A 144,179-nucleotide genomic window follows, 5' to 3' on the forward strand; every position below is an offset into this window, starting at 1 on the left:
ATCTCTGAGTCACCAATAGTGCATTGGTATAGCATTAAAGGCACAAATCAACAAAGCACTTCCTCTTGGTGTCATCTGACCAAGACATAGCCAAGAGTTGAATTGGCCAATAATTGTCTCTGTCTGTGTCTTCTGTCCTCTGTCTGTCTATTGTGTAAGTCTAAATAAATCAGTCCTAACATGAATGATATCTTGTGACCCTGCTTGTGTCTACATATGTATGTCCCTACCAAAGAGCTTTGCCCTGTATTTATTCAACAGTACACAAAGTATCACACAAGGAAGGAACAGGATGCTTTATAGATGTCTTTAACCATGTCTCACAATGGATTAAGTCACTGTCTCCCATTGACGTCAGCTGACTCAGATAACAAACAGTATTACAAATGTCATTGTTTCTCAAGGAATACCCATATGTCATAGTCAACATTTACTGTGGATTTTCATTTCATAACTTTGCTTCCAGCCTGCAGTTGCTGTTTTCACATCATAACAAACACGATCATTTATCAACAACTCTCACATCAGGAGCAGAGGAAAGCACATGACTTAAGATGACTTCTATGCATTAACTTAGGTTGTAAATGTTGATTAAATGGGAAACTCAACCAAGTAAAGTTGGTTATTACACTGTTATCCTAAAAGCAGCTTAAATAGACAGGCTGAATACACAGAAAGACAACAGTCCTAAGTGACCTAAACATTTATTATTAACATTAGCTGTGAGCTCCAGCAAAAGCTCCAGTCTCTTAGAAGATTAGAGATAATTTTATCACGATGCATTGCCCGAAGGGTTGGTAAATATCCATTGTTAGATGTAGTTCTTTGGGACTTTCTGAAGGTAATGAGTAGAACAAAGGAAACAGAGACAGACTCTCTAAGTGTTCAGCCCTCTGACCCAGCTCAGTAGAGTCTTGACACAGCCTTTGAAGAAGTCCAAGCCTCTAGTAAGTGTCATTTGGATCACTGACAAAAATAACTGCAACTCAATCCCCTGTAGCATCCTGGGGCAAGTGTGCTTCTTTAGCATTAAATACTGTTAAGTGGGTGTCTGCTACTGGCTTGCTCAATGCCCAGCATCAAAGTCGAAAACCTGAGATATGCAAAGGAGTAAGAGGCAAGTCACAGGAACCAGGGCCAGAGGTGACCCAAAGATTGGTATGCCATTCACAGGTTCTGGGAAGCAAGGTGAGATGTTTTTGGGAGGTCCTTGTTGTTTTTCCTAGGGATAGAGAATTTCCTCAGAGAGAGATGGATTATGAGAGACAAATGGAAATGCTGAAAGTAAAAAAATGTATAATAAAAAGAAGAAACTCTTCAATAGACTTGTTTGCAGGGAAGCAAAGCACATCGCATGAGCCAGAAGTCATGTGATTGATGAATTTGAAAAATATTAAAAAAGATACACAGCATCTCCATTGATGTAAGGGTATTGAATTCTAAATGGAGAACAATAAAATAGAGGATATTATAAGATATTTTAAAACAATGAGAATAATCCACTGGTCAAAGAAGCTGCAAATATAACCAGACCTCAGCTCAGGTTAGAAGGTAATGAAAACAGCATACAAGAATAGTGCAACAAACTGTCCTTTGAGAAAATGTGTGTGTTTTGTGTTTATAATACAAAAAGAAAAAGTATAAAAATCTATGCTTCATGTTACCCAAAGAAGGCTCCAAGGAGTTAGCAGGTTGGGGGTTCAAAATACCTATGATTGATGTAGTAAGAACTATCTACATCTCTCTTGTCTTTTCTAATTGTGACAGAATAGACAAGTCCGTGTCATGCGTTCAAACTTCACAGTTTGACCAAACCTTAAAGGTAATGGTGGTGACACTGAATTGGCCTCTGGTGAGGGTGTTGTAATGAGCACATCACCATGACAGAATCACAGTGGGAGAAAATAGCATGGAAATGGTCCCTCAAGATCAGCATCATCCCCTGATGTGTGCTCCTCAAACCCAACTGTCATGCGGAAGACCCATCTCTCTTCCACAAGCAGAATTCCAGGAGTAGTTCGGAGGAAGCAACATCATTTTCTAAACAGTCTCTCCTCCCCTGAACATGACCACACTGGGGAATATATCATTTATGCCTTTGGGAGACAAACACTAGTGTGCTTAAATATTGTAGCTCATAGTAGGTTTTAAGGAGAAAAGTAGCTAAAAACATGATAATGATGGATAATACAAGAAGAAGGATACAAATCCTAGGAATGCAAACCACAGAAGTGAAGAGTTTGGGGAAGGTGCTTCTCAGTTGGCCAGACACAAAGAAAACATCAGCGAGATGGAAGATGTGTCAGTGGAAGCTTCTCGACGCAAAGAAACGGAGGGAGACCGTTTAGAGGGGAACTGAGTATCCTAGAGTGGTGGAACAGCAATGAAAACATGATCTCTGACAGAAACTATTCAGGACCTGGCAAGCTGTCCAACAGGCCAGTGCATCAAAGAGTCCCAGCAAGCCTTGTCTGCCTCCTCCCCAAGCAATAGTTAACTGTTTCCATGACCTTGGGGTAGGTCCCTCATTAATCTCATAAGTTTCATGCTTTTTCATTTTGTTTTGTTTTGTTTTGTTTTTAACTTCCTAAGTGTCATGTGTTTCCCAGCCCCCTTCTTCCTCGTGAGAGTCTTTGAGTACTGAGAAAATTCCTCTACAATAGATGTGGAGAGAAATCAGCAGCCCTCAGGCTCGTGATTAACTTCATGATTTTAGTGGACATGAGCCTCTGGCTGAAAACTCTGCAGTGGTTCCTAGTTCCCCCACACCTTTCATTTGGATAGGAACTAATGAAGGCCTGGGCCATGGAGTTTACTCCCTCTAGCTTGGTTGGACTCTGGCAAGACCTTCATCTGCATCTTTTCTTTCTTTCTTTCTTTCTTTCTTTCTTTCTTTCTTTCTTTCTTTCTTTCTTTCTTTCTTTATTATGTATACAGTGTTGTCTGCTTGTTTACCTGCAGGCCAGAAGAGAGCACCAGGTTATATTATAGATGGTTGTGAGCCACCATGTGGTTGCTGGGAATTGAACTCAGGACCTTTGGAAGAGCAGCAGGTGGTGCTCTTAATCACTGAGCCATCTCTCCAGCCCGCGTCTTTTCGTAAGAGAAGGAATTCATTGAGGCATACATCATGCCCTGGCCATATTCACGGATACCACTTCACTTCCCTTACCTGGCACGAGAGGAAATTTTCCTGTGTTCTCTACACTGAGAATTTAGTTAAGTTTCTGTAGCTAAAACTCTTGAAAATGTGAGGTCAACCTCACTTCTGTAAGGTTGTACCTCAACTGTTTTTAATCTGGTGATCTCCTCCTTAATTGATACCCAGCAACCTAGCAACTCCTCTTTAGATGTCTTCCGTTTCCCATTTCTGTTCCTGATAAAATGTGATCCCATGTCCTCCTGTCTATCTAATCAAAGGAACTCATCTTTTGTGATGGTTGTTAAGACCTTTAGTTTGGCCAGTCCTTTTCTTGTGACAGCTGAGGTCTAATTAGCATGTTGGTCTAGCTTCATAAAGTCTATCCTAAGCTGTGCTTATAGCATAACTCCATACCTTGTGTAAACACTATCTCCACCCAGTTCAAAGACAAGTTTGCACACTGTCTAATATAGTAAATCATCAACTTGACAGGTTTCTTTTCATCCTTACCTGGAAGATTCAGGCAGCCTAAGTATGAACTACAGTATAACCATTTCAAGAATGGTGTCCACTGAGGCCCCACTACTGTTCCTCACAACACCAGAGGCCATAAAACCAACTCAAATATCCTTATGTTGAGGGTGTTTATTATACTATGAAGAAAAATGGGTTTGGCTTGGAGAGCTGGAACAGTGGCTACTCTTATAGAGGATCCAAATATCCGCTTGCTGCATGTCTGCTCCCAGCAGCTACTTGGTGGTTCATAACAATCTGTCACTCTAGTTCCAAGGTAACCAACACTTTCTCTTGATCTTTGTGGGCACTAAGTACACATGTGGTACACATACATATATGCAGGCAAAACCGCTCACACAGAAAATAAAAAATAAAATAAAATAAAAAAGAATGGGTTTTGCTTCTGACTTAGAAGCCTGAAATCTGCCAGAATCTGAGAAACTATTCCAGCCAAGCTTCTTTGATTGTTAAATAAGGTAACCTCCTAGATTTCTCCACCCTTGACACACACACACACACACACACACACACACACACAGAGAGAGAGAGAGAGAGAGAGAGAGAGAGAGAGAGAGAGACAGACAGACAGACAGACAGACAGACAGACAGAGACAGACAGAGACAGAGACAGAGACAGAGACAGAGGCGGGGGGGGGGGAGGGAAGCTTCTATCAGAATGATTGTTTCCTATTGTAGCTAAATTCCTAATAACAGCTATGAGGAAACATAATACCCGACAACTGGTGAGCGGAAAAACCAACTCTGCACTTACTGAACTGGGACTCTTCTCAGATATGTAAGGAACATGCGCAATGACCCATGGGACAGTGCTCCAAGGTATTCAAACTGAAATAAAGGAGGCAGAGAAAGGCAAATTCCGTATGCTTTTATTCATGTGAAACTCTGCAGGCACCATAATTAGTCAGGGTTACAGAAATCACAACAGTATGGGCAGAAATGTTGGTAGAAAGGCTGCTTTGGTGAGAATATTTTCATACCAGAGTACAAATTAAACTGAATATGTCAAGGTGTCTGTAATTAACTACTACAGAAATTAGACTTTCACACATAAGCAAAAACTAAAATGTAACTACTAAAGGAATATAATTTGATATAAAATTTCCAAACTTGAAAAAAAAAACCTAACTGAAGTCAGCAATATAAAATAAAGGAGTATGTAAAAAGAAAAAAAACAATGAAAATATATGTAAATAGCACAAAGCAGAGGCTTGAATAGTCCAAACACACCAATAACATATTAATTATACAGTTGAAACAGACATTTTCAAATTATGTAAATAGCAACATAAATGCAAATATTAAAATCCTAGCTGTTAATGCTATGCAATAGACACACTATGAAGTCAAAAGGAGGAAAACAATATACTAGGAAAATATCTTACTAAAAGAAATGCTTCCTGGTAATTTCAGAAAACACATATTTCCAGTCAGACAAAATAAATGCAATATGACAGTTTTATATATTGGTATAAAGCATGATAAACCAATGTGCCTGTTATTCATGACTGACACCATGGTTTTAAAGTAAGAAAGAAAAACCATTAGGAATGTAAGAATGCACACTTGTTATTTGATAATTTAGCACAAAGAATAAAAAAACAATGTTTCTGGCTTATTCTGTTAACGTTAAACATTTTTTAAAAAGTTATTCTAATGTTAATTAAAGAGCTGAAAAGTTCACAAATAAAATTTCAATTATGTCCAAAAATTTGTGTAGAGAAACTACCCAGATTCTATAGTTTTGATTAAATAAATAATAATAACCACTTAGTAAGCCAATGTGGTTGAGTCTAGCAAGATGCACTGTTTGTGCATATTTTCCAATGTGTTTTGCTTCTGGGAAAGTATGTAACACATGCATGGATTATGAGAGTATTACATGGAGTGTCAATGTAATAAGCATTTTGAAATAATTTATTAAGACTTGTTATTAATTTATTGGGTCATGCCTGTCATAACAGCACTTGGGAGAGCGATGTCTGAGGCCAGCCTAGGCTTCATAGTGAGTTTGAGGCCATTCTAGACTAGAGAGTGAGATTCTGCGCCCCAAACCAAAGCAAACGGAACAAGCAAAACACACAGGGTACACACATTAGTATGTGCAAAGCCAGGAATCAATGAAAAGGACTTATGTACCTGCAAAGCACAGGCTTCCCAGCACGGGACTGAGGGGCAGGTGCAGTGGTGCACATCTGTCCTTCCAGGACTTGAGAGGCTGAAGCAAGAGCTTTGGCTCCAGAGTAAGGCCCTGTCTGGGGAAGGAAATGAAAAACAAAGCAAAACAGATGAACAAACAGACACAATGAGCCACACACAATTGAGGAGTGAACAGAAACCACTTGCTTGTTCCCCCACCCCCTGCAGAATCACAGAGGCAAAAGGACCTCAGAGGGCAAATGTCCGGCACTTAGACTAGTGCAAAGGGCACCCCACCCAGTAGGCAGGAGTCACTTCTAAGGAGGAACGGCATTTGGATGGTAGAGGATGATGTTTGCTCAAGAGGCACTTGCCTACTTTCTATTTAGTATTAGTTTGAGGCACTTGCCAAGACATATCGTCATGTATCAAATGCTTAAAATTATACAGCAATCTAAATCACCAACTTTATCATTTTTTTTAAGACATCCTGATTTACAGGTTAATAAGGAAAAGCAAAATAAAACTGTAAATTTTTAATTTAACTTAAAATGTATTTTTAAAACAGTCGCTTTGAGTTTGCGGTATAATGCCTTATAGGGATGGAGAGGTGGCTCAGTGGTTAAGAGCACTTGCTGCTTTTGCAGAGGACAGAGGATGTTCAGTTCCCAGCATTCACGTGGCAGCTCACATCATCCATCCGAAACGCTGGCCTCTGCAGCGTACAAGCATGCAAGCCAAACGTTCACAAACATAAAATAAAAATAAATAACTACTTTAAATGTTATTAAAGAACACTTATTATTAGCTTAAAACATTACTTGGGGTCTGGAGCGCTGGCTCAGTGATTAAAAGTACATCTATGCGACCATTATGGACCGAGTTCAGACACAAGACAAGCCAGGCAATGCCACCTCTAATTCCAGCACCGTAGGGAGTGGAGGAATAGTGGCAAGAGGAGGGTCCTTAGGGCTTGCTGGTTGTCAAACTAGTGGAAAAAAAACCATAAGCTTTAAGTCCATGAAGAGACCCTACCTCAAAAGATCAGGGTAGAGGTTCATGGAAGATGCTTGATGCCTTCCTTTGGCCTCTGGGGGCGGGGTGTCTACATGTCTGGGCATTTACCATATACATATATAGCATACCATAACACACACTCAGAGCAAGATAAGGCTGAACTTGTATACAGTCAGTCAAGATATGTGCGAAGTTATTTTGAATTTTGACCCACTTGAGATAGTTACAGACAGGAATTAAGCCAATGAAGAGTATGAGTCCTTTAATAATGACCAGATGAAGAGTAGGCTAAAACCTCCACAATGACTCTTAAAACCTCTACAGTGACTCTTGGTACAGCTCGAGGGTACAGCACTTTTAAAGACACAAAAGAGTTCAAAAGGGTGGTTATATCCTTGTTCAGTTGGACTGGAGTAACCGTGTAACATTTGTCCTTTTGCAGAGCTTACGTCACAGCGTTTTGCAGACACAATGCGGCAATTACTTTTATCATTTGCGCTTCCTCCATTTACTTTAGTTTTATATCTTAGATGCACAAATATTTAGTTATTTTGGTTAATACAGCTGGGTGTGGCCAGATGTCAAGGCCGGTTCCAAAAGCGTGGCCAAGGCAGATGTTGCTATTGAGATGGGTGGAAAGCTGAGAGTCATCTAGAAAGACACAAAATGGAGTCGGGATGCAATGGCAGCACCTTGGGCACTACGATTTAATAAAGCTCTAAGGCTTAGAAATAGTGGAGAATAGTTAATAACAGCAGTGTACACACATGGCACAGTGTGGGAACAACAGGGCTATATGGGTTTGTTCACTGGTAGGCCAACTATGACATTTTGAGTGAGGATTCTTGCACAAGAAGTTATCCCCTGTAGCAAGTAGATTTAAGGAATCATGGCTCTCTTACATTCTGTGTTTGTCAGAGGAGGCAGGCATGCAAAATTCCAGCATGAGTAGTGAGTGGGGCTCATGAACTCCTACTGATAACTGAAAGCTAAAGTCAATTGCTGGTTACTGGGAAGGGGAGTAAATTTTCTTAATGGAGGCAGCTCTGGCAGGTTGCCCATGTGCCTGTGGTTGTTTCTACACCCACACATGTACTGGGGAGAAACAAAGTCAACTCTGTGGATTAAAAATGTTTACCTTCGGTTGGGGGGGAGAAGTGGTATGGGGGGGTACTGACAGAAGTAGAGGGTCAGGAGTAAGGGCTGGATTCAGTCAGAACCACATTGTATAATTGTATGGTACTCCCAAACACTAAAAAATATTTACAAAATATTGAAAATCAACATAGAGAAAAGCAAGTGATTTGAAGTCTGGCACACCTGTATATCTACTACTAAGACTCAGAGATCAGTGAGACATGTAAGTTCCCCGAGCCTCATTTTATCACACCTAAAATTCAGCAAGTGTTACCCACACCTTACTGTAGAGATGAAGGATAAGATTATGAGCAGACGTTATAAATAGATGCCTAGCATAATCCAATAAACATTTTCTATTAAAATTGTGTGGTTTTGCCATGCATCGAGTCTGAAGAAAAAGGTTTTTTATGTTTAAAGTGATATATCTATATATCTGTATCTATATCTATATCTCTCTACATAAATCTATCTGTCTATCTATCTATCTATCTATCTATCTATCTATCTATGTATCTATCAAACAAAGCAAAAAGGTTGTAATATCAAGCATATCACTATGTTAAATTAGGACATTGAGATTTAAATGTTATGGAACCAACTCAAATAGTTCGTTGTCATTTCTGAAGTTTTCATGTTGTTAAATACTATATACCATGCTTTTAAAAGGAAATAGATATTAGCTTTTGCTTATTGTACACAATTGTAACCCCTAAACAGATTCTGTTTTACTCTAAGCGTTTCCAGTAGTAGAGTATGGCCCTAGGAAATTAGGAACTATACTGACAAAATGAGAACTTTCATTAAAAAAAAATCTTTTTTTTTTAACATTGAAATGAGATTTTTCTTTATTTTATTTTATTTTTTATTTTTTTATTTTTTATTTTTTTCTCCTTTATTAATTTATTCTTGTTACATCTCAATGGTTATCCCATCCCTTGTATCCTCCCATTCTTCCCTCCCTCCCATTTTCCCCTTATTCCCCTCCCCTATGACTGTTCCTGAGGGGGATTACCTCCCCCTGTATATGTTCATAGGGTATCAAGTCTCTTCTTGGTAACCTGCTGTCCTTCCTCTGAGTGCAGCCTTATTCATAATAGCCAGAACATGGAAACAGCCTAAGTGTCCCTCAATAGAAGAATGGATAAAGAAACTGTGGTACATATACACTATGGAATACTATTCAGCTATTAAAAACAAGGAATTCCCAAAATTTGTGGATAAATGGATTGAGCTAGAAATGATCATAATGAGTGAGTTAACCCAGAAGCAGAAAGACTCAGATGGTATATACTCACTTATATCTGCATATTAGCCCAAGGGGCATGTCCCACAAAAGCCTTCACTTACCAGGAAACTGAGACAGAGGAGAGGACATTCTAGTGGGACTCTAGATGAGAGAATAATGGGAGAAAGGCAAAGTAGAAGGACCCAGAGGGTCCTAGAAGCCTAAAAGTAGAACATTATGATAGGCAGATTTGGGCACAGGGGTCCCACTCAAACTAAGGCACCAGCCAAGGACAATACAGGCGGTAAACCTTAAACCCCTACCCAGATCTAGCCAATGGACAGAACACTCTCCACAGTAAAGTGGAGAGTGGGATATTACTTTCTCACATACTCTGGTGCCTCACCTTTGACCATGTCCCCTGGAGGGGGAGACCTGGTGGCACTCAGAGGAAGGACAGCAGGTTACCAAGAAAAATCTCTTTTAAAATTCATTTTTATCATTTGCAGCAGAGTCTCCTTACGCAGCACAGGATGGCCCAAAACTTGCTGACAGTCTCTTGTATCTGCTACCCAAGTTCTGGTATTACAGATGTGAATCACCACGCCTGGATTAAACACTATACAAAACCCATTGCATCAAAGCAGCTAAGTTATTCACATACCAGATTGCATTTGATAAAATTATATTTAATACAACATTTTTCTAACTTAGGTAAAGAATAAAACCTTTTCTTGAATCTTCCATATTTTCCCACTTCTTGCAGGTTCTGGTGCTTTCCTCCTGAGGTATGCCAATTTTTCTTTCATCTCTCTGAGTGAAATAGCTCTCTAAAACTGCAGTGTCCCTTTCTTCCTTGACAAGCACATCATCCCCTGGGAGACAGAAGGACTAGTAGGGGCCGGGGAGCCAAAGACTGAAATGTTCCCACTACATATCCAGGAGTGAAAGAAAATGCTGGGAGCTTGCATCACTCTTATCAGTGGGTGGAGCTCATGTAATTGTGCCCTGTTTCAGTAACTGATTTAAATGTTAACCCCAAAACCTTAGACCATCACAAGCGTGCGTGCTTCACCTCTGACTGAAGGAATAAGGCTGCTGTCCAGTTTGCCTGCCTCTCGGCTGAGCAATGGGAATTTACCACACACGGTAGCTTGACCGAAGTTCTTCCCAGGGTCTTTGGCTTCCATGAATGGAGGACAGGGCAACCGTGGGACTGAGCAGCGCACTCCAGCCATCTGCAGTGGCCGGAGAACACTCTCTGAAACCGACTCCTTCGAAAACGAGATGGAGGCGAATACAGTGGATGCTTGAGACTCCATGAGGAATGCCAAAAAGGACTTTGAATGTGTAAGACAGAGTTATAAATTATGAAATCTGAGGAAGTTGATAGAAATTCTCTAAGTCATAGAAGGAGCCCAAGTGGACATATGGGTGGTGCAGCTGCCCACTGTCTCACTGTCTCAGGATACTTTTAGTAACTTACAGCTTTGTGACGGACTCTGCCTGTCTGTCTGTCCCTCTCTCTGTCTCTCTCATATTCAGCCTCAGGTATCATTCCTCAAGTCCTATAAACATCCCTCCTCCCTCTTTTTTTTTTTTTTTGGTTTTGCAAGACAGGGCTTCTCTGTGTAGCCTTGACTGTCCTAGACTCGCTTTGTAGACCAGGTTGGCCTCGAACTCACAGGGATCTGCCTGCCTCTGCCTCCCCAAGGGCTGGGATTACAGGTGTGTGCCACCATGGCCAACTCCCATTTCCCTTTTATTGTAATGCTTTGTATTAGCTGTATAGGAGTGTCGCACGGTGACTATACTCTGAGCATATCCGCGCCTCTCACTCCTGCCATCATCTCTACTCTCCCACTTGTCACAAAACTTTGAAATTACTATTTTTCACGCTCTTCATTCTCCACCAAGCCCAGTTTGTATCACCCAGTGAGGCTTGGGATCAGGTCTGCTCTGGTATGCCTGCCTACCCAGCCTACCTGAGGTCACATCATCAAAAACCAAAAACCAAAGCCTACTTGTCCTCTTCCGGAAGCCAGTAAATCCTAATAGCTCCTCAGCCGTGGTGGGTTTTGGTGGTGATACACTTTCCTGAAAATATCTCTTGGCCCTAAAGAGACAAGATGTTTGCTGGACCCTGCAGCCAAATTAGTAATATGCCTTGAGATGATTTGAAACTATCTACCCAGCCCCCCATCTTACTTTTGGTTGGCTTGTTTAGGTTTAACCTGTCTGTAAACCTTACTGTGCTTTGGATTTCTCATGTAGATAATCTAAATGCAGAGCTTTGATCTTAAGTTCACACTCCAAATTCAGAATAGTGCGTAGTGTGTGTGTGCATGTGTGGGTGTGTTCGTGCCTGGGGTGTGTGTGTGTATGTGTGTGTGTGTGTGTGTGTGTGTGTGTGTGTGTGTGTGTTGTGGCAGTCATTTGCTAAAAGCAAGCAGTAGATTGGAAGCAACCTTAAACAAAATAAATATTCCATACATGTTGTAAGCAACGTGTGGATACAGTTTGATAACATCTAGAGATGCAGAGCAAAGCCCTTTGTTAGGGGCAGGCTGCAGGGACAGACAGATCAGACACACTCGACAGACAAGCTGGCAACCACACACTGCAGGGCAGATGGAACGCACGGGAGAAATGGAGCTTCTGACGACTCTCTCTGAAAAGACACCAAAAGATGCTTCTCGGGAAGAGTGCGCTGTAGGAGCACATGCTTCGTGAAGAGCCTAGAAGGAAGGTCCGCGACACGGAAAGAAATGAGGCACAAAGGAGACTAAGTGAGGCGGGCGCTACCGAACTTCCGGTCTGGGAGTGTAGAATTGTATTACATAGTTACTTAACCCATTTTATATATTATATACATTCACGTGCGTGTCAAATGATTCACAAGCTTGAAAGTCGATCAAACTCACCTAATGATCTCAGCAGGAAAATAAAATGTTAGCATAAAAATATTGTATTATAGTTACACAGGCTAAAAAAATGTTGTAGTTTTTAGATAATCTCAGTTGGATCATAACTAATCTCTCTAAAGTTAAGTATCTTCTTGAAAAGTGATTATATCTTTCATATAAAGAAATTGTTTTTCTAATTCACAGCTGGAGTACTTAAGGATAAAACACCAGAATCATGTGTGTGTGTGTATATATACATATATATACCTATACATATATATATATAGGTATATATATCTTATGGGAAAATTTAAAATAAATGAAAAGACTGTGGGGCATTGTCTTTGCAAAGAAAGGGTCTTTGTAAAGAAAGACTGCTTCCAATCTACTGTTTGCTTTTAGCAAATGACTTCCACAATACACACACACACACACACACACACACACACACACACACTCCAGGCATGAACACACCCACACATGCACACACACACTATGCACTATTACCCTCCTCTATAGTCTTGGCTAGACCCTGCAGATACAGAGGCCGCTATAAGGAAAGGGAGGAGGAATGCTATGATACCTTCGGTTAAGGTTTGTCCAAAGCCTATTTTGATTCTAAAGTTTTTCTCAAATACGTTGCATTGTGAATGCAAATGCGGGTAGATTTGAAAGGGGAGGCCTGTGCGGAGAGACGTGCAAACAATGCACCAACACTGCTTTACTTCCTGTTTACACGCGTTGGAATGTTTGTGTATGGATGGAGGTGTCTTCAAATACAAGGCATGGGTTTTTCTGGTACTTTTTATGATTTTTTTGCTATGTTTGAACACAAAGGCCAACTTTGTGAACATAAGATTTCTTTTTTATGCTCAGTACTCTCATTTCTTATTCATGCTGCGAGCGCAATAAAAATGTCAGGTCTCCACTGTGAAAGCCACTGTTCAGGGAAACGGCCATTTAGTGTGTGTGTGAATGTCTCCTTCTACACAACAACAGTAAAGGTTTTAATGTTTTATTTTGTTTTCTTCGAAAGTAGCAGATTTTCTATTTTGGGGCGGGTAAGAACTTGAATGCTGTATCACCTACTTCCTCCAATTTAACCTGCTTCTGAATGAATCTTTAATTTTTTTTTAAATCTACGAACATATGTTACAACAAAGCAATGCTATTTTATGTCTTTATTTCCACACTACTTAATATCTATCTTATTAATTAAGGATTGTGTTTTTATTATCATTGGTGGTGGCTTCTCATGACAGTGCTATCCTGTACAAAAGCTAGGGCTCAGGTGATTCTAATACACTCAAGCTATTAATGTATTAGATACTTAGTGTATTAAGTAGGAGGAGCCATCTTCCGGTATGAGGGAAAAGCCTTGTTTTCCATCTGACTGCTCCTGTGCTGCTTTCCAGTTGCTCTGGCAAACTCATCTGCCTTGTCGCCGCTGCTGCTGCCTCTGCTGCCTCTGCCGCCTCTGCCACCACCGCCACCACCACTGTGGCCGCCACCGCCACTGCTGCTGCTGCTGCTGTTCATTACTGACTTAAGCACCCAGCTTCTTTGGCCTTTCAACATGTACTAAAGACAAGTGGCCCTGCAGGGATCTTCCAGGGCTTCTGTGTCAGGCGGGGCTTGCATTCAGATCAGGAGAATGGGCAGCTACTAGCACCTCTGCCTCTTTGCTGTGAAGACAGCCACTGTTGGCATCTTCACTTGTATAAGACAATCTAATAAATCCTCTTTAAATGTATATCCAATTCTTTCTAGCCCACTAGAGCAGCGGTTCTCAACCTGTGGGTTGTGACCCCTTTTGACAAACCTCTATTTCTAATATTATCTATGTCATGATTCATAACAGCAGCAAAATTACAGTTATGATATGGCAACGAAAATAAATTTATGGTTAGGAATCACCAAACAGGAGGAACTTTATTAAAGGGTCCTGGCATTAGGAAGGTTGAGGGTCAAAAGAGTCCTGACTAATATGCATTGCTTGGTTTCATCATTTTAAAATCTGTACTTATGCCTTTGGTGTATTTCAAGTGGAGATTTCGATAAGAGAGAAGGGGAGGGAATGTAAGTCCCACGTCATTCCTGTGAGCTTCCTGCTGAGCTCACTGTTGACGGGCGGGCACACTGTGGCACTGAGCTGTGCTCTTCTTCTGAGTCCCACGTGTGTACCTGGTATGTACTCACCACCCGCATTCAACTAACAAATACATGCAGCAAAATGAGTCATACGAGAATTGTATGTGTGTTTATCACTGTCGGCAGGTATACTCGATACAGAGTATTGAAATAAATACCAGCAATATCAATTCATAGTATGTACCTCTTTATACTGTCAAGTGGTAAGGCTCTGAGGGGCAATGTATGTGCTGAGAAGGTCAGCTTTAGAAGCCTGTTCAGAATAGGTGCGATACCAAATGAAGTCTCTTCTTCTTCTTCTTCTTCTTCTTCTTCTTCTTCTTCTTCTCCTCCTCCTCCTCCTCCTCCTCCTCCTCCTCCTTCTCCTCCTCCTTCTCCTTCTTCTTTTCCTTCTTCTTCCTCCTCTTCCTTCTTCTTCTTTTTTAATTTAAATCTCCTCTCCCTCCTGGGTAACAATTTGTTTAAGTTTCCATGTACTTTGAGATACATAAAATAAGGCTTTTTGTTTATCCTCTCTACCTTACATCACATGCCATCTCTCCCTTCGCCATGGATTCACCCAGATAATACACTTTAACACCATTGCCCGTCCTTATTAAGAACTAGCAGCGACCTGTCTGCCATTGACTTTGTGGTTTTAACTTTCCAACAGCTCTCTGGCAGCCTGCTGTCAATCACTTCACTCAAATGGCCTATGTTTGTAGCAGGGCTGCCTGCAATATTGGAGACACTTTCATTCCAGAAACACAAAGAGCTCAGCAGGCAGAGAGATTCAAGGCAAAGGGAAACAGGCATCAGCCCTCCTACTGGCTAACCTCCTTGAGAGATCCTACCCTAGAGGCCCTGGATAATCCTCTCCAGGCTATTTCAGTAGCAGTGGGCTGAAGCTATCAGGCTAGAAGAAGCAGAGAGTACAGGTCAGGGATTTGAAGCCAGACTGCCTAAGTTCAAGACCTTCTGTATCAGCCAACTGCGTGCAACCTAAGGTGAATGAAAAAACAAAAAACAACAAAACAAAACAAACAAACAAACAAACAAAAAGAAACCAACCCTACCCCACAAACAACAATGACACACAGGAAGAGAGAAACAATAGAATAATCCCCCACAGGCCTGGTTTATCATTTATAAAATGAAGGGGCTGATGATATCTTACATACCACAGAGGGCAGCTGCCTGCTGTGAGCCCAGGTGTATTCACACCTGTGCTTATGTGTGTGAATGCATGGAATTTCATGGGTGTATGTACCCCATGAGGGATTGAAATCAAGCGGAAAAATAATTGAAAATAACATGGGACCAGAAATGCCCCTTAAGATCTACAGAAGCAGTAGCTAGCACAGCTCAGTTCTCACAGCCCCCAAGATGCTTAAAAACTTAACCAGTCTTGACAAGCAAGGAAGGAGGGGATGGAGGGAGGGAGAGACGGATGGATTGGTGGAGAGGATAAAAGGGGAGGGAAGATCATTGCATCTTTTAGGTCTGCACATTTTCAGCATACTTTTTTTCATTCATTCATTCATTCATTCATTCATTCATTTTACATCCCAATGCCAGCTTCCCTTCCCTCCCAATCCTTCCCTCTTACCTCCTCCCCGCCCCCCTCCCCTCTCTTTTCCCTCAGAGAAGGGAGGCCTCTCATGGGTATCAAATCATCTTGGCATCTCAAGTTGCAACAAGGACTGGGTGCAATCTCTCTTATTGAGGCTAGACAAGGTAGCCTAAAAGGGGAAAGGAATCCAAAGGCCGGCAGCAGAGTTAGAGACAGCCCTTGCTCTTTCTATTAGGGGTCTCACATGAAGACCAAGCTGCACATCTGTGTTACATGTGTGCAGAGGGCATAGGTCCAGTCCATGCATGCTCTCTGGTTGGTGGTGGTCCAGTCTCAGTGAGCTACTATGGGCCCTGGTTAGTTGATTCCGTAGGTTTTCTTGTGGTGTCCTTGACCTCTCTGCCTCCTTCAAATTTTCCTCCCCCGCTTCTTCCACAAGATTCCCTGAGGTCTGCCTAACGTTTGGCTGAGGGTCTCTGCATCTGTTTCCATTAGATGCTGGATGAAGCCTCTCAGGTGACAATTATGCTGGACGCCTGCCTGCAAGCACAGCTGAGTGTCATTAATAGTGTCAGGGGTTGGCTCTCTTCAGCATATCTTCAGGGAAACTTGAGATGGGGCAAGCCACTTTCCAAAGACCAGAGACCAATAGATCCCTGCTCTGCAATGTACCCTTAAGGGGACTATAAATGAGGCCACTGCTATGGATTGCATTCATTAAATCATAGACAATCCTATCATAATTCCTAGCTCAAGATTTAAAATTTCCTTTTGTTTGTCTTTTTTCTTAAAATGTCTCTCATTGCGCTAGAATCATATGTCTCCAATCTTCTGGACAGACATCTTTCATGATGTGTACTGATGCTGAAAATCAAGATCAGGTAAGCCTTCTCCCTTCTGCTCTACAGGAGATTTCAGTCCTCTGCATATAACTGTTCCACAGACGTCAAAAACTTCCATAAGGCTTCTGCCTTTCCTAAGCTTACCTCAAAGAGTATTCACGCTTTTAACATAATGTTCTTTCCCTAAACCCTTGTTAAGCTATATGCCTACTTTCTTTTCCTACAATGTGTATGACTAACACTGTATTTTACTGCTGATTTCAAACAACGATAAGCTAACATGTCTAAAATTTATCTCCCTTTATGAACTTAAAAGGGTTCTTGTAAACTACAGGAAATCTACCACTTAGGTCAAATGGAATCCAGACAAGAACTGCCAGTCCAGAGTCTAAGTTTCCTACCTTTCACCTATTTCAGTGGGTGGGATTTCTCCCCTTTCAGTGGTTCTGAGAAACCTTCCCTAACTACCTTACTGCCACCTTTCTGCACCCAACACTAGCTCAAGTCCCCCTTTCTAGTTGGTGTAAATGCTTCCCTTTGTCCGAGAGACGGTCAACACCTCTTTGGTTCACTGGGGACAGAGGTACCCAACCCCAGCCTGCATCACCGTGGCTGTTCCTTTTCGCTGACCTACAACTAGGACTTTTCCCACTGGATGAGAGCACCAACACAGCTCTCGGCTGAGCTACGCCCTTTTGGTTGCTCACCAGAACTGACAAGTCACTGAAGACAGTCTGTACCTGTCTTTTGAGTCACAATCCATTTCTGAGGATGACCTAATGGATTACTGACTTCACCTCCCCATGAGAAACAGTCTCATCACCTTTCCAGGCTCCTCTGGGGTATCTTCTGGAGAATTTCAAATACCCAAGCCCGTTTTACGTGATGCTAAGCATACACACCTCTGCAACCAAACACAGACAGATTCAAAACTAAACCTTATTAATTACTGCCAGCAATAGAGTAAAATGGGAGGAAGTTCCCATGATCAAACCTTTTCTTTGCACTCCGAAATTTTTCAAGCATTGTCTCTTTCCTTATTTTCAAGCTTTTTCTCTTTGCAATCCCAAGAGTTTCAAATGTACACCTACTGGGGATTTTCTCCCTAACCTACTAACTTTGTCTTCTGCCCACATATATGCTCCAGTATCCTGCCAGACTTCCTGCATCAAAGCAGCTACCCACAAGTACTCCAATCCAGCCTCAAGGATCATGTCAGCTGGACCTGCATTGCCCCTCCTGGCCACAGATGCTCTCAGACCCTGGGCAGTGAATTCAACCGGCCTACTCTTCTGGGACCACTGTCAGCAGGAAACAGTCAAAGACTGATTACTTCACCTGTTATCCATTTACAAAAGGCTGAAATGGTGTGCTCCAGACCCGGGACAAATAGCTCCAGGTTCCCCCAGCACTCCTCGGTCCCTACCTGCTGCAGAGCATGGCTGACATACCCTGCTTCTACCCTGAACTTTCAGGGCAGAGCTTTTCCCTCTCCTTCACCATATAATCTGGACATTTCATTTCTCTCTCTCTCTCTCTCTCTCTCTCTCTCCTCCCTTACCTACATTTATATACTTTAACTTAGCTTATATGAAAACAATCTAACGTCCTTATTTTTTTTAATTATAGGAAAAAGTAGGAATGTTAGGATCCTGCTCCAGCCTGCCTATCTGTGAGGTCATAGCCTACCTGCCACTGGGTGTGGTTCTGCTCAGTATGTAAAAGATTAGGCCCACCTCACCCCTCCCTTTCCCTCCCTCTCCCACCTCACCCCTCCCTTTCCCTCCCTCTCCCACCTCACCCCTCCCTTTCCCTCCCTCTCCCACCTCACCCCTCCCTTTCCCTCCCTCTCCCACCTCACCCCTCCTTTCCCTCCCTCTCCCACCTCACCCCTCCCTTTCCCTCCCTCTCCCACCTCACCCCTCCCTTTCCCTCCCTCTCCCACCTCACCCCTCCTTTCCCTCCCTGTCCCACCTCACCCCTCCCTTTCTCTCCCTCTCCCACCTCACCCCTCCCTTTCCCTCCCTCTCCCACCTCACCCCTCCCTTTCCCTCCCTCTCCCACCTCACCCCTCCCTTTCCCTCCCTCTCCCACCTCACCCCTCCCTTCCTCTCCCTTTCCCTCTTACCTTTTACCTCTTCTTTCCCACCTCTTCTCTCTTCTTCTCTTTCTTTTTTCTCTGTCCCTCTGTTTCTCTCTGGGGTACCCCTCCCCCCTTTTCCTTCTCTCCTTATGCTTATTTGATAAATTTCTCCATATAATATCTGTTGCCTGGCATCTTATTTTTTTTAAATCATTAAAATATGAGTTAATGTTTAACTTCTTTGGCTCAAACATCTATTGAAACAATATTAAGTCCTTTCATTTTTCTTTTTCTTCTCTTTCTTTCTTTTTCTTTTCTTCTTCTTTTTTTTTATTTTTCATTTTTTGAGGCAGAGTCTCAAAAAACTCAAGCAAGCCAGTTTTGTCTTGAACTCCTGGCTTCAGAATCCTAATTACCAGTAGGTGGCTATGAGCCACCACACCCATCTAGTAATTTATTTTAAAGACAGCAAAGCTAATCTTTGGAAAACAATCAGATATTTTATTTAACTTATTAAACTCTGATTTCTTTGTTCATTCTTTGGAAATTGCTGTCATGGCCGCTCCAGGGAGCTGTAGTTAGCTGGTTTTCAGTCTTTCTCGTATTGTAATTGCCAAAGCTCTCTTAAGGCAATTTCAAGATTGTTTCATCAATCTTGGTCTTTTCTTTTAATTTATGTGGTGGAATTTACTTGTTCATTGGTGTGAATAATTTTCAATATCTTGCCAAATAGCCTGTGGCAAGTGAAAGTACAAGTTGCATATATTAAAATTTTCTGTTTGAGTGGAATGCAACACAAACAAATTATGCTGCAAAGTGAATGTCACTCGATTGCAGGCACTCGTAAGTAATTCAGAAATTCCCTTTATATCTGTAATTAAGAAAACAAATTCGCCCTAGATGTTTGAGCGGCAACAGTGGAATGCAATGGGTCCTGCGGCTACAATGCTTCATTTGATTTTAATGTTATTGGTGTTATTTTTATGGAAAATCTGCACAAATGCTTCATACATCATTCAGCATCTTACTGTGAAACCTACTGTATATATCTGAAGCGGAATCAGTAATTATTGGGCAATTTTGTTGTTTTTAATGTGCTCAGATTACTCTTTGAAGTTCAGCTCATGAGAAAAGCACTCACCGGTTTCATAAGGTATTATGAAGATTCTCTAGGAGCTCAGAACATTTGTCACAGGGTGCTGGCTGCCATGGTTTAAAAGTGTCTTCTCAGGTAGGGATGTCTGACAAGTCCTGGGGATAGCCAGCATGGTAATTTAGACCCGACGGCTGGTGAACTTCTGCTATAAGCAACTGCCTCAGTAGATCACATGGACAGAAGGGCACAACTTGGAATGCATTGTCTCTTCTGGCAGCGGCAACAGCTGGCCCTGGTACTGGGTGTAGTCCATGAGGTATCTTATTGTTGGTCACGTGAGTCCTCCTCTACCTGCTGCCCGGCACACAGAAGACATAAGGAGATCAGGGGCGGTGTGAGAGAAATCACCTTGCAAGAATACACAGAGCTTTGCAGAAGTCTAAGTTGAGGCTTGAGGCACAGACCTACTTGTTCACCTCTGGGACTCATGTGCTGGGGTGTTCACTGCTTTTACATCACTGTGATGGACGTCAGCCTAGCTTTAGCTTCTTACAGCGCATGCTCATTGGGCAAAGCAGAGCCTCCACTGAAGATGGAAACGTGATTGGATTTGAAACTCACTGGCCTTATTCAAGAAAACTCATCATATTCTTATGTACAAAAAGAATGATTCTACCATTCCGATTTTAAAAGAAAAACGTATTTGTGTGTATGTGTGTATGTGTGTGTGTGTGTGTGTGTGTGTGTGTGTGTGTGTGTGTGTAATGCAGGTCCCTCAGGAGGCCAGTGCTATTGGATCCTCTGGAGCAGGGGCTGCAGTCTGGCTCTGAAAATGGTACTCTTGTCCTCTGCAAGAGCACAGGGACCACTCTTTAACGCCAAACTCTGAGCTGCACTCTGAACCACTGAGTCATGTCTTCATTTAGAGTCTTACATTTCTTTAAATATATTTTATAATGGAAGTAAAATTTTTAAATGGTTATAAAAATACACATGCTTTCGCTTCTGTTGACTATACATTTGGAGAGATTGTTACCCAAATGTCTATTAGCTACTGTTTCAAATTCTAAAACTTGAGGTGGCACAAGATAAGTTCGTGAAAGCACACTTCTCACAAAAATAATTTTATGTGGAATGTCATGCACAGTTTATATTTAACAATTCGAATGTTCCAGTTTTACTACTTTTCATGTGTTACAAAAAGAACACAGTTGCGTCTTAAACTAGACTCAAGGGGTCTCATCGTTTCTCCTGGCTTCCTTAAAAGCTTTGGGAAACACAAGCCACAGGGCTTTTCAGTGATTCACTTGGGTGCGCTGTTCCAAGAGGTGCTTTCAAGGCTGGGATCTAGGGCTCTCTAGCATGGACTTGTAGTTGAATCCTCGTTGGTACAGTCGATCCTAACGTCCAACTTAAAGATATTCCCTTAACCATGCCTTGTTTCCCATCAAAAGACATGTGCAATGTTTTACATTCGATTACAAATTAGGCATTTAGTGGAAGTTCACCATCCCCTGAAGGTCCCTAGGCATCTTCTAGTAAGAGTCCAGAAACTTCCCTTTTCCAGACTTGTAAACAGGTCAAGGGTTGCTCTGGAGGACCGCCCATTTCAGACCCATCGTCCTTTTCAGTTTCTTCCTGGTGCAAGCTACTTCCAGGTCTCCTGGCTTTTCTGAGGAAGCCTCCCTGCCTCCCTGCCTCCCTGCCAGACCAGTTGCTGTAGATGCAAGGCACCTGTGAACTCATGCCAGCTCCTTGAAACTTCACAGAAGGCAAAGACATTCCAGGACACACAGAGACTGCGGCCAACTGCCCACGGGGGCGGAGACTGCTTGCTCTCAGTTGTCCTTCAGGTTCTGTGCCCCGGGGGGCCTGGCAGTGGTGGAATCCTTTGGGCACCTGGTGTGGTGGCCCTTCCGGGAGCCCGTGTCCCTCCCGCAGCCTCCCCCCCCTCCCGGGGAGGGGGGGAGTGTTGTTGATCTCCGCCTCAGCTTGGGCTCTTTCTCTTTCACTTTTCTTTTAGCTGGGGTTGGGGCTCCCAGGCTGGAAAGCGCACCGGGGAGACCAGGGAAAACCCCCAGCTGATTTCGCCCCTAGTGCCCCGATTGCTCACGTTGGCTGCCGCTCTGCATCCTGCAGCCAGAACTTTATGGAGGTACAGCATGGGAGGTGGTAGTGCTGGTGGTGGTGGATCAACAATGGAATTTTTCCCGAAAGCCTACGCCCCGGGCCCCTCCCAGCTCTGGCTCTGCTCAGGCACCCTTTTCCCCGACCAGCTGCAGGCCTGGCCGCCCCGCCCTCTTGACCGAGACTTCAATTCTCAGTGGCGCTATGTGCAGAGTGTTTTCTTCCCTTCTGTCCAGACATTCTTCTCCGGGGTTCTCCTCTACATCCTCCCCTTGCAGAGTAGGGCAGCTTGCGGGTCCTCCCGCGAGTCTCTCCAGCCCGCTGCGCCCAGCGGCTTGCGGTGCACATCGCTCTGCGCTTGCAGGGACCTTGCCAGGGCAGGACTGGGGGGAGCAACGCGTGTCTGGCTGCCCCCGCCCAGTTGCAGAGTTGGACGACGACAAGATCCTGCTGCTTGGAAGGCTGAATTCCACATCTAACCAAGCTCAGAGAGGTCAGGAAAGGTACCAGAGCTGCTTCTCTCCTTACCCCATGCCTCTTCCAAACTTTTGCTGGCCCTAGCAAAAGGATGCATGCGCTCAGAACTCTCTCTCTCTCTCTCTCTCTCTCTCTCTCTCTCTCTCTCTCTCTCTCTCTCTCTCTCTCTTGTCCCTCTCTCTCCCCCTCCCTCTCTCTCTCTCCCTCTCTCTAGTGCAGGAATGGCCATAGTCTGTATTAGCGACAATTTAGCTCAAGTCATATAAGGCTTATCAGAGCAGTTGTATCTGAATGCCAGGTTGAAGGGACGCACCTCAGGGAAAGGGACCTGAAATAAAATCAAGTGGGCTTTGGGTGAAAACCAAGCTAACTTTTTCAAATGGGTTTGAGACTGCAGCGCTGCCAAGAATAGAAACCATAGAAGGGTTTTTATAACCCCCTGCATTTAGGGTTGTAATAGCTCCCAGGGATATGTAAACCAAACACTGTAAGCAATACAGGTTCCAGACTCTTGGAAGAGTCATCCAGGCAGAAGCCGAAATGGAAATGAAGTGGTTGGCATCAAGTATTTTCCACTGGTGAATTTTAAATTGATTCCAGATACTCGTGTTGGTGGCAGGTCTCTGCCTTTTTTCTGGAGCCAGGGAGGCTCCACTGACCTGGCCGGGTTCTCCAGTTTGAGTTGATAAATAAACAGATCACTGAGATTACCGCATCCTTCTGTGTAGAGCCTGCAAGTTAGATTCTTATCAACATTGGATTGTCACCAAAAATTTAAAGGATTCCTTGAAGAAAGCTTAGTGGGGATGATAAGAGGGAAGTGACCACAGAAGGAACGTCACTAGAACGAAAGGATCACAGACAAAGCGGTAGTTACTTCAGACTTTAAGAGTGAAAAAAATCAAATCAAATCGGGAGTTTTGCTTAAAACGCGGAAGCACCAGAAGTGCTTCTGGCTGGTTGTAAGTGTGTCCCCGAGTGGTGTAAGTGTGTCTGCCTGTCCGGATCTTTAGCTTTTTCTCTTTCCTGGAGTCTGAGAGTGTGCAGTCCGACTGATGGCTCCTCCTGCCTTTGCAACACAGTAGGGAGTCAGGTTTTCCCTAGCTTCCATGCTTGCCTGGCTGCTGATTGGCAGGCAGGAAAAGCTCCACAGTGTGAATGGGAAGCAAGTTCTGGTTGGAATTTTCCTGCTGATGGGTTAAAGGAAAAATACTATAATGCTTTCTTGTTTAAGTCTTGTTTCAATGGCTGGGGCGGTGGTGGCGCATGCCTTTAATTCCAGCATTCGGAGGCAGAGGCAGGCCGATCACTGTGAGTTCGAGGCCAGTCTGGTCTTCAAAGCAAGTCTAGCACAGCCAAGGCTACACAGGGAAGCCCTGTCTCACAAAAACAAAACAAAACAACAACAACAGAAACAACCAACCAATCAACCAAACAAACAAATCTTGTTTCAAGGATAGGAAATGGCAGTAGCTATATTCCATGATATGACACCTGCCGATGACACAGTTGTTTTATGAACTGTTTTTGAAGATGAAAAAAAATAGCTTAAGGTTATTGAAACAGACTTTGGAAGCTGAAGGCTTTTGACCTTGGGAAGCACTGTAGCTAAGGTGTGCTGCCTCCCTGCAGTTTCAGGAAAGCTGAAAAAGGAACTCAGGGTTTTCCCAAGGGAGATTGCTGTTACACCAAGCAGCCCTGCCAAGTGACTATTTGACCCAAGGCATTTGAAACTTTTTACAATGTGGTTTCTCCCAGATTTTTCTGCTTTTGTTTTGGGCCTAACTGTTCATCTGTCTACTGGTTGGTGATAGCATAGGAAATACTGTCTTCATTCCACAGCCGGAATTTTGGGTAGTTACAGGAATAACAGACATCAACTTAAATCCTAAGCCGCCGATATTGTTCTGAGTATACACGGTTTTAGAACGTGTCATATATTATTATAAATATATACTTTATATATTTATGTATTGTTTATTATAAAGAATATTATATTATTTACTGATAGAAACATGGTACATCTGTGGGTAAAGTAACTCACTGCCTTCTGAAAGGAAACAGGACGTGGGAGGGTTGACCTCTTCCAACCCAGACAGACCTAAGATTGCAATGCTGATAAAATGAATTATTTCCCATTGAACTATTTCTCCACAGTTTAGCAGTGACAATTATTATTTTGGGACCAATCTCACTTTGGGACAACATTGCTAGAGTTTTGTTTTCAAGTTATTTCTGAAACTGATATTATCAACTATATATTTAAAATTATAATGATATATTATCTGTATATGTTTGACCTTTTAGAGAAATTATGCTCCCTGAATGAAAATATCTGCCGTGTGTGTGTGTGTGTGTGTGTGTGTGTGTGTGTGTGTGTGTATCAATTCAAAAAAATAATGACTCATAATGGACAAATCTGGGTTGACTTCTGTACCTGAAGCTTGCTACTTGCCATTCCACCCATCCAAGTAGGAAGCTAGGAGTCAAAGTGAGATGGTTGAAGAATCTCTTGTTACGTCATGGACTGAGGATGTGACAGTCATGCTTTGAGATGGCTTCTTCAGAAAGTCTAATGTGATAGGGCTGGCAAGGAGCCATATTCCATCTCTCTGCCTCAGCATTAGCTCTTAGATGTCCCATTCCCGGTTCTGGCAACTGCAAGAGGTAGCTGCAACTCAACATTGAATGAGGCTTGTGCATTCCTCTGTGCCGGTGGGAAGAAAAATTCTATCTATCAGGGTGTTGAGTCGAAATGAGTGGTTTTAGGGATACATGGCATGCACTTAGTTAATAATAATTACTAATAATTGTTTTGTTATGTTTCAGTCAACTAATTAAAAATTACACATGCATATGTACATTTATTTATATATATATATATCCTGTAGATTTGCAGATATATATGTGTGGGTGTTAGTAGCTGTCTGCAGACAGAAGGGCTCTTTTAAATTGTCTTCAGATTACGGCGAATGGAGAAGCAAGGTTATCCTAGAAATCCCGACTGAGATCTGAAGTACAAATGAACAATTTGTTCAGAAGTAACCTAACATGAACCTGAAAGTTGCTGACGAGAAGGCTCTGCTGCCTCAGGCTCCATGCTGGCACGTCACAGGCACAGCCCTGTGGAATTCTGAGCCCATTCCACGTTTATTCCTACCGAACCAAAGAGAAAAGAGTAAAAGGTGGCGCCGTCATGGCCTCCTATGTGGAGCAGCATCCAGCTAGCGAGACATTGTCCATGTGGAGTAGGGCACACGGCTGAGGTTGAGCCCGACTCTCATCAATGCTCTCTTTGTGGGAGTCATGCTTTAAATTCAGTAAAGTGAGAAACAAAACACACACACACACACACACACACACACACACACACACACACACACACACACACACGAGATCTGTGCCAGGAAGCAGACATTGGCCATCGTTTGAGTAATTATTTTGCTTTATATGAAACAATGTTATCTCTTTCCAAAGTGTTATTCTGGGCCAGGGAATTGGCATGCCAAGTAAAGGAGCTGGCTATGTCAGACTGGTGACCAGAGATCAAACCCTGGAGCCCAGGTGAGGGTGGAGAGAGAGACCACTCCATGGAGCTGTCCTCTGCCCTCCCTCACACAGGTGCCATGGCACATGAACTCCCTACCCCCATCACGCAGACACACACCATGATAATAAAAGTTAAGTTAAAAAGCAAGGTAGCCAGCAGTGGGTCAGAATGAGGAAAGTGAGGCTTTTTCAGCCATTTCAGGTCTCAGTGTTTGTACACATTCTCTCTTGGGAGGCGGAGTGTTTGGATGCATGTGTCTTCAAGTGTGTGTGTGTGTGTGTGTGTGTGTGTGTGTGTGTGTGTGTGTGTGGTTTTTTTTTTTTTTTTTATCACACTACAGGATAGAGGGCTATAGAGAGATAGTGTGATGGTGATTTCTGTACCTGAGTGTAAACATGTGTGTTTTCTCCCAGTGCTATCGCTATCTCTTTTGTGTCCTAAGAGGTCACAGACCACATTAGGAGGAGGATAGAAATTATTTTGCCTAATGAAAAAATAGAAACTGAAAATGATCAAGGGTGGAGCTGGGGGAAGAGATGACCTCAGGATTGGTGGGGGAAGGGAGCTTAACTCGTTGTTTTGACACGGAGAGGGGCCCCGGGAAGGTTATCAGTGCCTAATAACATTGAGTCATGTTTCTCGATGCACAGTTGGCTCTTGTGCTTTCCACTGAAAATGTACAAGACAAAGCAGCCTTTGAGAAGTCGTGACCAAGCTCGGAGGTGATCAAGGGACTGTCCCTTCGCTGAAAACCTTCATAGTTAAACGTATGTCTTTCCAGTTTTGTTCTGTGCTTATGTTGGGAAAGGGTAGTGGGGTGTGTGTGTGTGTGTGTGTGTGTGTGTGTGTGTGTGTGTGTCTGTGTGTGTGTGTGTGTGTGTGTGTGTGTGTTGGTGTCATCCCTCAGGCATCTGTCATTCATTTTTCTCTTAGGACAGTGTTGCTCATTAGCCTGCAACTCATCAGTAGGGCTGGGCTGGCCGGCCAGTAAGCTGTAGAGATCTGCCTGCGTCTGCCTCCCTAGCATTGGCCTGTAATCTCAGGTCCACACGCCTCACTCTTTTGGGATATGTGTTCTGGTGATTTAGGCTCGGGTCCTCAAGACTCTAAATCAAATACTCAACAACTGAGCTTTTCTTCCGCCAGTCCCACGGTCTACAAATCTCCTTCTTACCTCGCCACAACAAAAGGCATTTTATTAGACGATTCTTATTTGTGCTATTTTGAATACACAACTCAAATAGCCTGTCAATTTTTAATAAGTAAGAACTATCCGTAAAGCTGAGGCTGTATTGAAAGGATGTATCAGAGAAGTGGAGAAGACATTGATGCCAACGCTTTGAGTAAAGGCTTCCTTTATATGAACATTTTCCCTGCAGGTAGCATCCTGGAGGAGCACAGTACGTGGTGAGACGCTGGGTGGGAGGAGTTTGTGTCTTTCTTTCCAAATTTGGAGAAGGGTAATCATGAAAAAGGAAGAGGGAAAGGAGAGCCCAGGTCACCTGTCAAAGCTCTTCTACACACAGTGAGTGTGGACTTGTAGGTCCTTTAGGACCCGCGCTACCTTTGTCTGGTGACAGGGTATTCAGGGAGGTCCCTGATCTGGATCTGCCTTATCTTCACGCTTCCCCTGGGCTTCTGGGTAACCATTGTTAACTGGGCAGAGTAGAGGCTTTAAAGAACCTAGTGTGGCCACTGCGAAGGGCCCCCTGGTCATCAGTGGAACTGAGTGTCCGAATAGTTTAAATGAGCAATGCCTTCCTCATGTCTTCTAGACCCAGTTTCTGCCACAGTGCCTCTGCTCCAATTTCTCCTATTACGAAAACTACAGACCAATTTTTTTTGTTATATTTCTTCCCACAATATTTGGCATTTATCCACCATATAGAAAACTTTCAAACTTACCTGAGATTTTCTATTCTTAGACTCTTTTGAACAAACCAGAATTTCATGCTATTGTGTGAGAAGGCTTTTGTTGGGGAGATGCAACACCGAGCGCGCGCGCGCGCGCGCGCGCGCGCGCACACACACGCGCACGCACACACATACACATACCTACTAAGCCCATATATGAAGCCCACAGCCTCCAAACTAGGGATACCACCAAAGTCCAACTTTTAAAAATTGGATTACTTACAGAAATATGAGTGAGGACTACTTATAGGAGCAGAAATGACTCAAAGGCAGCTGCATCACCAGAGCGCTCTTCAGCATGGGTGACACCTCACAAAACCGGAAAACATAGAGCACACTGTACAGCCTGCACTACTGGAGAGGTTAAAGAGTGCCTTGGTGGTTCAGGTAGCCTGAGCCTCTTGCAGACAGCGCGTCTGGTTTCTGTTCTTCCAGGCAGCTGGTCTGATCTCGGAATCCTCTGTTTTTACAGCTTGGCTTTTCTGAGAGTGACTCTCAGCAGCCTTGATTGTTTACTTTGGGGGTGGCGGGGAAGGAAGGGCCACATGAATCTGGTGAGCTTCAGGAACTTCCTAGAGCTCTTTTGAGTTGTTGTCTTCTTCTTCTTCTTCTTCTTCTTCTTCTTCTTCTTCTTCTTCTTCTTCTTCTTCTTCTTCTTCTTCTTCTTTTTTGTTTTTTGTTTTTCGAGACAGGGTTTCTCTGTGTAGCCTTGGCCTTCCTGGACTTGCTTTGTAGACCAGGCTGACCTCGAACTCACAGCAATCCACCTGCCTCTGTCTCCCAAGTGCTGGGATTAAAGGTGTATGTGCCAGCACGCCCGGCTCTGAGTTGTCTACTTTCTATTTTAAGGAGCTTCTCTGGAAGTTAGCAGGATTGGATCTGGAGGAAACTGCCGCACAGCACATGCCCACTTCCCCTCTGAAAGTGTACTTCTCTTGTGATAGATTCAAAACATCTAGTCGTGGTTAACCCCACAGGCTGGGTCTGGCTTCTTCTCCCATCTGTCCTTCCTTACTCGGTCCCCATCTTTACCTTCCTATTACCTCACCGGCAACTATCTCATTCTTTTACTAGTTGTTTACTTCTCTAAACCTGGGATTCCTCTCCTGGTGATCTCATCCTGACTCATAGATTTTAATGCTTTCATAGGCTGATGTTTCATAAATGTATATCTCTAGTCATGGCCTCCTGCATGAACTCTAGACTGATAGTCAAAGTCCGTCTATAATCCCTGATTGTATGTTTAGAACACTGAGGTCTCAACGTTACCCCATAATCCACCTGCCCCAGAGTCCTTCCTATGCTATTTGGTGACAATTCTATTTTTAAAGTTGTGTAAATAACCAGTGAGTAAGTCGACGTGAGTTATTGTTAATTTGTTTTTCTCACTGACTTAGCCATGCCTTGGAAATGGTCTTCAGTATCTAAACTATAGCCGTGATGGACTTTGCCCACTCTTTGCCACCTCTCGCCCCATAGCTTATCGTATCACTGTCTGTGGTTCAGACGTGACATTCTTAAGTTAGATCTTTAAGTTTTTCTGGTGCCTTTTGTTTCCTGGGTGCTGAGATCTCTGGCCTGAAAAAGACAGCCAGCTTCTCCTGCCCCCCAGTGTACACTTATATGACATCTGTAGAACAATTACAATAGACAGTGCCATTTAAAAGTGAGAAAAAGAAAGGCTGTGATAGCCACTAGTCCTTAGCAGTTCTACACCCAGGCTGGCCTGTGTCATTAGTTCTCTCTGCCCTCAAAGCAGAAAATGTGCTGGGAAAAAAAAAAGCTCAAATTTGTTCCACGAGTGTCAGAACACAGTCCAAAAATGAGGTCCTGTAAGGGGAGTTCTGAGCGCTTGTGAGAAAACTCAACTCCTAGAAAACAAGACATGGAGCTTAGGACCTCAGTTTCTTCCAAACACAGAGTTATTCTCAGAATGTGTTTTGTTCTCCTCCCAAGTGTAACAGAAGCGGTTTTACTGCAGCTGTTGTTATTCATGTGCCTCTATGGAAGAACATGGTTTGTTTTGTTGTTGTTTCCCCCCCCCCACATGTGACTTGTCCCTGTGATTGTACACTTTACTCATGTGACTCTTCTTAACCCTCAGACTGTAAATTGTCTGATGCTCTGAGTCAAGTCGTCTACTGCCTGTGTCTTTAGTTCACCTCATTGTTAGGCCCTGCTGCCCCAGGCTCACACAGCCAACTAGAGTTGTGAACACTGGAAAATAGTTTTGTTTTGTTTTGTTTTTTTGGCTTTTTATCTTGACCTTTTGGATATTTGGCTCCTGCTTGGACCTTTCCTGTTTTTGGCATGAGAAATAACACATTTTCAATTAAGTTGTCTACTTCCTCCTTTTAGAGTTAGGGGTTGTTTGAGCACTCTTTTATGTAGTTGTTATTTTGGATTTTGTTTTTTTTTTTAAGTTTAAATACCTTTAAAACTTTCAGATTTCCTTGAGTTTTATTGAGATTCATTCCATGAAGAAGAAGAAAAAACCTATTTTCACAGCCCCCAAGACTGGCTTCTCTTTACTTTGTGAATGCGAATAATTTAGAAGAACTTGTAAGGTGTTTGGAGCCTTCAGACTAGGTGGCCAGATCTGCAAGGCTTGACCTTAAAACTTCCTTAGGTTTTAATGATAGATTCTGATACACAGGTCATTTGATCTTTAACCTGAGAGTACGTTGTTCTAATGAACCCTCAATTTATCTTTGCTACAAGACCATGTGTTCCTTTGAAAATGTGTTGATGCCTAGACAAGCAAGGTGGAAAATCAATTTTATTTCTAACTGGGCAGTATTTTGTTTTCTGAGATAAAGTGTCCTGTAACCCATAGTGCCTTGGAACTGGCTGTGTAGCTAGTCTGGTCTTGATTTGTGCTTCATGAGTTCTGCTTTTCCAGTGCTGTATGGCCCGTCACAGCCAGCTTGAAATTCCTTTATTTCTCTGGTACTATAGTTAATCTTAGCAGCTAAATGCAGCCAATTGTCACCTTCAGAAGTCCATTTTGTTCCTATAACAATATCGCAGGCCACCGTGCTACCAACAACTAACTTTTTTCAGTGCAGTGTAGCATGAGCTGACCTCTCTTTAGATGCCAGTAACATGGCACCACCTGGCTTTACTGATATCATCTTTGCCTTTTCTTAGCTGTCCACTGCCTGATCATTTCAATCTAGTTAGTTTTTCTGTAATGAACTACCCTAAACTTAGTGTCAGAAAAATTAAAAAAAATTTTTTTTCTTTAGGTTAAAGATTTGAACCAGGGAAAGGAGTGATGCTTTTTCTCTTCTCCCTCAATGCCAGCATCCTCTCAGGAGGAGTGTTAAGTCCATTAAGGCTCAAGGCACTGATGGACCCAGGAGCATCTATAAGGCACTTCATATCTGTTTCCTGTCCTGTTACTTGGGTAACTGAGTTGTCATTCACAGGCTTTCCCCTTGGCTGGGGTACCTTCCTTATAGCATGAGGATTTAAGGATTTCAGGGTTATCAGACTCTTTTGTTTGGTTTTAATTGAAAAATCAATCGTACAGCATATCCTTATCCTGGTTCCTCCTCCCCTGACTCCTCTCAAAGTCATCCCTCCTCCCTTCACAACCAACTCCACACCCTTTCTTTCCTTACAAAGCAGACAAACAGGCAAGCAAACAAGCAGAACCGCCACAAATCCATTAAAAAAATAAAAACACAAGACACAAGACCCATAAAGGCACAATGTCAGAAACCATAGTTTACAAACAAAAGACCACTAAGACAAAAATAGCGCAATAGGAAACAAAAAGGTCTACAAAAATGCCACTGAGTTCATTTTGTGTTGGCCGTCTACTGGTCGGCATGTGGCCCAACTGTTTAGTGTGGTAAATATACCTGTTGAGGACACGACTTTTTCTTCAGTGAGAATCAATTGCAGATGGCGTCGGTGTTAGGGGCCACACTTTATGTAACATTCAACTCCTGTATGACAGGAAGTAGAAGCTGCCAGCCTGAACGAGGGAAAACTTAATTCTGACTGCCACACTTGTATCATTCCTCTGGGAAAAAAGAACTCATCAGGCCATCCTCTGCTCAAGATTAGAGGACACAGGCGTCACTTCTTGATGAGCAGACTGGATATCCACAGGCTGGAAACTGTTGCTTTATGGCAGCTATTTCTGGAAATTAGATTCCACAAAGGGTGGCATTGTAAAGAAACGATGTGGGTCACACTACTGTTCTCTTCAGAGCCTTCCTCTGTGTTCTCCTCTAACTCTATGTTTAAAAAAAAAAGTTCAATTGCAGTGGCTGGTGACTGGCGTCCTTCGTGTGTCTCATCTATTCCCCCCTTTTTGTTTCTTGGCTCACTGATTCATTAACATGGTCAGTTTTTCTACTTATCAAACACAATTTTACGTTGTTTCCCAAAGAACCTTTAAACTTGCTGTCGCTTTTTGCCTAAGTTCTGTCCACTCTCCTTTCCCTCCCTTAGGCGTCACTCAGGCGCCTCATTCACACTGGAGCGTGCCCACCAGTAGTCCCCACTTCACACCTTCTCTAATGCACCCCAGCTTGGAGTACTTCATCTGAAAGTCAGAGGGTCAAATGTGACTGCAAACACCGCACTAGTTTCCAGGATTTTAAAAGTTAAATGGTATCTGATGATGCAGGTAGCAACAATAAAGTTTCTCCAGATACCAGTTCGAAAGTGAACTAAATGCAATTATAAATAGAGATTTTTTAAAAAATCTATTCAATTCATGTTTTAATAACGGATAAAATAAGGGAAAATTTCAGTTTTCGTAGCTTTTTTTTTTATGATCATAAAAAGGGACCCTGGACTTTTAATGACTTGTGAACACTTCTCTTCTTGTGTTACAACATAAACTACAGTGGAACATGCATGTTTATTATTTTCTTCATTGACACAGCCCTGTCATTTGTTTATCCTGGCATTATGGAAGTTTCTATTATAAACTCAATGAATGAATAAATGAATGATAGATATATTGCTACTAAGAAATACAACACTCTTTTAAAAAAAAAATAGGAAAGGCTGGGCATGGTTGCCCATACCTGGTAATTCTAGTCTTCAATACACAGAGGCAGGAAGATGCTTTCAAGGCCAGTCTGGGCTACATTGTAAATTCTTGTTTTAAAAGAACCAACCAACAACCAAACCAACCAACATCCAGATAACCAACAAAACAACTACTGGAAAAAAAGAAAGAAGCTATTTTAAAGAGAATCTAATTATTAACATATTTTATTTATCCATTGGGCTGCTTACTTCAGTCACCAGTCCAGAAATGTTGAGTGACTAGAGTATATAGGCTGTATTCTAAACACTTGACAACTTTTGAGTCAGTGGGAGGCATGGGAGAAGAGTTGGGGGGGGTGGAGGAAAATTAAGAAAGGGATAGAAAAATTAAAGGGGCTAGGGACAGATACTGGCTATAAATAAAACAAGAAAAGGATAAACTAATTCTGGAATCTAAAGACTGTAATAAAAGTGGGTCATATAATTGAGAGTATTAGTCATTTGGAGCACTGACCTGGAGATCTGGTGACCTAGAGCATAGAAATTAGCAAGTAAAAAATTGTCAGTTGCAGACAATTGTGAGACTGTTCTCCAGGAGGCAGAGAGATGTATAGATGCAGGTCACATACATAATAGATTGTCCCAGAGCCAATGACCCTGGGAGAAGCCATGCTCAGTGAAGTGTCAGGAAAGCCTTGGTCTGTTCTGAGGTCTTCAAGAGAGAGGGCTAAGGTTCATATATTCTTGCTTGCCTGTCAAATTTCCTCTGCCTGCTGTCTTCTAAAACACTTTTCTGTCTACCCTATACCCATTTTTACATGTCTGTCTTTAAAGAGTCACTTCCTATATGAGTTTTTTCATCAAAAGTCAAGCTTTAAGCCAATTTCCTGTCTTGATCCTGGATATTTGTCTACATTCTATGTTTGTGAACTTACCAAGCAATTCCAGCACTTGATAATGCTGAGTTCAAGGTCAGCCTGAGCCACCTTGGTAAGGCCATGTCTCTAAAGACAGCCAGCCAACTAACTAAACAGACAGACAGACAGACAGACAGACACAACCAAAGAACCAACCAACCAGACTGACACAGGCACCACAAACAAAAATAACTGGGAAAAGAAAGAAGAGCTATTTTTAGGAGAACTGATTTATTAATACATATTATTTATTTGTTGAATTGTTTGCTTCAGAACTATGCGTATTGGAAAAAGCTTCAGCAGTGCTCAGTTTAGTGGAAACAAATTCATGAAGCTTCTCGGACATGTAGGATGGTCAGAGCTGCGACCATGGAGTTGGAAGAGCTGGCACTGGGGAAGCAGTGGCCCTTTTTCCTGCCACCGTGCCAGCAAGAGACTGGAGCTTTGCAAATGCCATTTGTGTTGCCTCTGAGCCAGCCCTTGTGGCGGGGTGTTAAGGAACCTGTCTGAGAGAACATGTTTGGCTAGGTCTGATGCCTTGCGAATTAGCCCTGGTCAGGTCACATGGCTTTTGACAATTCCTCCCAGTTACTCCTCATTTTTAGGGTCAAGGCAGGAACTGAAGTTCCCTAGGACCCTGATTTGACCCAGGATGCGGACAGAATACTTGGATTCGTTATTTAAAATACAATTATTTTAGAATTCAGGAAACATAATAGAACCAACCCAGGGCTATTGAATATTTAGTGCCATTTCTTTTTTAAATTATAGAGTGGGTAATTTTGCAATTCAAAGAAAATGCTTTCCTAAATGAAAGAAAATCAAAATATGGCACACACTTATCTCTAAATTCATTCAATCAGGAGTCCTTTTGTTTTCTTAATTCTCATTGCCAAGTATTTTAGAAACAATTTAGCACAAGAGGATAAGCGAAGTTTACAAAAATAGATGCACTGTTGGCGTGGAACTTATCTAGTGGCTCTTCTCCCAAGAATACAAAAGATCAAATATACCATCTTACTATCACAATCTCACTTCACAATGTGAGTCCAACGATCAGGTTTACAAATCTGTATTTGTAATTTTAGAGGCTACTCTTGTAAAGCCACGTCCTAGCGCTTGCTTGTGAAGAAATTTGAGACGTGATTTTTGCTGAAGGCTTGTTTGACTTAGCCTGAATGCACTTATGTTACTAACCTTGGCCTTCCTTAACCCCAGCCTGTTATTGACCAAATAGTCCTCCCAAGCCAAGGGCTTTTGTTCCGAAAGACTAGCACCAGGGCGCCGTAGTGCCTGCTTACTGCCACTCTCTGCTCTGCCCGGGCATGGGAGAGATGGACAGACGTGACCATGAAACTCTCCAGAGATGTGGTACCCAATGGAGCAGTTAATAGCTGTGTATCTAAAGTTGAGTGCCCTGTGTGTGAATGACTGACAGGCATCCAGTCATGCTCCCCTTGTTGGACATGTACTGTTTGTTCCAACAGCTCCTTCTCCTGATGTGTGTCTGGTTTTTGTTCCCGACACTTACCTGATCCAGTGGTCTTTAGGCTTCCTGGGGGAATATTTCCATTAACCTCCAAGACTGGGTGATATAACTGTCATCCTTAACTCCATTTGGTAAATGTTTCTATACATCTCTTCCTCCTCCATAAGGCTAAAGACTGTAACTTAATCAACTGTCCCAACTCGTGAGGCTAATTTCGTATTCGCACACTGAAGTGCCGTGACTAAATGACCTGCTCTGCGCTTTCAGTTAGAAAGTGGTAAAAGTGAGGTTTGAATGGGGGCCTCCATATAGATTCTGCATTCTTCATATGAAGAGTATTATTTGCTAGTCTGCATTCTTCATATGAAGATTATTATTATCATCACTGGGAACAATCCCTAACAAATATGTAAGTATGTAAATAAGAAAATATAAAATTCTATAATTTATATTAAAGCTGTGTAAAACAACAAATTACTAAAACATATTAGAGAGTTCAGCAAGTTTGCCAGCGGGATGTAAAAATATGACATTTTTCAATAGTAAGTTCCTATTAGCTAGCATAATACATTAGTAAACAAACCATACAACCTCCCACATCAGGGACACGACAGTTCTCTGCAACAAGTCATGGGTTACTTGATGGTTGAATAGATGACTCAGAACAAGACAACCTATAAGGACATTCTTAGTAGTGAAAAAAGAGCTAATATCAAGATCCAAAGGGAGCAAGAATGAATACAATACTTCAAACCTGGGGAACTGTATGCATAGAGAAACGTTAGTAAGTGTTGAATTTAATACAGAAATGTGAAACAATATTCCTGGCACACGATGAGGAACAGAACATTGGTTCTACCTTAAAGAGAGTGCTGAGGACAATAACAGCACACTTACACTTAACTTACACTTACACGGTGGGCCAAGTCGCACAAAACTGAGAGCACAGTGGCTTTAGCAAACGTGTGAAGGGGGAAGGGGGATCACAGAGCTATAGTGAGTTAGAATAAGGAGAGTTACTCTGGAGGAGTGTCTGCTACAAATAATACATCGGATTCACAGCAGTGTAGTAGCATTTTGGTTGAGAGAAGTGATGATGTAGGAAAGTTAATTCTAAGTTGTAAAACAAAAAACTCAAAGTCTACTACTAACTACCCTTTCATATATAACCGATGCACATGGAGTTGCAAAGTTAGCCCATCTTAATCTTATTTAGTTAGGACAAGTTGCATCCGTCTTGGAATTAGTTATGGAAGTTAATATGGGCAACTGGCATCGCGCTCACATGCTCTTGTTAGCCAAGTAAACTCCTAGTGGATAGCTAGTGTGTGTGTGTGTGTGTGTGTGTGTGTGTGTGTGTGTGTGTGTGTGTGACTCATTGTTGAGACCAAACTTTATCTCACTGTGTAAATCTACAGAGTGAACTTAATTTCTGTGTATTTTTCTCTTCTGAAAAATTAAGACGATTATACCAAATTCTGGGGCCGTTGAATCTGATATTCTGAAGAAAGAAAAAGAAATACTATGTGATAGTCAACTGTGCCCTTACATGTGGCATTTTGACACTGAGGTAGAATCACCTCCAGTAGAACTTCCTTATTTCAGAGATAAGTTGTCCAAGGTCATGAAGCTATCTGAAGACAGAACCTAGGTATGCGTTCCTGTTTCTTGCCTTCCCATCTACCTCATGGTTCTGCTAAAGTTGGTGCAGATCCAGATTTTATCAATAATTCTTCAGCTTCAGTGTGATACGAACTACTGTTGTTTTAGTAATCTCATGGGGACATGGTTAGCATGCATGTAGAACATAATAAAAGATCATGAATCCTCCACCGTTGCTCAGACAACAGTCCAAAGACAGAGAGGTTCCACGTCTGTGGAAACAAAGTCTTGTCCGCAAGTGTTAGGGCTACCCTGAATGGTGCTCACTTACAAAGCTATGGCCTGTACCTGCATGGGGATGACATACGTTTTGTTTCTACGTGGCATATTTATCTATAAGACTGCAGTATACTTTTTATTGTTGGTGTTAATATGACAAAACAGTGGAGGGGGAACGGAGGAAGAGTTTCCTTTGAGTAACATTTCGGGTTAAAGGCCATGGTTGGATGGCCGCAGCGTTTCTCAGCTTGTAGTGAGGCGGTACACAACAGAGGCGAGTGGGAGAGCAGAGCTGAACACCATGGCTGCTGGGGGTGGGGTGGGGTGGGGCAAGAGGCACCAAGTGATCTTTGAAAGGCATCCCTCAATCGCTCACCTCCCCCAACGAGGACCCAGTTTCCAGAACTCCATCCCCTCCGCACAACATATTCAAATATTGATACCAATAGAATAATCCATTTCTGAAGCCAGGGCCTCCAAGATCCAAGTACTTCCTCAACCCCTGCCTCCAAACAACACTTACACGAGGGACGCGCCTGCCCCCCCAGGATCATATGAGCCTTTTAAGACACTTTTAAGTCCTAAGTTAGAGCAGAACCTTTTCTGTTGTCTTTGGACCCAACCTGTGTGTGTTAAAGAATCTGCTTTTTCAGTAGTTTAGCCGTGCAGCTCTGCACCCTTCCACACGTAGCGACTGTCCTGATGCAAGAAGCAAGTTATCCACGTCTGTCTGCTAGATCCTCCAGTTGCTCTCTCAACAAAACAAGTCAAACCTTAGAGCGTAGCAGGCTTGATTCCACAAGGAATGAGGCTGTGTTGGCTGATGTCCAGGAAACCCGTTTTCTTTACACAGAATCTGAAACGTGGAAGTGAGAGAGGTGATAGAGAACTGACAGAAAGCAGAGATTTTTTTTTAATTAACAGGATATAAATGGGCACCATTATTACTATTTGGCCTGCTGATAACTACTTGAACAAGAGTGGCTAATGAGGCCAATGGAGAGAAGATATAATTATAAATTAAGTCCCCTTTTATGGAGGCCAGTGCACTGCTGGCTTTCCCCCCACCTAGTTACATACAACCCCTATAGACAACAAAATAATGACACATGACAGACAGTATGGACACCATCTGCTCCCCAGGCCAGGGAGAGGAAAAACAGTAGGAAAATTTATCACACAGGAGCTCAGCAGTTTGTTACGCCAACTGGCAAATACATTTGGTTAATAGAAGCAGCCTGGCTCTTATCAGTTTAGTGAGCTGCTTGCCTGCTGCTAGAAGCTTTGTTCCTTCGTCAGGAAGGGACCCAGCAAGCAGTGCTATAGACGTATGGTGCCTGGGACCTCTCCCGGAAACGGTGGCTACTCTGTCGATTTAGATATACAGTGCAAACCAACCTCTGCATTGCACGAAAGGCCAAGTATTCAAAGTGAGTGGTGTCTGAGGCCTCATCAGGAGAAAATAATTAGAGCGCAGTATGGTGGCTGGTGCTGGTGAGGGCTGTAGACAGAACAGGCTCCAAGGGATTCAGTGGTCAAAAGTACATCAGTGTTTAAGAAAGGAACAACGTTGTCCTAGATTGCTTTGTTTGGCCATGTGATTTCTGAGAACTGCGGTAATCATGCTGATACGCTTCGGCAAGGAGGCAATTAGAAGCATTTGGCTCTGGTTATTTGCCAGAAGGTGCTGCTCTGCTGTGTCATTAAGCTGTCGCTTCTCTCGACGAGATGCTATCAGCAGGTGATAGCACGTCGGCGTCATTACTGTTGTCATGCAATGTTTTCCTGAGACAAACAGACGAGGCGTGTCTTCTGTGGCACTGCTCCGTGATCACGCTGAGATGGGTTATCAGTGGGACGGCTATAAATCACAGCATACACTTTAATAGTTAAACAATTATCTCTAGAGGCAGTACTGGAAAATTGTTTAGTGACGATTTGCTGATTTTTTTTTTTTATAATGAAGAGTACATTTCGTATGGATCTTCTAATATGAGTTGCCACCAGGAATCAAAAGCAGAGACTAAAATTTAAATGCACACCTGGGAGCCCTTTGTGTTTATTATATTTGTTTGAGCATAATAAACACGAAGGGCAGATCCCTAAAGTCCAAGAATCAGCTTCCCGCATCTGTCGCTACACTTTGAAGCAGCATGCATGTGCAATCATTTTATCATAGGAAGGCAGTATGTAGAAGGAATGGAGGGGCTCAGAAGTGACCGCTATTAAGGTCAACCCTACCTAGATTATTTTAGTGCTGTGATCTACAGATAAACAAGGCATGGCTTGGCCTGTGGGACGGAAGGACGATACGTATTCTTGAGGAGCACACACTACTGAGTTTCTCTCCACTCAACTCTTACCTTGACGTGCGTGGCCCCTCTCATAGTCTTCTATAGTTTCCTCCTTCCACTATTGCAGCCCTTACGTTATTTGAAAACCTATCTCAAACTCTCCCCTTTTGAAGACCTCACCCTTGAGTTCCTCTGGGCCTTTCTTTGCCCATCCCCTCAGGATCTACGGTAGCCCTTTTGAGAAATTGAAAGTCCTAGCTAGAGGGGTGTGACCTCAATTAGACCATCATCATCGCCGGGACAAACCTCCTGGTTACCTATTCTTAGATCTGATAAAAAACAGTTTACATAGGAGTCAACCAGTCACCATTAACATTAAAAAAAATCAAATATAAAAAACTGTAATAGTTTTGAGCCTTCTCTGTGTGCCAAGGCCTGGTTTTTTTTTTTTTTTCCAGCTTGCACACATGAGCTGCTGAATTGCACAATTTTCCTGTGAGGTGGTTATTACCAGTTTCCCAGTTCCACTGGTGAAAAATACCTTGGACTGTCTCACCCTGTGCTATTGAACGGCATCTGTCTCAGTTTTTCAGCATTGGGGATGCAGTCGGCTCCAGTGAGGAAGTGGATTTCTGGTTTCATTTTATTTTACTTCGTTCTCTTTCAGATGGTCACGTAGGGCTGGCTGCTGTGCCAAGCTTGACAGCACAGCGCTGGGTACTTCCAAGACGTGGATCTGTAGGTTAGGGGCAGGAAAACCAATAGCTCTGGGTACTTCCAAGACGTGGATCAGTAGATTAGGGGCAGGAAAACCAGGCACAGAAAATACATTCAGAGAAAGCAATAGTTATCCACTATTTCTAGAGTTTTTCTAACTAAAAACAAAGGGTCTTAACTTTGCTATTGTAAGGAGCAATGGGACTGACTCAGAGGCAGGTTTTTAGAGTGCTAAGTGACTGGGATGTGTTCTCTCCGTTCACATAGCATAAGTATCTTTATACAAGATAACACAGATATATTGGTAGAGGAGGAAGGAGAAAGAAAGAGAAAGGAGGGGGAGGGAGAAGGAGAGGGATAGGCAGCTCCTTGTGAGAGCACCAGTCCTCTCATAGGGACGCCCTTGAATGGGGACTCCAGGCTTGGCCAGCCTCTCCCCTCCCTGCTGTTTAGTATTTCCTATGTGGCCTAGAGGTGAGGTCTTAGGCTGCTGGTGTTAAATGCTAAACAGAAGAGCTTTCCTATCTATGAGTTAGTCTTACAGGCAGCATCTAAACCCTTACAAAACTCACTTGAGAACTTTGGGCAACACAGCGCTTTTTTTTTTCAAATTAAAAACGTTTACTACCTCAGTAATAACCAGAACAGCTTATGTCAGCTAATATTAAAGCCATAAGTATAATATCCTTCATAGTGTTAGTCCTTATATAATGTATCTAAAATGTTTCTTAACTATTTTAAAAGTTAGAAATTATTATTTTACTCTTTTAAAAAGCATAAAATGTGTGAGGCTACTTTAATCTTCCCCAGACCCCTTAAAAGCAGATATATTTACTTTATAAATCATGTATATTTATATATGCATATATATTATATTTCCAATTACTTGAGTGGAAAATCTTAGGACAGGTGCATACAACTAACTTTCATCCTCTTGCTTAGATTTAGCAATCGTATATGAAGCCCACAATTCCTGTTGACATCCTGTTTGCTTTGAGTTATTATTAGAGTCACAGTCAGTTATCTTATGGGAATCTTTGGACACTTTAGGGAAGATTTGTAAAAAGCTGTTCAGACCTAGATTTCCAAGTTTTCTCTACACGAGTCTTTAACTGAATGGCCAGGTCTATAGTTAACCATAACTTTGAGGAAAAAAAAAGGAGGGTCAGTCAGTATATAAATTTGTCTCTTTAAGTCCTGCCTCTTGCTCCTGCAGAACCCACTCCAGTGCATGGCCCTCTGGCTCTTCAAAGCAGTGTCTCTTCACACTCCATGTTGGTGAGGTCCTTTAGTGCACAGAAGCCCATATCAGCAGATAACTAGACTGCAAAATGTAAGAATTTACCATGCAGTGTTGAAAAACAATAGGTAGGACACGGTGAGCAAGATGCTGTCACTTACACTTGAGGTTTAACAAAATGAGCATGCTGGTGGAAAAGGATATGGCAGGGCTTAGAAACATTTGAGAGGACAGAGAAGGTGCCACAGAGCAGAATCACATAGTTTTCTGTCACCCAGAGTCAGTTCAGAATGGTATTTGGCTAACTGATTCACAGTTCTTCGTCCAGGCTGGTTGTCTCCTGTCACACAGGTGGACAGGACCCTTGGTCATTGGTGAATGGGACTGGCTCCTGCAGGGCTTCGTTTACAAAATCAGGTGATGAATGAGATTTGGCCCGTGAGAAGTGTTGTCTCTGTTCTGGCATCCGTGTTGAGTCAGTTCTACACCTCACATTCTGCTCTGTTAGTAGCTAATCTGAAGGCATGGGATGCTTCTGGCTTCACACAACGGTAGTCAATCCACTCATCCTTGCTTCAGCGAGTACCCTGGTGCAAGCAGATTAGAGCATGGCATAGGTCTGGTTGATGAATAATTGCAACTTTTGTGAACTCTTTGAGAACAATGTCTGGCCAAGTAAGGTGTGACAGAGCTAAATAAAACAAGCAAAAACATAGAAACCCACACTCTGGAGCCTTGTTGGTAAATACATGTCTCTCGTTTTTATTCTCAGTTGTAATTTCGGTGTTGCCTTCAAGACAGAATTCTGTAGAGTATGGTCAGATCAAGATTGATGGTGCAAAAAGCAAGGGAGATTGTGGGCGTGAACGCCTTTACAACAATCCAGAGAGGAAGGGCAACTGCTGTCTTGCTTTGTCATTTTTGTTGTTGGAAAATCACAAGGATCATAACTGGAAAAGTGTGAAGAACACATCCTGGACACTAATTAACTGTAAACAGAGGTGTACTCAGTAACTTCCCATGGTTCCTTAAAGGGAAGCTCTGTTTCTCAGAAACCTTGTTGCAAATTCCCTGCACTTCAGAACCAGCTTACGCTTAGTGTTTTAGACGCACACACATTTAAGGGATTGCTGCCATGGGGCCTCAAGGAACAGGTAGGACAATATCCTGGATGTTGATGTTATAGAATTTGGGGGCATTTTTAGCAAAAAAACACTGTAGCTCTGAAGTACCTAATAAAAATAAGTAACCATCATATTTTTAAAAAAATATTCCATAGTGGTAAACTGTAGAGCTAATAAGCTATGATGGAGAAGTTTTCTTTGAATCCAAGTGCCCTTGAAGGATGTAAAAGACTTAAACCGGACACACCCTGTCCTGTAGTGGCAAAGTAACACCAAAGAAGCTTTTGCCACCAAAGAAGCTTTTCTTTTGGAAACTTCACAGAGAAGCCTTCATAGACCATAGAGGACAGAACCCTGGGATGTAGTGATAGTCTTGTTGGCCCAGTCTCACCTGCAGCATTTTTCATGCCCTTTACTTCTTCCACTCTGAAAATAAATGTCTGCATAATGAAGAGTTTGCTTCTGTGGTATGTTACTGCGGTCTCTTGTGCATGTATGCCCAGTCTAAGCCTTCTTTTGTATTTCAGCTGGGACCACAGTCTACAGGCTCTGGTGGCCCCAGTACCCATGTTAAACTCTATTTGGTTGAAGCTTTCAATTATATTTCTTATTATCTTTCTGATAATCAAAATAATGTGTTCGCTATAGTAAGAGTGAAACCTAGGAAGAAGTGTGAAGTCTATAAAGAAGTGGGAAGTAGGAGACATATTACCTGCTATGTAATGATTAAGAGGTAATTTATCACAGGATTCTTTCTAGAGTTCATTGTCTACATGGTCTATAGTAAAAGAAAAGAATGAAAAAATTTGCCTTGTGGGTTTGTGTGCCGAACACCAAATTATGGCATTTTTCCTGTGGTGTTACAGAAGTAAATATTATTGTGATGCACATAACACTGCACTTTAAAACTTATTAACTTTCTTAATTTGGGGAGATATTGAAAATACTCAATTGCATTTCTTTGGTGTGCGTCTATGTGCAGATTTCGAACAGTTTTGTCAGAAATATTTCTTTGGAGGTTGGGCGTATTACTCAGGCTTTTCTAGAGAAACAGACCCCAAAGCATATGACTTATTGGGCTGACTCAGAGGATCCTAGAGGCTTGCACACTAGAGAGCTAAATCTGTCCAAACTGAAAAGGCTGGGGGGGGGAGCTTCAGAATGGTAGAAGGGGCAAAGGGCAGCCCCAGGCTAAGACCAGAGGAGGCCTGGCTGTCCCTACAGAGCCACAGGTGCAAGTCCATGGTCAATAATTAAGAAACTTGGAGTCTTATGTCCACAGGCAACAGCAACAAATAAGTGATCTTGGCCAGGAAAGGATAGCCTGACCAAAGGCTAGCTTCCCACTTCTGCTTTTGTGTTCCATTTTGCCATGGCCACTCCCACTCCAGGGGGTTTTTATCTGCCCTGCTCATTCACCCAGGAAGCAGTCTTACCCAAATTCCCCTCCTCGGACACCCCCTCAAAGGATGGATTACTAGTTTTCTGGGTATCTTCTTAATTCAACCAAGCTCACAGCCAGAGTAGCCATCACAGACTTCCGAAGTTATGAGTCTGTTGTGCTCAAGAAATTGTCCAGAAAATATGTGAAAACGGACTTTGATCATCTCTGTGAGTCTTCCTAACTTTGCCACCTCACCAGAGCTGACATTCCTGAGAATTCTTTGAGTGCCACAAGGAGGATGGCAAAAGTTGATGCCAAATGTAATTATCTCCGTGAAAAACAGAGAGAGAGAGAACAGAAAGGTTGGACCTCGTGGCAGGAGTTGGGGTGGGGTGGTGGTAACCCACAAATAATTCTTTAGCAAAGCTCAAGGAATGTAAAAGACACTATGAAATCCAAACTGTGGTGTTTGTAGGCCAAGTGACTGAGCCTAGCAATCCTTGTGTGGAACCTTACTTGGGATAGCAGGTGAGGATGCGGACATGGAGGAAACCCAGCAATATCAGTGAACCGCTGCCAGTTGAGTATTCATTCCAAGAAGCTGCATGCCTTGCTGAGTGAGAGGTAAACCCGTGTACATACACATGCGAGAGGAAACAGAGAGGGGTGTGCACGCTCTGAGCAGCAGATCTCCTGAGCTCATCTACAAAGAGATAAAGGAAGGAAATGACACGTCTCTTGGTGGCTGGAGTTGACAGAACTGGTACCCAAGTGCCAGTAAACGTCACCGCATATATACAAGCAGGCAGATTCAGGCACCTGTCTGCATTGCTTCCCTTTCCTCATCGAAACGTAAGATGCTGCCCCTGAGTTCTGACCCACGAGGAAGAAGTTATCAGAACTTTCTTCCTCTTTCTTTGTCTGTGAGTGACTCCTTGCAGTGCAACGTGCCTGGCTGCCTGCACTGGAAATGGTCAGCTCTGCAGATCTTCCCTGAACCGACTTCCTCATTTCCTCCTATTTTCCCAGTTCACAATCTCTCTCTTTCCTGGAAACTCTTCTTATGCAAATACTCCCATGTTTAAAGATGACACCATACTGTTCTCAATTGCTCTTCTGGTGTCTCTTAGGACTTCTGCCTTGGTCCACAGATTATTTAAACCCACGGTTCTTCATTTTCAAGCAATTGAAAAGTTCTCAGATCATTTTTTTTCTTAGTTTTTTTTTCTTCACAGCCAGGATTTCTGCCAATTAATTTTGTAATGACTTTCCTGATGACCCAACTTGTGCTGGATTTTGATACTGATCCATGAGAACTTGGAAATGGCACGAGCTGTCCCATTATTGATGAGCTGTCCCATTATTGACGAGCTGTCCCATTATCTATGAGCTGTGCCGTTGTTGATGAACTGTCCTGTTATTGAGTGCAGTGCACCAAACAAATCAGCTGGACCAACTGTAGAAATTGTGCTTACACATACACCACGTGTGCTGAAATTTTCCTCTACTGTTTATTACATTGAATTTTAAGAGAAATGTTTAGGAAGTATTCATGGTTATCGTATATTTGTCTGTCTCTCCTTTCTACCTTAAAGCTGTGATTCTCAGAACACATACTTTGTATTGTATTGTCTTCCCTGATAGACTGACCTTTTCAAGCCAATGAAATGCTATTCTGTCTTCCTAATAAGGCTATTTGAGTTAATGTTGGTCCATATTAATATTGTGGTAGATACTCCAGCTTATTCATTTATGAACATAAGTTGAAAACACCTTAGTATATTAAAAAGAACCTAGTTGTTCATGGAAAGAATTATATGTTATGGTCAAATAAGAGTTGCTCTAGATATCAAAGCATATTGTCTAAAAATAATGGGTCACAGCCTTAGAGCCAAAGGAAAGTCATATGCAAGTGTCAATAGATGGGAAAATTTCAGTTGAAAAATAATCAATAGTCTTTGCAGATGTTTAAAAAATAATGATAACTTGGAGCTGGCAAGAAGGTTCAGTAGGTAAGGTTCCTGATGCACAAATATGAGTCTATCTTCACGTACCTAGCACCCACTTAAAGCTGGGTTCAGTGGAAACTCCGGCACTGGAGTGAGGGCAAAGGCAGGAGAATCCTCAGTGCTCATTAACCACTCAACCTTGATGAATCAATAAGCCCCAGGGTCAGAGAGATCCTGTCTTTAAAAAAAATAAGGTGGAGGACCATCAAAGGAAATACTAGATGTTGACATTTGTGTGTGCAGCCACATGCCCACATGTGTGCACACCCACGTGTACAGACACTAGATCCATACATGCTCATGAATGCATACACAGTAATGATGACTCAACAAAGTAGGAGATAGACATAAACATGACATTTGCGTGCATATATGCACACCTTTAGCCCAAAGATAGTGTGATAGTTACACCCGGCAGTTCTGGTAAAGGTACAAGTGAGTTGGTGCTGCTCAAACCTGGAGCTCCTGGCGATGCTGGGCCAGACTGGCTAACAGGGCAGACAAGAGGAAGAGCGAGGACTCAGAAACAAACAGGCTTAAGTAAAGTTGTTACATTTTGATGACTTGTTACATAGAAATCCCAAAAGTTTCTCTCTGGAAATGTCCAACTCTTAACTAATTCCAACATCTAAAACGGGCATTTAAAAACCCCATAAATCTGACTCATTGGGGAAAAAAAAAATCCCCTTGGTTGGGAAAAAGAACAATCTAGAGAAATTGAAAATGAAAATGATGAACTGGTGTTGGAGGAGGCAGGTAGGAATTTTTTTCCTCTAATAGAAATTGTGGGGAATGTGACTAGGGAAAGATGGGTACAAGGCCACCGAGTGTGAGAAAAGAACAGGAGTAGACATTTTGTATAACAAGAAATATAAATAGCCTTGCAGCCCAGTATCCAAGCCTCTTAAATGCCATAAAATGCTACTTGTTATTTAATATTGATAAAAGAAACGAGGTGTTGAAAGTCTATGTTCTAAACTTGCTTGTACTCTATAGGGAGATTTTTGGGGATGGACAGGAAACCAGGGAAGAGTTGCCCAGAGACCCAGGGAGGGGGCCAGAATTGATGGGTAGGACTTGGAGGACAGGTTTTGTGGGTATCTATTGTTTCACAGGGTGCCTCTTGTTTCTTCTTCTCCACCTTTGACCTGGTGCAGTGCAGAGGAAAAATGCTCTGGATGGCTCAGATAGGCTTCCTATTTAAAGAGGCTGGCCATGGACCCTAGTCTTCCTGCCTGTACCTCCTCCTCCTCCTATGTAAACGGTTTAGAGGTGGGAGTCTTTGCATCTCGCCTGCTTCTTCCTCAGGCACTGCTATATGTTGCCTTTATAGAAAACTCAAGTGGAAGGCAAATTTGTAATGTTAAAAAATTGTATTTATTTATTTGAGGTGGGGGTGGGGACACACAGAGAACAGTTTTCAGGAATTGTTTCTCCCTTTTACCTCGTGGATTCCCAGCATGGAACTCAAGCCATCGGTCCTGGCTGGTTGGCAAGTCCCTTTACCTATTGCCTCTCAGAGCTTTAGTTTTGAACAACTCTGGACATTGTAAAAGTTGCATCACTCTTGAAATCTGTAGAGAATTGAGTTCCATAGGGTATTCAGTTACTGTTTCTTTCTTTCTTTCTTTCTTTCTTTTTTTTTTTTTTTGTGGCTTGGAACTATTGGCTCAATTTTTTAAATAATTAGAAATATTTATGTTCTTAATTTTTTATTATCAATTCATATATTGAGGTATATTTTAATATATTTATTTTACCTTATCAAGGTCATTAATCTTATAATTTTACTATGTATTAACTTGTAGAATTTAATGCAAGTATGTTGTCAAATCTGCCATCCTTCCTCCTTTGAATAAAAAATATCAACTTTATATCACTAGCCAGAAATCAGATACATTTTCTCTGGATAGCTTTGTTTTAAAAGTGTGCAGTTGAGACTGTGCTTTCCCTGAAAGAGCATATGAACTGTGTCATGGACTCTGCTAAGCGTTTCCTGTAACCTGCTGCCTTAGATGCAGACTCAGAAGGTTTCACAGACAGAAGCATTTCTGTGCTGATGAACCACGTTTTTCTCACCAACCAGCTGATTTTAATCTCTCTTCCGTCTGCTTCCTCTTTATTCCTTTACCATTTAAATAGCATCCGTGCCAGTGGATTATTTTCTAGATGAACTTAGGAACACAGTGTCAAATTGTACTTCCTTAATCAGCTCTTGTATGCCAACATCGCTTTCAATTTCATTTCTTAGGAAATATTTTTGGGACAAGTGAATATTTTTGTAATGTGTGGTACTTGCATTCAAGGATTACGTCTGCACTTGAACTTACTTAACTGTGTGTCTGTTTTCCAATCCACTCTTGCTTTCTTATGCGATGCCAATCTGTTCATTATGGCGATCATTCCTGAGAGTGTATAATTGAGTGGCTCCTGGGAGTCAGATATTCCTCCTGCATAGAGCTGGGCTGTGGAATACCATGTAAGAGAGCAGGAGTTCCTATTGGTTGCTTAGTTTTTATTTATCATCGACATTTCCCCTAGCCATTTGTAGACTTTGACATTTTAATCTTTGTGGCATCTCAGGTGTTTGCTGAGCTTTGTTGATTGCCTAACTGTAGAAGTCATGGCTATTGCACTTTCTCCTTTTAAGCCTCTATCTATCTAGTCCTCACAAAATTGAGCTGCGTGGAATCTAGATCGCAGATCTGCCTCTTTAGTAGTTGAAAATTAGTATGAAAACCTCACCCAAGCCTCCTGTGCTCTTATTGTCATTGGTAAAGTAAAGGCCACCATCACGTGTGCCCCACAGATATCCTAGGCACGTGATGGATCCATAGTCCTCAACACAGCTTGCATGGCACTTGACTTGTAGCAGATGCTTAAAACTACCCTATTGCATGCATTATTGTCTGCTGAGGTGATGCTGTGCTTACCTGTGGCTATGGGGCGACGTGAAACGATTGAAGAGGATGAATGAGCCTGCCTGGGACTTCTGCAGTGGTGCACTGTGAGGAAACCATCTGCCTGTCCACCTGGGGGTCCAATCACTCCTGCTTTTTTCACTGTCACACGCCACTTACCTTTAAAAAAAAAGATGCCTTTTGTCCAGTCAGAGAAATGAAGAAACAAGATGGGCATCATCTGCTTTCAAAGGCTCTGTTGCTTTCTTTTGAAGGAAGGAAGGAAGGGTGGAGTTGAATCAAATGCTGATTTGATCTGCCGTTTTGTTAAATTCTCGGAGAGCACTTGATAATGTGTATTTATTTTTCTCTTATTTTTCAAGTGCACGGAATACATTGTTAGAACACTCTGGGTGTTACTCAGGTCTGGGTAGATATGTGAGAATGATCTCCATTATCGCCATCGGCTGTTAATGAGCTTATTTATTTAATCTCACTTTAATTTTCTGGTACAATAGGTTATTTTAATATTCTGTACTCTGGCATTGTTAACATTTTTATTATGGCACATTAAGCTTCGTCTGCTGTCACAGTTAGTAAAGCTCACTTTACCAGAAATGTAATTTGAGCACTGAAAGGTTGTGGAGTGAACAATTTCTCTTTATTAATACACATTGTATAATTGTATTTACACCATTTTGTAATTTTATTAAGGTGTTAAATAATTGCTTCTGCGTTAGTGCCACATGTACCTCGAACATATGCACACCGTGGTTTTCAGGAGCGAGGTCATTTTGAGAGAGCTCACTGGTGCTCTCCTGAGCCGTCGCCGCCTGTCTCCCAGGCTGTGAGGCTACATTCTCTCTGACATGCCAGGTTTGGCTTCCTTTAGGCCGTCTTGCCCCTGATGTTCCAGTGCTCTCCTTAGCTACCTTTCAAGTTCCCTGTGGGTTTTGACAGAAACTTCTGTATTTTTTTCCCAGAGAAGAGGCTTGCGTGTGTTAACTCAGTCCTTCTTTCTGTCTGACTACACTGTCACACTGTGTGGCTTTGGCGCTGGGATGTTTTTCCTGTTGGTATTTCTGGATGTATAGTACTAAGCTAAGCTCACCACCACTGACTCTCATCCACTGACACCCATGGGCGTCAGATCTAGGATGGAAAATTAGTTCATGCATGGAGGCATTTACTTTGCTTTTCTTCACTGTCCCACTTTCCTGGAAGGATACCAGAATATAGGACATCACAGTCCATCACTGAGGGAAGTCAGGACAGGAAGTCAAACACGGCAGAACCCAGAAGGCAGGAGCTGAGGCGGACGCCATGGAGGAGTTCTGCTTACTGGCTTGCTCATCATGGCTTGCTCAGTCTGGTTTCTTATAGAATGCTGGACCACCATCACAGGGCTCCTCACCTACAATGGGTCAGGCCCTCTTACATCAGTCATTAATTAAGAAGATGCCCTACAAGATTGCCCACCGTCATATCTTATGGAGGCATTTTCTCAATTGAAGATCCCTCCTCTCAGATGTCCCCAGTTCGCGTCAAATTGACACAAACCTGGCCAGCATGTATGTTAATGCAAGATTACCCAGATCACAGCAGCACCAGAATACTAAGTCCTGTCATTAAGTCTCTTTTTAGAATTAAGCCAGTGTCATCTCCAATGCCAACCCACTATGTGGGTTTCCCAAGGATGCAGCCCTGAAGTTGAAGTTTGGTCTTAATCTGGTTTCTCCATATAAATAGGAGAAATCCTGTCGGTGAAGACTCAACCTATTCAAAGTGAAGGGGCACAAACGTCTTCCTGTTGGAAATCAAATGGAAAGTGAAGTTGGGAATACAGACAAACTACTAAACAGGACTTTGAAAGTGCATTAGAATGCAGGAATCAGTAAGAGGACTTGACATATCACAGCCGTGACTTGGCTAAGTGATGCCGGCTAAACCCCACCATCAGGAGTGCACAGCGCAATCAAAGTATGAGCCGGAGACAGTTGCAGGGATCCAATCACGAGAGGCACCCAGCTCAGGCTGTGTGGCTTCCAGGGTCATGACGACAAGGCAGAGTGGAGAGGGTAATCTGAGACCTGTTGGCTGTAGGAGAAATGGAGAGCTGCAAGAACAGGGTTTCATATCTGAGAAGATAGTTTCATCTTAGATTTATTACACTTGGGATAATAGTGGTTTATCCAATTAGAAATATCCCAAAGTCATGAATTGACAAACCCTTTGGAAGTAAGGGGCCAGAGAGTGCTATTTTGGTATTTGTAGATATGTGCTTTGTGTTTTGATTTTCATTTTTATATAAATATTAACATCAATAATGCATTTTAAGTTATTAGCATAATTATATTTAAATGTAAAATATAGTATATTTAATATATATATGTGGGATATATTAAATATTATAAATATATTACATATTTAAAATATAAACATATATAATGTTAAAAACAAAAGTATGTAGTATATAATTTCAAATGTAATATAAACTATATAAAGTTAAAATGTAATTTATATTTATGTGTAATTTGGAAAAAAATGTAGAACAAAACAAGGTAAAAAAAATCTCTGGCCTGATTTAGCCCAGGAAGCCATAATTTGTCATCTTCTGCCATGGCTACCTTAGGAGAACAGGTGTTTGATTGAGACAGGATGTGTCAGGACCTAGATTAATCTCTGCACAGAGGTGAATTAAAAAGTTTGCATATCTGGGCATTTCATTTACTGCCATGGAAAGACAATGTGAGGGCTGGTTTGACTGCTTTGCTGGAGGCGGGTGCTTCTGATGTCAGGAGCAAGACTCAGTCAGTGAAGGCCCCGTTCCCATGTCCTGCCCTTTCTCCACCCATTCCCTTCTCTCCCCAACGCAGTTTTCTTCCTAAATAGATCATAGAAGCTAAAGATATTCCCACCTCTTTTTTATTCCTCAGTCCAAGTCATAGCAACTAGAAAAACCTCCCAGCTTCCCCATTTCCACTCTCTTCTTGGAGTTGGCCTTAGAGAGGTCCTCTTCCCTGCTTTACTGGATAAGAAATCATAGAGCCTCATTTCAGCAAGAGTCTCAACAGGAAGATTGCTGCTCAGAGGGGCCAAGAAGCCATGGGGCACACAGATCTGATTAGGTTTCATTTAGTATGTTGGCAACTTATACGGAGTTCTTGTTTTTCAGTCTTGCTTATGCAAAGAAATCTCCTTTAAAAATACCCATAGAGACAGGGGTTCAGAGACCTTTCTAGAACATGTTGAGACTGCAGAGTTGTTCTCATTCCAGGAGTTTGCACAGCTCAGTTACACAGGGACAGAAGCTCTAGGTTCTGGCTCATCCCAGACCTTACCATATGTATCTAGTGTCTAAAGGGTTGTTTGGTCTTAAAAATATCCTTCTCAACGAACTAGCAAATGTGTTTCCTGGCATTCTGAGGGCTGCTGTAGCCAATCAGCTCGGCTGATTAGGGATGCTGGAACTCTAACGTGCAGGCAGGTCTCCAGGAACTCCAGAGGGCCAGACTTGTCTACGGTAGGGTGTGACCGTGGAACTGAACCACCAACACGTCAGCTCTGACACTCTCTCAGGTAGGCAGCCTCAAAAGTATACTGGGTTACCAGTCACTCCACTGGTGTCTCCTGTGGAGTTGCGTGGTTGCATGATGGCGGAAAGAAACACCTGTATGTTTGGGATCTGTTTTGTAAGCACACGTTAACAGACTCTGAATTTGAGTATTGAAATGTTAAAATTGAACATTGTCACTAAAGTATATAAATATTTAAGTTGAAAGAAAATGTAATTTATTTGACAATTACAACCATGCATATGATTTGTTGTGATCGCATTCATCCCCTATTACACCTTTTCTTGCTCCCACTGATCTCCTTCTCAACCAGCCACACTCCTGCTTTCATGTCTCTCCTGTGCAGATTGCCACGGACATCATGTGTGCATGATTGCGGCAGCCAGGACATGTCCAAAAGACAATGTTCTCAGTACTCCTCCCCTTCCTCTGGCCCTTACAACCTTGCCTTCCTCTCTTGGGTACCATTCCCTGGGCTTCGGTGGAGGTTAATGTAGGTGTCCCATTTAGCGCTGAGCAGTCAACAGCCACTGGTGGCTTCTTCTGCTAGGGCTGTCTGGAAGTAGACTGTAGGTCATTCTTTCCTCTTTCTCTATCAACTATAGAAGTGGGTTCAACAAAATTGATCTGGACGTTTTAATTTTGTTAGTTCTCTTAATTTTAACAGAACAATATCAGAAAATTCCTGATTTTATAGGCCCATGGAACTAATGTTTGATTTCCTGGGGGTTGTGGGAACAAAGCATGATACCTTTGATTTACAAGAGTTCTTTGGTATGAGACAGAATTACACAGGCTGCAGGAAACAGAGTTTGGCACCACGAGTTTGAGGGGAACTATGAGAAAGGATGGTGTTAGAGTCTTTTAAAAACTGACCAAAGCAAATGCATCTTAGATAGTATTTGAATCAAAACAATCTGAGTTCTGGAATACTGTCCAGTCTAATGAAGTTGTTTCTTGAACTATCCGTGAATAACGAGTCTATTTATTTCCTTAAGTTATACACATATTAGAGATTGAGTATATTTATTTATATATAATTATGTCAAACTTTACTGATTGTAAGATTAGCCAAGCTATATTGCCTTTGCAAGAGATTTCTATATTGGTGAAAATGTCCCCAGATACAACCTAAATAATTTAAAATAGAAATTATTTTTTAGGATAACATCTTATTTCAGATACATTTCTAAAATGTATAGTACATCACTTTTGTACATATAGGTGCTCACTTTAGGTCATAGAGAGTAGTCTTAGATGTATGTTGTTATTCATTGTAGTTTTGTAGTTTGATTCCATGATTTATTCTTCTTACTTGGGTGTAACCCAGAAATTTTCATTTCCATCTGGGCTCGTGGGGGTGGCAGGTATGACTTTTGTACTGTTTCAAGCTTCATTGTCCCAGTTGAGTTCTCTTGTGTGCCACCAGAAGCATTTTAACGGGAACACAGAGGAGAGGACTTTTAAGTCCTAGCCTTGGAACACACACATCTTTTCGGTCATAGCTCGTAGTGACTGGGCATGTTTAAGCTGATTTGAGGAGAGAAATAGAAAGCCCACCTTGGTAAAGGGACTTGGGGAAGGGCATATGAAATAGATGGGACTGTTGTGACTGTCTTAGCCCACATAGGGGGTGAGTTTTAATTTCCCACGTAGTAAAGGATAAATTTATTTTCTATTTATGATGGCCAGCAATCTTATTTCTTTATATGTCATAACCGTATGTAGCAAGTAAAAATAAGAAAAGCAGGCCACCGAGTTTCAGGTCAGCCTGGATGCAGTTCCTGTTGACTTGTGTTTTTGACTGAGTACTGCCTGATGTGTCACACAGGAAGGATTTATGCCTGTGAGTGAGTCTAGCAGTCTGGGAGTCTCAAAGTTCTGATCCTTACACCATTTTCCATGTTAGTGGGTGCTAGTGAATGTTGTTTCTCAATTGCCATCACTTTCATACCTCTATGCCAAGATCAACGGATAGCTCAGGTGTGCTCATTTCCGTGAATAACCAAGAGTCAGTCAGGGAGCAGAGAGGAGGGATGGGAGCACTGTGCTCTGCTCCTTCCTCTTGTTTTTATTTTTAGTCGTGGCCACGGGAACCCAAGACCTTGAACATGCTAGGTTGGTTCTCTGACCACTAGAGATACTTGTGGCTCCACTTTTCCTTTTAAACAAGTATTTTGGACATAATTTTTAATTAGATAATATCACTATTTGAGCTCTTCATGACAGAAGGTTGCTTGGCTATACTAATGTATCTTTCCTGTTTGTAGTTTTAGGGGCTTTATAACTTGCAGCTCTTGAGGCACGTGTGACAAAAGAAGAAGCACAAAGTTGTCCATTTGAAAAAAAAATGGAATCCAAAACATTTGTCTACAAAGGTGACAATGAACAAAACCTTGTAGTGTCTGTCTTATTCTGTATGCCGACCTTAGTCCGTAGCTACACGAAATACCGTTTTTGTATCCTTTGACCTGGATGTGTGTCCAGCTCAGCTTGAAAGCGTCTCGGTGAGTGTCTTCTTGCCCTGAAGGTCTCAGCTCCACTCACATTGCTTTTTTCAGAAAGCTTTCCCCAGCCCAAGAACTTCCCCAGCATGTTTGCTCACCCTCTTCCTCTAATGCACACCATTGTTGTGTAGGGCTGGGCTCGCCTGTCTTCCCCAGAGTGTGAGCTCGGGCAAGACAAATATGACATTGCCTTTGCTTATAGTTGTATCAGTTCCTCTCTTGATGGTGAGAATATTGCAGTGGGTAAGTGCTGTTTTATTTTTTCAATTTTTTAACTATTTAATTAATTTATTCAGATTATATCTTACTTGTTTTCCTCTCACTTGTACCCACCCGTTCCTCCCTCCCTCCCACTTTCAGCCTATTCCCCTTCCCTAGGTCTATAACGAAGGGGGACCTCCTCCCCAACTATATGGCCATAGGCTATCTATCAAGTCTCATCTTGGTAGCCTGCTTGTCCTTTTTCTGGGTGCCACCAGGCTTCCCCACTACGGGAAAGTGGTTAAATATGGGGCACCAGAGTTTATGTCCAAGTCAGTCCCTACTCTTCACCCAACCGTGGAGAATGTCTTGTCCATTGGCTAGAACTGGGTAGGGGTTCAATGTTTACTGCATGTATTGTCGTTGGTTAGTGCGGATGTTTGAGCAGACCACCCTGGGTCCAGATCCACCCATCATGATGTTCTACTTATAAGTTTCTGGGACCCTCTGGGTTCTTCTATTTTCCCATTCTCCCATATTTCTGTCACCTAGGGTCCCAATAGGCTGTCCTCACATCTATCCCAATCTCCTGGTAAATGAAGATTTTCACAGAACATCCCTTTTGAGCTTGTGTCCAATTATAAGTGAGTATATACCATGTGTGTCTTTCTGCTTCTGGGTTAGCTCACTCAGTATGATCATTTCTAGTTCCATCCATTTGTCTGCAAATTTCAGGATTTCCTTGTTTTTTTTAATAGCTGAGTAGTATTCCATAGTGTAAATATATCACAGTTTCTTTATCCATTCTTTGACTGAGGGACATTTAGGTTGTTTCCAGGTTCTGGCTATTATGAATAAGGCTGCTATGAACACGGCTGATCATATGTCCTTGTTGTGTGGTGGAGCATCTTCTGGGTATATTCCAAGGAGTGGAATAGCTGTGTCTTGAGGTAGCACTAGTGCCAGTTTTTTTTTAGAAAGTGCCAGATAGATTTCCAAAATGGTTGTACAAGCTTGCATTCCCACCAGCAATGAAGATGTGTTCCCCTTTCTCCACATCCTTGCCAGCATATGCTGTCACTTGAGTTTTTGGTCTTAACCATTCTGATGGATGTAAAATGGAATCTCAGAGTCGTTTTGATTTGCATTTCTCTGATGACTAAGGACATTGAGCATTTCTTTAAGTGTTTCTTAGCCATTAGATATTCCTCTGTTGAGAATTCTGTTTAATTCTGAGCCCCATTTCTTAATTGGGTTGTTTGGTTTGGTGGTGTTTACTTTCTTGAGTCCTTTATATATTTTGGATATTAGACCTTTGTCAGATGTAGGGCTGGTAAAGATCTTTTCCCAGTCTGTAGGCTGTCACTTTGTTCTGTTGACAGTGTCTCCTGCCTTACAGAAGCTTCTCAGCCTCATGAGGTCCTATATATTAATTGTTGACCTTAAGGCCTGGGCTGTTGGAGTTCTGTTCAGGAAGTTGTCTCCTGTGCCAATTAATCCCAGGCTCTTCCCCACCTTTTCTTCTAACTAATTTAGTGTTTCTAGTTTTGAGTTGAGGTTTTTTAATCCATTTGGACTTGAGTTTGTGCATGGTGATAAACGTGGGTCTAATTGCATTTTTCTACATGTAGACATCCAGTTAGACCAGCACCATTTGTTGAAGATGCTATCCTTTTTCCATTGAATATATTTAGCTTCTTTGTCAAAAATCAAGTGACCATATGTGTGTGGATTCATTTCTGGGTCTTCAATTTGATTCCATTGTTGAACCAGCCTATTGCTATGCCAGTACCAAGGTGTCTTAATTACTGTTGCTCTATAGTACAGTTTGAGATCAAGTATGGAGATTCCTGCAGAGGCAGAGGATCTTTTATTGTACAGGATTGTTTTAGCTATTCTGGTTTTTTTTTAAATATAAAGTTGAGAATTGATTTTTCAATGTCTTTACAAAATGTGTAAGTATTTTGCCGAGGATTGCATTGAATCTGTAAATTGCTTTTGGTAAGACGGACATTTTTACTATGTTAATTCTCCCAATTCATGAACAAGGGAGATCATTCCATCTTCTGGTATGATGTTTTATTTTATCTGGCATAAATTGTAGTAAAATTACCCTCTTTCTTTTACAAATTTACATCCAGGTAAAAATTCAGTAGAATCCCTCTTTTTGGGTCAGTACTAATGCCTTTGGACATTGAAAACAAGAAGCATGCAATGAGATTGTGTGTGTGTGTGTGTGTGTGTGTGTGTGTGTGTGTGTGTGTGTGTGTGTTATTGCAATTTATAACATGTTATATCTCATAATATTTAACATATATAACATTGCCTTAGGGGGAGCAATACTCACAAGATCACTTCTCTGGTTGTAACTGCATAACCAATGGAACAATTTGTCATGAATATGTATATATGTATACATACATACATTACATTTCCCTAGACTATCAAGCAAGCACAGTTATCCAAGTTAGATACTTCGGTTATGTCTTTGGTATCTTACCTCATCACCATACTCCCTGCTTTGATCATAGCTGTCTGCTTCCTACAGCCTTTCTCTGGCTTCCTTTTACCCTTCAGTATAATTACAACCCAGTGTCCTACAGCAGCCAACACTTTCCTGTATTGGATAGCTATTCTTTGGCTAAATGTCTCTTACAACACACAGAGGAGGTTCTGAGTTTGTTTACCTTTCACATCCGTTCATTCTGTAGTTCACCACCATTTCCTCCGGTCTCCCCATGCATTGAGCACCCAAGATTTCACACTCTGAGCTTCGTCTGTAGTTTATCCCTACCAAAGACAGAGAGTCAGTGGCCTGATTGCACTCCTTGTAGTCTAGGGGAGTTAATGATCAACTTCTCCCCCCGACCTACATTTCATGTTTTTTGTAGCTGTGAATTATGGTCCAGCCAGACAAGTAAGCAAAATGGATCACCACAAAGCATTTGATCCCTCAGCTGCATTCTGAAATGTAGACATTGTAGATGAGTCATTTCAGATTTGTAGATCTGGGTTTACTCTTCAGCTGAGATATTTGTGGCTGCCATTTCATTATATAGTTATCCCGATATTTTTAAAGGGTTTTTTACTTGGGTTTGCTTGTTGTAATCTGCTTCTTATACTTAACTCAAGTGTATTGTGGGTAGGATGCAAATTCATGTGACAGACTCAAGTCTATAAAACTTTAATGAGTTTTTTTGTGGAGTTATTTGATTATATTATTGTGGGTCTCACTTGGATCCTTATTTTTAGTTACAGGAATGATAGCATACTTTGAATATGGAGTCCCCACACATATGAAATACATCAATGTTTTTCTTCAGAAATGCTTATTTGTAACGTAAGTCAGAAATTCTAAATTCTAAATTTGTATAAAACATTTATAATCACGTTTTAAATTCTTACAGTGTGCTTGGATATATTTATAAAACATTCCCGTATCTAAGACTCAAGGAACATTGTGGAAGAATGGGCAGAAAGACTATAAAAACCTGGAGGATCAAGGAGTTTCCTGTGAGACTGTGCCTCCTAGTGACGGCAAAACTATACCCATGAAATATCACTGACACAACTGTCCTAACATGAGCTGAACAAAGACAGCAGTAGACATGCCAGTGTGGAAGGTGAAACCATGGGACCTCAGCCCTACACAAAGAACTGCAGACAACCAAGCAACACTGAGAGTAGCAGCCATTCTCAAAGAGCAGCCCAGCGGTTACCCAATGCTAGATGCTCATGCCTGAAAGCACACAAACAAATGAACAAGTGACATTATACAGACTGAGTAGGGTGTGTGTGTGTGTGTGTGTGTGTGTGTGTGTGTGTGTGTGTGTACTGATACAGGTTATATATACATAATATCCATATATATATATATATATATATATATATATATATATATATATCAGCTTGAAATCTCTGGTGTTGTTTCGTAATGCATATATGTATTCCCGTATATGCAGGCAATGACAATTAGTGAAAAGGGGGTCATTGATTTGAAAGAGAGCAAGGAAGAATATGTGGAAAGGTTGAGGTGGAACAGGGAAGGGATAAATGATGTAACTGTAATAAAATCTCAAGAATAAAAGAAAAAACTTATATAGATAACTATTGCCCAAAAGCCTGCTCTAGATTCATTACATATGTATCTCATTACTTCTTATTGAAACCATTTAAGATATCTATATATTAAGTATTTACAACGATAAATACATATGTATATGTAAAAGTAGATAAATATAGTAAATAGTCATTCTGTATCTCTATTCAGCAACACTGGCAGTGAAACAAATTGCCCTATAAGTTACCTTTCTATTGCTGAACATTTCAATAGCACCACAGTTACATGGGTGTCAAGTTTGACTGGATATTCTCCCTAGAGTCTTCAGCGGTAGAAAGCAAGGTGTTTGCCTGACGAGCTGTTATCTGGAGATGCTACAAGGCGTCCATTGTCTGGCTCGTTACAGTTTGTTGACAGAATTCAGTCTTTGTAGGTTAGGAGTGAGGTTGATATTTGCTCACTGTTTATTAGCAAAAGGCACTCACTGTGATGGATGCGTTGAGGTAGTATTTCACGCCACTCGTCCATCTCATATCATCAGTGTTTTATATAATATGCATAATTTTATTTCTATTTTTTCCTCAATTTTTTGTCTCTTTGTTCTTCCCCTTTCACAATGATAGAAAAAAATCTTCCTTCCTTCTTTCCTTTCTTCTTTCTTTCTTTCCTTCCTCTTTTTCTTCCTTCCTTCCTCCCTTTCTTCCTCCCTCCCTTCCTTCCTCCCTCCCTTCCTTCCTCCCTTCCTTCCTTCCTCCCTTCCTTCCTTCCTCCCTCCCTTCCTTCCTTCCTGTTCTTCATGAATAATGTGATTATATTTAATGTCCATACTTGGCAATATCTCTGTTAAACCATTCAGTATGACACTATGTAGTCAAAAGCGACCTGCCACATGCTCAGGGATGGATGGCTTCTCATCAGAAGTCCACCCCCTGTCATTCCCCCACTTGCTGGGAGAAGTATAAATCTGTGAATCACAAGGAACTGGCAGAATTAATGACGGCAAGCCTGCAGCAGACTACACTCCAGGGTGTTGTCCTTACAACACATCTATTGCAGGGCTGGATTTACACGGATGCGTCTGATGGAAAGCAGCCACATTATTGTACAGCCAGTCTGTGTGGGTCCCAAACACTGCTGTTAAAAGGACCACGTCAGAGGACTCCAGGGCAAGCTCTCATCCGCTCGTCCCATAAAACAGCAGGCCCAGATGGTCAAGCATCACATAAATGATATTTCGTTATGCTCTACATATTTTTTGATTTGTGTTTGTTTGTGTTTGCTAGTGTAATCTGCCCTATTTTATCACCCGCCTGGACACTGCCTCTCCTCCCTCTGTCTCTTGAACACACTGAAGAAATGTGGTTAACTAGTGTCATGTCCAAATACCCATGGAAATTACAGTTTTTCTATGTACTTGTGCATTTCTCCGTTAATTGTGTTAGATGACTGTGCCTCTCATAATAAGGCACCAAGGGAGTGCAAAAGATGCAACACCAGTTGAGAAACAGTCAGCCAGGTGTGGCTCCTCATGCCTGTAACCCAAGCACTTGGGTGCCTGAGACAGGAGGATTGCTCTAAGTTTAAATTTAGTGAGTTACAGGTCAGTAACTGGCTATAGAATGAGACCCTGTTCAAACACACACACACACATACACACACACACACACACATACACACACACACACACACATACACACACACACACACACACACACACACACACACACACACGCACACGCGCACGCAGGAGAAAAGAAAGATAAACTAGAAAAGGAAAATCATACTCATGATAATAAAATACACACAAATAATTAAGTAGAGGTCACAAAAGTTTACATGAACAAAAATAATCTAATGTCACCACAATGGGAGAAATTGGTATAAGGGTTGTCCCACTGATATTAAATAGCCTGGGCTGTAAGGTATAAGACTTTTTGATAGAACCATTGTTTTGTTGATGCTGTTGTTGACAGCTTATTTCTCCATACTGAATACCAAGGCAGTTGTCTTTTTCCCAGGCATTCAGGAGGCCAGAGCTCAACTCAGAATCAATTGGCAGACTGTCATCACTTCCAGTGTGTTTTGAGCAGAGTGGATTATGGGTAAACAGGTCAAACCTAATCTGCCTGCTGACTGGTTAGGGACAGGTCACTAGACACCACTGGGCTGCAGCATTCACACTGAGAAATACGCATGGTTCCAAAATTACTACAAATGAAACAAGTATTTGTGCTTGAGTCAGGGCTTGGCTAATGAGAAATCTTTTCCCTGGATTTTGTAAAGAAGGGGGAAAATGATTCCAGGTGTGTGTGTGCTTGCGTTGAGGTTCAAGCTAAGCCTGGTGGGAAGTGTGTGGAACTAACTGGCTGTGTTGGAAGCTCCAGGGAGGGATTTCTACCTTTGGACATAAGAGGCTTTTCTTACTGTATTCTCAAGTACATGTTTCTTTATTCTTTGGGGCCAGGAATATGTTTATCTCGAATGCTGCCTTTATTTTTCAATTTCTACTTGATTGCATTCCAAGATAAATTATTAAACTACTACACGAATGCCAACCAGTATATTACAGAGTACAATTAGTGTGGACACACATTGTCTTTATAACAGTTGGGCTTGCCTTTTCCTCTGTAGTGGTATTATGAGACACATTGGTGCTGTCATTTTGATGAGTTCTGCCTGAAATGGATGGCTCAGTTTTGACAAGTCAGAGTAGTCACATAACATTTTAAAGTGTTAAAGGAAATTAAATGAACAGTAAAATTATAAACTGGGGCTAACCTATAACTTCTCTCCCTGGAAAAAGAGGATATTATGGGTAACATGCATATAGGGAAAGATTTTTTTTCCTGGTAATAAAATTAGGACAATAACAACCAACACAGAATGAATCTATTTGCATTGCCATTTGGCATAAACAGAACAGAAGGTGCCTTCTCCATGCAGGCGCCTACGCTGCGATCTATCTGCGGTGCTGCCATAGTGCAAGGGAAACAGCTGCTTAGGTTTTCATTTTGGTTTTATTTTCCGTTTCCATCGCCGGCCTGTCAGTGCATGGCTTCCTAAAGCTGTAGGGTCCTGTGAGGGAGACCACTGAGGCCGTGTGCCTTGGAAGCCAGTGTGTCGATTTGTCTTGATAGTGATGCCTTTTCGTAGCTGGAGGGAGAAGTATTGCCATATGTGTGGAGGACCAAGAGCAAGCCCATCAGTGTGCTCTCCCCAGGCTCAGGGCTGCCGTCTGTGGGATAAATATTATGTCACCGGTTGCATATCTTTGGTTCAAATATCTGAGACGTGTGAGGTGGCTGCTCCTCTCAGACACTTGATGGGAGTCATTGTTGTAAAGCAGCTTCCAGGAGATGGCTTTATGTGTTGGTTATAAAGTAAGCATCCATAAAGTGTGATCGGAAAGTGTCTTTGTGTGTTGCCACCCTGTTTGTTACTAACAAACTAACAAAGCACCTGGGGTTACTTTACTTAGTTTACTCAGTTCAACGTGGGTATTTGGACATTTCCTTCATCTTTGTACTGACTCTTCTCTCTCGGAGAGCAGCTTTCCCAGGAGCCTCCTGTAGGGAGGGCTACACGGTCGACCCAGCTTGCCTCCTAGTGCGCGGAAACCAAGCCTTTGGGTATTCGTCCTTGGACATTTGAAGTGACAAGGACAAAATACCGTTTAACAACTCCCCTGTGTCATACTCCAGAGCGCGTTGCTGAGACATGCTTCGCGTGAGAGAGACAGTCCTCCGCATCCACTGGGCAGTTTGAAGATGATTTTACTCCAGCAAATATTCTTTCCTCTCACTCCTGCCTTGTTGTGAATTCTTATTCCTTCTTGTTCCAACTTCCTTCTTGCTTTAAAAAAAATCTTTGCCTTTTCTTTCACCACATGGGTCCAGATGACTAAACTCAGGCCCCCAGGCTTGGTTGCAAGTACCTTTACACACTGATTTACCCCCACAGGCTCCCCTTTACCAGGCCATGGATTTGTACATTTACATGTTGACATTTGTGATATTGGGTGGAACCAGTTCACACCTGACATGTCCTATGTTGAATTATGTATGGCAGAGTACCTATATCCCATTGCAGCGTTACTCCTTCCCCCCCCCTTCCTTCTCCCTCCCTCCCCCATCTCTCCTTCCTCCCCCCTCCATTCTTTCCTTCCTCTCTTCCTTCAAACTCCTTTGGATTGTTGCTTTGAAAATTCTGTGAGATGTCCTGAAATTTTTTTTATACCTTTCAGTTTCTCGTAGGAGTTGGCATGCTTGATTAATTTCCACAAAAAAGGAGCAGAGGTTCTTTAAAGGAAAATAAGTTTAGTAGCCTTTCACTTGGTGTCCTTTTGTTTAGTTATGGGTACCCTTTTTGGAATATAACATCATGACCAAAAGCAACCCGGGGGGAGAAAGGGTTTATTTAGCTCACATATCCTGAACCACAGTCCAGTGGAGGAAGCCAAGGTAGGAGCTTAAAAACAGGTAGGAACCTGGCAGCAAGCACTGATGCAGAGGCCATGGGGGAGTGCTGTTATGGCTTGCTCAGCCTGCTTTCTCATAAGACCCAGGCTCTCCAGCCCACAAAGGGCTGGGTCCTCCCCCATCAATTACTAATTGAGAAAATGCCCTATAGCCTTGGCTACATTCCAATCTTATGGAGGCATTTTCTCAGGTGACGTTCCCTCCTCTCTAATGACTCTAGCTTATGACACGTTGACATAAAACTGTCCAGGACAGTTGGTGTTTAAAAGAAAACGAAACAACAAAGGCTTTTCTTCATATTGCTCTTTAAAAACTGGAAAATAAATCAGAGTGATTAGTGATCCCCACAAGCTGTTTACTTGTGTATTTATGCCATCAGTAGTCCAAATGCCAAAATGTGTTTCCCCTATGAGTGGGAAACACATTTTCTTTTCTGCCCCTGTCACTTTGCTTGCTAAGATTTCAATCGAGCAGTCTTGAGTGGCTGAAGGAGCTATCGCTCACCCCTTTATCCGTTGTGTGCTCTGTTTCTACTGAAAACCGAGAAAACACTTCCCTCAAGAAAAGCACTTGACTGGTTCCTAGCTGTGCAAGAAAACTCCTTTTCAGCTAGCCTTGTGCAGTATTTCTGTGCGTGCTCCAGCTGCGTCATTTGCGGCTTGACTAAGGGCTTTTCCTGCAGGGAGTTTCCTCCTTAGGCTCCATACAGTTCCCAGATAATGATCCATTGTGTGGATGCTGAGGCCAAGTGCATTGTTCTGTGCTGGCAGTATACTGTGCACAGACTACAATTAAATGTACACATTTATTGAAATAATGCCAGATGACATGTGAGTCTTGTAGACAATTTTTTTCCCCAAATTCTAAATAGTCACCACTGGGACAACAAAACTACTCTTCTGTATGGAAGAGGTTATTAATGTGAGACTTTGCTCTCGTATGTACTTTCCCCTTTCAAAATCATTTTGCTGAGCTGCATTTTTTTTTCTGAATTCCTGTTCAGATACCAACAAAAAACAAGATTAATTATTATCATCACATACAAGTTATTAATAAACCAACACCCAAGTTTGCTGCCTGCTTATGCACTTCTGAAATTATTATATTTTCCATAATGGTTTGGGGGGGCGGCTAGAGAGGTGGTTCAGCTGTTAACAGTGCTTTCTGCTCTTACAGAATACTCAAATTTGGTTCCCAACAACCAGGTTAGTTGCTTTACAGCCACCTGCAACTTACTTTGGGGGGATTTGATGCCATCTTCTGGCCTTTCCATAGGCATTGCCCTCATGTGCACACATACATAATTAAAGCTAAAATAAGGAATTTAAATTATAATATGATTTTTAAAAGAAAATGTAATATTTTGGATATTAGACCTTTGTCAGATGTGGGGTTAGTGAAGATCTTTTCCCAGTCTGTAGACTGTCGCTTTGTACTCTTTACGGTGTCATCTGCCTTACAGAAGCTTTTCAGCCTCATGAGGTCCCATTTATTAATTGTTGACATTAATGCCTGGGCTGTTGGTGTTCTGTTCAGGAAGTTGTCTCCTGTGCCAATATGTTCCAGGCTCTTCCCCACTTTTTCTTCTAAGTGATTTAGTGTCTCTGGTTTTATGTTGAGGTCTTTAATCCACTTAGATTTGAGTTTTGTACAAGGTGACAGATAGGGGTCCAGGTGCATTTTTTTACACATAGACATCCAGTTAGACCAGCACCATTTGTTGAAGATGCTATCCCTTTTCCATCGAATGGATTTGGCTTCTTTGTCAAAAATCAAATGACCATATGTGTGTGGATTCATATCTGGGTCTTCGATTCGATTCCACTGATCAACCAGCCTGTTGCTGTGCCAGTACCATGCAGTTTTAATTACTATTGCTTTATAGTACAATTTGAGATCAGGTATGGAGATTCCTCCAGAGAACCTTTTATTGTACAGGATTGTTTTAGCTATTCTGGGTTTTTTGTTTTTCCATATGAAGTTCAGAATTGAACTTTCAATGTCTTTAAAAAATTGTGTAGGTATTTTGATAGGGATTGCATTGAATCTGTAGATTGCTTTTGGTAGGATGGCCATTTTTATTATGTTAATTCTCCCTATCCATGAGCAAGGTAGATCCTTCCATCTTCTCATGTCATCTTCAATCTCTTTCTTTAGGGATTTGAAATTTTTTTCAAACAGGTCCTTCACTTGTTTAGTAAGAGTAACTCCTAAGTACTTTATATTACTTGTGGCTAATGAGAAGGGTGTAGTTTTCCTAATTTCTTCCTCTGCAAGCTTGTCATTTGTGTATAGGAAGGCTACAGACTTCCAAACCAAATAACCCAATCGAGAAATGGGGCATGGAACTAAACAGAGAATTCTCAACAGAGGAATATCAAATGGCTGAGAAACACTTAAAGAAATGCTCAACCTCCTTAATCATCAGGGAAATGCAAATCAAAACAACGCTGAGATTCCATCTTACACCCATCAGAATGGCTAAGATCAAAAATTCAAGCGACACCACATGCTGGCGAGGATGTGGGGAGAGAGGAACACTCCTTCATTGCTGGTGGGAATGCAAACTAGTACAACCACTTTGGAAATCTATCTGGTGCTATCTCAGAAAAATGGGAATAGGGCTTCCTCAGGACCCAGCTATTCCACTCCTTGGAATATACCCAGAAGATGCTCCAGCACACAGCAAGAAAATTTGCTCAACCATGTTCATAGCAGCCCTATTCATAATAGCCAGAACATGGAAACAGCCTAAGTGTCCCTCAGTAGAAGAATGGATAAAGAAACTGTGGTACATATACACTATGGAATACTATTCAGCTATTAAAAACAAGGAATTCCCAAAATTTGTGGATAAATGGATTGAGCTAGAAATGATCATAATGAGTGAGTTAACTCAGAAGCAGAAAGACTCAAATGGTATATACTCACTTATATCTGCATATTAGCCCAACGGGCATGTCCCACGAAAGCCTTCACTTACCAGGAAACAGAGACAGAGGAGAGGACATTCTAGTGGGACTCTAGATGTGAGATTCATGAGAGAAAGGCAAAGTAGAAGGACCCAGAGGGTCCTAGGAGCCTACAAGTAGAACATTATGATAGGCAGATTTGGGCACAGGGGTCCCACTCAAACTAGGCACCAGACAAGGACAATACAGGCGGTAAACCTTAAACCCCTACCCAGATCTAGACAATGGACAGAACACTCTCCACAGTAAAGTGGAGAGTGGGATATTACGTTCTCACACACTCTGGTGCCACACCTCTGACCATGTCCCCTGGATGGGGAGACCTGATGGCACTCAGAGGAAGGACAGCAGGTTACCAAGAAGAGACTTGATACCCTATGATCATATAGAGGGGGAGGTAATCCCCCTCAGGAACTGTCATAGGGGAGGGGAATAAGGGGAAAATGGGAGGGAGGGAAGAATGGGAGGATACAAGGGACGGGATAACCATTGAGATGTAACAAGAATAAATTAATAATAAAAAAAAAAAAAAAAAAAAGAAAATGTAAAATCTAGGAAGTATTTAATTTAATTTTCTAGTCTTCTCAGGAAATATAACGGTGGGAAGTATCCATAATTGGCTTCTTCACAGAAAATTTTTATCCAGAATCATACATTTTCCCCACAGAACATTGGAGCAAAGCCATTCTATTCATACATTTCTGGCTAGAATATATTTATGGGAAGTCCCTCTTCTGAATCGGTGGGTCAGAAACAACAAGATGTGTAGTTTCCTATGTAGGCTCTGTGAGATAACCGCTTTGGCTCCTTTCTTCTGCACGGTGTCCCTTTCTGAGTGGGGAGCCAATCTCAGAAAGTCCTGAGAAGTTAGGGGGTGGTAGATAATGCGGTGTAATAAAGTATTGTAGGAGTGGAATGCAGACTATCTCTCCTCTTGGCTGTTCATCACTGAAGGAAGCTGGAACAACTTAGTCAAGTACTTAAAAACCTCTGGCTCACTTCCCGCTTGCTGTAGAAAGTCGGCCCTTACAACACTGTGATTCAATAACCACAGAACAAATAGATTTGGGGAAAACATCTGACCATGTGCAGATTTTTCTCCTTCTTCTCATTATTTCTTGGACATTTTGATGTATTCATTTCTATATCATGCAGACTGCATTCAGTATTATGGGTAATCTAGAGATATTTTAAAATATCATTTTATACAGGAAACTTGAGTATCTGTAGGGTTTGGTAATAAGAGTGAGGCGTGGAGGAGAGGTTTATGATACATTTCAAGACCAATCTTTTCTAGTTTTATCTTTACTGTGATTTCTAAAGGCAACATGAGCCGGAAATACTGAGGATGGATCTGTGGAAAGGTTAATAGCTAGCTTCAGTGTGGACCGCAAACAAACAAAAACAAACAAACAAACAAAACGCAGAAAAATAGAATGCAGCGAATATTTGAAAATTCAGATATGGAGGCAGCGACCAGAAGTCATCCTGATAGAAGCTTCTGTGGATTCTATGTGTTGGGAGTTAACCGTTAGCATGTAACCTCACATGCAGTCAGCTAAACTCTCATGTTTTCATTACCAACAGCACCAGCCCCCCCTCCCTCCCATAAAGAATGATCATGGATAATCAGGGGTTGTAAAACAACTCATTCAAGTAGAAGGGCTGTTTATTACCCAAGAGCCATAGTTTATCTGATAAGTAAACTTCTGGTCTGGGGTTTTATGGTCGCTGAATTTTTAAAATACCGCACTGAATTCCCATCACATGTAACTGTTACGCAACATCATTGTCTGAGGGACCCCAGACTAGTTTCCATTGGCTAACACATTCAATCAGATTCTTCAGTTTGGTTATAAAGGCCACAGGCAACCTGGTGCCATTTTTCCTGTCCACACTTGCATCTCTTGACTTCCTGCAGTGCTTCTTCAGACAGTGGCATCATTAAAGAAAATGGTACAGTGGTTTCCTACACTGGCCTTTTCCTCTCTATCCAGACTTTATCCACTCTGTACATCCAGCCTCCGTTGCTACTTTTGTCCAAAGTATCCTCTATTTTGAAAAATGTGTATTCAATATTACTTATTACCCATGTGTCCACGATACAGGTGCTTCTCCCTCTGCCCACAAAATTACATTGCATGCATATTCATAGCTAATTTATATATTGTATGAAGTTTACTATTCTCTTTATGAAAAAATTGAACCAATTGTGATAGCAATTGTGTCTCTCCCCGCCCCCCCCCCATACACATACACACAAAAGAAACAGGGAAAACCAGATCAGACAGAGAGTTGGGAGACAGGTCTTCACTCAGAGTTGCTTGGTAACACGCCTAAGGATTAGCATGTGAGGATCAGGCTCACAGACCTAAACTTCTGCAGTGTTTGGGCTCTGTCCTCATCTGGTTTCTCTACAGAACAGAACCGACAGGATGACTCACTATTACGAAGCGGAGTTGTCAGCTTGGCTTATACAATTAAGACCAGGGAGTTTAATGGACCCTGAACGCTGGAGAGATAACTGCTCAGACCACATGTCTTTGATAATGAAGTGCCAATCTGATAATGACGGGCTGGACGGTTCCTTTTCAGTCCATGTTGGAAGACGGGAGAAGCTGGGTCCAATGTTGCCGAAGGCTGACAGCAGCAGGGTAGATGTATTCCCCAGCAGAGAGAAGGCACATAGCTAAAAAGCAGCTCTCCCTCAGACCAACCACCAGGGAGGTATCACCTACTCTGGGGTCGGGGAAGTCTACCCTCCTTAGTATTCCTTAACAGAACTAACCTTCCAGACCTTTCCATAGGTCTTTCTCTTCATTGCTTACAGGCTAATCAAGTTGACAGCTAAGAGTGAACTGCACAGGCTCCTCAGGAAAGAGAATCCCAAGTTAAGACCGAAATTGGAAAGTTAGAGCACTTTAATTCATTTTTTAGAGCGAGAGAGAGAAATGATCACAAAGCCAAGAAGTAAAAGCCTGGGAAATGCCCATCCACACCGAACTGTATTACCTTTCATTTCTTTTCTTTTCTTTCTTTCTTTCTTTCTTTCTTTCTTTTTTTGTTTGTTTGTTTTTGTTTTTTCCAGACAGGGTTTCTCTGTGTAGCCTTGGCTGTCCTGGACTCACTTTGTAGAGTAGGCTGGCCTCGAACTCACAGCGATCCGCCTGCCTCTGCCTCCCAAGTGCTGGGATTAAGGGCGTGTGCCACCACGCCCGGTTATCTTTCATTTCTTGATCGATCTTTATAATATTCCCTGTCCAGCTACTGTAAATATTTATTATTATTTTTAGACTACACATATACTATATGTTATATGGAATGTGGTGTGTGTGTGTGTGTGTGTGTGTGTGATATGTGCACATGAGTGCAGGTGCTAGTGGACAGAAGAGAGCAATGGGTCCCTTGGAGCTGGAGTTACAAATGTCTGTGAATTGCACACCATAGGTGCTGGGAGCCAAATATGGGTCTTCTACAAAAGGAAGTACTTTTAATCATTGAGCCGTCTCTCTAGCCGCCCCTAATCCCATCATTTTAAAATTCATATACTTAGTTCTCATCAATATGTTTCTTCTAATGGCTGATGGCTTTAGGAAGTAAACCGTGTTACTAGGAACGCCACATTTCTGACTTCTTCCGCATGTCTGGCTCAGGCAGTCTGCTAAGGCAAGAGGAAACCTGCCCAGCCTTCAGGTCACAGCAGTTCTTTCCCATAGACTCCTCAGTTTCTACCACTGAGCAGAGTCTTGCTGTGAGATATGGCGGAAGGGCGTGAGGGTAGCGAGGACTTGGGCAGTAATGTCCTTAGGGTTACAAGACAGAGGTGAACTGGGGTCAGGCTGTCACTGGACAGTGGAGGGAGGGACAAAAATGTTGACAGTAAGCTTGCTACTAACTCAGGATGACTTTGAGGTAAAATAGGGGCACCAGGCTGGGCAACCTGCACACATGTGCAGCAGACCTGAGTGGGAAGCTGCTGCAGCCTCCATGCCCAGATGTGGTGGGGAATCTGCCCTGTCTGGGGTGCACAGTAAACAGACACTCCTCGCTTTACTCTTTAATTGCCAGAGTGTTTTTAAGTCAATCCCAAGAACCGATTGGAAAGGTCTTCTTTTAGCATCCAGACTTTTGCCCAGGAGTAATTCCATGTCTACTTTACTTCAGTCCTCTGCCTCAACATTTGCTTAAAGAGGAGCTTTAAGTCTTACCCAAGCAAGTGTATGTTTCATCCGTCAGCATCACATTAGGATCAAATTGCCTTGATGAAGGGTGCCTATTTCTTCCTTTCCTGATTGTAGCCATGTGGCTGTTTCCAGTGAGAGTAATGAACATTTTATACCAGTCGTTGGGACTATGGCTTGCTAATCTCAAGACAATAGCTAAAGATGCCACACTCCTGTTTCCCAAGAAGGCACACCCTTCTCAGTGCACTGCTTCCTCCATCTCACCTAGAGGGGGAGTGAGGGAAAAGAGAGGCTACTTATAAAAGTCTTGACCTGCTATCCTTCCTCTGAGTGCCACCTGGTCTCCCCCTCCAGGGGACATGGTCAAATATGAGGCACCAGAGTACGTGTGAAAGTCAGACCCACTCTCCACTCAACTGTGGAGAATGTCCTGTCCATTGGCTAGATCTGAGTAGGGGTTTGAAGTTTATGGCCTGTTTGTCCTTTGCTGGTGCCATAGTCTGAGCAGGACCCCTGGGCTCAAATCTGCCCATCATAATTTTCTTCTTGTAGGTTTCTAGGACCATCTGGATCCTTCTACTTTGTTATTCTCCCATGCGCCTCTCATCTAGAAACTTGATGCCCTATGAGCATATAAAGGGGGGAAGTCCCCCTCAGGCACAGTCATAGGGGAGGGGAGTAAGGGGAAAATGGGAGGGAGGGAAGAATGGGAGGATACAAGGGATGGGATAACCACTGAGATGTAACAAGAATAAATTAATTTAAAAAATGCATGTAGCCATAAAAAAAAGTTTTGACCTCCATTTTCTGAAGTGGAAGAATATTCAAGGGCCTTCTCAGCTTTGGACTGCTACAAAAACCCCGCAAGAGTGGCTGTATTCCTTTGGCCGATTTAGTTATCTTCCCTCCCCGCTCCCCACTCCCCACGCCCAAGAACTGTCCTGAATGCATGTCGCATTGGACTGCATGTGAAAAAAAAAATGTGTGCGCCAGAGACCTGAAATGACATCCATTTTTGTAAAAAGCCCAAACAAATCTCTTTAATAATAGCTTTTCTGGGAATGAGGGTGTAGGTCATTTAGAATATGCGACCCTGTTTCAGGCAACATCCAAACCAGAGTACATTCAAGAAAGCAGGTTTTCAGTGTGGACACAAGTGCTGTAATTGCCTGCTGTACAGTCGTGTCAGCTGTGACCGACAAGCCAAGGCAGTTCAGAACCTTCACCGAAACACTTATGTAAGCCCGCCATTTCCCCCGTTACACGTCCCCCCCCCCCCCCCCCCGGTTTTGTCTTTTGAACCTGTGGTTCTAGGCCACTGTGTTATGTTTTTAATCCTTCCACCCCTAAGCTTGTGCTACATAGTTATGTCTGCCAGTCATGTTCTTCTGTGTCTTACTGCTCTTCTTCAGAGCAATTTTGACTGTCCTTTTCAGGAGTTTATGCTAACTTACCGAGTGCTTTCTTTACCCACAAAGGCAAATTACACGGCTTTTCTTCTTTCTTTTATGAATGTGTCTGATCAAACGAGATGTTCTTGGGTACAAATCTTCCTCATTTTGAGCATAAAGTCTATTTAGTCCTTTAATGTTATTCTCTTGATGTTCTCCTGGGTGAAATTTGTTATATTTTACTTTGGGAATTCCCATCTATTTCCATAGAATATAATAGTTTTCTTCAGAGGAGATACTATATCATGATTTTTGACATCAGGTTTTGATGCTCCTGAATTAGGGTAATCTTACATGACCACAGTAATACACAAATTTCTTGAAGTTTTGGGGAAAAAAACATGTATTAAGGATTCAGAGACTTTCTGTTTCATGGAGGTTATCTAGATTTTAGTGCATTCTGAGGATGTTATCTTAATTAGATTTACTTCACTACCATGGGAGACTACTTTGTATTTACTTAGACTGTCAGTTCTCAGACTAATTTTCATGAATGTATAACTTACTCAAATTATATTCATGATATCCACTTTTATTTTTAATAGGTGTATACTTGAATTTTCATTTTCGTTTTCATCACACTTGCTTTCGAAGAACCATCTGTCTTATTAATCACTTTTCCTGCATCATTGACGTGCTAGTATCTTATTAATACTTTATTTCACTTTTCCATGCATTCATTGGATATTTAGCCTCTTGTAACTAATGAGTAATAAAATAGATTTAATGTATATCCTATGAAAGCATGCAATACTTTTCATAATTATGCTTTAGTCATATTTTACAGGTATTTTAATTAATCCATATTAACTTATTTTTTCATGCCAAGACAACTAAATAATCATTTTGTAGTTATAACACTATTTATGTCATTTTTATTTGCTATTGATTTATAATTCAATAGAAAACAGTAGAATTAAATATTATTCAGTTTATTAGCTCAACTTTATTGACTAATGCTCATAGTTTATCAGGTATAATTAGAATTTTTTTTCCTAATTGTTGAGACTGTATTTTGAGACTGTAATAAAGACATCTAGGTCTAGCCAGACGTGGTGGTGCAAACCTTTAATCCTAGCACTCGGAAGGCAGAGGCAGGTGGATCGCTGTGAGTTCAAGGCCAGCCTGGTCTACAAAGTGAGTCTAGGACAGCCAAGGATACACAGAGAAACCCTGCCTCAAAAAATAATTAAAAACAAAAACAAAAACAAACAAACAAAGACATTTAGGTCCGAGTCCTACACCAGCTTTATGAATGTTGTTTGTGTTTACTATGTGTTGTAGTTACTTTTATAAAAGCGCTTGTTTCTCTTAGTTTCTCTCTTAATCTGGCCATCACAAAAAATAATTGAGACTCCTTAACATTTGCTTATAAGGCTTTAAAACACAACCTGAGCAGTTTAAGTCTGTTCTTAACTTTCTGTGTTATCCTGCCTCCATCTTTGCCAAAATCTCCAAGTTTCTTGCTTTCTAGTTCTTTCTTTGCTTCAGCCGCGTCTCCTTCATCTCTGCTGCACCCCTGCCTCTGCCTGAAGCCCCTGCCTGTACCCCTTACTTTCTCTTCTAGTTTCTCCTCCCCTGGCTGGCAGGAAATCCAGCCCTATTCTCCTCCCTGCTCAGCAATTGGCTATAAGCTGCTTTATGGACCCTTCAGGAACACAATTGGAGAGCAGTGTTTACACAACATGAAAACAGGAGATTATCATAATAAGGGTTGCATATTCTAAATGACCTACGCCCTCATTCCCAGAAAAGCATAAGGTTTCTCATCATAGAAGTGTCACATTTTCAGCAAAAGATACAAAGATAAACTTACCATTCTTTACTGTATTTCGCTTTCTTTTTAAAAGCTTGGGTGACACATTTTTTTTTCTTATTGTCATGGAATACATTTTTTATATTGTTTTGTGGGCACTATGGGTCCTTGCATTTTCAGTTTTTTAGATTTATTTATTTTTCGTGTGTGTGTGTGTGTCTGTGTGTGTGTGTGTACGCGTGCACATGCACAACATCTATAAAGATATGCATGGAGACCAGAAGAGGGTGTTAGATCGCCTGGAACTGGAGTTGTATGTGGCTGAGAACTGCCCAGTATGAGTGCTGAGCACTGAACTCGCATCCTCTGCAAAGAACAGCTCAGTGCTCTTAACCTCTTTAGCCACCTCCACAGCCCCAGTTCTTGTGTGTTCTAAGGTCTGATACGAGAGAGCTTTGTTTGCCCCTTCTCCATCTGATATGGACAGCTTAAAGTATCCTCCGTAGCATCGTGAGGGTGAGTTTCCTAGTTCCTCCTCCCCCCCCCCCCCCAGACAATCAGGTCTTTCTAATTCTTGCCTTTGCTTTAGACAACTTGCTTACTTTTTACTTATCCTCAGTTTTTTTTTTTTAAATCTCCAGTCAGTGTGAAAACTTGTGTTTCTTTTTATTTCCTCCTTGGTATTTTCTTTTAAGTTTTTTATTATTGTTATTTAATCAGTTGCATTCTCTTTTCTGTTTCTTTCTGGAACTCCCTTTAGGTGATATGTTGCAATTTTTAGCCCTCTGCCGTAATTTTCAACTTCCTTCCTATGCAGAACGCCTTGGCAAAATCTCCTTTCCCTTCCTAAGTGTTTGAAGAAAGTGCTTTAAGAATGGCTCTGGAGGGACAGGCCTGACCGATTGTCCCTGGACAGAAGGTTATGTTTTTAGAATGGCTCTGGAGGGACAGGCCTGACCGATTGTCCCTGGACAGAAGGTTACATTTCATTGCTGTGTTTTCCAAAGATTCTCTCCAGGAAGTCCGCCCACAGAATTGGCCTACTTGAGATTTTTCAAGAACATTTATGAAAACAGTTCTCAAAAATAGTTCTACTAAATGTCAAAAAAGGAAAAAAAATCCTAGAAAAGTCCATCTAACATGGGCACCCTGCGTATACGTGTGCCCCTTATCGACTCTAAAGTGTTTTAAAGTCTATACAAAATGTTCTGTATGTATTTTTATGTAATTTTAAGTTAATTTTTGTTTAGTTAATTTATCTTGGATAGTGTTCATTACTTAGTGGGTCCAAACCTTACGCTTGCTATTAGTCGGGGTAGACATGTTTACATGGGTGATGCTTTCTTTGGGAATAACTGTGTTAACTGAGCAACTGTCATTTTAATCATCCCCAAACATTACTTTATTTCATTAATGTGTGTGTGTATGTGTGCATGCATGAGTGTGTATGTGTGTGTGTGTATGTTTGCTCATATATCTTTATAAAGGTGATATTTAAAAACCATGAAACATCTTAACTGATCAATTATTTTCGTTGTTTTGTCATGAGCTGTAAGATTTAGAGACATGTGCCAATCTATTTCCTGTCTTCATTACAACATCCTAAGAAAAGAGGTGTATTCAACTCACTATTTTGGAGCTGAAAGAGCAACACTGAGTGGCCTTATCAATTTGGCCCTTGGTGACAAGTGCCACTTGGGGTGTATGTGGCTTCCCCATGGAAATAGCACGTGGTGAAGCAGTAAGGCGGGCTGGCGTTTTCATAACAACGTGTTCTAGTGGCAAGTGGGTGGCCTTCTTGTAAAGTGCCACTAACCCCTTCCAAGGGCAGCTTGAGAATAAATAGTGAAAAACTGTCAGTATAAGGTGCAAGGCATCTAAAGATAGGACACTCTCAGCTGTGTTTAAATGAGGCCGCAGCAAGGAATTCATAGGAGCCAGAGGTCACCAGGAAAACAAATATTTGTTTTTCAAGAGAGATGGTTGGTGACTCCTTTGACAACCTATTTTGATGATAAAGCTGAGTCAGGATGCAGCCAACCCCGTGCCTTATCTGCAGCCACTTTCAAGCGGTGGTGGATATTGATGTGATTACGAGAAAAACTATACAAGTTTCGAAGTATGAACTCCTTATTACCTGGCCCTTGGTAGAAAGTGATTCTGTCTTCCTAAGTCCCCCTGGGCCTGGGTTAGTTGACTCTCCTTGTGGAAGTCTTCTTCCCTCTGTGTCTTTTTATCTCCCCGAACTTTTCCACAAGGCTTCACGTGCTCTGTCTAATTTTTGGCTGTGAGTCTCAGTATCTGCTTTGATCAGCTGCTGGGTGAAGCTAGGCTAGGCTCCTGTCTGCCAACATAACAGAGTATCCTTAATAGCATCGGGTGTTGGCTCTCTCCCACGGGGTGGTTCTGAGGTTGGGCCAGGCATTGGTTGGACATCCCTTCAATCTCTGCTCCATCTTCATCCCTGCACATCTTGCAGACATGATGAATTTTGATGTGCTGGGGTGGGACTGCTTTTCGGAGGAGTAGGGGAGGGGAGATGAGAGGAAGAGGGAGGGAGGGAGGGTGGCACCGGAAGGGAGGGGGGCTACAGTTGGGATATAAAGTGAGTGAAAAGAAAGAAAGAAGATGATCCTATTTTGTAGACTAGTGCCAATATTCTCACTGATCTCCTACTTTCATTCCGTTAAGAACATGACTCAACCCCATAAGCACATAACTTGGGTGGACATGTCCTTGCTTCGGTGCTTCCCCCGACTTCACATTATTTCATTCCTCATTGCTAATGTCTACCCCCGCCCCCCTTGTTAAGGTAGGATTAAAATAACACTTTGCTATGAAGGCCTGAAAGAAAGCACCCCATGCCTACTGTTCCACTGGCCATAACACTTTCAAGTGCCCTGCTCCTCTCTGGGCTGTACTTACCTTTCCCGCACAGCTTTAAATCCATTTGTCTGCCTGTTGCAGCTTGTCTGTCACTTGCAGGTTACCATGCCTAGAGCCTACACACAGACATATATGATTCGATTGTTACTGTTGAACTGGAAAGTCGCGATCCTTTGTAAAAAAAAAAAAAAAAAAGACTCCAGTCAGGACCCTTTGCCAGACAAAGAACAAAAGGAGGCCCGAGGAAATGGTAATCAAGGAAGTGAAAGTAACTAAGAGCAAACTTTACAGAGATCAGTGTAGGTTGACTGGAAAAACCCGATTGACTCTTCAGTCTCTGTTGCTTATGCCTTCCATTGCAGGTTCAGGTAGGACTTAGGTGCAAGTCTCAGCCCTAGGCAATACACAAGGACCAGCCTTTCTGCTGGTGGGAGGGCAAGTCTAACGCCAGCTCCACATGGAACATGGGTCAAGACTTCATGGAAGCACTACATTGTCCATACATGCTTAGTGCCTTGTTTTATACTCTGATAAATATTAGGATTTTTTTTCTTTTAAGAATGATAAACTATACACTGTGTAGGGTCCACAGCAGGACAAGATTACTCAGTAGGTAATGGCACTCGCTGACAAACCTGATGCTCTAAGTTTGATCCCAGAAACCCGCATGGTGGAAGGAGAGAAAAGATTCGTAGAATTTGTTCTCTGACTTCCATACATGTACCATGGCATGTGCATGAACACACACTCACACATATACATGCACACTACACACACACACACACACACACACACACACACACACACACTAAATGTGAAAATAAGAATAATGTTTTGCACATAGTTTACAGCAAACATTTGCACATCAGGAACCATCTGAAATGTATATGATATCAAGATAATCGATTGAGATAAATTGTATTAGTAAAGCAACAGATCTTGATATTTTCATTGGTAAGGTCAACTAATATGTATCATTTTTAAGGATAGCAAGATTGTCCATATTTGACATATTTTGAGTTTGAACACTTTAATGAAATGGTGTTGAATGAGACTGTTTAACCATCACACGTTCCCCTACTTTGATTTAGCAATAAATAAATAAATAAATAAATAAATAAATAAAAAATACAATTTGTTACTTAGGAAATTCACAGATTGTGTTCCAATTACAAATTATTTTAAAGAGAAAGCCTAAGACATCTACATGAAGCCTGCAGATGTAGCTGTTGCTAACAGATTATCACTTGGTGGCTATGTGAGTCTATGTATTTGGATGCCTCTAAGTCTAATTGATGTGGCCCTGAAATCTGTTAGATCTGGGATGGCTTTGATCTTTGCACTCAGACAAACCTGTCCTTTAGTCCTGGCAGTATGTGATTTCTGTGTGGCCAGATCAGATTTTCCAAATGATGCTCCCGGGAGGGCTAAATGTGATGCATGTGTTAAGGCACATACGGAGGAACCTTTGGGAAGCAGGCGGTCCATAAACACCATGCCCCTCCCTGTCTGCTCCCGACTTGCCTGCTTGTGGTTCTGATCGGTACCCTCTGCCCTGGTTGTGTTCCAGGAGGTGTTCTGGATGGATGGCAGCTGGAAGCCCATCGCTGTAGCCAGCTCTTCTTCAACACTTGAGCATTTACCTGGGAATTAAGTAATGAAAATTTCGGTAAGGAAAGAAGCAGACCAAGAGAGCATGTTGCTTTTCTTAGAAGGTCACCTTAATCTCAGCTCTATTTTCTAATAAGTGGCATGATTTCCTCTAAATGTTTCTGGCTGTGACAGACTTATGTTTTTCCAAGATTTATCTTTATTTTAAAAGTGAGTAACATGGGCTTTTGAAAACAAGACTAATAGGCTGCCTGCACTCTTTGCCACTGATAACGCATTATTTCACTTAGCCCCTTCTCTAAATGTTTATCTACTTCATAAATTGTGTCTCTGGGGGCAAGGTCTGGTGTTATGCGTCTTTTTAGAGTGTACCTGAGCAAGCACGGACTCCTGCTGGATGAGGTGTTGGCTGACACTGCTCTCTGTAACTAACTATAAAAGCTTTGACAACACTGAAGAGTCAGGTCAAAAAAAAAAATCAAAACCAGGTCTGTCTCACATAAATAATGTTCTATATAACCAAGAAAAATTGTTACGTAGGGGTTGTTAGAATGGGAAAGGATACACTTTTTTTTTTTTTTTTTTGAGACAGAGTCTCATCTCTTTGTAGCCCTGGGTGGCCTGGAACTCACGGTAGAGGACAGGCTGGTCCTGAGCTCACAGAATTTCAAGTGAAACTTGTTTCTTTAGTATTAGGGTTGGGAACACACACTACCTGGCCTAAATACCTTAGGTTTAAATTGTATGCAGTTTCTCTCTCCCCATGTGATAATATGTAATTTAATTTCCATATACTTGCACGAAATTAATGTACAATTCATGTGCTTGCTATTATTTTACATTACTAATCTGTGCTGAATTTAATATGTAGTCTATTAAAAAGGGGAGAAGGGTGGGAGGAAATGAATGATGACAAGAAAAGATCAGTTGTCCCAAGGGTGGGCGTGCCCATCACTAAGAACGTCAGTTTATCAACGGCCTTCAACTGGAGAAGTGTCTACAGGACATTTTGTGCATAGAGACAGTTGGAGACTAGAGTAAAAACAAAACAGAAGAGTCACTGGCGTGTCACCATTTCTGATAAAGAATATTGATTGTGGAATGACACCTTTACAACTTTGAACCTAAAATACAATAAAATGTGGTCTTACATGTGTTTTTTTAAACTAAAGGTATGTCACCATATTGTCTATCCGATTGTGTTTTCCAGAAACTGTATATGAGGAATGTGTCCATCTCGTGCTACCTGTGTTTCCTTCTGAACAGTCATTTTTTAACTGAGGCTGGCATTCATGTCTTCATTTTGGGGTAATTTCATCTGCAGTCCTAACTGTTATCATAATTGTTTGTCCTTGAATGTCTTGCTGTTGAAACTGCATCGTGTTTGGCTTGGCAGTGTGTAGGTTGTTAGAAGGGGTCGTCAGGTTTGGCATCAGGTGACCTTTGGTGAATACCTTGCTGGGGATTTCTGCACCTTGGCAGTAGCCCATAGCGAATGAGCTTTCTTCTCTAAGTGTTCGAATTACTGATTTCATGCATGTAAATTGTCCTCCATGGACTGATTAGTATTGGCTGACATGCTTTCTCCGCTGTCCTCCTGAAAATCACTGTTTCTCCTGAGGCTCAAAGAAACATTCCACAGTCACCTGATCAATGTGTCTTTTATTCTGGATATTAAATTTGAGTTCTAGCCGGAGTCAATGAATTCATGATCATCCATCTTGTATTTAGCCAGATCTTCAGCGGCTATGAAACTGTCCTGGCCTCAGGATAGTGTGAGCACATGAAAAGGGGACATTTACTCCCACAGTCGTTACACAGAAAAGATTGGACTTTATGATTTTACACTTAGCAGCCCTAAAAGTTTCATGGACCTGTACTTGAAGAAAACTAATAATCAGTTTGAGAACCTTTATTGGGGAATCCCACACATTAGGTGCTATTCCAGTTGCGTTGTGATAAACTGAATATGGTTACTTACAGACTGTCCAGTTAGCATTTCTCTCATCTTCAAGGTTGGACAGCCCTCCTTAAATTACAACACAGTTGTAGCATATATGTGTTATTTCTGTTGACCCACTGTGCTGCTGGATGTACAGAGGCAGGATGTTTTCTCTGGCGAGAGCCTAGATGATCTTGCTTGATCTTTGGCTTAGGGACCCTGCCAGACAATAGCACCTTCCCCCACAGTGCTCAGCTTTTGTTCTCTTTCAGCTGTGTCAGTGTGGGCCTTCCTAAAACAGAGGCCAACTGGAACAATGTAAGACTCGACTTGAAGGAAATCGAAAAACACATTCAAGTGAGTACTTATCTTTCACTGTTCTTCTTTTTGTTGAAAGTTCATATTTGATATGTTTTAGTTTTTAATTATAATTTTTATTCTCGAGGATTTCATACATGCACATAGTAAAATGTTATCATATCTACTTGTCATTTCCATCCTCTTTAGGTCTCTCTTCTATCTCCCCACTGTGTCTGCTCCTAGTTTCATATTTGCTTTTTATTTCTTTTTCTTGTTTGTTTGTTTGTTTGTTTGTTTTTGGACAAGCTACTATTGCCAGAATATATACATGGCCATGTTGTCATCCACTGGAACACACACACACACACACACACACACACACACACACACACACACACTAGAGTGGCGACACCATCAAAAGAGAATAATTTCTCCTCCCCTGTAGCTGTCAAGTGCCAACGTTTCTTATGGGGAACAGAGCCAGGAGAGCACCTCCCCCTTTGTGTTGTCATTTTTGGCAGACTAGATCTGTGCAGGTGAAAACGTGCCATGGATTCATGCATGTGATAGCCACGTCACATCAAGAAGACAGTATTTCACTGCACTTCTCCCCACCCTCTGCCTTTTTAATTTTTGTTCTGCTTCTTTTTCATCAGCCCTGGCAGGACAGGGAACAGGGTTGATAAAGATGACTCATTTAGTGCCCAGCAATCAATCCCTTCTTCGTAGCACATTGATCAGCTATGCCTCAGCATGGATTGCTTCCCTTGAAAAAAAAATAAGTTTCTCTGACCAAGGTTGATAGGCTCCCAGGGCAGTGGACACAACCATTAAGAAAATATCAGTAGCAGGCTCTATCTTAGGGCATAGGACCCTCCCAGCCATGGCCTTTTGATATGGATTATAATTCTAGGCATGAAATTTCTTTTTATTGAGCAGTCTAAAAGCAGTTAGTAAGCCACATCTTGCATGGTAAATTGGTATTGTGGCATATGGGGGGCCAGTGCTGGGTCAGATCATTGATGTTGATTCCCTCCCCACCAAAAACCATATAATAGCTATGAAGCATGCATCTCTTATGTTTTTCTGTAAGCTCCCATGAAATACCATTGGAGATAATAATGTTTATGAAGAAGTATATGAACTTTACAAAGCCCCATAAGACATTGTTTTTAAATTCTAATTATTAAGGTCTACACCTTGATCAGAGCTAAGAACCTGTGGCTAGACAGGTCCTAGCCTCTAATGGAAAACTTACTATTATTTTTTCTGCTAAATATATAGCATGAAAATTACTCCTAAGGGCTTGTCATTGTGCCCATAGATCAATGCCCCTCCAAGCCTCATCAGAGAAGCTCCTTTTTGCATTAGATGATGTTTAACACAGACCCACAATCAGTCAAGGTGCAGAGAATGAGGGACTTCCGAGTGCTCGGACCTAAAGGGGACCTCTGTATCACATGCCCTCTTTTCAAGACTTGAGGATCATTGAAGAAGTGGTCCTGGAAAACTTGTAAGGGTCTGAAGCACTTGTAGATGTCTGCAAGAAAACAGTGTCTTCTCAACACAGTAGGGCAGCTCACAGCAGTTGTGACAGCAGACTCGAGACACACACACACACACACACACACACACACACACACACACACACACAATCTCAAGTCAAATAAAACCCCAACACAAAGTGAAGAGGTTGGCATACAGTTCACGTTGGCATACAGTTCACATCCAGCTGAGGAAGTGTTGACAATTAATAGTTGCTGAGGGAAGAGGGCCGCCTAGCTCTAGTCAATGGACACCCAGCTAACAAGAGAATATGAGCAGCAGTGATCACACTTCATGGGTTTAAGAAGAAAGAGAAGAAGACACAAAGTTGGGTGGGTGAGGGAGGGATGTGGAAATGGGAGAAGTTACTATAAGAAGAGTAAATATCGAACCAGTTTACAAAATTTTCAAGGAACTACCAAAAGGATGAAAAACAAAAATCGAATTTCTAGGTAAGGTAGCCTAAGGAACTCGATTCCACACAAGTCAGAAACTCATTTTCCTTATCTGGAAAAATAGGTTACATGAAGGGGATCCAGTGTAACATTAGCCCTTAAACTGAGATCTTTTCTGGGGATTGCAGATCATCTTCTGCTGCCTAGAGATACCAGATGACCTAGTGACAAGGTCTGCTGAAGGTCATCAAGAGTGATTAGGCATCCCATACTAAATGACGATCCTGAAAGCTATATTTTGTCCCCATGGACCAAATAACCTGGTCTGAAGAAGTGATTCTTATTACAGTAATTGAAAACTGCAAAGAAAGGTCCACAGAGGTCCTGAAAACTAAACACAAGAGGTTCTAAAATACAGATCACGGTGGTAAGTCTGCCAGCATGCAGAACATCTGAACAGGTGATTGACTATCTACTAAAGCAGAGCGCTTAAGCAAGGCGAGATTCTCCTGCCATAATAGCTATCATCCCTAGATGTAAGACAGAATCACTAATCATATCAGGATGGGAGTCACAACCAAGACCATGCTTGCTTAGTCTTATATTAGCATCGGGCAAAACTGATAGGATGGATAATGCAAGTACTGATGCCAAGAGCGACATTAGTGGCAAAAGAAAATTCGTGAAGAAGAGACATTGATTCTTAATATATATGCGCCAAGCAACAGAGTCTCAAAATTCATGGCGTAAAAGTTGAACAGCTCAGAGGAGCAGCAGACAAGTTCATCATGGCAGTTGGGGATTTCAGCATCTCCCGCCCAATCACTAACCAAACTGTTATGTAAAAAATTCCAGTGGATAGGGACCATGACAAAAGCAGCCAATGGGATTTGGCTTTATGCATGAAGCTTTATCCCCAACGGCATCAGAGCAAACTTTTTAAAATTCCCAGAGAATGGTCACCAAGACTAAATACAGCCTGAGCCATAAAGTAAGGGTCAAAAAAGTTTACCAGAATTTTGACCATGCAGAAAGTATATTTAGAATACAATGGACCTAAGCTGGAAAATATACAACAGGAAAGCCCCTCAAATTTACAAAAGTAACCAGTATATTTCTAAATAATTCATAGGTCAAAGACTAATTCTCAAAGATATGAAAAAATTCATAAAACTGAATAAAATGAAATCCAATCTGTTATGATGTGAACTGCTAAGGATGAGGAAACTTTATAATTAAATCAGTGTACTAGAAAAGAGGAAAAAGTGCCAAGCATCAAACCAACAACTGAAGTTCCATTTCCCCAAATTAGAAGAATAACAGAATAAATTCAATACCAGTAGAAAGAAGGAGAGAAATTAATGAAGCTGAAATCAGGAAAGCAGTGGGCAAATCAATGAAACATAAAGGGCCAATCAGAAAAGGTCAATGATATAATAAGCATTTAATAATAATAAGAGATGATACAAGGCCACAGCACCATGGATGGTATTGGTGCCTATTGGCACAGTGTCTGTGGGGATACAATTTGTCACAGTTTCTCTTAGTTTCTGGTTGTAACTGCAGATTCCACACCAGTGACATACAGTAAATGGGCAAATTCTTCCAAGACCACAAACTCCCAAAACACAACAATGATAAAAATCAATGGTTCAAGTACCTACTATACTTACTGACACAGTTCAGTTCTCCACGCAGAAAATCCTAGAAGAAGCCACAGAAGCATCTGGCTTCACTCCAGCACCCTGAAACTTACTGAAAGCATTGCTGCTGCTGAGCACGGGAGGAAGAAAATTCTTTTGACCCAGTTTAGGAGATTAATCTTACCCTGATGTGAAAACTTGATAAAGATGCTTTAAAATATGAAACAAAAGTTAAGCAACTTTTACATACTTATTATGAAATTTCTCAATGCAATATTACCAGTCAGATTTATCAGTGTATTATATAAAAGAAATTATACATCATCATCATCATATGGAATTTATTCTAGGTATGAAAATATTTTCATTATTTGAAGATCAGTTAATCAATTAGGTCTGACATGACAAGGGCCTAAAAAAGAAAATCATATCAATTGATTTAGAGAGACATGATAAATTTAGCTTCTCTTATACAGGATGGATTTTCTTTTCTAATGACTGCCCATACCCCATTATGTGATTGTGTTTGATAAAGGATTGTTAAAGAGCCATTTAAGTTAAAATTGGCTCATTAGGATGTTTCTAATTCAATATGGCCAATGTCCTTAGAAAGACAAGAAATCATGCTCCATGGAGGGTACCGACAGGACGAAGATATCCCAAGGAGACAGAGAAGATAGGACGGGCATTGAGAAGGCATGGGGGACCATTGCTGACACATCTCTCTGATACTGATTGCCTTTAGAATTTAAGAAAAGTACATGTCTCTATGTAAACAACCCAGTGAATATGAAATTGTTACAGCAGCTTCAGCAAACTGCTGTAGAACTAGCTCAAGACAAAAATTTCTCAGCCAAGTCGGAACAGTGGGCATATTCCTCAACTTAATATAAAATACGTACTGGATCTTAAACTACAACTGTTGCCAGTGAGTGAGGGACAGCTTTCCCCCTGGGACTGAAAACAAATTTCTCACCACTTTTATTCACCGTGGTCTTCATTTTGGTGCACCCATACAGTAGATCAGTAGAAACAGGTGGCCAGGCTGGGTGTGGTAATGCAGGCCTGCAATCCCAGCACTGAGGAGGCAGAGGCAGGGGGAATCGCTGTGAGTTCAGGGCCAGCCTGGTCTACAGAGTGAGTCTAGGAAAGCAAAGGCTACAGAGAGAAACCCTGTCTCAAACAAACAAACAAACAAACAAACAAACAACCATAAACAAATGTGGCCACATCATGGAAAGAAACAAATACCTTGAAAGCATACCATACAGTGTAAGAACCCAGTCTAAAATGGCTTCAAGTTGTGTGAGTCCAGCGATTTGTCCTTGTGGAGAAGATAAAATTACAGAACAAGAACAAATTTAGGTGGCTGGCAGGATTAGAAAAGAGGAAAGATGCAGAGGGAGAGTATGGTGCTCTTTAACACAGTGCAACTGCAGTGTGTGGCATTAGAATGGTGGATACTTGCATTATATATATATATATATATATATTTTTAAACCCATATAACATCTATTATATATCATTATTGTAGATAATATATAATTATATTTATATCATCTATAATTATATAAATATATTTAATTTAACTAACACAATATATTGTTATTGATAATATATATTATATAAGTAATACAATATGATTATATATAATACATGTAAATTATATATAATATTATAATATAAATTATGTTTTATATGTTACAAATATATAAAATTATGTATTACTTGTTATATATAACATAATAGTACATAATAGAAAAATAGAAAAACTGAATGCTAATATTTTGTAACTTTTGTTTGTCACAATGTGTATTCATTAGCTTCCCACTACTATGACAAAATATCTGAGGTAACTAACTTTAAAAGCTAAAGTGTTTATTTTGACTGAGGGCTTTAGAGGTCCCAGCCTATGACTGGGAAAATCACTGATTTGGAGTCTCTTGTGGGAGTTCCGGCTTCTAAAGGCAAAGCACACTTGCTCATATTTTGTCAGGAAAGAAAAATGAAGAGATGAAAATCTTACAGTGTCCTTCAAAGTCAAATCCTAGTGACCTGTTGCCCTCTCTTAGATCCTTTTGCCAGAGGTTGCACCATTTCCATCCTGGAACCAAGAGTTTGGGGGCATTAAATACCCAAACCATAGCTGTGTGCAAATGCCCACTCACTGGGTATAACACATGCACATAATATATGAATTATATTAACAGTGGAGGGGACTGGCATCAGATAAAGGGCAGAAGAGGACGCAACACACCTGGTGTTCTTTTTTGTATAACATAACTGCCCAAAATGTTTAAAAACCAAATCTTTTTAAAGTAATTAATTATTCACTTTACATCTGGATTGTAGTCCCCTCCTTCCTTTCCTCCCGGTCTCAGCCTCCCTCCCTCTTCTCCCTAACCCCCCTACTCCTCAGGAAAAGGGAGCCTCCAAGGGAGCCCCCCACAACCCACCCCAGCTCACCAAGTTGCATCTCTTCCCCAGTGGCCTGGTGAGGCAACCTGGCCTGAGAGAAATGACCAAAAAGCAGGCAACAGAGGCCATGGCAGAGACAGCTCCTGCTCCCCTTACTAGAGGACCCACATGAAGCCTGAGCTGCCCATCAGCTACAACTGTGCAGAGGACCTAGGTCCATCCATGTGTGGTCCTTGATTGGTGCTTCAGTCTCCACAAGCCTCCCCTGGGCCCTGGTTAGTTGGCTCTGTTGGTCTTCTTGTAGAGCTCTTGTCACCTCTAGGTCCTTAAAAAGCTAATCTTAAAAAGTTGCATTCTATATAATTCTACTTCTTTTATATTCTTGGAATATTAAAGGTATATAAGATTGGATAAGGGGGTAAAAATTGGTAAAAAAAAAATGGCAAAAGGAGAAACATTACATCAATATGAGTTTCCTTGTTAGAAAATTGTGTGTGACTAAGCAAGTACCAGTGGAGCAACTCAGAGAGGGGATCAGAGCATCTTTTGCTATGTTCTCTTACAATTGCAGGAGCCTAGAATTATTGCAAAATTCAAAATTAATATAAAGGAATAAATTTATTGTTCATAGGAAGTTGTTACTATCATACTTAAACTTTTCATATTACCTTATTTTCTCCTTTTCAGTCTATTCATATTGACACTACTTTATACACTGAAAGTGACTTTCATGTAAGTATAGATTTTTTTAAATCGCTATTTTCTAGCTTTTTACCCATATTCTCATAATGTGACTGAAATAATTACAGTTTTAAAATCTCAGTTTTGGTGGGTTCTCCCAGTGTTTGACCCATAATATTTCTAAGGAATCATTGAGGACAAAGAGCAACATAAATGCTGCTTTTGTAATTGCTCCAAATCAAAATGGAAAAAAGAAAAAAAAAAAAAAAGAAAAAGAAAAGAAAAGAATCTTACTCCAATGCTCCAATGTCAAGCAAAATTTTTCTCTTTTAAAAAAAGTTATTGATTGATTTACTTATCTATCTATCTATCTATCTATCTATCTATCTATCTATCTATCTATCTACTTTACATCCTGGTCATTGTCCCCTCCTTCTTATCCTCCCAGTCCCTCCTCCCTCTCCCATCCTTACTCCCCTATTCCTTGGAAAAGGGTCGGTAGTCACCCTACCCACCAACCCCAGCTCAGTACTGAGCACATCCTCTTCTTCTGTGGCTGGGAAAGGCAGTACCACCAAGGGGAAGTGATCAAAAAGCAGGCAACAGAGTCCATGTCTAAGACAGCCCTGCTCCCCTTACTAGAGGAACCACATGAAGGCTGAGCTAACCATAAGCTCCATCTGTGTAGGTGGCCTAGGTCCAGTCTATGCATGGCCCTTGGTTGGTGCTTTGGTCCCTACAAGCCACCATGGGCCCTGGCTAGTTGGTTCTGTTGGTCTTCTTGTGGAGCTACTATCACATCCATAACCCTTTCTCCATTCCTCCCACCCCTACTTTTCCACAAGATCCCTAAGCTTTGCCCAATGTTTGGCTGTGAGTCTCAGAATATTTTGATGTGCTCCTGGCTGGAGCCTCTCAGAGGAGCTATGCTAGGTTCCCATCTGCACGCACAGCACAATATCATTACCAGTGTCAAGGTTGGCTCCCCTTCATGGGGTTGGGCCAGGCATTGGTCGGACATTCCCTCAATCTCTACTCTATCTGTTTTATCTTTATCCCTGTACATCTTGTAGGCAAGGTAAATATTGGGTTGAAGCTTTTGTGGGTGGGTTGATGTTCCCCTGCCTCTACTAGGAGTCTTCTCTAATTAAATGGTGTTCTTTTCTTTTTTTTCTCCTTTATTAATTTATTCTTGTTACATCTCAATGGTTATCCCATCCCTTGTATCCTCCCATTCTTCCCTCCCTCCCATTTTCCCCTTATTCCCCTCCCCTATGACTGTTCCTGAGGGGGATTTCCTCCCCCTGTATATGTTCATAGGGTATCAAGTCTCTTCTTGGTAACTTGCTGTCCTTCCTCTGAGTGACACCAGGTCTCCCCCTCCAGGGGACATGGTCAAAAAAATGGTGTTCTTTTCAGTCTCCATGGCCACTGATACTAGGAGTCTAAACTAAAGTCCCCCTTATATCCTCCCAGAAGCCTACCCTGTCTTAGGTTTCTAGCTTGTCACAGAGATGCCCCTGCCCACAGTTTCTCTTTTCTCTGCAGGCCCTCCTTCCTCCTGCCCCCACTCTCCCCAGGTCTGATATCCATCCTCATAAGGCTGCTATGAACATAGTTGAGCAAATGCCCTTGTTGCACAGTGGAGTTTTTTCGGGGGGTGGGGGGGTGGGGTATATGCTTAGGAGTGATATAGCTGAGTCGTGAGGTAGAGCTACTCCTAATTTTCTGAAAAAGCACCAGATTGATTTTTCCAAGTGGTTGTATAAGTTTTCACTCCCACCAGCAATGGAGGAGTATTCCACTTTCTCCACATCCTTGCCAGAGTGTGCTGTCACTTGAGTTTTTTTTTTATCTTAGCCATTCTGATAGGTGTAAAATGGAACCTCAGGGTCATTTTGATTTGCATTTCCCTGATGACTAAGGATGTTGAACATCTCTTTAACTGTTTCTCAGCCATTCGATATTCCTCTGTTGAGAATTCTCTGCTTAGCTCTGTACCCTACTCTCTGCTCTTTACCGTGGATCTGACCAGCTGTCTTAAGTTCTGCCATCTTAACTTCCCTGCAAGGATGAACTGTACCTTAGACCTATGAGCAGAACAGACATCCTTTCTTGTTGGAGTTGCTCTTTGTCAGAGCGTTTTATCACTGCGACAGAGACAGAAATGAAACTAGAACCAAAACCAAACTGCACATTGTGTGCCCGTTGGAACTTTTCCGAGTTGGAAGGTTTGTGTACTCTGCTCATGGTTGGTTGAGTGGAAGATGGAGCCTGAAACTCAGACACACAGATGCCCACTAAACACGTGGGTGAGGTTTAGACACACCTTCTCTGGTTTTAGCATATTTCCGTTTTTCTCTGCATTTTTTCCCAGTCAGAAAGCCCTCCCGTGCAGGTAGATAGGCTTGGAACTTCAGAGCAGAGCAGTGGGAAGAAGCTGAAATTGAAATACAGATGTGAATGGATACTGTAAACTCAGGGATGGGTTGTTTCCCATTTCATGTTTTCTTTTGTTCTTTGCTTTTTTTTTTTTTTAAGTTTAGGTTTTGTGACGTACCTCTTACAAGAAATACATTTTCTTGTTCACAGTCCCTGTCTGATTTGGTCAGGCCATAAGGGCCACTGCTTTTGCTCTGATTCCTCTCTCAAATTTCTTAGAATTCTTTCTGCTGGGAACAGTAGGGACGGGATGACTCGGCGCCGTTATCATCCCGTAAGATAGGAACAAACAGTCTGACCTTAAAATTTTTCACAAATGTCACCTCTAGACTGCTCTATCATCCACACAATGGAGGAGGCATGCTCAGTGAGAAATGGTGGCTTTTTATACCCAAGTTTCCTTCAGAGCATCAATGCTGCCCTTCTTCGTTGTTGTTGGTTTTAGTTTTGATTTCAGAATCAAGTGGAAAAGAAATTCCACTTCCTACATAAATAAAATCCTCTAACAGTATGCAGATAAAATGTAATTTAAGGGAAATGGTGTTTATTTGACTTAGAGTTCCAAATTATAGTCCATAATTAAGTAGAGTCAGGACAGAAACTTAAAGTATCTTAATTAACAGTCAGGAACACAGAGAGAATAACTAAAAGTATCTTTGCTTGCTTGCTTGCTTTCAGGTAGTTCTCTTCTGTCTTTACTGTTCAGGACCCTCTGCCTAGGGAATGGTGCCGCCCACAGTGTTTTGGCTCTTTCTCCATGAATTAGTAATGAAGAGAAGCTTCTAGGGACATGCCTACAGGTTAACCTGATAGACAATTCCTCAGTAAGACTATCTTCTAGGTTATGTCCAGATGACAATTAAAACTAAGCAATATGAATGTTACCTTTCTTTGTAAGAAAATAAATGGTATTGAATGATGTTTTAAAAAAATCAAAGTCTTCAAAGTCTTATCATGAAAATGAATAATGGGAAAAGTGTTTTGTTTTGTTTTTTAAACTGGCTCTTTGTAACTCTTATTTTTAGCCCAGTTGCAAAGTTACTGCAATGAACTGCTTTCTCCTGGAATTGCAGGTTATTTTTCATGAGTACGAGTACAGTAACACAGAATTAAGCCAAACAGTAAAAAACGCGATAATCATTGGAAACAGCACCCTGTTTTCTAACCAGGTAAGTGAGCTGTATCTGCTGTTTTTGGCTTGCATGGGATAAGGCATTCATACATCAACAGTCTGCTATGGGGCACACAGGAGAGAGTTTGATTTCAGTGGAGTTGTGTTCAAAAGTGATGTCAGTGCTGGCATGCACAGAATCCTAAACTCATTGATATCCTTGCAAATAGACATTTTTGAATAATACCAACCACTGTGTGTTAGTGTTAGAGTCATATCAGAAAACTAGGCAAGTGGCTGCAGTGGACAGACTAGTGTAATCAAGTGTTTAATCTCAGAGATGGTAGCTCACATTGGGTTAGTCCTTAGTGTCACACACTGCTCTTTAAACTCTAGATTAATAGGGTACTAAGACCTCAAAATCAGTCTTAGCGACTGATCTCCTTTCTCTTTTCACAGCCAAGCCAACTGTCTTTCTTTCGGTTTCTATGTTGCTGCACTGGGGACACCCAGGGCTAACCACATGCCCCACTGGGACACCCAGGGCTAACCACATGCCCCACTGGGATACCCAGGGCCAACCACATGCCCCACTCGGACACCCAGGGCCAACCACATGCCCCACTGGGACACCCAGGACTAACCACATGCCCCACTGGGACACCCAGGGCCAACCACATGCCCCACTGGGACACCCAGGGCCAACCACATGTCCTACTGGGACACCCAGGGCCAACCACATGCCCCACTGGGACACCCAGGGCTAAGCACATGCCCCACTGGGACACGCAGGGCTAAGCACATGCCCCACTGGGGCACCCAGGGCTAAGCACATGCCCCACTGGGGCACCCAGGGCTAAGCACATGCCCCACTGGGGCACCCAGGGCTAAGCACATGCCCCACTGGGGCAACCAGGGCTAAGCACATGCCCCACTGGGGCAACCAGGGCTAACCACATGCCCCACTGGGACACCTAGGGCTAACCACACGCCCCACTGGGACAACCAGGGCTAACCCCATGCCCCACTGGGACAACCAAGGCTAAGCACATGCCCCACTGGGACACCCAGGGCCAACCACATGCCCCACTGGGACACCCAAGGCTAAGCACATACACCATTGGGGCACCCAGGGCTAACCACATGCCCCACTGGGACACCCAGGGCTAACCACATGCCCCACTGGGACACCCAAGGCTAACCACATGCCCCACTGGGACACCCAGGGCTAACTACATGCCCCATTGGGATACCCAAGGCTAACTACATGCCCCATTGGGATACCCAAGGCTAACCACGTTCCCCACTGGGATACCCAAGGCTAACCACAGGCCCCATTGGGATACCCAAGGCTAACCACATTCCCCAATGGGATACCCAAGGCTAACCACATGCCCCACTGGGACACCCAGGGCACTGCTCCACTTCGTGCAGCCAGTGGCACAAAAGCTCTGCTTCTGCTTGCTTTCTGTCCTCTCACCTTCTAAAAATTTAAGTAATGAAGCGCGTATAATAATCAAACGTGTTAATGATGGGACACCACGGACAACAGGAGTAGGACAAGGTTACAAGAAGACAGATACTAGTAAGCCTTGCGGTTGGTGGAGGGATGACGGGCACAAATGCCCGGGAAGTGCAAGGAATTGTAGATCGAACCACACAACCATAAGTGAGTGAAACAAGGTGGGGCCAAAGGAACTTTTTCAGCAGAGGAGGCCCAGTGCAATTACCGCATTTAATAGATACTTCAGTGTACGGTGTTAAGAAGCACCCGTGGAGCCTGCTCTAACAGTGGCAATGTGAGTTAGCCGAGCAACAAAAGAGTGAGCCAGAAAGTTAGTCATTAGACATGGCGGCAACGGAGGAACTTTGGAAAAGGGTTGGACAGTAAGCTGGCATACTGAGTGCCAGGGACACTCAGGGAGTGCCTGTAGGCAGACAACAGGAAGTGCAATGACTTTGGGACGCTTTGGCTTCCTCATCCCAAATACCAGGCTGCCTTGGGTGTCTGATTAGCTGTCCCCTTCTCAGCGAAGACACTGGTTTATATTTACCATGCTTTTCCCACGTCCTCACTATCTGTCCCCTTCTCTACATGCCCCACACTCTGATAATCATGTACCAGATTTTGTAGCAGCAATGGCCTTTTTGTCCCCATTAGAAAGTCAGCCTCAGACCACGTACATCTTAGAGTTCTATTCAATGTTTTATTATGATTCCCGGAACATACACTTCTTGCATGTATTCATCACTCGGCATACTTACCAAGCAAATCTGCTCATGGTTAAATTACTTCTGTAATATGTTATTATCATTACTGTCATTTATTAGTGGTGAGAAATGCAACGGATAACTCACAACAGTATCAATATTGAGCTTTAGGACGCACGTGGTGCTACCCGCAAGGTGACAGTCTGGCATAAAATACTGGAAAAGTGAACAGGACTGCGTGGTTGGGAGACCTGTGGAGAATTTCAGTTTCCTGTCACAGGCTATGAGCCGCTTTTACCTTGCCCTCCTCTCTGACCAAGCACAGGACAGTGTGAGCACTCTGACGATGTCCGGCGTGCAGTGTGTGCCTAATGCATATTGGGGAATCTGAATTCCAAGTGCCTAATGGAGGTGAAGCCTAATTTTGATTTTTTTTTCCTGGCACAGCCTTCAGGGCTCAGATGCTCTCTAAAAATGTTTATTCATGATTGCTGCACTGGAAATATTCTAGTTGTCCCCGAAGCAATGTTTATGGTGTTTGCCTAAGTGGTTCAGAGCAACCAATGACATGCAGGTAGCTACTGTGTGCCAGGCCTTGTGCTTAATGCTGGGAAACAAAAGATATATGGTTATGCTTCCCTGGAATGAATATGCAGACAATAATAGTGTAAATAAGTTAAAAGTATATATGTGTGTGATACATATATATGATATGTGTATGTATGTATGTATGTATGTATGTATATATGTACATATATGTAGAACAGAGCGGTGAATGCTATGGGAAAGATGAAACAGGTAAAGACACCTCACAGAGGACATGGAATGTTTGGGAAGTATGTAATTCAAGACACAGAACCCACCAATGGGCTTTGAGCAGGAAGAACACAGTCTAACAAGCATGGCCTGTGCGTTTGCAATGATTTTAATCTGATGCAGTAAAAACCAACCCTTATACATCTTTTGATTCTTCCTGGTTATTTTTATTAACATGATATTAATCTGCCAGTGTTTTCATGTCTGAAGACCCCACCATGTGTTTTAAGTAGTGTTATATAACCCCAGCGAAGAAACACATTCAGCTCGCAGATCTAATATTTTTCCTTTTTTTTTTCCTTGGCAGAACATAACAGAATCTGGCTGCAAGAAGTGTGAGGAGCTGGAGGAGAAAAGCTTCACGGAGTTCTTGCAGAGTTTCCTACGTATCGTGCAAATGTTCATCAACACGTCTTGATTGTCGTCGATCCTCTTCGGTGTTTCTATTATTAAGACACAGCCTCCTGCCGCTCGGAGGCAGCTCAGCTCTGTGCACTGGAGATCTGCTGGGGAACCAAGACTTTCTCACAGGAAGCTGTCGTGCACCCCTTGCAGCAGATGGTCTCTTGGAAATGAAGGGCCAAACGGAGCTCTTATCAGACTTATTCTTCTCTTGCTTATTTTTAATTTATTACTGCACTTGTACATATTTGTAATATAACAGAAGATGTCGAATAAAGTCATGTGTGTGTTTTATCACTTGAAATTTAACTCTTACTTTACCTTTTTTTTTTGTCCTTTCATTCTTTTTTATATTTGATTAACTTATTCATATTACATCTCAATGGTTATCCCATTCCTCCCTCCCTCCCATTTTCCCCTTACTCTCCTCCCCTATGACTGTGACTGAGGGAGACCTTCTCCCCCTGTATATGCTCATAGGGTATCAAGTCTCTTCTTGGTAGCCTGCTATCCTTCCTCTGAGTGCCACCAGGCCTCCCCATCCATGTGACATGGTCAAATATGGGGCACCAGAGTTCTTGTGAAAGTCAGACCCCACTCCCCACTCAACTGTGGAGAATGTCCTGTCCATTGGCTGGATCTGGGTAGGGGTTCGAAGCTTACTGCACGTATCGTCCTTGGCTGGAGCCATAGTTTGAGCAGGACCCCTGTGACTCTAGGTGAGAGAAGCATGGAAGAACGGGGGAAACTTTACCTTTTTAAAATTGATTTGTGTTTGGCTTTGTGCGATGTTTGTTTGTCTCCGTGTGCGGTGCAGTACACAGATGTGCAAGTGTGCTGAGGCCAGAGGCTGAGCTTGGGTGCCTTGCTCAATAGTTTTCCATTTTGTTTGTGTTGTGTTGTGTTGTTTTTAAGGCCATGTCTCTTCCTTAACCCAGTGAGACTAACTGGCGAGTGAACCCTAGGGGTCCTCCTGTCTCTGCCTACCCAGATGGTGAGACTCCAAGCACTTGCTACATTCCTGGCATTTTCTATGGGTGCTGAGGACCTGAACCCAAGTCCTCAAGCTTCCGTGGGAAGCATTTTCCTGACTGAGCCATCTTCCTACTCTCTAATTCATCTCTTGTAAAAAATGAAGGGCATTTTTTTGTTCGAGGGTGATGGTCCTTCAAGCATAAGCGTACACAGAAAACTGATGTTTGCCTTAGTCTTTCCTATTTCTCCAAACAGTGCTATTTCATTCTCACAGTTTTTAATGTCATACTTGTTGACTTTAATGGGGCTGATTTGTTTGATTCTGTTTGCTTTAGTAAAAAATACAATTGTTCATTGGTGCTGAGTAAATGGCTGAGGCGTGAGACTATTTCCTACACAAGCATGGGCATCCACGTTTGTTTCCCCAGCATCCTTGGAGAGCCGTGCCTTCCCTGTGCTTCGTGGAGGGACAGGAGGGTTACTGGAGCTTCTTCAGTGAGGGGCACTGTCTTGAGAGAAAGCAGAGGTGACGGGTAGAGCAGGGTATTCCACACACATGTATACCCACATGCATTCAACACTCAAACGCAACTTAAAATAACTATTAATGCATGTTTATAGTTCTTACTAAAATTTTTTATACTGTGTAAGCTTTCTAGCATTCCTATTGCTAAAGTGAGGGAAATGTACTTTAACTCTAAATTTAACTTTGATTTTCCAATGTTAGTCATATCACTGATGGTATTTGATAGTGACTAGTAACCCACTTGCATAAACAAACACAGGATGGCTTTAAAATTTGGAATCTGTCGATCTGTTAAGCCTAAAGTGTATATTCTTGTGATTAAAAATAGACTATTAATGCACATGACTACTATTTGACCAGGTAACAATGAACTTGTATTACATAATTATCCCAAGCAGCCTGCAATTGCACCTTCAAAGTATATTTTAAGTAAACCTTGTATTATAATTGTGTTGTATGGGTGCACTACCTCATATTAGAGTAGAAATACACATAATGTATATGAAGAATAATCTTAAATTTGAATTCTATAACATCGTATCAAAATTGAACTTATTTTGCATCTATATGCAAAATTATATACCAGTGAATTAAAAATAACCTTATGAGTAACAATTAAGGCATTAAGTTGAGTAGAACTAATAATCTACTTTTTGTCCTATCATCCCTATATATTTCTATATTGCTCCTTCTTTCTTTTCAAAGCTACGAAGGAAACATAAAGGAAAAGAGAGACATTCCTGAGTCCAACCTTGTTTTCTCTCTGAATAAGACCAACGATAATTTATAACCAACTCCCGATGAAAATTAATATCTATAGCCCAAAACATGTTTCTGCTCTTAAAGTCAAAGCTTTAAATCTATTTTCAAAACCCACACTTTCTGCACTCTTTCATTGGCCAGCCCAGTGTTATTTTTTCTGGAGAAACTGTGTTTATATCTCACCTACTGCCCTATTTGTTAAAAATATTTGCCATATACTTCCTGTAATGAAAGAAGCACAAAATCATATATCTAGTGATAAGTGGGCAAGGCAATCCAAAGAATAATTAGATTGATAGCCCAACATGCTGTTGATGGATAGATTCTTGAATTTTCATTTCAAGTACAGAAAAGCTGTCTGAGAGGATATTATCTGCATGCTCTCTCCGGTAATAAAGTAAAAGGACTATGAGGTGGCGACATGGAAACATAAGCAGAACTAACACATAATTTGTGAGCCAAGAGAATTTTATAACCCAATTACAAGTCTTGTTCTCTGTAATCTCATTCTTTATCTGAGACGAGTGAACCAATAGAATTATCTTCTTCTGCTGTTGTGGCTGCAGCTGTAAAGAGGGAATTACATGTTTTGATGTTGTAGTTTATGGCCGACAAATTCAATAGCTTATAAAATCAAACCAACATACACAAAATGAAAATCAAGTAATGTGATTGTCCCCTCCTTTCTGTCCCAGAGCAACAAGAAATTCTGGAGAGTGTATATTCCTGTTGCTTGTCTTGTGCGACCGCATAACACCTCGTAAGCCATCTACATTCACAGGCAAATCATGCTTAGCGTATGAAAGCAGTGGATAAATATTTTGCCAAGAGGAAATCCCATTTCTGAGAAGATTTGGTTCAGTCTTCCTGACTCTGTCTAGGGACTGAATTGTTTTCTCAATAAGAATGTGTTAAGGAAGGTGCTTAGCCTTCTGAAGAGTCCCTTGGTTCTAACTGTCCACTCTACCTAACACAAGACAGAAGGAAATTAATGAAGCAGAGACATGCTTTTATCCTATGATTTACTTCTTCAGCCCTGAATTTTGAAATACGAATTAAAGAAGCCAAGGAGATAGTTGTGGCAATGGAAGCAGATTTGAAAGCTGCTACATTGAGCCTTTGGAAGTAGTATCAGACTTTGTGGACTGTTGTCATGGAATGAAGAATTCATACCCAAGTCATTTATCTTTGTTGTCACGATCACTTTTTCTTTTCATTAAGAATTCATTATGACAGTCATCCTGGAACCATAGATACTGGCAATTTTCTCTGTGTGAACATTTTAACAGATGCTGGGGGAAGACCATAGTGTCTGTCTTCACGGGCTTTGTGGTCCCTCAGAAGCATCTTGTCAAGCTCATCATCGGAGGTCTTGTTTGATGTCCATCAGTTCTCTGAAGGGCATAGGGAGGGCCAGGTTCATTCCAGGTGTGTGTGTTCAATGAGCACCTCTTGGCAGAAGTGACAGGTGGCCTGAGCTACCAATGAATAGGAATTAGGTTAGAGGCAGAATGAAGAGTGACAGACGACACTTCAGTCCATGAGGACAAGACCTTTCCTAGGGCAAAAGAAAGTCCAGAATGGCCAGGTGGTGGAAAGATGGAAAGGAAAGTGTGGTAACGCAAGAGTTAGCTGCCTCAGCGTGCTGCACCAAAGGCTTTCCTGTCTGTCCTAGAGAAGAGAAGACCCATAGTGTAACATAAAAATATTTTGAAGGGAAGACTTTAAGTCAAAGTCTCCTTACAGATACATATCAGATTAGTAAAATTCATCACCATCTGGGAGTGCCGTCCCCACCGTTTGCTGATGCCTTAGAATAGTGAACGGACAACAATATCAGCATGTGACCATCCAGCCCTGCCTCCAGCATGTGGGGTTTGCAAGGCCTGAAGGCAGGGGCATCTGTGCAAGCGAAGCACTGCACTCTGCAGAGTCAGAGAAGGTCCGTGGCCGACTCTCAGCACAAAGGAGGGCTTTCTAACCCCGTGTCACCGAGAGCTGTTAGAGGTAAGGGAAGTGAATTATGCTCATTGAGATAAAGAAAGTTGAGGAAGGCCCACGGAGTGGCAGCTAGGAAGAGTTAAAATGAGAAGTGGGAAGAGGTGAGATGTGGCTGGATAGAGAGAGAATAACAAGAATCCTATAACACTGGGGGCAGATACAGCAAGGCTTAGTAGAAATGGAAGCTGATGGGCTGAAGGGCGGCAGAGGAAGAAAAAAAAAAACCTTTTCAATACGTGACAGTAAAGAGCCTACAGGAGAAACGAGGATGCCGGTGCAGAGACGGTTCTGTATGCGGGGTGCCATCCTTTTCCAAGGATTTAAAGATCATAGGTCTTCAGCCAAGTTCACTTTCCTGAGATGAATGAATAAAATGGAATTCCCCAGTGTGTCTGTAAGCCCTCCTCCCAGGATGCACCAGGCTGACAGTAATAATAATAGCTCTTTTTACATGTATGAGTCAAGTGCACAAAGCACGTTCATCTGTGTTATTTTCTTTGGTAAGAATGTTTGCCTCTCTTCGGCACTGATTCAAAGAGAAACAGCCTTAGAAGTATTTGACTGCTGTCAGTGATGTGTAAAAAAAAAATCTAGCAAGAAACTACCTGAGATTTTTGTCAGAACTCAGCTGTGCGTGTATTTGCCACTTGTATGTCTTTTAAAATAAACATGAGTTTAACATATGGGGTGGAAAATTGTGTCTTATTCAAGAGATCAAAATAACATTTAAGTGCGTATTTTTGGTTCATATTTTCATATTATTTTATACAATTCTATTCTTTTTTTCTTTGCTCTTCCCACATAGCAAATACACCAGTAAGTTTATCCAGCCTGAATTAATTACCTTTACATAGTAAAAGAGAATTCTCTCCTCTTGACAAGGAAGATGTTTGAACTATATTTATGAATAAATAAAGGCAGCTGCTAGACACAGTATTTTTAATAGCATGGCTTCAAACATTTCATCTGAAGAGATTTTCACTCTTTTTTTTCCCCACAAGAACATCAGCCGTTGGTGTACCTGAGGTTGTTAAGGTGTGAAAACCTCAGCATGGCAATACTTCTGTGAAGCAGTCAGTTCAGAACAGCAAGCACAAGGCATTAGACTTAATGGCCGCTCTTTTTGTGGGTCACTTAGCCTGGCTCTCCACTGTTCTCCCTGTGGAGAGTAGGCCAGCAAAACAACTTTCCCCTCTAACATGTTGGCAGCCAAAAGCATTGGTCTAAATGGCTACAATGTGTCGCGTCCTCCTGCCGGCAGGAACGACCCAGACACCAGGATTCTTTTCAATCATGCTGTATTGGGAGCATCCTTTGAAGCTGAAGCGAAAGACCCCAACTGTCTGTGAGCACGCCGTTTAAATACTGTCTGGATGTGGCGTGTCAATGTCTCATTGGTTACATTCGGATGTCTTATTAGCATGCCCGCATTAGCATGCCCGCATTAGCATGCCCGCAGATGAGAGGCTGTGTTGGAGTACTTCATTTGCATACCCCTGTCGGGAGGGGTACATTGAGAGGGCTTATGTCTGCGCATGTGCGGGAGCTGTAGCAACTGTAACAGTTGCCACCAAGTGGTAACGGTCTGCCATTATCGGGTGTGGCCGCGCCTTACAACAATGATCATCTACTTGCCCGTTCTTCAGCCGAATGGCTTTCTGCTAGAAGAGACTCTTCGCTTGGGTCAGACGGCATATTTGCCAGTCAGAGCACTCCTTGTTAGCCAAGACTGCTAACTGCAGATCCAAGAAAAGGCTCGCCTTCTGGTGATGATGATGTTATAGTCCCTGGAAGCCTGGACTGGCATTCAGACTCCCCGTTTTGAAGGGGGTTATCATCTCTGGTCCCTGGGTGTTCACTTCATGTCCTAGTCATGTTTACTTCACTTGTAAAAACAAACATAGAACGTGCTCCACTGAACTAATATTTGCAAGTACTAGTAACAAGGCCCAGTGACTGAGGCCCAGGTATAGGATGCAGGGAGGCACACTGTGCAGAATTTAGAAACAATGATAAAATTGACCAAAAGTTCATCTGTCTTTCTGATGGCTGTATACCAACCCTCGTTATGTGGAAACAATCCTAGTACTAAGATACCTACACACACACACACACACACACAGACACACAGACACACACACACAGACACACACACACACACACACACACACACACACAACTTTCCTAAAATTTAACCAACTACACAGACTGGCATTTTAAAAAAAGGTTTCATGTAATATACTTTCCATGCTGGTTTCAGTCCTCTGTTACCTTCATCATTTCTCAGGAAACATGTTAGCATGGAGGCGACATGGCTAGATTGACCATGCGTAGGATTCAGGGGTCTCCTCCTCTCAGATAGCAATGCAGCTGTGCATAGCAATGTGTAGAAGTCCATAAAGTCCTTTTCAGAAATATGTCCATACCCTCAACAGACACTTTTGAGCAAGAAAGGTGTCATAACATTTGACATCAAAGAGCATTTACATCTGAGCTGCTCCAGGAAGCCATTGCCATGGCGTGACAGATACCACTCAGAGAGGCAGGGAAGGAAATACATGTGCTCTTAGTCACGTTATATTGGCTCAATCACGTAAGTACCTAGATGCATCTGTTTTAAAGACGTCGCAGAGTGCTATGATATTATTGACTACTGAGAACGGTGTGAGTTAAATTAGACGCCCGTTTGTCCCTTCTAGCTCTTAGTGGGTGGCTTCCTTCCCAACCATGTCCTTGACTCCTCTTCCTACTTCCTCTCGCTGTAGCATAGTATTTCTGTAGGGCTCTTCTAGAGCTAGACTCAGGTTAAGCACAAGCACACTGCTGTTGTGTCTAGAGTTTCCTTGGAGAAATCATCTTTGTTTTGGTACTTCCTAGTTCCAGTGTTCACTGGTCGCCTTCTGAAATAGATAACTGAGTGCAAATGTTTTTTGTATATTTGCTGGTTACCTCATAGAATACTGACTTTAAGCTAACCTGGCTCCTGGTCCTTCTCTCAGCTTTTCCTTCTTCAGTATTTACTTGCACTAGATAATATCGATCGTCATTGTCTACAGAGAATACAACAGTCTCCCATTCCTGCTCTCTCGACCCGTTTTTAAAAGCTATTCTGCACACAAGAGTTTGTCCATCTCCTTTTAGTGAGAACTGCAATAGTTTTGTCCTGCTACCAATTATTGTCCATAACAATTATTGATCAGATGTATGACCCTGGGTATTTTTTTTATTTCATTGTGACCTCACATTGGTCAAAAGTCAAATGTACGAAGATTGCGTTGTATTCAAGTCTAACCCAAGTAGCACTCTTTGCATTAGGGCTTGTTATGTGTCAGGAAAGCGGGAAGACTGGATGCTTTGGAATATGTCATGGCTGAGGTCGTTTCTTCTTTCACTTTATTTTACTGTGCTGGCTAATGAAAGAGTCAATGTTCTTATCACTGAGTCACAAAGGCTGGGCCATTTGTTACCTGTTGTTTTTAATTAAGAAAATACTAAGGTCACAGCTAGTATGGAACATTAATTTGACTCTACTACCACATTTTCATCATTGACAAAGTCTAAGCAGATGATAGTAGACAAATGAGATAGAAAATAGCGGTGCCGATTTATAAATTTCAATCATTGAAGTTGCCACTTGAATACATGAATAGATCACGATGTTAAAAAGAATTGGAAAGAAAGAGATGGCTATGTTTTTTTTCCCAACACTGTTAGGCTCAAGGTTACCAGCTAAGCATAACTCTTGTTTAATTTTCCCATTACCATCTAATCCTGCTTATGTCAGGAACACCTTTAATAGGATGTCACTCCAAATCACAGAGCTACAGAGACAGGGGCTCCAATTTCCATTAACTACAAAATGACTACTCTTCCCTGAGCACTCTTGCACTTACAGGTACATCAAGAGGTGATGCGTGTAGCCCCCAAGCTTTTCTAGGAAGTCATAGCTAAGTCTTGGTGGGGACCAGGCAAAGCACGCAGCTTCCTTCACATGCTTGTGGGTGACCACGGGAGATAAAGTAGAAGCTGGGTGTGGTGGTACACACCTTTAATGCCAGCACTTGGGGAGGCAGAGGCAGCTGGATCGCTGTGAGTTTGAGGCCAGCCTGGTCTACAGAGCGAGTTCAAGACATCCAGGGATTCACAGAAAAACCCTGTCTCAAAAAACAGAGAGGGAGAGAGGGAGAGAGGGAGAGAGACAGAGAGAGAGAGAGAGAGACAGAGAGAGAGAGAGAGAGAGAGAGAGAGAGAGAGAGAGAGAGAGAGAGAGAGAGACAGAGAGACAGAGAGAGAGAGAGAGAGAGAGAGAGAGAGAGAGAGAGAGAGAGAGAGAGAGAGAGAGAGAGAGAAAACAACAGCTTAAAAACCATCTGGAGAACACATTTCCAGAAGCACACTTTCTATAGTAAACAATCATTATTTGTGTTATGATAAGTATTGGCATTGATAAAGCAGGGACACAAGAGTGTACTGAGCCATTAGACAGCAATGATGAAGCCAAGGACTGCTCATAGGTCATACACTGGGACATCAGAGAAAGCTTTGATTCCGGACATAACTGAAGTCTATAGAAACTATGGTTAGGATAACTAACAATTTACTGCATTTGCAACAAATTCAGACAATAAATTTACCACGTTAGGGGTAAGGCATCATGAGCAGTGCTTTGCAAGTGGAAAAGAACAAACTTTCCCCCTCTTTAAATATGATGTGCACTTTAAATATGATGTGCACTTTAAATAATGTGCTAGAGATCAAGAACAAGGTGGAAGTGAGGCAGGAGAGGCATATGTGAAGGGTGCACCTAATAAGAGGACTGAAGGGTGCTACAGAGATAGCACAGGAGTAGGCCACTCCCCTTACTCCACACACTCACCTTTCTCTGTGGTGGTGGCTCAAGACTCCTAGCATAGACTGCATTCATCAGGCCAACTCACTTTGCAGTTGGATTGCTGAGTTCCAGGCTCAGGAGAGGCTTTAAAGGCTCTAAAGAGGATTTCTGTCTACAGTTATCGGATGCCCTAGTCGATCTTAAACTTGTTTGGAATGGTTTCCTCCTGGGCACTCATCACTCGGTTATCAGTGTCTGCCCCGTTTTATAACTGTCCTCCCTGAAGCAGAAAATCACTTCATGACAACATCAACTATTTCCTCCAGGGTCACGTGCAATTGATTATAATATCTAGCCTTACAGAGTGGCATATAACATCACACTGGTAGATCTACGTTCATGGACATGTTAGAGAGACCATAATGACAGAGTGTCGCTCCTGAAGGAGACCACACAAAGTGGGTGCAGAATTTTATTCAGTGGATTTTACTTTGAGCTCTGGAATTTTCTTTTTAACGATTACTCTATGTCCTCATTTTCCCTTCCTGGGCACAGTTTACATCTTCCTCACCCCCTCACACAAGAGGAGTAGGAAAATACAAGCACCCTGCTCAGTGCTTAGCGTTCTCATGTTAGGTCCACTCTAGAGAGGAAAAAAAATGCAATCTTTGACCTGAAGTACCTCACAAACTGCTTTCTCCAAGAGAAAACAAAACTATGTATTATTTTCCTCATCACCACTTTCCTTAAAACTTAGTAATTTGATCTTTTCTGTGTAGTGTTTCTGCAAATAGCTTAATAACAAAATTGTTCCTTCAGGTGACTTTCCCTTAGGGCCCCAGGAATCACACACTGAAGAGGTAATCACGGATGATGGCTGCTGTCTAAAAAGGGAAGGCAGTGTCCACGTAAATTGGTCTTCAACAATCTTCCAGGGAATTCTTTTGTCTTACCCAAGGTGAAAGCTGTTATGTTCTGAGAGGAATTACCACGGGGGCACGACCATGGGCATTTCAGGTGGTTTGTGAGTGGCTTAGATTCTTTATGACACTGCACACACATTTCTGAAAAATTCAACTGACATTTTGAGGTCATAGTGGTGTTTTATAAACTACTCAACTTCACCCAGTGTTTTTTTTTTAAGTCCAAAGGAAAAGACCTCTGTGACCACAGACCTTTCCGGCCCACATAGTTGTGTGTCGCTCAAGTTCTTGAAGCCATTTTCTGGTACAACTGCAGATTCTGTTACCTACATTTCCCTTAAAGGGTCATGTCAGAAACCATGGATTTGCCACACAAATGCTAGCTAGTGCCCTCTTTCCCCAAAAGGTTTCTGAGAAGGATGTCAGTACAAGGAAGAGAGGGACAGAGACACCGTATAAACAGATCTTCTAGCATGTACCTGGCTCCTCAAGTCCCTGGATGGAACTTTGGGAGCTGTCCTGAGCCCTGGTGTGCTATGCTCTATGGCTTTTCTTGACTTGTGTGTTCTAAGTCATTCTCTGAATCTTAGGCAGTGTCAAAGCCAAGTAGAGGAACGAAAGCCCTCACTAAAGACAAAAGACATGGCAAAGTGTTTCATTAAGCCACGGAGTACAAAGAGAATTGACTTGAAAGGTCCATGAACCCTAGGAGAGTCTACATAGTATATATAATATCAGCCCAAAGAAAAGAGAAGGGTCTGGAAGGAAAAGAGAGTACACACACACACACACACACACACACACACACACACACACACACACACACGAACATCTTTGAATGGAGGCACACTTTACCTTGTGGCTTCTGGAATACTGTTGTATATCTACAAAAGGATGTTTGAGCATAATTTACACAATTATTATTAGCACTTCTGGAAGGTGATTTATGTTAACTTTATTATCCATGGCAGAAATGCCCTCCGAGCCACCTTGTTACCTAAGCTGTAAGGATGACCCAGTCACTTAAAGCAGGCATAATTTGTTTCCAAACACACTGAGGTTTTAGGAAGTTGGTCTCAGGGAAGTCTCCCTTTGGCATCCTCAGGGTACTAGCAAACCACCCATTTGTTCCTCTTGTGACTAAAAAACAGATAACAAATCCAGAAAACACCCATCTTAGCTTATTTGAAGGATGTGATAAATAATACATAACTAAAATGGGAAAAGTTAAAGCAGGAAGCATTCACTTGAGATGAAATGCACTTTAGACTCACAACAGCCCCATTGACTGGGGTGTTAGAGAAACAGGGACGAGGCCAGCAGCGCAGTCCTGCAGAGGCCACACTTCCATATTCTCTGATTTGGGACATAGCTTTGTTCGTCATCATACCTGACATCTTCATCTTAAACTGTCCTTAACGCATAGAAACCCTACATGTCTATGATGGGAAATTAGACAATTTCATGCTTAATGAATAAAAATCTTAAGACCACAGAATTACCATCTAGAGATAATCACTAATTAGCATTTGGAAGATCTTTTCATTCTTTTCTACACTAATTTTCCAAAATAAAATGTATAAGATATTTTAACTTTTATTAAGAGCTAATTTTAGTAGCCATAGAACTACTATAGTTTAGCATATCAACACAATATACTTTATTCCTCAAATGATTTTTAATATCACTGTACCCCTATTTTACACTTGTAGCTATGAAGTACCTGCCTGAGTGAGGACCCCGAGGTAAGCTCTTCCTTTAAGGTACATGCCTCTCAGAAAAAACAAATCAAAACAAAACAAAAGAAGAACATAAAAGCAAGACGGATTTAAGGACTCACCAGTGTTGAGAGCAAGCTTTCTTCTCTTCCTGTGTCTCCTCAGAAGCCTATATCTCCCTCTTGGCTTTAGGCTTAAATGTGAGAAGATTGCCATGTGACCTTTCTCCTCCAATTCCCCACTAGACTGAATGGTCAGACCCACTGATAGGCTGTCTTCTGGCTGTTAAGATCTTTCTACAAAGTATCTAGTAGAGAGCATCATATGTTCTTACTCTCCCAGGCTTGCGACACCCTTTATCCCTGCCTGAGCCTTACTCCCAAGCTTCCCATCCTTCTAGCATTTTCTCAACCAACAACCATTTCTCAACCAGGAGTCTTCGGCACACTTCATTTTGAGTATAATTGAGTTAGATGTTAATTGAAATCTTTTTTTAATTAATTTATTCTTGTTACATCTCAATGGTTATCCCCTCCCTTGTATCCTCCCATTCTTCCCTCCCTCCCGTTTTCCCCTTATTCCCCTCCCCTATGACTGTTCCCTGAGGGGGATTTCCTCCCCCTGTATATGCTCATAGGGTATCAAGTCTCTTCTTGGTATCCTGCTGTCCTTCCTCTGAGTGCCACCAGGTCTCCCCCTCTAGGGGACATGGTCAAATATGGGGCACCAGAGTTCGTGTGAAAGTCAGACCCCAATCTTAGCCTATTTGAAGGAGATGATGGAAGGCAGTCTTGCTCATGTCAGGCAAGACTCAACAAGATTCCCAGCCTTCGGCTGGAGGCTTTAATGCCTGTGTAGTGGCTGTCAGGCTAACCAAGTGCTTTCTTATTATTCTAGCTCTCACAGAATTTCTTGAAAGCTTTTCCACAACTCAGATTTAAGTTCATATATTTCTCCACCAGGCAGTCTTTTGGTTTATTTTTGGTTTTGAAATAATGTGTCTTATTACCTTGGTTTGATGTGTAAAAGCATTGAGTCTTTATGAATTATTTCATCAAAAGGTTAGCTAATTGCATTTTAAAATAATTACTCTCCCCCACACAGCCTTAGACTCCTTTTTGGGCTCCTTTCAATCATTTTTCCTCTATCCATCTATTATTCTCTTTTCTTGAATTGTTAGCAATGCTAATAAGAAAATATGTGGAAATTTGGCGTTGCAGAGTGGATGGGGAAAGAAAAATGAAGAATTTTTACACTGCAATGGGTAGTTTTGCAGTCATTCGAAAGAGTCTGCGAGCATGGCAAACTGTATTGATGAAGTCTGTGGAACTACACAGGGTGTGTTAAGGAGCGTGTCAGAGGTACCGAGCCCAGGTCCTAACAGGAATGAGATGAAGGACATCAGAGATGCTGGCAGACTTAGTGAAAGCCTGTGTACTTGCACTCCAGAGAAAGATGAGCAGGCTGAAGGCTTGTCTTTTCTTTCTGCACATGGTTTATGCTTCTCACACAAGCAAGTATGGCAGCCACTAAGAGGCTGAGCATCACTAAACACTTGAATCCTTCTTTTTTCTCCTTCTTAGCTCTGATTTACTTCTTTCTTTCTTGTTTTGTTTTGATTTGTTTTTTTGAGATAGGGTTTCTCTGTGTAGCCTTGACTGTCCTGGACTCGCTTTGTAGACCAGGCTGGCCTCGAACTCACAGCAATCTGCCTGCCTCTGCCTCCCAAGTGCTGGGATTAAAGGCATGCATCACCACCGCCCACCTGATTTACTTCTCAATAAGCAGCCTTGTGTATAAAACTTCACTTATTGCTTGAACTGCCTGTAGGAAGAGAAGATGCTTGTCTGAGGAGCAGGGCTTCTGGTCTCACACACTCATACTTTGTGTATCTGTGAAAACTTCAGTCTTTGTGAACCTGTCAGTGTTTATGTCATAAGAGAAGCCCAGTGCTTTCCTCTGAGCAGAGCCAACAATATTTATTTAAGTAGAAGACATTTAGCCTTGGTCGCAAGCGCGCCAAATACTCCAGATACCTACGAACTCTTTGTCTCATCCAAAGTTTAGGGTTTGTTTTCAGTTTTTGTTTGTTTGTTTTGTTTTGTATTCTGAATGAAAAGAAGTCACAGTACCTCAGGCCCTCGTTTAATAACAGCATACGAGTCTAAGGAAAACTTAAGATTAAGGTTTGCATATAAGTTACCCTCCAAGAAAACACACTTAAATGCAACATATGTTGATTCCTCTTAGAGAGAAATTCACCTAACCTCACGTGCTTTAGGCCATGACTTGCACTGTATCAACCCCAAGCAGTCTCCGTATGTAAGCAAAGCTAACTACTGAGTAGAAAAAGAAAAAGTTAGCAACAGGTATATGGAAAAATCCTGAAATATAAGTAAGAGCATCTATTTTGTTACCAAATATCCTTTTAAGTAAGAAGAGGTGAGAAGGATGAGGATTCAATGGCTGATCTAGTCTATTTGTGCATGAAATGGTTAGTTCAGAAGACAGCCCAAAAAGCATTCGCTCCTTCTGGAGTGCTTTCCTGTGGGCCCCAGCAAATAAGGAGGTCATTTTTTCAAGTTTTAAAAAGTAATGGGGGCACTGAGGACACTGCTCAGCAGCAAATCACTGACTCTGAAATCATAATGATCTAAGTCCAGGTCCCCCAAAGCCCAGAAGATCTAGTCATGGAAGTTCACACCCCAATCCCAGCACTTGTAGGACCAGATGGGAGGCCCAGCCAGGAGGATACATGGGAACCGTGACACACTCACCTGGCACACACAGCAGGAAGTGAGAGCCACTGTCTCAAACAAGGTACGGGATGGGAATGAGGACCTGGAGATCGTCCTCCAGTCTTCACCCACGTACTGGAGTATGCATGTGGCTGCAAGCGTTCACACACACACACACACACACACACACACACACACACACACACGCACATGCACACACACGCACACACACATATGCAGGCACACATGCACATGCACACACACATGCACGCATGTGCACACACAAACAAGCACGCATGCACACACGTGCACACATGAAAAGGCAACAAAGCCATGTCAATCTTTTGTTCTTAAGCTTTGAGATGAGGGAGAGATGGTGCTTTGCAAAAACTTGGCGATTCCAGAAAACCCCAAGTAAGTTTATATAACAAACTCCCCCGTATTTTCCTTCATTTGTTTCCTCATTTTTTCACAGGTCATTTAGTGCCCATTTCCAGTAAACAGCACAGGCATGTGCTGCCCTCCCCATGTACTGTGTGCTTTTTCCCTCTTACATTATGACTTATTTTCCTCTGAAATGATGCTCTTAATGCTGGTTTTTTTTTAAACCTGGATTGTGTAATAGAGACAGAACATTTATTTGCAGCAATCTGTTGCTTGTGACTATCTAAACTTGTGAGCTGGCATTATAAAATGAAGCCCATTTCAGCCTGTTCATGAGCCTGCTTTCTCCTGGCAGAAGACTCTCCCTCCCTTACTTAAAATGAAAGTGCTAACATCTCACCATTATTCAAAATTGAGAAATTATGTGTTGGTACAAAATGCATCCAGGAAGGGGAGGGAAGAGGGAGGGAAGGAGGGGACAGAGGGAAGGAGCAGGGAGGGAAGGAAGGAGGGAGGAATCTGCTTTATTAAATACACATCTCAATTTTAATAAAAATACTCCGTGTATATATCTATGATTTTCTTTTCATGAGACAAATAGACACAATACCTTGAAAGATGCCCAATTCACCTGTCTTTATTGATTTTTTTTTTAAATTCTAGACTTTCTTTATTGACTGATTTTATTAATGGGTGAGATGCGTGCACCCTTGCTTGGCCCCTGCTCCCATGATGTACACTGTCATCATATCAACACGTCTCTAGGACACTGTGGTTTAAATTAGTGCTCAGCATGTGGTTGCTGTGGAACTGCACACACTGTCCGCTGGTGAAGCCATAGTACCACACGGAGCAGGCTCTCACCGTGGCCGCTGTTAGTGTCGATGAGCTTCTCTCATCGGTAAGAGAATGATGCTAACACAGCTCAGGAGCTGGACGTTTTTTGTAGCTCACAACTGTTTTGATGTGTTCGTCACACGGAACCAACACATACCTTCATCGTCCATAGAACAGCAGGAGGAAGAGCTTGGCCCAAGTGGAAGGAAAACAATTAGACTCTCAAGGACGTTTATTGCTTTTAAAATTGCATGTGTTATCAGTATTATCTGTAGGTCCGGCTAGCAATCAATTAAGACACAGAAACTTGTTATATTTTAAAATAGCCTTAGTTAACCTGGGGCAGGGCAGATGTCAACCCTCTAAACTACCTCTCATAGTGGGGTAAGTGTAGGATCCCTGCCTCAGTCCCATGCCATCTGCTTCCAGTAACTTCTATCAAGCTACCTCCCATCCATAATCTCAAATACTTGCTAATGTTCTTCATCTGGGCCGGATTCTCTGTCCACGCTGCTGGCCATGTGCCTCTCCTCCAGCTAATCCTTCCTCTCTTCACTTCAGTTCTCTCTCCTTCTCCTGGTGGCAGTCTGTCTTCTTCCCAGCATCCCCCTCTCTCTCTTCGCCCCAACTATCTCCTGTCCTGCCCAGGTGAGATGGCTTTTTATTAAGCAAAAGGTGGGTCAGACAGCAAGCAGTAATTAGCATCAAAATACATCAGATTACCCCCCAACATACCTTTAAAAAGTAATTAAGCTGAGAAACTTATTTTGAGACCTTGGACAATAAGTAGACGGGGAACACTGTGCTCCTGATTGCATTAATATAGAACTTTATTCTCCAGGAAGCCTGACAGCAAGTCAGGGAAATGTGAGAGCTCTCTAAAGATTCCTGCCTAGGGTAGTCTGAGGACGACGTCAAAGAGCCGAGAGACACTTTCCCATAATCCAGGCTTGATACTGAAGGTGAGCCAGCAGTGGGACAGAGCAGTCAAAAAGGCTCTTCTGTGGCATGTCCCTGTGTAACCTGCTGGGGTATGACGCTATCAGGGAGAGCTGAGACACTTCACAAGAACAGTATATCCAAAGCGATGACAGCCACCCACCACCCAGCCTTCAAGTCACAGGGGAGAGAAGTTCACACACTATACATGTGCTCCAGCTCTGTACTGGAGACTAGGTAGCAGCCTTAAACTTTCTGAAGAAATGGGAATAACTTACATTTTCCCAAACAAATGGTCTTACACTGGAACACCAAAGAAATTCAACCGACAAATCAATGATATTTCTTATTCTTATTTATAAAGGAAAAAAGCTTATTATAAATAAAAAGTACTTTGAGATAGATTATAAGCTTGGCCCTGAAGTTAAAATTAAACAAATCCTAGAAGTTTTATAGTAAAATATCTACCACCTTGGTTGAGCAAAGCTTACTGAAGCAACGCTGAAAGATGAACTGCAAATCAAAATCCTTGAAACTAAAATTCAACAAAAACCAAAATGTGAGCTATAAAAGTTCACCATTAAGAAAATAAATAGAAGCCAGGCACAGTGCTGCCCGACTTTAATCCTAGCACTGAGGAAGCAGAGGAAGGCATATCTCTGTGAGTTCCAGGACAGCCAGGGCTATATAGACAGACCCTGTCTCAAAAAACAACAAACAAACAAGCAAAACAAAAACAAACAAATATATAGACAAGCTTCTGAAGAAAATTGTCTTAACAGATATTTGACTAATAATATTTTCCCCAGAATATAAGTGAGTTTTATAATTCAATAATAAAAAAAGTCAAACAAGCCAACGCACATAAAAGAGCTACTTTCCCACAGAAGATGTCCAAATGTCTAGTGAGGACACGAAAGGAGGCTGAACGTTAATCTTCAGGAAATGAGAGGATCAATGCTGTACCAACTAAAGTGATTACAACTACAAAGATTTATACCACGGGATGTTGGATAGTTATAGTTAAGGGTGATTGCCAACTTGAGTGGATTTAGAGTCACCTAGGCGATACACCTCTTGGTGTACCCAGATATGTGTAACTAAAGACAGAGGGTCCTCTGTGAGCTGGGTACGCAACTGAGTAAAGGAGTGAAGGGGAGCAGGAAAACCTGCCGTCCACCAGCGTTCATCTCTTTGGTTCCTGAGTGTGGTTGGGATATGACCAGCTGCCCCCTTATCACAGTGGACTGTAGTCCTCCAAACCAGGAGCCAAAATAAACTCCTTCCTTCTTTTGTTGTTGCAATGAGAAAATTAACTAATATTATATATGGAGATACTTCACTTCTCATTTGTTCTTTCTGTGATGCCAAATGTCACAAGAACTTTGGGTGCTAGTAGGGACACTATCTTAAACTTAAGCATATGAAACAGCACTCGGCAACTGTAATCATGGCTACAGTGATTTTTGTTCGATTTTATTGAGCTTTATAGTTGGGCTTTTCATCATAGACCCAGACTGGAAACAGCCTGCAGTTAAACAAAAAAATTAGGCTAGGGTAGCAAAATGTGATGTAGTCATATTTATATTAAGCACTCTCAGTAATAAAATATGAGCAATGGCAGGTTAGTTTTGATAACAATGAGTTTACCAATATCATTATGGTGCGTAATCAAAGACACTCAGCATGTGCCTACTGTAACATTCCATTTACATAGGAATCAGGAATATGAAAAAAAAAATCTTGGGTGTTTTCTTCAGATCAGGGCCTAGCTGGCATGAGGGAAATTACTACGATGATGGTAAGTTCTGTCGCCAACACAACTGTCATTTATACAGAATTCCATGTTTACACAAGTCCTTCAGCGTGCCCTTGTGAGGTTTCTCTTGATGTTTTACATACCTTACATTCAACAAAACATGTATTTATGAATTTTAAATTTTATTTTAAAATCAACTGTACATGACCCAATACTTTTTCTTCTCTGTGGAGTTTAACATAATGAAGTTGGATTTTAGACCCCTCTGAAAGGAATTTTGAGGAATAACTTTAGTTTGTCAGAGTCTTTGGGTATTTAAACAAGTCATGTCCACAGATTTGAGCTTGACTTTAAATTGGCCTAACACACAGTGAGTGAGGCCCTTGTACTAGGAAGAATACTGCAGTTGTTTAGCTGGGAAGTGTGTGAGCACTCCAGCACCTAGTCATTGCCAGAGAGCAGTTTAACAATGCTGGAAATGCATCAGGCTGGATAAGCTGTGAGACATAATAACCATTTGCCATTTATGTTTTGAGAAATGAGAATATTTAAAATATTTAATGAACATATATTTACTGTATCCTCATAGAAGACAAAGATGTACCAGAGTGCTTCGTAGACACCGATAAATACTTAACTATTTTGTTTAAAAGCGTATTACTTTCATTTGCCTAAGTCCTTGTTCTCTTTGAAAGTCCTTGGAAGTAAGACTTCACTTAAAGCACACACCTTTTTTTGCTTAAAATCTTAAGAGCTAATTTTAAAAATCACATGACAAAAATGCTTGTTATAATTTTTGAGACACTGGCTTAATCATGTTCTTTATTCAAAAATAGTTCCAAATTACACTTGATTATTATTTTTGAAATCTTTCATCTAAAGATGGCAATTTATTCTCATTAAGAATACTTAAAAGCTTCATTAATAGACTCCTTCATTTATTTATTTTTTTTTTAAAGAACTACCTCTTGTCAACCTTCGGGAAAGTTGATGTATGATGAATGTCACAACAAAATTTATCTTGGCTAAAGTGGGGATGACCACCCAAGAACCTCCTATGCTAGGTACCCTGAGTAAATTTCTTGAAATGGCAATTGAATGCCAGGCTTTATACACTGAAAAAAGAATGTCATAGGGTCTAGAGGTAGGTTGCCGCATTGATTCTCAAGAATGGCTTGGGTTGTTGGTTGGTTATTGTAACATTACTCTATACATTTCAAGAAGAGAACTTCACGGAAAGGAGACACCTTTGCTAGAGCTATTGTCTTGTGGTATCTTTATGTCCAAGTCTGTAGACACTTGCCTCTTACAGAAGAATGACTCAGATGACACAGTCACAATTCTAATGGTATCCTTGAATTTTACAACGTTACTTGTGACATAAATGTTTTCTTAAAATGTAACTTAGTTGAAAAATATGTGCTCAAAGTAACTGAAATGAAAAAGTATACAAGTTCTAACCATTTCTGCCCAAATTTTAGAAACCCAAGAATACCTAGAATAAGTGTTTTAATAGTTAATATTACAATTGTATAAAAAAGATACAATATGATCAAAAAAGCATAAATGCTTTCATCTGGAATAAGCTACATTACTTTGGCAACAAAGAAGAAATGAGTTTGGTAGGTTAAAAGGGGGTGGAAATTTTCCTCCAATCAAAACAACTGTGTGTATGCTGTCGTGGAGGCAAATAGCCAAAAAGCCACAGAATGGCTTTAGAAGTTTGGAAATTCCCAAACCTGTCTAAAATAAGATGCCAGTTAAAAATGGCCGTAGTATCAGAAGATACTCATAAGAAAAATAAAAATGTTGATATTATTCCATATGTGAATAGGAATGTTTGCATTTTAGAGAGTCCCTGTGCTAATTAGTAACTAAGATACCATTGTTTGCTTGGTTGTATTTTAGGACATTTTTCCTGATATGATTTGGTTACAGATATCACCCAAATATGCATGTGGCAAAGACTTAGAATGCCTACAGTTGATTAACAAGTAGCCCTCCTACATATAAATGACAAACAGGCTGAGAAAGAAATTACACCTTCAAAATAGCCCCAAATCATATAAAGTATCTTGGTGTAACTAACCAAGCAAGTGAAAGACGTGTATGAAAAAAAACTCAAGTCTCTGAAGAAAGAAATTAAAGAAGATATCCAAAGGTGGAAAGATCTCTCATGCTCATGGATTGGTGGGATTAGCATAGTAAGAATGGCCATTTTCAGACTGTTTGCTCTTATGGCTCAGTTTCCCCAGCTGCAAAATAAAATAGCACTTACCTTTAAAAAAATGGACATCTTACCAAAAGTAATCTACAGATTCAGTGACATTCCCATCAATATTCCAACACAGTTCTTACAGGCGTTGAAAGAACAACCTAAATTCTCAACCTAATATAGAAAAATAAAAAACCCAGGCTAGCAAAAACAATCCTGTACAATAAAAGAATGTTGGAAGGTATCATCATTCTTGATTTCAAGTTGTACTACAAAGCAATAGTAATAAAAACAGCATGATATTGGTGTAAAAATGGACAGGCTGATTAATAGAATGCAATCAATAACCTAGAAATAAACCCACACTTATGGACACTTGATTTTTGACAGAGAAGCCAAAACCATACAATGGAAAAAAGAAAGCATCTCAACAAATGATACTGATCTAACTGGATATCCACATGTAGAAAAATACAAATTGATCCATATTTATCACTCTGCACAAAACTCAAATCCAAGTGGGTTAAAGACCTCAACATAAAACCAGACACACTAAATCTATTAGAAGAAAAGTGGGAAAGAGCCTTGAACTCACTGGCACAGGAGACAACTTCTTGAACAGAACACCAACAGCTCAGGCTCTAAGATCAACAATTAATAAATGGGACCTCGTAAAACTGCAAAGCTCCAGTAAGGCCAAGGACACTGTCAATAGAACCAAATGGCAGTCCACAGCCTGGAAAAATATCTTCAACAACCCTACATTCCACAAAGGGATCATATCCAAAATATATAAAGAACTCAAGAAATTAAACACCAACAAAGGAAATAATCCAATTAAAAAACAAGGCACAGAGCTAAACAGAATTCACAACAAAGGAATCTCAAATGCCTAAGAAGCACTTGAAGAAATGTTCAATGTCCTCAGTTATCAGGAAAATGCAAATCAAAATGATTCTAAGATTCCATCTTACACTCATCAGAATGGCTAAGGTAAAATAATCAAGTGACAGCACATGCTGCCAGGGATGAGGAGAAAGAGGAACATTCTTCCATTGCTGGTGAGGATGCAAACTTGTACAAATACTTTGAAAATCAATCTGGCACTTTCTCAGAAAATTGGACATAACTCTACCTCAAGAACCAGTTATACCACTCTTGAGCATATACGTAAAAGATGTTCTATCATACAACAAGGACATTTGCTCAACTATGCTCATAGAAGCTTTATTTGTAATAGCCAGAAACTGGAAACAACTCAGATGCCCCTCAACTGACAAATGGATAAAGAAACTGTGGTACATTTACATAATAGAATACTACTCAGCTATTAAAAACAAGGGCATCTTGAAATTTGCAATCAATTGGATGGAACTAGAAAAGATCATCCAGAGTGAGGTAATCCAAACCCCAAAAGACATGAATGGTATACACTCACTTATAAGCAGATTTTAGCCATATATTACAGAATAATCATACTACAATCCACAGGCCCAAAGAAGATAAGTGACATGGAGGTCCCAAGCAGTATGCTTGACTCTCACTTAGAAGGGGAAATAAAAGAGATAGCATAAGCCAGGTGAAGAGATGGAACAGGGTAGGAGAGGGAGTATAAGAAAATATAAGGGTACGGAAAGCAGGGTCAGGAGGACAGAGGGCTGGAAAAGTGAAGAGAAACCATGGGTTGGGGCATCTCTGTGACCACAGGAGACTTAAGACAGTGTAAACTCCTGGGAAGATACGGGGTTGACTCTAGCTAACATTCCTTGTAGCAGGGGTCATGGAGACTGAAAGAGCCACCTTCTAACTAGGAAGGACTCTTAATGCAGGGAGGGGAACAGCAACCCACCCACAAAAACTTCTGGCCCAAAATTTACCCTGCTTATAAGATGTGCAGGGATAAAGATAGAGCAGAGATGAAAGAAGGTCCAACTAGTGCCTGGTCCAAACTGAGAATCCTCCTCCCCAGGGGAAAAAGGCAATCCCTGACACTGTTAACAATATTCTGCTATGCTTGCAAATGGGAGTCTAACACAGCTGTCTTCTGAGAGGCTCTACCCAGCAGTGGCTCTAAACATGCTAAGACTCCAACCAAACATTGGGTGGAGCCCAGGGGTCTTGTTGAAGAGTGGAAGAAAGATAGAAGGACACAGAGGGGACAGGAGATCCACAAGAAGGCCAACAAAGCCAACTAACCAGGGCCCAGTGGGGCTTGTGGAGACTGAAGCACCAACTAAGGACCATGCATGGACTGGACCTAGGCCCCTTACACAGATAGAGCCCTTTTGATTGCTTCCCGTGCTGGGGCTGCCTTGCTAGACCACAGGAGAGGAGAATGTGTTCAGTCCTGATGTGACTTGATGTGCTGGAGTGGATTGGTGTTGGCGTTCCCCTTTTCTGAGGTGTAGGGTACTAAGGAGGGACTAAGGAGGGAGGTTAAGACTGAGAGGAGAGAAGGGAGGAAGCTGTGATTAGGATGTAAAGGAAAAAGGAAGAGAGAAAGACAAGAAAAAAAAACCACAATAGGGAAAGATGGGAATATGCAACATTTAGAGAATGCAGTTTATAGAACATAGTGAGCATGCATTTTTAGTGATACTCATAGGGAGTGATGTTAAGATTTTCAGTAATAATTAAATGTGTACCTGTGAAACCTCTGATATAGGTCTCAGATGCTAGCTGATAGGATCCTTAACTTTGGTAGAAACTAAAGGTCTGTTCCTACATCCTAAAGATTTACTTAATAGTCACGAAGATGTCACCTGTGGGAGTTGATAACTGGCCACTGAAAGAGAAATCCAGTTGAACTGGCTACTGAGAGAGAAATCTCATTGGAACTGAGTAGCTGAGTAGCTGAGTAGAAGCTTTGTTTCTGATGGATGGACAATATGCTTGGTACTGTGGCCCAGTTGAAAACCCATGTCTGGGGAAGTCATGGGTTCTAGATTGAAATCTCATTTCTGATGTTTCACTGAATTAACTTTACATCAAGCATAGTCTACATAGTAATGCTTGCATTCATAGGCCTAATTAGAGAGGGTTCTCTTTGTAGTAAATCATGGTCCCTGCTGCTCAAGATGCTTAGAGTTAATGACAATTGAGTACTCAACCCTGAATAGGACATCTCTACACCCCTCCTCTAAGGCTCAGGGAACGTTGTCGAAGAGAAAGAGGAAAGCATGCAAGAATCAGAAGATGGGGCTAAGGGATGGAAACTGCTCTTTTTAGGGCATGGCATACATTTTTTTAAAAATCTGAACTCACAGATGCTGGCACGTGGCCTGAGTAAGATTGGTCTTCTTAACAGTTAATCATAGATCAAGGAGGGGATAATGGGACTCAGATTTTCTCAATAAACTCTTGCCAACTTAGAGAGAGAAGATCATTATTTCCAATCATGTACCAAATAGAAAGGCATCATTGGCTAGTTCATGGATATGTGGCCAATGTTAGTTAAAATTAGGGGTCACAAAACAAAGCAAAATGCATAAATGTGAAAGTGGGCTTGTGGGGAGGATGGTGTGGGTGGCAGGGGCGGGCAGGACATGAAAGAGGGGAAGTAGAGAGAGTATATAAATGCATGGATGAAACTGTCAAAGAGAAAACTGAATCATTTAAAGATAAGTAAATGCAAACGGATATTAGAGTTAAAGATGACTCTAGATTTATTATTTCTGGATGTGCAGCATTCCAACCTCTCACATTATTGAACTTGTAATCAGTCAATCATCCTTGTTAGGTATGACTTCTTGTTCACAACATGGAAGTGGAAGGGAAACTATGTGGGGATCAACAGGAGCTAATGGGAAAGAGGAGGATGCGAAAAGTACAAGAGGATGAGGGAGGATTATGCCAAAATAATATTTTTTGAATGGTCTTACATAATGCTTTATAATACAAAAATTAAAGATAAAAACATTTTAGTATCCAAACTTGAGATTGATAAATACATTTTTCTGGTGATAGTTTTCTAGTTGATATCTGATCTTTGCACACTGCATTCCTCACATAATCCCTACAGGGAGCCCAGAAGATAATGTAGCAATAGGTAATCCTGACACATTGAATCTTTAGGGAAAAAAATAAAGGAAGCCCCCTCACGTAACTCTCCCTCTCAGTGCTCACGATGAATTTGTGTAAATGTGTCACTGGTTGGTGATGCATATTAGAGAACAGAATCCTCCCACCCAACTTCTAAATTGATTAAGACAATCTTAACACTCATATTGTTTGATTAGATTTAATGCAGTGACCAACTGCTCATTTGAGAACACTGGCAAATAACAGCATTGAACAGACTCTGATTTTCTGCATATTTCAAGCAGAACATAAAACTCTGTCTCCAGGGTCATTGTCTTCGTTTCATCAACAGAAGGTGTCACAGTCCATTGCTGCTCTCCTGTATCAGCAGATAAACTCTAAAGCAGCCATCCAAGGGCGCATTAAATATAGAACGGCTGAGTCATTCCATCTTACAAGGAAACATATGGGGATCTCTGCTTCCTAATAAAGAGAACAATGGGGGGGGGGAGGCAGCCGCCGTGGGATTAATATGCATCACCGAGCTTCAGCACTCAGCAAATAGCTTGGAATGTGCAACAGTTTCAGGTTGTCATCAACAGCGTCTTGGAGGAGACGGGACTTTTCACAAGTATTTCCAACACACTTGGCTCTTCTTTTTGCCTTTAAAGTGAATATTACATTTCCTCTACCTGACAGAGAGTTTAGTCTTCTGTGTACTAGTTTTGTTTAATCATTAAAAAAACACGACAAAGGACATGCCTGGTCTCAGTTCCTCATCTGAGTCATCAAAGTCAACCTGATATGGGTGAGGCCATTTTGGCTCTTTCACTGACCGAACTTCGTTTGGAATTAGAGCAGATGAGGATGACATAAATACAGGCTATTTTCTTTTGCGGGAGATGGGCGTGGGGGCGAGAGGTTGTTAAACAGTCTAGACAGGAAGCCACTGAAGAAAACTGTGAAAAAGAATTGTGATAGGGAGCCTGAACCGTGGTGAGAACGGAGACTCCGACGGAAGTCATTTTGTGTGGAAAGTCCATTTACTTCTCACACCTAGCTAAGTGAATTTGGGGGCCTATCTTGAAGACATTTAATCTAGAGACACAGGCTTTTAAGATATGAGATGTCATAGAGCTTGTCATTTGAAGGTGATGGTGTTCGCATAATTTAGATTAAAATGATCTAGCCATAGCCATTGAGTTAGTAGAGTCATGGTTTCTCTAAAGGGAGAGATCCCAGTATGTCACCAGGCTTCCAAGAGCCTGAGGAGGGGAATAAGGGGAAAATGGGAGGGAGGGAAGAAAGGGAGGATACAAGGGATGGGATATCCATTAAGATGTAACAAGAATAAATTAATAAAAAAAAATAAAAATAAATAAAAAGCACACAAGGAAAAAAAAGAGCCTCTAATTTGCTGAACCTTAAACAGATTAATACCAAGAGCAATGTAATGATCTAATTGGTTCTATACAGTGAAGATTATTTTAAATGATTAATTCTGTTCTTTGAAAATTTCACAAATGTATATATAATGTACTCTAATGTTTTCTTCTACCACCATATTAACCTTCCCTCATCCACACCTGCTCCTTTCCCAGGATCATGACTTTTTGTTTTGTTTTGTTTTGTGATTCATTTACTTTAATCAGGACAACAGAAGGGAGTATAATGTTTTTGGCTTCAGGAGCTTGGCTTTAGAATGGAACTACTTTCTCCTTCTTAGTTATTGTTTAGGGAGCCCCAATGGCCCTGAAGACAATCCAAAGCTGTTGCCAGTGCTCTTGGTTGTCCGTCCATCATAACTACATGTGTAAGATCCTATTAATAAAGACAGCACAGACTTCGTTGAACAGCATAGAGAAATCAGCCTGAAACTGACCAAGGAACCTTCTAGCTGCTGGCTGTCTTCAGTAGCTCTCAGGTTGTTCCAGGTGTCATGCAAGACACTAGGGAAGAAAAGACACTGCCATTCGTACTCTGCACTGGATCATGCATGCTCTGTACTGTCCTGTCAGGCAAGATGTGCCCACACATGTAATGGTGAGTATGACTGTTGCTGGGGTAAATCAATCACTTTCTGGTTGGACTTGAACCCTCCTTCAGAAGAGGGAATACATACCAGACCCTACATACCTGGTCCAAAGCCCATCAGCATGTTTGAGAAATCAATGGGTTCCAGAAGCATACAGAACACCAAATAAATAAAAATCCAAAAAGAACTCTGCATGTTATATAGTAGTTAAAACACTAAAAATGTAGAACAACAACAATAACAAAAAGGATAAAGAAAGGTGAAATGAAAAAGGGCTAAATTATGCACAAAGGCAAGCCAATCAGAAGAATGCTTGAGTATCCAATAGGAACTCTTGAAGCCAAGAAGGCTTGAAAAGATATATTTCGAGTTCTGAAAGACCACAATGCCAAACCACTCTTTCAAAACCAGTAAAACTGTACAATTGAGTAAATATAAGCTTTCCTTAATAAAAACAGGCCAGGGGAATTTTTGACTATTAAGCTAATGTCTTAGTTAGGGTTTTTATTGCTATGACCAAAGCAACTTGGAGAGGAAAGGCTTAACTTAGCTTGTTCTTCCATGTCTCAGTCCATAGTTGAAGGAAGTCAGGGCAGGGACTCAAGCAGGGCAGAAACCTGGGAGGCAGGAGCTGATTTAGAGACATGCTTTATACTGGCTAGCTCTTGATGGCTTTCTCAGCCTTTCTTCTAGCACTCAGAACCACCAGTCTAGGGATGATGATGTCCTGGCTGTTGGACCCTCCCACAACAATTATCAATCAAGAAAGCACATCATATGCTTGGACTCAGTCCAATCTGGTGTGACCTTTTCTCACATGAAGCTTCCTCTTCCAAAACGAGTCTTACTTGTATCAAGTCGATGCGGAACTAGCAGCACAGAGAGCAGAGCACCTGGAGGAGAAAGGTCTGACTCTAAAGATGGGCATCAAAATGTCACATTAACCCCAGCAACAACAGTGGCTGTTTTAAAAAGTCCAGCCTCACCAATGGGCAAATCATATGGATACCAATATATTACGAAGATTAAATTTATCTAAATGGGTCTACCAGGCATCTGTAGAGTCTTCCACCCAAAGTCTCAAGAATGCACACACTTTCCAGTGGCTCGTGGAATTTTTTTCCCCGACTGAAAATGAATCCTGCATTAGGATGTAAAACAAGTCTCAGCAAAAGAAATTTGAAACAGCTCGTTGTACTCTATCTGACCACAAAAATAAATAAATAAAACTAGAAATGGATATAAAGAGAAACTACAGAAAACACATCATCTCCAGGAAAATGGGGAGATAAGGAAGAAGGAAGTAAAAATGTCAGAAGCATGTAGGTGAGTGTAGGGGACTGAGTGAACTGAGTCCTCAGAAGTAATGTTTGGTTTTGACACACCTTATACATTAAAACAAATAGTTTGCTTCTTAATGTCTTCATTTAAAAAATTTGAAAATTAAAAAATGTTATGACTATGAGTTTTTTATAAATCAAGAATTTTATAATTTCTTTTCTTAGATTAAAACATTACATTTACTTACTTTTGTGTTTGAGAGAGAGTGGGTACATGGAGCATCAAGCATATGAGTGTCAGAGGACAAGTTACTGGGAGTGAGGGTGGGGGAGGGGTTTTTCTCTCTTCCCCTGTGGGTCCTGAGAATTTACTAGGGCACAGCTTACTGTTGGGAGTTGGCCTGGAGCTTTGTATTCTAATGCTAATTACTGGCCCAGCAATCACATTCTCACCTAAACCTGTCTTTCTGTTTCTCTACCTAATTTGAAGTTGATTGTTTAATAAAATTGTTGAAGCCTGAAAATGGGCAGAAAGGTGGTATTCAGAGCTCAGGATTTTGGGGCTTTGGAGTGGGGAGAGGGAGGAGAAGATATAGGAGGAGGAGAGGAAGCCAGAGAGAAGTCGCCATGGGGCAGTAAGGACCATGAGCACGTGGCCATGAGGGCTAGCCTCTTGGAAGGGAAGCAGCCCAGGCAGGAACAGTTATGGCAAGTAACTTGGTGTGTGTAGCTGGGAAACAGCAAAAGAGCTTAGAGGGTTGCTATCTGCCCTTAAAAGCTTTTATGAGACCAACAGGTCTCTCTCTCCACTATTTGCCAACTAGCTGGGGTAGAGAATTCTCTCATGTCTGAGACAATGTACTACAGCAGAGTCCCTTTGCCTTCTAAGCTATTCCCACTGTTCTTTTCTTAGATATTTCCAAATGCCAATCAAAGCAGGCTGACAGTAGAGCTCCTCCACTTACGACCTTTAGGTTATTGTTCGAGAAAATAAAATTCAGGAATATCAAACACTCCCTCTTCCTTTTTCACATGGCTGTTTCCATCCAGACACTTCCTCTTTCCATAACTCTCTGTTTCCTGCTTTAGTGTCTTTTCCTTTACAATCATCTGTTTGCCACAGGGACTGGTGCTTCGTATTAAGCTCCCGTGCTGCTCCCAGGAGTGGCTTCTCTTGGATGTCATCCAGAGTCATTTCCTTCCATTGTCTCAGGTTTGTCTGGGACATTTACAGGAATGAGAGGGCGATCAAGACCATGCTTTTGATACTTCATGTGTGTCTTCCAGGGTAGTGCAAGAAGGATCTTTAGAACCTAGGGGTAGACTACATTGTCTTAGGCTTTTTTTTTTTTTAATGAGCCCGTGATGTGTTCTTTGGAGTTGCCACCCTCACCTCAGATACCCCTATCCTTCTTGGCTAGGGGTGATGAGAGCCACTTCTCTTCAGCCTCTTTATGATCAGGTGTTTCCAGACTTTCTAATCTAAAGGGGACAAAGTCTATAAGCGGGAGAGTGCACAGATAGAACCACAGCATTAGATACTGGGGAAAAAAATGGCAGGAGGAAAGCAGCAAATGCAGCGAATATATAAACATTCTGACTAAATGGCCTGAAAATAGTCCCTCAAGTTGAGTGTTATCAATCAGAACAAGAAAGTAGTCAACAACCAGCTCAAAATGAAGTAGCAGACCATTTGGCATAACCAAAGGGAGAGCTAGGCCCCATAAAAAATAACTCATTACTATTTACAGTGTGAGGTTACAAGGGTGGTTGTGTGCAAGGACCTCTAGGACCTACTGGCAATGAAAGTGACATATCCAGTAACAGTGGGATAGCCTTGGAGCCCTCTATTCAAGTGCCAAAGCCAGTACATGAAACATAACTCTCAACTCAAGAGTAATAACAGTCTATTCTCAGTACAGATATGAGCATAGGGCTTCAGAGTATGCTTCGGGCTTCCCCAGCTAACATGTTCTAGGATGGTAATTGTTTCATAGATGTATTATAGTTACTGTACAAAAACATTAAAAGAAAGCTTGTTTTCAGTAGATTGGTGGAAGCGTGTAGGTGTGCTAATCAAAGGGAGGAATCTTTTTTTCAGATGCCAGCTGATGGCATTGTTAGACTTTTGGAAGGTGGAAGCTAGGGAGCTAGCAAGTTAATACATTCAAAGGCTTTATCTGGTAGTTACAAGGTTGTTAGATCAGGCAGAAGATGAGCAATAAAAAAATCTATTATGGGGACTAAAGGTAGACTAACGTAATTTGTTTTTTGTTTTAATGTATATTTTATTTATTGTAATTTATTCACATTACATCCCGATTGTTATCCTGTCACTCTTATCTTCCCATCCCCATTTTCTTTCCCTCTTCTGCCTAGTCCCCTCCCCTAGACCTCTGATGGGGGGGCCCTCCTACCCCAACTGTCTGGTGACAGGCTATTAGGTCTCACCAAGATAGCCTGCATCCCCTTCCTCTGTGTGCCCACCGTGCATCTTGCCAAGTGGCAGTGACCAAATCATGGGCACCAGAGTGCATGTCAGAGGTTCAGCAGCAGTCCTCCCCTCCCCCACATGGAGAATTGGCAGTCCATTGGCTACATCTGAACAGAGGGTCTAGGCTCTCTGCATGCATTGTCCCTGGTTGGTGCCTCAGTTTGTGCAGGGCCCCCCTGTGTCCAGATCCACAGGCCGTGATAGACTGAGATCATTTGGATCTGGTCTTCAACAAATGAGTTCTAATCCGCCAATCTAACTTGCAGAATTGATAACATAGGTATTGATGGCTTTTCTTTTTACTAGGAAGTTAATTCCTCCTTTTTCTTTCTCCCTCCCTTCTTTTCTTTATCCGTCTATAATTTCGTTAGTCTGGGTTTTGTTTTGTTTTTTTTTTCCTGTTGAGTGATGAGAAACTACTGTTTGATGGCTAGCAAATCGCAGATGGCTGTCAAACTGTTCCAACACAACAAACTAAGAATTCCATTTCTTTTTAAAGCCAAGGTAATCCACAGAGCTTTAAGGCTTCTAGTGAAGACCCTGTGGTTCAAAGCACTGGAGTGCAGCTTACCGTCATGGCAGTAGACACATCCCTAGTGCCCTACAATGAGATAGGCGATGCTTCCTCATTCTTCACCGTTCAGGATCGTAATTCAAAATAACAGGACCCCAAACAAGTGGAGCACAGGAATATAGACCCTAAAACACGGAAGAAATGTGCAGTTCTAAGCTGGAATATCGACAATGATTGTCAAAACAGAAATGACCACAAAACTTTATTTTGCCGGTGGCAAATTCACCCAGTGCACACCCAGAAGGACCTGGCTCTACCAGATCCTCCTCCTCATCCTCGGCTGTAATTACATCCTAGCTCAGTTCCTCCTGAGCAATATGGGTGGAAGAGGCCTAAGCCGTGCACACCCAAAATGTAATCACTGGACTTTCAAGACCTGGGTCGGCTACCTAGTCCTGATGTAGCCAATGGCTTCTAAGTATTCTTAGGTGGGTTCCTGTTCAGTGACCCAGAGTCCCTTCCTCTCTCTACTTCAGGTGGACCAATGTCAAGGCCACCTTTTGAAGCAAACAATTAATAGTTAGCCTATTGTGAGTGGCTCGAAGGGAATAAGATGAATATTTTATAGCTTTTGAGAGGAGGTCTAGCCAGTAAGAAAGGCAAGTTGTTTAGTGGTCTCTGGGTCTCAACGAAGTGCCAGGCCTACCTCTTAGTGGTCAGACCCATCTGTGCTGGTGTTTAGAGCACAATAGCACAACCAATTAGTACTGTGATAAACCAATTTAATGCTTTAGTTAACCAAATTTAATTAACCACAAATGCAGACTTTTAAGTTAAATTTTGTCATTTTATTTTATTGGTATGGATATTTTAACCTGTGTGTATGCTTGTGCACCGTGTGAATGCCTTGTGCCCACTGAAACCAGAAAAGAACTCAGATCAGCAGGAACTGGCTTCACAGAAGGTTATGAGCCACCACTCGGGCTCTGGGAACTGAACTCTGGCCTTCTGGGTGGGCTGTAAATACTCTTAACTGGTGAGCCATCTCTTCAGTCTCCACAAATGAATTCTTCATGTCGACATGGATGTCGGTGCCTATAATTAGCTGAAAAGATAGCAAAGTATCTTCCCTCAGAGAACTTTGCTTTTGGGAAAGGCAACAAGTTCAACAAATTAGAAATCTCGAGAAGAACAATAATGTATTTGCTGACTTTGATCTGCATTTAGCTCATGTATGAAAAATCACATTTCCCCCCCTGAGGAGAATGGTAACATTAAAAGGGACAATAGGGTAAATATAGTTCTAAGGCAGTATCCGCATACTTAAACTCCTTCAAGTCACTGGCTGTTTATTTCTTTAACAAGTTATAAAATAATTTGTCTTCAAAAATATACATAGTTCAATCATGGCTCAAGACTTTGCAAGAGTGTTATCATGTGCTCAAGGGATGGCTCGGTGGGCATGGGCTTGCTGCTCAAGCATGAGCATGTGGCTTTGGATCCCGATATCCATGTAAAAGGCCAGGCATAGTGCAGTACTTCTGTAGCCCCCATGGGAAGGAGCAGAGAGAGGCAGGCTGAATTTTAGCAAGATCTTGGGGCAGCCAGTGTGGCCGAAGTGGCTAAAGTGGCCAAATTGCAAACTCTAAGTTCAATGAGAGACTATATCTCAAAAAAGTAAAATGGAGGCCAAGCCAGTGTCAGCCTCTGTCCATTCATCACAGAGATGAGTGAGTGCATCATCTTTTATACACACACACACACACACACACACACACACACACACACACAGAGAGAGAGAGAGAGAGAGAGAGAGAGAGAGAGGAATTTCATCCTTATTTTAATGCTTATGTACTACACCTGTAGATTTTATAATCATTTATAATCATTACTATGTGTAGGGAATTCAATGGTTTTTGCTTAAAAGTATTTGTGTTTGACTGTATATTTATGTTGATGCTTTAATATTATCTAAGATTTATAACCGAAAAGTTATTAATCAAGTACTCTTGGTTGTGGTCACAGGAAAGATTTTGAAAATTCTAAGAGTAATTTAATTAATTAGGACCAAATGTATGGAAACATCCTGCATACACATTATGACAATACCTTTAAGCAGGCAGAGGAAAATACCTCAGAAACAAACAAAAAGGTTCACAAGAAGAGTAGAATGGGTAGTTGTGTTCTCAACCAAAGGCAGTCTATGGTTTTATATAGTGTAAAAGTGCTGACCTGAGACACAGAAGGGATCTTTTTCCACATTCCAATGTAAAATGAAAGAAAGAAAGAAGGAAAGGAAGGAAGGAAGGAAAAAGAAAGGAAAGAAGGAAAAAGAAAGAAAGAAAGAAAAAGAGGGGGAGTGAGGAAATGAGTGAGGAAGGAAGGAAGCAAAGAAGGAAGATAGAAATAAATAAACAAATAAATAAATACAAGAAGAAAGAAAGAAAGAAAGAAAGAAAGAAAGAGAAAGACAACACTGACTAGAACATCTGGGACATGAGGAACATTCTAATCCTGTCCATGTAAGAGGGCCGAACACATAAGCCAGCAAGTCCCCAGATTTCCTCCTTGTCTTTTCTTCCTTCTTCTCCCCTCCCTCCCCTTCTCCTTTCCCTGTTTCTTCCCCCTTCTCTCTCTTCTTCCACAGTTGTCTCTTCATACTTTGCTTGACCCATAAATCACAGGCTTACCAAAACTGGGCTAGAATGCTTCCACTGTGCCAGCTATGAGGCGAGAATGGCACAGGTCCAGATAAATCCCCGCTGAAGCCTCACAGCACTTGATGGTGAAAACTGACATAATCTCACTTTTCTAAAGCCTCTGCCTGCTTTGCTCTGTAAACAGCTTGAGTTGGACAACACCTCAAAACTTCTGCATTCGCTAGCTTTTCATGAATACAATGAAACACCTCATGTCTTTCAGTAGAGAACATATTCATTCTGCTCACAGTTTGGAGGTTTAAATTCAAGATCCCAAGGGTCATTGTACTAGTGTTCCGTGGGAGCACAGGATAGCAGGACTAGAAACATGGCCACACAAGTAGCCACATCATCAGTGAAGAATGAGGCTGAGGGATGGGAGCCTACCTTCCTCTTACAGGCAAGCCTTCAATGACCTAAAGACATCCCATTATCCTTATAGGAGGTCCACCGTAATAAATGTCTAAAGCCTTGGGGACTAAACTTCCTATAAATGAACCTTTGAAGAATAGACACTTTATCCACAGTCAAATGATTTGGCGTAAGCCCCTTATCCTATTTTCGACAAAGTAGTTATTTGAGCCCTTGATAAGTGCAATCCAACAAAAAGCACAGAAGGAAGCTGAAAGACATTTGATTTTGCAACTGCTCTGAAGTATCAAAGTATGAGAGGAATACAGACATCTAAGGATGATTTTAGTTTTAATCATGTATGCGTGTGCGTGCCTGTGTGTGTGTGTGTTTGTGTGAGTGTAGGTGTCCCTGGAGTGAAGAAGAAGAAGAAGAAGAAGAAGAAGAAGAAGAAGAAGAAGAAGAAGAAGAAGAAGAAGAAGAAGAAGCAATGCCCTGGAACTGGAGTGTTAGTGTCCATCTGCAGCTCTGGGAAGGTCCTGCCTGGGTAGCATCTCAGGGGATAGATGCGGATTCTCCTTCAGTTCGATTCATCTCTTAGGTTACCTAGCTGATGGCTCAGGCAACTGATCAGGATAGAAAGAGGAAAGCAGAAAGGGAGGCCAGAGTTCCTTCTCGAGAGACTGGCTGTTCTGCGGCCAAGGAGGAGAACTTAAACTGATCACAATTTTCCTATAGCTAGGATCGTAAAACTAGTTTCTAGTAAAAAAAAAATGTCAGGGGATGGTAAAAGGAGGCTCCTTGATCTGTAGATCTTCAGTAAGCTAAAGTAGGCCTGCTTGTCTGAGAGGGAGCTCTGGGCTGTTAACTTATTTGTGAATCTAAAGAGAAATAAGAAATAAGAGAGAGAGATAGAAAATAAACCACTCACACATACATACATTCAAGAGAAAAGGTGGATGAAATTAGGCATTCTTAACTTCAACTGGATGAAGTTAAGCTTCCCAATTTCAGTGGTGTTTATTGTTGGTCACTCTACTTACACTTCTGAGAAAAGGGAATTACCTCATAGTAAAAAAAAAAAAAAAAAAGGCAATTAACCACAAAAACAGATGAATTCTAAAGTACAACAGGTTACATGTTTTAAAACTAAACATTTCATATCTATGTTTCCATTACATAAGTTCATAGTGAGCTCTGAGTGACAAAGGTTAACAAGGTCTAAAGGTTAATAGGCTCTAGAAGTTATAAGAATATATATGTTTTCCATTAGGACTGACCTGGCTACACATTTTCCAGCTCTCTCTTCATTCATAATGAGTTCAGGACAATAATTTTATCTGTCTTTCATTCTATGAATCAAAGTAAATTTAAAATGACGGCGTATGATGCCACAAAGAGACAAAGTATAAGGAATTGTAACAGAGCAGTCTGTATATTGGACATTAAGGTTTGTACTTAATTTAGACAGTTCTAGGTAGCCTCCCTAGATCTTCGGGTCATGTAAAGCTTACACCAACCTGCCTATATTTATAGTGAATATCAGGATTTGTGATGCCATCTAGCATGAAGGCTTATCTAAGGCCATAAATCTGCTTCAAGGCTATCCCCTAGTGAGGCATCTTGAGGTCCACAAAGGCATTTATTGCAGCTATAAGCTCTCTAAAATTGCTTTAGAAGATCTAAAACAATTTAGGAATCAAACTAGGAATTCCAAAACCAGGGATTAATTCATCTGAACAGCAATACATCTTCAGTAAGATCCCATAGGAAGTTTATTCAACCAGAGCTGGTCAATACCCAGAAAGTGACAGTTCACACCAATGCCAGATACTTTTTTCCTTTTGGTTCTTCAAGACAGAGTTTCTCTGTGTAGTCTTGGCTGTCCTGGACTTGCTTTGTAGATCAGGCTGGCCTCGAACTCACAGCAACACACCTGCCTCTGCCTCCTTTAGTGCTGGGATTAAAGGTGTGCGCCACCACACCTGATTCTAATGCCAGATTTTAGAGAGATGCAGCAGTGCACAATTGAAGGGGTTGTCAGAGGTTGGAAGCAATTCTGGGCTGCATCATGGTAAAGACCTTGCAAAATACCAGATCACCTCCTAGAAATCCCACATGCCTAACAAGCTCTTTTAACAGGATGGCTCTTGACACTGTAGTGGCAGATGGTTGGAATCCCCTGATGTAAGTACAGGGCACCTAACAGGTTCTCTGCAAGAGTAATACTTGCCCTTAGCAGCGGATCTATCTCTTTATCTCTTAGATATATAGTTTACAAAAATTATAAACTGTGTCCGATAATATATTTTGCCAAGCCTGACCACTGGAGTTCAGTCTCCAGAACCCACATGGTAAAAGGAAACAACTGACTCCAAGTTGTCCCTTGACTTCTAGGTATGTTGTGGTAGATATGCACCCCCTAACACAGTAGGAATGTGCTTTTTCTTAAAAGTTTTAAAACTTTCTTCCTTATTAAAGCCTATATTAACATTCACATTCAGCACAGTTGACTCAGTTCTTAGCACTCCGTGTAAGGATAGAGTTTTAGAGGGAAACATGGCGGGGTGGATGAAGCCTGCAGTTCACTGTTATTCAGCTCAGGATGCATAAGGAAAAGTAACCCAGGTAAGACAGCAGCACTGAACCCTTGCCCCACGGCCCTAGACAGAAGCAGCAGCCATAGGAAGGAGCGGGGACCTTAACAACCCAAGGAGACACTCTGAAGCCTTCTATTGGCAAATCTGTAGGTCACTACAAACCACACCCAATTATCTCACACCCTAACATCTTAACACTAGAACCCTTGTACTCTCCAAGTTCCCACTTTCAGAGCTGTGTGAAGCTTTGGGGACACTGGGGCCCCAAGGTGTATCCAGCGCAGATATTTGACTAGGAATACACTTCCTACTCAATAGAAGAATGGATAAAGAAACTGTGGTACATTTACACTATGGAATACTACTCAGCTATTAAAAACAAGGAATTTCCAAAATTTGTGGACAAATGGATTGAACTAGAAATTGTCATAATGAGTGAGTTCACACAGAAGCAAAAAGAGCTAAATGGTATATACTCACTTATATCGAGACACTAGTCCAAGGTGTACGTCCCCATGAAAAACTGTACCTACCAGGAGAGTGGGTAAGAGGGGAGGACATCCTATTGAAACTTTAGGTGTGAGAAGCCTGGGAGAAAGAGGAAATAGAAGGATCCAACCGGTCCTGGAAAACTACAGGCGAGTCTGGGCCCTGGGGTCCTCCGCAAACTGTGGCAACAGCCAAGGAAAAAATAGGCAGTTAACCTCGAACCCCTACCCGGACTAGCCGATAAACATTCTCCACTGTTGAGTGGAGAAGGAGATCTAACTTTCACACAAACTCTGGTGCCCCATATTTGAACATGTCCCTTGGATGGAGATACCTGGTGGCACTCAGAGGAAAGATAATAGGTCACCAAGGAGAGACTTGATACCGTATGAGCATATTCAGGGGGAGGAGGTCCCCCTCAGACACAGACTTAGGGGAGGGGAGGGGAGTAGGGGGGAAGTGGGAGGGAGGGAGGAATGGGAGGATACATGGGATGGGCTAACAACTGAGATGTAATATAAATAAATTAATTAAAAAAAAAAGAAATAAAAAAAATAAGAAAATGTGTCTGTGTAGTTAAGGCACTTAGATCTTCCTCTAATTGATTTAATTGACATTACCTGGAGGAAGAAGAAAGAGAATTTCGTGATTCACTGAGCCATATAGACTCAGGAATCCATCCAGAGAATAGCTGTGATAATAAAGTTTGCCTATGCAGCGTTGGAAGTGAGCATTGATTAAGCAATTCCAAATGGCTCCTTACGATTAAGACTTCTCATCTAGCTGGATCCTAAGAGGCCCTGAGAGAATTAAAGAGGAAATGAAAGAACACCGAGATGAAATATATTTTATTAAGGTATGGATCTTTTTCAATTTGTACATGTACACTTCATTTGTTTTAGAAAATTCAAGTTTTAATCTAATTTAAGACAAATGGTGAGCAACATTGAACTACCTGAGAGATCTTTGTTATTTCTGATTATGATGGGTTTGGAAAATGTTGGTAGCATTGGCCACACACCAGGCACACTGGGACATCATGTATGAAGAAATATTTTTGTGTCTTCTTCATTATACTTTGGGCCTGAGCCAGCTTAACAGAGCCACCAGAGGGAGAGAATGTTTACTGAGGGACAGTTTTGTGTGATGTAAGAGCCCGTTTCCTTTAATCTTGAAACAACACTGTGAAGTCAACAGTGTATTCCTGAAGATAAAATGGTCAGAAAGAGAAAATGCCTTATAAAACAAGAAAAGTGTGAAAATAAGCTTTGTACACTAACTGTTTCAACTTTATACCTTTACAAGTTATTTCTTATTTATTACTATTATTGTGTGTGTCATGAGTCCGGGACATGTGTGCCATGGTCTTTTGGCGAAAGTCAAAAAGACTGCTTTGTGGGGTTGGTTCTCTCCCTTCCCCCTTCTCTGTGTTGTGTGAATCACAAACTCAGGTCACCTGACCTGGAAGGCAAGCGCCATTTCATGCTGAGTCATCACGCTGACTCAAGGGCTCACCTTGATAAATAAAAGCCTAACCATGTTGGCATATGGATTCCAAACTTTTACTTTAGCCAGCCCATATCTTAGTTATAATCCTAAAGTGCAGCTGCTTGTGATTTTAATGTTTTATATATATATAAGCGATTGAGAGTGCTGTTATGTGTCACACCCAGAGAGAGCTGTGGTTTTCACACAGCTTTTCTCTTATTGATGAGTCAGTCAGGGTTTTTGTTTTTTTTTTTCCTGTTTGGAACAGCTCCACCACCTTGAGGACTTGACTTCCGTCCTGTTTCTTTACACCTTCCAACAGGATGGTCGAGGAGAAAAGAACAGGGAAATTTTAGCACCAGGGTTAGAAGAGCTGAGTACAACCTTGTGTTCAATTCCATCTGCTAAAAATTAGTTCATAGCGACGTTTAGCTGTCAGGCATCTGAAAGTGCCAAGTTGTATTCCTAAGAATAAAGGAAAACAGATCTATGGGTTTACAAACAAGCCTCTGGCTGCCTTTAGAGGTGTCAGCTTTTCCCATGAGTTACGGACTCCGTGTGGTTGCAGCAACGGTGCAGTATATACATGAAATGTCAGCCAAAAACATAGACGAATTTCAAGACAGGGAATGTACAAAAACCAGGCAAATGGGTGACACTCTCAGATCAGACATGTGCAAGCTAAGCCCTTCTCTGAGTGGGAACTGCCAAATATGAATAATAACTATACCCCAAATAAATGTGGTAAAAAGAAAATAAATGACCACATTTGGAAAATGTAAGTTTCTAAAACATTCAACTGATTTTCTTGCATGCCCATAGTCCACACTGCTGATAGGAAATAGTTTCCTAAAAAGATATGTGGATCATTCCACACTCATGCTTGAAAGCCTTGGTTCTTATAACAGAGAGACATGGATGGACAGATAGGCAATAAAAAGAAAGGTTAATATAGATGAGATACATCAGTACGTATATAGACTGTAGACTCAAGAGTCTACTACTGTTTAGAATTAATTTCAAATTTTTGGGCCTGACATATAAAGAGCTGTAAATACAGTTCACATAGACAACCAGGGAATGCTAAAAGCAAGCAAAACACTGTCGTCCCCAGGAAGAGTACACAAATGGTTGTCCAGTATCAAATGGTCTGAACCAAAACCATGTATGTGCCAGCAGTTACGTTATACAAACTGAGCAGGCTGTATTTATGCATTTAGAATTATGTATTTGAAACACAATATACTTACATATAAATATCTTCTATCGTCCATTTATCTTATCTATCTATTATTTATATATCTACCTACCTATTATATATCTATCATCTATCTATATCTATCTATCTATATCTATATCTATCTATCTATCTATCAATCATCTAACTATTCATCTATCAACAAAAAATGAGGTCACAGATTTTTTTCAAAGATTTAAAATGTTTATTTTTGAATAAGCAATTCATGTTCAAGTTAAAAAGTGGAAAATGGAGTGAAAAGAGTTTTCTCGGGTCACACACAGTCTCAACCCCTCTTTCCCTCTTCAGAGACTGTTTTCTTTTGGAAATAATAAACATGAGAGCATTATTAATGTACAATGTGGTACATATAAGGTTAATGCATTAAAGATAGTAAAATTGACACATGCAGAAGTCCTCTGGCTAATTTGTCTGAGTACATCTCAAATGAACCCACAGGTTTTAGAGAGAGCCTGGGGGCTGCGTGTGTTTTCTGGCTTGGAGAGAAGACAGGGAAGATAGAAATGATGTAATTATAGTCTCAAAAAACATTCAAAATGTACTTTAAATGTGTGTATCTAAGGAAAATTTCCTACATTTTTTTGTTAAGTAAATGTATTTACTTTTTTGTTTGTTTTTCTTTCTGTTTGGGTACTATTATAATCCTGCAGTTATCTTTCATGTGTCGTGGATTTAGTTGGCTTGAAAATCTTTAAATCTTTCTTTGTGTTAAGCTAGTGCCTTCTATTTGTCCTACTGTCATTTGAGCTCTGTCTGGTGCATTTTTAACTTTTGTGTAGTCTGGCAATACCACCCAGAGTCATCTGATGGACGTAAGAACACTTTCCTCATCTCTGTGAACTGCAAGAGGGTCATCCTTCTCTTCATGTATTCTTGTGGCTCTCAAGAGTTTCTTGCACTGGGCACCCAGTCTTACCAACTCTGTGACGTTTCATTCTGAGTACTCGAGGGTTGTCTATGACTGAGCTGCGTTAACATTAGAAGTCCATCTTCCCGGAACATTATTTGACCGGGATAGAGACAAAACGCTGAGAAGTTATGGGCATTCACATCTAGGATGTGAACATCTCACCTTTTTTGGAAATGAATATAAAAATAGAAATACTGATCACAACAAATGCTGTAAAGGATCTTCCTGAGAAAGTGACGGGAATATAAATATATAATAATGAAAAGCAGAAAGTTGGTGACATAAATTCTTGCAAATTTTACCCAGTAATTCATTCTTTTTTCTTTCTGGAATGTTCTTCCATGCCATCTCCACAGGTTTCTTCTTTCGGTCATTCTCAGTTCTACTCTCAGTGCCTGGCCTGAAGTGAGCAAGCTCTCGTCCCTCTGCCTACTCTAGCATCTGTATCACCACCTCTTTATGCTACTGAGTTTTTCTCATGGACAGTGGCACTTATTGTACTTATTGGCTGGTCACCCATTCCACTAGGATGCTAGTTAGTGCAAGGACATTACCAGTTTTGTTGAGTCTCATCTCTTGGTTCTCCAGCCAGACTATAGTGTGTGTGTGTGTGTGTGTGTGTGTGTGTGTGTGTGTGTGTGTGCACGCGCGCACGCATGCACGTGTGCATATGTGTGTGCATGGTGTATGTATACATATATATGATATAGATATAATTTACCATATATATGATAAATTAATGTGGACAAACACCTTACCTCCATGTTAGAGAGAGGAAACTTTGAATGTGGACATTTCCTTTTAAGCAGCATGTATAAAAATTATTAACGTAGCAGAACAAAATAAAATATCAATATTAAACTGCATTACTTACAATTATTAGTACAAAAACATTAACAATAATTAACAAAGTAGCTGTAAATAAGTAGCTGTAAATAAGTCACCGATGGCTTGTTAAAAAGAAATTCTTTTCAAATGCCTTAGGTAAATAATAAATCATTGCAGTGAATTACTGTATAAAATTCACTATGTATCAAAAACAGTTGTGCAGGCAATGCAGCAAAACAAAGAAGACCTAAGCACCCACTAACTAGAGGAAAACAAACCAAAGCTAAAAACAAATGGACTTTATTTTAATCTCAAGAAAACTTTTCTAGTTTTCTATAAAAAAAAAAAAAAAAAGAAAGAAAGAAAGAAAGAAAAAGAAAAAGAAAAAAAAGAAAATCACCATCTTTTCCTAAGTAGAGAGAAGAGTGGGGCTGGAAAAGACATGTAGTAAGGCGCTTCCAACAAGGCAATAGAAGACCCAACCGCCTACAACTAAAATTACTGAATGCATTATTTTAGAACCCTTTTAACATGTATCAGACAATTAGCAGCTAAGCAAGAAGTTACTGAGACAAACTGGAGATGAAGGGAAAGCAGGGATTCTGAGACCCTGCACAGAGCTCAGACACTAGGTGTGTCTGCCAGCCCTGGACATGTTGAACTTTATTTCCAGTTCTGTTAAAAAGTAAACTCTGATGCCCCATATTTGACCATGTGCCCTGGATGGGGAGGCCTGGTGGCACTCAGAGGAAGGATAGCAGGCTACCAAGAAGAGATTTGATACCCTATGAGCATATACAGGGGGAGGTAATCCCCTTCAGTCACAGTCATAGGGGAGGGGAGTACGGGGGAAAATGGGAGGGAGGGAGGAATGGGAAGATACAAGGGATGGGATAACAATTGAGATGTAATATGAATGAATTAATAAAATATATTTTAAAAAGTAAACACACAAAAAGCAAAAAAGACAAGACAAAAACCAACCAAACAAACAAATAAAAGCAAGAGAAGCCAGAGGCTCTGAGTCCAAGGCTCTACACAAGACTGTGGGTGCCAACTACCTTTTGGTGGGGATGCTTCTGGTAAGCTGCGAGGCAGTGAACAACAGCCACAAAGCACAGTGAACCAAGGCCACGTTTCTGAGAAAGGAGACTCTGCTCCATACCTGCCTCATGACTGCCCTTCCCTAAAAGGCACCGAGCACCTTGTAGCACACAGGCAAACTCTCCCTAGACAAACCCCTTTCCTCAGACCCCAGATTAGTGCTTTGGGACCACGAGTATCACAGTGTCGCAGGTTATATCAGTGCTGCAGAGAACGGGGATCAATACAACAGGATCAGTACAAAAAGGAAAACTTGAGCACACAGGGAAGGGACGACAGAGCAGGTACACAAAGTCACAAAGCACAGAGAATCAAAGAATGGTTAAAAAATAAACAGGCATATAAGTAAGTCTTATATGACAAAGAAGCTCCACTGCCGCAGTCTGCTTGGGAAAGGCGTTCAGCTTCAACAGCAAGGAAAAGGCTACTGGGCGATATAGTGCTGTCCCATGACGTCATCCCTAAGAGGCTGCTTAGCTTGGACTGGGATATAAACCTCAAGAGTAAACAAATAAATTGAAAGAAAAGAAAATGCAAATTCAAATAAAATATTTTTATCATTGGTTTGGGAGAGGTTTTTATAATTCTGAATCGATTGCTTAGCACTTAAAAGTGATTTCTGCTCTTTTAGAATACCCGAATACAGTCTCCAGCACCCTGGAGAGATGACTCAAGTTCTAGGGCATCTGATGCCCTGCTCCGGCCTCTGTGGGAGCCTGCACACATTGTGGAGGTGTGTGAGCGTGTGCACACACACACACGAGCACATATACATGCTAGACACACATACACATAAAGACAGACATGAACACACATATAGGCACACAAACACACACACACATACAGACACATACATACACATGTAAACACACACATAATACACATACATACATGTACACATAAGCACACACACACAGGACCATGTACACACAAGTACACATGCATAATAGACACACACACATACAAACACACAAGAACACATACACATAAACACCCACACCCACACCACAACACACACAAACACAAATGAAATCTTAATGTATCACTATAAAGATATTTAGGCATTTAGGCTTCCCAGGCCCTCTTGATGGTGGTAAACATTGTTAACTTTTTGGTGACCATTGGTAATACTTTCTAAAATTCAGAATCTATATATGCACAGGATATATGCACCGGCAGTTTTACTTCTAAATTTTTTCCTCATATTCTTACCAGAGCACATCCATATATTTATTTAGATAGTCATTAAATTATTATATGTAAAGGTTAAGGATAAAAAATGTAGCACTAAGAGACCAGCCAAGCATATAAAAACATCTGTATGGCCTTAAGAACATTCTAGTGTCCTCACAGGTGAGATAATTTAAACTGCTGTAGCAGTTTTGTTTTGTTTCTTTTGTTCCGAGACAGGGTTTCTCTGTGTAGCCTTGCCTGTGCTGGACTCACTTTGTAGACCAGGCTGGCCTAGAACTCACGGTGACCGTCCTGCCTCAGGCTCCACGAGTGCTGGGATTAAATGTGTGCTCCACCATGTCTGGCTCTCCTTTAATCTTTCAATAGCTTAATTTCAGCAAATTTAAATCTGAACTCTGACGTTGTGTTGCTCATTTCAGTTGTCAACTAATTTGTAGAAATTATTTGAGATCTAAGAAAAGGAAACTTTAATCTCAATTTAAACCATCTTCACCTCTTTTAAGGGGAAAAGCAAAAGCAAGGAGAGAGAGAGAGAGAGAGAGAGAGAGAGAGAGAGAGAGAGAGAGAGAGAGAGAGAGAGAGAGAGAGAGAGATCAGATGTCTTAATATAAAAAAATGCAATTCTGAGTATACATATGTGTATATATATACATATATATACAATTTTTTCTAGATGAGCTCAAGACAGAAATTAATCATGGTGATTTTTCAGGCGGGGAATTAAGCATCTGAATGGGAAAGAGATGCTTCAGACTGCCCAGTTCATTTATTAGAAAACCATATGTTATAAAAACAACTTTAAATGCCATATTCTGTGTGTCTCTGAGGCTTTTGAAGACCTTATTCAACTATTTTGCCTCATATATCGATAAAGTCGTATCTATCTGTTAGACTTAGGATATATATTCTTGTGCCAAAATCCAACAAGTATTTGACATGCCCATGTTTTATATCAATATGCTAAATTCTATAGCAATGACTTAGACATAACCTTCATTATGAGTAACATAAATTCTTTGACAACAAGACAAGTTAACACCTGACAACACCCAGCCACTGGGCAAAATGTCCTCGTTCCTGCCACAAACAGAATCTGCCTAAAAATGGGCAGCCTAGATAGAGACAGAGTCGACAGCCGCACTCTGCCAAGACAGGGTAAGCAAGTCCTCAGTAGTTCCTACCCTGTGAAAAAGTCTGGCAGAGATAATTGGCCAGAAAGCTGAAGATGAGGCCCCAACATTATAGAGAGTGTTGGGTGACTGTTCAGGCAGTAAACCATCTAAGTTAATTTGTACATTTTGGAAGCTGCTAACCCGCACTGTTGGTTCACTCAGCAATTTAAGTTTTATTCCTTCTCAAATCTCTGAGGGGCATTGAAGGCCAGATAGTATAGTTTTACAATCAAGTTTAGCTGGTTAGGGGATAAGATCTTTTTAGATGAAGATAAAGAAGTTAAGTTATTAGAGTTGAGATAGGATAGATATTGAATTTCATTCAGGAATTTAGACCCAACAAGACAGGAAAGACGTTTACTTCAAGCTGGACAAATACAAATAGCCAAACCACTATGAATGTAACATTTATAGAAATCACGATTCTCATGATTGTCACATGGTTCTCCCTGCTGTGTGTAGTTTGTTTTATACGTGTGTAATAAAATAAATGTATTTTAAAAAAGAAGAGAAAATATACGTATTTTTAAATTTTTAAACAGCTAAGACAATATACATTACATACATTGGTTTTGTTTAATTTTTGTTTGGTTTAGATTTTTCTAGATCCTTGATATCAGCGAATAGCTCAGACTGACTTTACTCATGATCTTTCAGCCTCAGTCTCCCAGCCGCTGGTAGTACAGGCACCTGCCACCTCACTCAGCTAATTTTAATTTTCAATGGAGAATTTAATAATGATGATGTAATACATATTTTAAAACCTTTAATTTTGTTCATTTGAAACAGTTTGTGTGTATATATACAGGTGTGTGTTCTTATCTGCTCAGGTACATAAGTGTGTGTGTGTGTGTGTGTGTGTGTGTGTGTGTGTGTGTGTGTGTGCATGTGTGTGTGTGTGAGTATGTGAGCATACACACACACATGCATGCATTTGAACATGCACAAGCCAGAGATCATTTTCAGATGTCATACCTCAGGTGCCAGGGTCTGTCACTGGGACCTAGGGCTTGCAGATCAGGCTAGGCCGGCTAACCTGGAGCCCTAGTGTTCCACCTCCTGTGTGCTGGTATTGCAAACACATGGACTTTAACATGGGTAGTGGGGGTTGAACTCAGATCTTCATGCTTGCAGGACAAGCATGTAACTCACTGAGCCCACACGACAGCTTAAGCAATTACAACTCTAGTAGATAAATAATGAAGGCATCTCTCTCTCTCACTGTCTTTACAACTTACACCATTGCTTCACTTCTTTCCTCAGGGGACTTTCAGTGTTTCGCTGGCCAATTCCCCCTGCATGCCCGTGCAACAGGCTTACGGCTCAAGCAAGCAGCTCAGAGTCTGTGTGGTCCTGGTGCTCATGGGTAGAAGAGCCTGGGGCCTGTGATGGTTCTTGAACCTTCCTCCTTCCAGAGCAAACCTGTGTCCTGTCGATGTTACAGTCGTTGCATCATAGTGCTGTATGCTTTTCCCTCAGAGAACAAAAAGAGAGAGTTTTTTTTTTTTTTTTTTTTTTTGGCCAGATTTCTTTTTCAGTCTCAGCCACATCTAAGCAATATCGGAGGGTCTATTCTTGGTTAATTTTAATTAGCTCCTGATTTGAATGTCATTTCAAATTTTAAGGTCATCGTTTTACTTTCTTTAATTAAGAAAACATTGCGAGTGCTTCTAAGCCGAACTGCACATTAATTTTGTGATTTATGAAAAACTGCTAAGATCACTGTCTCCTTTTCCAAGAAATTCCAATGCGAGTTTTCTCCTTTAAAATGCATTTTTTGCACACGCAGGGTTTATCTCTTTTCTGCCTGAGTGAAATAATAGGATAACTGCAATTTGAATTAATTCTAGTAAGCAAGAAAAATATTACTGTCTACTCAAATTAGCAACCCTGACCCATACCAGCGGTCCTTCCTTCCCCCACCTATTGCCTTGCAGCCTTATACTTCTAATTGCACTGTTGACACTTACAGCATTGGGCTCTGGGGATGAAAAAAATTCCCGTGTGGTTTCTAAACTCAATCCATCCTTCAGTAATTACATTTGTAGATAATGGAAAAGAAACCATTAACACAGAGTGCTTTTAAATCATAATTAATTGCACATGCAAATGCACTGCTAAATTTGGATGCTCAATTAAACAGCTAATTGCACTGAAAATGAAAGTGTGCCCTTAAATTGAAGACCTAGAGCCCTGGCCCACCTGTGAGCATCCTTTTACTTAAACAAGCAACAGTTTCCTTCTCTGATACAGTTGTAGGCAAGGGGGGGAGAACAAGTTTCCACCTGAACAGAACCAGAGATGGAGCCATTCACAGCTGTCACATGCTGACATCTATAGTCCGGACTGTCCATTTCAAAACCAGATCCTCTGGAAGCAGGTACCCTAGGGTCGCAAGACTTTTAGACTGTCACAATTTTTTTTCTTTTAAGGCAGGAAATGCTGCATTATACTATACCACATTATTCAAAATGCAGGAGGTGTTTTCCTCTGAGCCTTTAATGTGCAATGTCTTGAAGCTTTGACATAAGTAGTTAAGGAGGATCATTTTTAATAATAGTCAAAATGATTACCACCCAATATATTGGGTTATAGCTCTGTAGCAAAGAACATATGTCTGTATATTAGAATATAGTTACTGTGTTTATTCCTGGTAGATGGCAACTCTTTGATTGCAGGAGGGAATTGTACAATTACCACACACTAGAGCAGACAATTAAGACTCTGAGAGGTCATGTTTCCTGACCCAGCCCATCCACAGCAGAGAAGTAGCTCCCTGTCAACACTCTAGTCTTCATCAAGGTGGTGGTAAGTATTAAGACCACACAAGCGAGTTTAAAATATGTATCACCCCAAAAGAAAAAAATGAAAAAACCAATAGCCATTTTATAAATATAATTATCAAACTACCTAGAGATCAGAAGTAATTAGGCAGAATAATGTTCTCTCAAAAGATGCTCATTTTTTAGTCCCTGAACCTGTGAATATATTAGCTTACACGGAAAAAGCTAATTAAAGTTTCAGATGGAAGGGAGCTTGCAAATCAGTCAAGCTTAAAATAGGTCCTGAAGTACGTGTGCATGACCAGTACAGTCCAAGGCTCCTTCAAAGGGCAAGGTGGAGGCGGGGGAAGGTGAGGGAGATAAACGGTTGCAGAAGGAGGTACAGATGGGTGCAGCATTGCTGGCTGTGAAAACAGAGAAAGGATGCAATAAGCCGAGGGATGCCGATGATCACTACTAGCTGGCAGGGTAAGGATGTCCGTTCTCCCAGGAGCCACCAGCAGGAAGCTCGGTCCTGATGACACCTCACCGTTATCCCTGTGATATCTGTGTCAGACTTCTGACCTCAAGATTTGAAAGATGGAACCAGTGAGAGGGCAGCAGGGGTCGGGTGGGTGGATGGGGGAAATGCTTGTTGCTAAGGCTTATGACCCAGTTTAATGCTTGGGATTCACATGGGTAAAGGGACAGAACCGACTCCCATAACTTGTCCTCTGATATGGGCATCACGGCATGTGTGACCACACACACACACACACACACACACACACACACACACACACCGAATACATGTAATGAAAATTATTTAAAAGAATTGTAAAATGAATAAATGTCTGTTTTTCAAATGCACTTAGCTTTTAACCAGCTACTAGAGAAAAACAGACAACTTAAACCACTTGTGCCTGAAATGTTTGCAAGTGCATAGCAAACAGGTGCTTTTAGAGCAAAAGTCTCCAATGCGCAGTGACTCTCTACTGGGATGATGTCATCACACGTGACATTCCTCTCTCTCATCCCACCTGAACTTATTAGTCTCAGAAACCATCCTGATCTCCAGCTGAGAGGCCACTCACACTTACCAAAGCAGCTGCAGTGAAAGTCTATAGCACGCTGGTATAATCTGCTTTGATAAATGGCCTTCTCTTGGTCAGCAGGCTTAGTATGGATCCACACTGTATTGAAAATATCACCAAAAATGCATTTAGTGACCCCGCCCCATGCACAACCTTGCAGCATGGCGCTATGTAGGTTATGCCTCACCACCCTTGTAATTGCTATGGGTGGCTACTGATGCTCAGCATGCCAAGGGTGTAGAAATACATAATGCTAGCACAACAACAGGCTACTTACTATTGAATGTTTGTATTGTTCTAACATCCTCTTAATGCTGAAAAAATTGTAGGTAGGGGTACCACCCCGTGTTTTAAATTTTCTCAGTTGCTTTTGGAAAACTCCATTGAAGTTAATAAACATGTGGCCTGTGGGTGATGAGTAAGAAGAGAGGCCTGAGTTGGTTACAGCCAGATTGATTTGCACCTTGGAATTAACCAGTGTGTATACCAGACATCCATGTGTCTTGAACAAAAAAATAATAATTTCATTGATTTCCAGACATTGACAGTTTCATATTTTAATAAATTAAAAATCAATATTCTGAGCAGAGGACCAATGGCATTCTATGATCGCTCCAGTGGGGTGTGCGCGTACCAGCTTAGGCAGAGCTCTTCTTGTTTGTCATCCTTTCCGTTTACAGGCTGATGTGCGCATCATTCCTGCGGCTGCCTAAGTCTGACTGGCACCAAGGTTAGAGTGTAAACAAATGGCACAGAAGCATGGGTGCAAGGCACACTTTCTCTGTAGGAGCAAAGAGGAACAACTCTAAAATTATATGTTCATCAC

The 144,179-nt window shown here is 41.5% G+C and overlaps 1 protein-coding gene and 1 long non-coding RNA gene across 14 annotated transcripts; one reads left to right on the forward strand and one right to left on the reverse strand.

The window, feature by feature from the left end:
* Positions 1-21,335: 21,335 nt before the first annotated feature.
* On the forward strand, positions 21,336-94,762 carry IL15 (interleukin 15). 12 transcript variants are annotated; one of them, XM_084755334.1, is made up of 9 exons: positions 21,343-21,982; positions 22,104-22,457; positions 41,426-41,542; positions 78,507-78,605; positions 79,758-79,855; positions 80,762-80,846; positions 87,478-87,522; positions 90,939-91,082; positions 94,359-94,762. In XM_084755334.1, exons 4-9 carry the CDS (start codon positions 78,594-78,596, stop codon positions 94,467-94,469), a joined length of 495 nt encoding a protein of 164 aa, XP_084611460.1. In that variant the 5' UTR covers positions 21,343-21,982; positions 22,104-22,457; positions 41,426-41,542; positions 78,507-78,593; the 3' UTR covers positions 94,470-94,762. The 12 variants fall into 12 exon arrangements, with proteins under 12 accessions (XP_084611455.1, XP_084611460.1, XP_084611462.1 ...); XM_084755336.1 differs by having other exon boundaries at positions 22,104-22,447; XM_084755335.1 differs by lacking the exon at positions 41,426-41,542 and adding an exon at positions 26,632-26,748 and having other exon boundaries at positions 21,344-21,982.
* LOC311582332 lies at positions 34,607-58,427 on the reverse strand. Of its 2 annotated transcripts, none has more exons than XR_014774085.1 (6): positions 57,837-58,427; positions 48,900-49,046; positions 46,347-46,454; positions 46,012-46,144; positions 44,474-44,660; positions 34,607-38,054 (listed from the first exon to the last, which is right to left on the reverse strand). It is a non-coding gene; the product is annotated as an uncharacterized lncRNA (long non-coding RNA). The 2 variants fall into 2 exon arrangements; XR_014774086.1 differs by lacking the exon at positions 34,607-38,054 and adding an exon at positions 41,564-42,036.
* Positions 94,763-144,179: the final 49,417 nt, after the last annotated feature.

The sequence above is a fragment of the Acomys minous genome, assembly GCF_964271855.1.
Source record: "Acomys minous genome assembly, chromosome: 14".
In the NCBI taxonomy this organism is placed as follows: Eukaryota; Metazoa; Chordata; class Mammalia; order Rodentia; family Muridae; genus Acomys; species Acomys minous.

Excerpts from the sequence above, each read along its gene's own strand:
- IL15 (XM_084755334.1), top strand. Across the intron at positions 80,847-87,477 it reads AAATCGAAAAACACATTCAA|TCTATTCATATTGACACTAC; the intron begins GTGAGTACTTAT and ends TCTCCTTTTCAG. Across the intron at positions 91,083-94,358 it reads GCACCCTGTTTTCTAACCAG|AACATAACAGAATCTGGCTG; the intron begins GTAAGTGAGCTG and ends TTTCCTTGGCAG.